The sequence below is a fragment of the Molothrus aeneus genome, chromosome 6 (assembly GCF_037042795.1).
Source record: "Molothrus aeneus isolate 106 chromosome 6, BPBGC_Maene_1.0, whole genome shotgun sequence".
In the NCBI taxonomy this organism is placed as follows: domain Eukaryota; kingdom Metazoa; phylum Chordata; class Aves; order Passeriformes; family Icteridae; genus Molothrus; species Molothrus aeneus.
In genome coordinates this window covers 43,287,987-43,432,165 of record NC_089651.1, presented here as the reverse complement: position 1 = coordinate 43,432,165, position 144,179 = coordinate 43,287,987, and positions in this window count along the sequence as shown.

Below are 144,179 nucleotides of genomic sequence, written 5' to 3'. Positions count from 1 at the left end.
TCTTTATAAAATTGTATTCTATTTCACTGATTCTGTAGCTATCTTTCTGTTCCCTACTTTTAGAGACATCCATTATTTTATTTACTGCTTGGGTAAGAGGAAAGCTGAATCAATCAGTCGAACAAGTAATGTAACTGTTGATTAAATCTGGTTCTCAGTGTACATTTCAGCCATTTTTTATAGAAAGAAAGAAAGAAAGAAAGAAAGAAAGAAAGAAAGAAAGAAAGAAAGAAAGAAAGAAAGAAAGAAAGAAAGAAAGAAAGAAAGAAAGAAAGAAAGAAAGAAAGAAAGAAAGAAAGAAAGAAAGAAAGAAAGAAAGAAAGAAAGAAAGAAAGAAAGAAAGAAAGGTAGTTTATATAACAGCTTTAGAGCCAAAAGCATCTGATCATTTTACAAGCTGGAGAAAACATGACTCAAACCAGTTACAAAATGCAAAAATAATCTGTCTAGCCCTCCCAAGGGAACTGCAACTAAGATTACCCTATACATGGTTACAATATATACAATGATTTTCTTAATGTCTAAAGGCAATTTCATCTCTTGTATTTATCAGGAAATAAAAATAGCTGTATTAGACACAACACTAGTATCTATTGGTCTGCTGTGAGTACAGCAAAAATAGGATCATCCTGACCAAAGCTTGACTCTTGAGTGATGAATTCTGAATTGGTTGAGATACATCCAAGACACAATGTAAGGTTTTATAGCAGTCCATCAAGTCAAGGCTCACTCCCCAAATTGAGGAAAAAACTTTTTAGATGAGTAGATTAAAAAATGTTAGTGAATTACTAAGAACAGCAGTACTTACTTATGATTGTTTTGAGTCATGTTTTCTGCAGCTTGTATAGTGACCAGATGCTTTTTGGTTTTAAAGTTGTTCCATAAAGTTTAACTACTTCTTTCTTTCTTTCTTTTTCTTTCTTTCTTTCTTTCTTTCTTTCTTTCTTTCTTTCTTTCTTTCTTTCTTTCTTTCTTTCTTTCTTTCTTTCTTTCTTTCTTTCTTTCTTTCTTTCTTTCTTTCTTTCTTTCTTTCTTTCTTTCTTTCTTTCTTTCTTTCTTTCTTTCTTTCTTTCTTTCTTTCTTTCTTTCTTCCTTCCTTCCTTCCTTCCTTCCTTCCTTCCTTCCTTCCTTCCTTCCTTCCTTCCTTCCTTCCTTCCTTCCTTCCTTCCTTCCTTCCTTCCTTCCTTCCTTCCTTCCTTCCTTCCTTCCTTCCTTCCTTCCTTCCTTCCTTCCTTCCTTCCTTCCTTCCTTCCTTCCTTCCTTCCTTTCTTTCTTCCTTTCTTTCTTTCTTTCTTTCTTTCTTTCTTTCTTTCTTTCTTTCTTTCTTTCTTTCTTTCTTTCTTTCTTTCTTTCTTTCTTTCTTTCTTTCTTTCTTTCTTTCTTTCTTTCTTTCTTTCTTTCTTTCTTTCTTTCTTTCTTTCTTTCTTTCTTTCTTTCTTTCTTTCTTTCTTTCTTTCTTTCTTTCTTTCTTTCTTTCTTTCTTTCTTTCTTTCTTTCTTTCTTTCTTTCTTTCTTTCTTTCTTTCTTTCTTTCTTTCTTTCTTTCTTTCTTTCTTTCTTTCTTTCTTTCTTTCTTTCTTTCTTTCTTTCTTTCTTTCTTTCTTCCTTTCTTCCTTCCTTCCTTCCTTCCTTCCTTCCTTCCTTCCTTCCTTCCTTCCTTCCTTCCTTCCTTCCTTCCTTCCTTCCTTTCTTTCTTTCTTTCTTTCTTTCTTTCTTTCTTTCTTTCTTTCTTTCTTTCTTTCTTTCTTTCTTTCTTTCTTTCTTTCTTTCTTTCTTTCTTTCTTTCTTTCTTTCTTTCTTTCCATGCATTGAGATATACATCAGTCCATCAGCATAAATGCAGATCAAAGCCCAGGGGTTTTTTCTCTCTAATGTTTGTTCCTCTCTCTTCTTTGTAATGCGTGCAGGAGATTTTCAAAGCACTGGGAAAGGGACAAGGAAGAGTCTGAAAGCATTGTAGTAAGAAACTGTGAAGGGATGAACACAAATCCTTCTGAATTTCATTTTCCCAAATTTCACTCTTCATATAACAACTTGTTCTTTGCAGCAACTAACACTTTAAAACCATGCAGTTGTCAATATTACCTGAGTGAAATGAGCTTATTTCAGCTTAATTATGTTCAAAAAATTACAGCAAGTTTATAGGAAAAAAGCATAAAATTACATTAGTCTCAAACTGCTTGAATTTTGATAACCTACCATTTTTTGCAGCAGATATTATCAATTTTAATTTTGTAATACATTCTTCTATATACAAATGAATAAGATATGAGAATAAAAAGGTAAATTTCATCATTCAAGTATGGCATAATAGAGAAAGATATTATATAGAAAGGTCATTGTTTAATTTTAAAGGCTGTGAATGAAATCTTTTCCAGCACTTTGTTTCATTTAAAAAAATAGTTTCAGAATTACAAGGATTTCATAAGGTCAGCCCTTAATTTATAAAAAGTCTGATGCATTTTCAAAAGTTATATCCCTATATAAAAATAAATAGGGCTATATAGAGATATATAAAGGATAATAATATGGTAATCCTGTTTTTAGACTGTCTTCATATGTTCACTAGTTAACAGAGACTATTTTAAAGTATTTTTTAAGGTTTTTAAGTACAAAAATGATAGGGGTAGACTGACATTTTTAGTGACAGAATACTAGCTATATTGCTCTCACAATACATTTTCTGAAACAGACATAATTACAAAACCTGATCTAGACACAGATATAAAAAACCCTGCCAAGTACCAAGCATGTTCAGACTAGGCATGAAATTCTGATTAATTAGGAATATACATGTAAGAGTTTTGTGAACATGTTAAATATTATGTAGTGAAATAGAATAAAAGTGATAATAAGAGCCTTTTTAAACATTTTTCTGCAACTCATTATGAATGTCTATTTGAAATTAATAGAATGTTACATAACAGAAGACGCATTACAGGCTGGGAATAGTGATTTTCCTTATTGATTCCTCAGGTAAAACATGGGGTTTTAATTCCTTTTGAAAAAGTTGTTCACTACACAAAAAGCAGTAGGGGAATTGGAGCACTTTGTGCTAATGATACAGAGTTTACTCTTAGATTTCAATTGTGCTACCTTTTTGGGGACACTTGGCTTTTTTGTGCTGAACTTCCAAGAAAAAATGCTCTGATTTCAGCTGCATATTACAAGTGCTTCCAAAATAGTAGCAGTAGTAATGGTTGCATTATCTGCAGTAGCAGCATTATTATCAGTGCTGATCTAGTATTGGAGAACAGGACATTAAACAAGGCTACTCAAAGCCATAGTAGGCAATTCATTTAATAAACAACATCAAGCAAAGCAAGGTCTGTGATTCTAGACATTAAGTTGATGAATTTATCCTATCTAGTATGTAAAATTATAAATATTTAAAATAAGTGTGAGACAGTCAACCTTATATTTTCCCTATGTAAAGACAAGCCATATGCTTTGAATCAAAAGTTACTTAGGCTTTAGGGATTAAAAAAAAAAAAATTAAAAACTTAAAAAAACTGCAGCAAATCTTAGAGAACCTCTCAAATCCTCACACTTTTTTTTTCTGAAATGGCAGTTTTCATCTATAAACAACAGGAACTGTCCTGGAAATGCAACAGTTCTCATGAAACCTTCAGTGAGTGTAAGAAGGAGAGCAGTATTAAACAGATTTAATTGAGAAAAATCAGTGACCTTTTCAACAATGCTATATCTCAACTCAGAAAGGTTTGGTGGATGGAAATTTTCTCCAAATAAATCTCTAGTTTTAGTTGTTTCAAAAAACTGCTTGAGATATTTTAACAATAAAAATATTTCAATGAATTATGAAACTACTTCTGATTTTAAACCAGACAGCCTTACTTGAGTGGAGGTTTTTATGCTAAAATTAAAGGATCTGTCTTCAAAACCTGTGCAGAATTGATTCTGTGCTTTTCACCAGTATAATTCTATCTAATGCTAAAAAGATCATATGAATACTTCGATTTTGGGGAAAAAGCTATTCTCAGAGACCAATTCCAGCAAAATATTAAATCACCTATTCTTGCCTGCAAATTCACCTAAGTGGGAGCTCCATGGCTTCAGACCAGTAATCAGTTCCCCTTTACATCATATTGTCATATGGCTTGATGAGTCATGGCATCTCAGGTAAATCTCTCTTGCATCATGCAGCAGCACGTGGCCATTACTTGTGCAGTCATATACCTGCCTTGGAAACTTTTCCAGTATGCTCCTAACATTTAAGAGATAACTATACTGCAAAACTCCCCCTGGCAACAGGACAGACTTTGAAATTTAAAAACATGGCTTTATTCTTTCTCATTTCAGGTGCAGTCTGGATATTCAGATTTTTCTTCTCAGTCTGCTTTTTCCATACACTACCTCCCTGAACTTGACCTGCACCACCCATTCCAAACTTGAACACTAAAAATGACATTTCTTCAGTGTACTTCTGTATTATCCTGCTATACCATTCCAATATTACAGTCTGTGCAAGTCAGTGATTAATGGAGAAAGAAAGGAATTTGCAAGTTCATCCTTTGTGGTTAGATTTGCAGCAGTGAAAGTCCAGTGTATCTGGCCTCTGTCACCTAATGTGTTAAAAAGTCATCAAATGTGTCTTATTTGGAAACACTCCTTTGTTAACAAGCATTGAGATCTGTGCGTAGAACTGTACATTAGGCATTTTTAGGGTCTTTAATGCCACTGATAGCTCTGGTGGCTGCTGACCTCTGCCTATATCCTCTTTCCACCTTCTGTCCAGTAGTATTACATCTTAGAATGGGCTGGAAACCCATTATCTGGGCTTTCTGGACCATGGCAATTTGACTAAGTAAGAGGAAGTTCAGTTATTAATACCAATAAAAACATGCTTCCCTACCAAAGATGTAGTAATATCATGACCATATCAATGGTGGGGAATCATATATGTAATAATATATTATATATGTAATAATATATATTTAAACCTCAGGATTCAGAAAGATGTCCTTAGCAGTCAAATTTTTGGAAACCTGTCTTTTTCTTTGCCGCAGATCAGGGAAATGATAGGTGTCAGTTCAACAACTGAATTAGTCACACAACAATGAACTACAAGAAAAGGAAGTTTTGTAAAAAAAAGGCTTTAAATGAAACATAGTTTTAACGGAATAAATTAATGGCTGCTAAAGCCAGACATAAGTGGGTGTGAAGGTAAAATATAAGGCAGGTGAGGGAGAGGGACCAAAATGAAGAGCAGAAAAAAATTCTTTGTGAAATAAACAAACACCTTCACATGGTCAAATGCACTGTCAGAAGTTTTTGTTTTTCTTGCTCCACTGCACTGATGTATTTTGACAGGATATTTTGTTCTGTCTCCAGGGTTTTTAGGGAAAAGGAGCTCATGGGCTATTACTGTTCCAGTGAAGAGTTTTGACTGAAATGTTTTGGCTCATTTCCTTGAGCTATGCATTAGCCAGATGGTTTGATGCATGTACCATGCCACCCTGTTTGATCCTGCTGTTGGACTTTAGCTCCTGTTCCACTGTCAAAGGGAAGGATTGTTATGAATGTTCTCATTAATATTCACACTGAAGAGTGATCTGACTGCCACTTCACTCGTACTGCAGGTTAAGTGAGGGTGCCCTGTCAAAACAGAAAAAAATCTTTACCTCTACTGATGCAAACCAGTCTGAGAGAGGGTTTTGAGCAGAAAATTAGATTGTAGTATTAAGGGCTTTCCTCTTCTTTGACAGAGATTTAATATGTCAAAATCTCTTCTTCATTACAAAATAAGAAAACAGTATCTAACTCTTTCAGAGGGGAGAAAATATATTCTACAAGGTTTTGTGATAAAATGCTTGCATAAAAATTAATAGAATTGTGAATTTGCTAACAATATGACTAAATTTGATGCAGTACTTAAAATCCCTGCTCATGGACAGGACCTATTGTGTGGGGTATGTATACATGTATACATCACATAAACAAGAAATTCCTTATGGATGGGTATCCAAAGAAGAGCTAAAAGGTGCAAAGGAGACTGGAGCTCTCTGTCATCCATCCAGTTCTAGCAGTGGGTAACACCCCAGAGAGCTGAGGGCAAACACATCCTGTGATAGAGCAGACATTTTCCCCTAAGGCTGCTTTCCAAAGGTGCTGGGCAAGTTGAGGGACAAAATCTTCTGGGTGCTCTCAACTTGAAAGAACATCACGTAGAGAGGTATCAACATTTTGAGAATATGGCTTTAAACACAGTGGGAAGCCTAGTCCTTAGGCAAGGAACTTGGGTATCTGCTGCATTTCTTAAGAGCTGATTCCTGCTATCCAGAGATTAAAAATGTCAACCTACACTGACTCAAAATTGATCATACATTAATTTTTATTTTTGGATGGCCAAAACTATGTCCTGTTCTCAAAATTACTTTCCAGGACAACCTTTTTCTTCTTTAAAACACATTGAGGAATACTGTTACTGGTCATAGTGAAGTATTTTAGTGGTGTAAGAAGATGCTGAAGAAGATGATTGCCTCTGTCAGACCACATAATGAAGCATTTAAGATTTCCTCCACCATTTGCTGAATTCTTGTGATACTGAATTCCAGAGGCTAACCATAAACCAAGGAAAGGAAGGGATGTGATGGGAGTTCTAACTCAAAGAAAAGTTTCTACCATGACTGAAAAGGAAAAGTTTTATGATTTGGATAAAATATCTGCAACTTAAATAGAATTCATTTGACTTCTGTGCAGGAATGATCTTGGATTTTGCCTATTAATCTTGGAAGAAGAACTATTCTCTCTGACTGTGTGAGACAGGACGCCAAATTCTTACTCATAGCATAGTCTGCAAGTTCAGATAAATTAACCTTTAATAAATTCAGGTAAATTAACCTTTTGTTTTTTCTCATGTAGTTGTGTGCTATATATCCACAGTGCATTAGCTCTTGTTTACTCTAGACAGTTACAACAATGGAAGAGGTCCCTGAACCTCCTACATGCCAAAATATACAGAAAAAACAGTCTCAGTTTGAGCAATTATCAGCATATTTTCTACCAAGATCAACAAAAATCTGTCTGGTAGAATATATATTACCTGATTATACAGTAGTTGCTACATCATAACTAGCTTTTGTTAGAAATAACAGCTTGCATAAGAATCTGGTAAAATACCAGAAAGGTAATGCCTTGAAAAGGATTTTGCTCTGGACAAGAACTTAAGCATACAAGTGTAAATACCAGGAAGATGCCTAAACCAAAAAATCATAGTAGAATAGAATAGAATAGAATAGAATAGAATAGAATAGAATTATAGAATTATTTGGGTTGGAAGGGCCCTTAAAGATCATTTTGTTCAAAATCCCCTACCATGGGGAAGGAGACCTTTCACTAGACATGGTTGCTCAGAGCTCTGTGAAGCCAGGCCTTTAAACACCTCAAAGGATAGGGCATCCACAACTTCTCTGGACAATCTGTTCCAGTGTCTCACCACCCTCACAGAAAAAAAAATTCTTTCAAATACCTAGTCTGAACCTCTTCTCTTTTAGTTTGAATTCGTTCTCCCTGTTCTGTCACTACAGCTCCTTGTAAAAAGTCTCTATCATTAGGCTCCCTTCAAGTACTGGAAGGCTGTAATTAGGATACTCTAAATTATCTCTTTTCCAGGCTGACCAAATCTAACTCTTTCAGTCTTTCCTGGAGAGCTGCTCCAGCCCTCTGATCATCTTGAAGGTCCTTCTCTGGACTCACTATAACAGGTCCATGACATCCTTGCTGTGCTGGGAGCCCCAGCGCTGGATGCAGCACACCATGCAGGATCTCACCAGAGGGGAGAGTGGGGCAGAATCCCCTCCCTGCTCCTTCTGCCCACACTGCTTTGGATGCAGCCCAGGACATGTTTGTCTTTCTGGGCTGTGAGTGCCCATAACTGGGTCATGCCCAGCCGCTCATCCACCAGCATCCCCAAGTACTTCTCAGCAGGGCTGCTCTGATCTGTTAATTCCCAGCCTGTGATGCTGATGCTGGGGGTTGCCCTGACCCAGGGGCAGCACCTTGCACTGGTCTTGTTAAATTTCATGATGTTCTTGTGGACCTTCTCGAGCTTGTTCAGGCCCTCCTGTCCTTCAGAGTGTGCCAATCGCATCACTAATCTTGGTGTCATCTGCAATCTGCTAAGGTTGTTCTTGATCCCTTCTTCTTCATTAATATAAAGATATTAAATAACACTCACTCTAACATGGACCCCTAAGAGCAGCACTTGTCAGTGATGTCCATCGAGACACTTAGCTGTTGACCACAGCCCAACCAATTTATGCATCTTACAGTCAACTCATCAAATCCACCCCTTTCCAATTTAGAGAAAAGGATTTTCTGGGGCACCATGTCCAAAGCTTTACAGAAGTCCTGATAAATGACAACTGTAGCCCTTCCCTTGTCCCCTGATGCAGTCACTCCATCAGAGAAGGCCACTGGGTTGGTCAGACAGGACTTGCCCTTGGTGAAGCTGTACTGGCTGTCCCAGATCACCTCCCTGTTTTCCATGTGCCTTAGTGTAGCTTCTAGGAGGATTTGTTCCATGATCTTCCAAAGCACAGAAGTGATGTTGACAGGTCAGTGGTTCCCAGGGTCTTCCTTTCTACCCTTTCTAAAGATGGGTACAGCGTTTGTCTTTTTTCAGTCACCTGGGATTTCACCTGACTGCCATGATTTTTAAAATATTGTGGAGAGTGGCTTGGCAACTACATCAGCCAATTCCTTCAGAACTCTGGAATGCATCTTGATGGATCCCATGGAGTTCGGTACATAATATACCTTCAAAAGCTCAGCTCAGTTGCACTTTGACAGATTAAATGACTGCTACTGATAGACCAAGAAATTTTTTGTAAGTGGTCTGCCCTGTCTCTCTGGTGGTAATATCAGTGGCTTCTCAGGGCTGGCAGAAAAAGATAAGAACCAACTCCTCAGTGACTGTCATTTACAGGGAGTCATAGAACTGCAAGGCCACCTCCATTGCCCTAAATTAATAAACTGAATTGTCAGATACACACATGAGGCTGACACACATTTATCCTTCTGCCCTATTTATCTCTGGCCAGGATAGACTGAAAGCTGAAGACAGCACATTGTTCACACCAATTTAGCAGATTGAGTGCTGGTCAACTCCTTATTCCATTCTGTCTGGAACAGTTTGGTGCTGATATCCTGTTTAAACCCCTTTAGTAGTCACAAAGTAAACATTTCACTGAGTCTCCCTCCTAACAATAATCCTTCATTCTTTAGGGATTTTTATTTCTCTCCCTAGCCTACCTCCCACAAAACTGTGGTCAGAGCAGACTCTATACAGGAGTTCCTGTGTGAAAAATTTAGGAATAAGAAGACTGCAGTTGAGTGAAATGTCTTCTCAAATGGAAGAGCATAGGACCTGAAGATTTTTTCTGTTTTCTGAGGCCTTTAATTCAGAAAGATGTTTGTTTATCAATTTTTCTGAGTATGTTATAAAACCCCTGATTTAGTGTTGAATGATTGGGAACCTTAAAGTTTAAATGGGACTTTGAGCCTTATATACTTAGGATCTTGCCCGTTCTGAGGATCTAATTTCACTGAGTAATAGAAGTGTTTGTAAAATAAGTTTTTCTAGCAATAGAGTATATAGAATGTTAAAGATCAGAGGTGGCCTGTCCAATCCTGGATTTTGAGAGTCTTAATTTTCTTCTGTCTCTAATGTGAAAAAAATACAATATGCAATGATATCCAGAATTAAAGTTAAAATATTACCTGGTTTTTTTTGGTAATGAGAGTGCTGATCATTTTGGATTGTGATTAGAGGAAAACAGTAGTCAGAAGGTTTTTCCTGGGGGGAATGTTATAGATCAGAACATGTTACAGAGATTCATCTTTGTTCATACAGCTTATGGAAGTAAGCTTTGCTTCAAAAGGCCTTGCTTCAAGCCTTAGATATTTTGGGATATGTCTAGAGTTTGAGTCAGCCAGACTGTGTCAGACACAGGTTAGTAAAAACACAATATATTGTTCTCAAAATGTTTTTCTTGACATTAAACCAAAATTTTGACATAGTTCCTACCCATTGCTCTTTGATGATTATCTCTTCAAAATTATGTTAAGTGACAGTGATACATTAGTTATAAAAGGTAAATACAATTTTTAAAGAGTTGGGTTCCCAAAGCAAGATAAGAAGGCAGAAAGAGGCTCTACCTCTACTGACGCACAGCCAGCGCAGAGCCAGGAGCAAAGAGCCTCACTGAACATGCAGGAATGAGGGGTGAGTTCAATGTCAGGGGCTCATTCAGACTTTTTGCTGCTCTGCCAATTCTTCCAGCAAGTGCCCAATTAGCAGTGACAGCGGTGATGGTGTTTATGAGAAACAAGCCTGAGACTGTCATTTCTTTAAATTTGAAACTGCAGAGAAGTCACAGGGTGGTAAAGCTTTTAAGTTCTTATTGACATGCACCAGAAACTGACCTCAAACTTGTGACTTAGAGGTGAAAGTCTTTATTTGCTAAGTCAGTTTGTCTCTCACAGAGTGAATTTGTAAAGCAAATTCCCATTCCATTCCATTCCAGCTTACTTTATTTCTCTTGAGATGAAGGAAGTTCTCCCCTGCACAGCAGCTAGAACAGGACCCTCCTATCCCCTCCTCTCACAAAGGAAAATTGGGCTGTGAAACCACAGAGGCCTACATGAACAAATTCATCAGTGCATCCAACACTGAAAAGTAAACAGTGGGAGGAATGCAACAACACTGGAAATTGTAAATTCATTAGTAAAAGGCACAGTAGATTGTCACAGGAGGTATTGCCTAGAGGCGCTAGTGAATGTGGTGTCTCAGTAACTACATTTAAACGCTTGAAAAAGAGATATGAAAGAGAGAGGAGGAAAAGAAAGAATATGTATTAAATACTTTGGAAAGGCTGAAATAAACACAAAAAATTAGAAATTACTGAAAGGTTCCCCTAAGAGACAGTCAGTTAATTTGTTGGCTTGGCTTCTCTTGTCTGCGCACACTGATGGGCATTTAGAAAATAACAGTGCGCATTAATTTTAAGCATATGGGCTAAACTGCAACCATAGTTCTTGGTTGTCAAACTTCTTACAGTGCTCCTGAGACCATTTCTACTCTGAATACCACTGCCTTAGAATTTTAAAAAATAATCTGATTCCTATGTAGAGTCTGAATGTGTGGACGTTTTTGTTTTACTTTGATTTGAGAGTTCAGGGATTGACTGCCTATTGGACAGCTCGTTGCTTTGAACATCTGGCCAAATTATTGCTATTTGCATCTCCTTTTTCTGTTCTCTTTTCTATTGTTTCTGCTATTATCCATTGTAATAGAATGAATCCGGGATTAAACTATTTTTGATCTGACCTGGTAAAGCCCTTTTTCTCTCAGGCCATGTAGAGAGCCAGTCCCTTTTTTTTTTTTATTAAAGGAATATAGGACTCTCATCTGACATTATGGATGCTTCACAATCTTTTTCCACAGGTAAAAAAGACAAAGTAGATTGCAAAATGTCAGGGAATAGGACTTGCATGGTGTGCCTGAATTGTGGGCCCAAGGTTATTCTTTGTTCTTGTTCTCTCTTCCTAGCTTAGCTGTATGGCAGACAGCTACTTAGGCACCTACAGAGTTATTCCTTTCCAGCTCCTGATCTCTTGATAATAAAGGGCATGTTGAGAGGTGATTTGAGTGAGCTGCTGCCAGCCAAGGCTGGCATAATGGTGTCTTTCCAAGATAACATGAATCAGAGCAACTCACAAAAGTTATCTGACATATTCTGGGACTAAGGTAGCCTTAGAGATTAGGTCATCACAAAGTGATTATAAAAGCATTTCTGACAGCTCTCTCACTGTTCAAAATTCTGAGTTGAATTTAGGAAAGCTTAGCAAAGCTAGACACTTGAATCTTGCTTTTGGAGACTCATGAAACTTTTAATTAAGCACCAATAATATCACCAGTCCCTATCTTTCTTTTTTTTTTTCTTTTTATTAATATGGAAAGGCTGGAAAAGAAAGGATAATAGAGGCAAGATAGGTGCTTCATGTTTGTACGCCTCACCCATCTGCACCTGGGCAGTTGTAGCTCCTCTCTTTGAGGCAGTGATTCCCACAATATATTTGCTCTGTTGTTTTATTGAGCTCAGTTTGAAAGGCCTAGCTGTTTTTATCTCCTTTCAGAGACTCAGTCTCACACCCTCTTTGTTCCCAATCCAAAATAAAATATTTCCTAATATTCTTCTTCAGTTACTTTCTTCCACTAATTCACCTTGCTATATTTGCAAATACTAGAAAAAATTCCCTGTCTTATGTACAAACACCTTCAAGACTATTATAAAATTTCAAGATATTTTCTTTAGTGTGTCTTTATATTCACAATTAAAAATGTGTTCTCCACAAAGAAAAATTTTGTGTCTTTATACTTTACCACACTGTGGGAAATGATTACTGGGATGTTAATTTTTGTTGTCATAACACTTTGAAATTTAATAATTATATTCAAAACAAAATTCTTCTTCCAATTTCTAAGTACATATGTATCTTCAGTTACATTCATCTAATTAATTATGAATGTTTGAGCAATCCCATGCTTTCATTAGCTAAAAGCCCATTTTAAATCATTAAACGTAATTGAAAAGCAAAAAGAGAAACCCACTACAGTTGTGTGTATTTGTCCTAATTATAGTGATCTCACAAACTTAAAGCCCTGCTTTGATTATTTGGTTTTAACATTTTCTTTGTTACTTTAATAGTCTTCCAGGGAGGCTACAAAATGATTTCTGCATCCTTGCTGAAAAGAATTATTAAAATTTATTTGATGTAATATTGTTTTCCTTGATACTCAGTCATGAGAGAAACTGTGCTGGGGTTTGGATTTTGGTTTGCATTCAGAGAAGCTGGAAAGAAAATGTGATTGAGCTTTCTGCTTATGTTCAAGATGGGCAACAAGTGAACAACACAGTGCAGAGTGCAGAAAAGAATGCAGGAGACCTTCAAAAGACAAAATAGTCTGTAATGGAGGCATCCTTTACATATTTCCTATGATTAGCAGCTGTTTAGTCTTGTATTCATTAGAGATGGTAGATCCTGCAATAAAATGCCTACACCAGCATGAAAATATCCAAAGTAATGCAATGCAGGCGTCTGAAATAAGTTAAACATGAGCCAATAAGTGGCCATTTCTTTTCCCTGCAAATGGAATCTAAGATGACTTACTTGGGGGTTTATACTGCAAATTAAATGAAATTAGATGATATCAACTCTGCTCCCAACAGCCTGAAGTTTGGACACTGGTGTTAAACTGGATGGTTAATTAATTTGTAAAGTAACATCCAACATATTTTCTTTTCTTGAAAGCCAGACAACATTTACTGTATGTATTACGTATGTCCCAGTAGAAAACTGGCATGCCATCGCTTTAGGAGAAGTGCCAGGGCACTGTTTTCTGCAATCTGAAAATAATGTGCTGAGTTCCTGACAGACAGAATTTTCTTGCTTGCTTGGGGTTTTTTTTCTGTGTTTTGTTTGGTTTTTGGTTTATGTGAAGCATAATTTCACTTGTTCAGATCTCTGTTCTTAAGAGCTGGCTGCATAACGAAAGCAGCCATAAATTTCAGTAGGGGATTACACAAAATGGCCAGTGACTCATTCAGTGAGAGGCTTTGCATATCCTGCCCATGGTTTGTGTTCTCACTAGCTGCCAGGCTGCCCATGTGGAACCTCATAGGCAGGCTGGTTAGAGACATTGAACCTGCTCACACCAAGCCAACTACCACTGAACTAATATCTTACTTAACTATCATCAGTCCCATGGGTCACTGAAGTCTTCAAAAGAGGTCTCTGGGTGTAGCCAGAGCTGTGCTTGCAGCTTCCCCTGCTAAATGGAAGCTGTACTTAGACTTACAGGCAGCTTTAGAGCACCTCCTGGTGCTATTTCATATGGGATGAGAAACAGTAGATTTTCCTCTTCTGAGGTTCAATCTCCCTTCAATCTTTTTAAACCACAAAGTAACCAATCTGGTAATTTACCGTCTATGTTCTTACACTTCACTGCACCTCTTAGTCTCAATTCCTCAAGTTCAGAAAAGCTCATTATAGTTCACTGTTGAATCACTGGACTGCCCTTCAAAGAGACTTCATTACTGAGGGAGAAAGAGAAGAGGAATGCCCACATAGCAAGCTTCACATTCTTGGAATGAAAGTTGTAGGCATCCTTCAAACTTTTACAGAAAATTCAATAATTATGTGCAAACTACAAGCCTTGGACTGGTGTTTCTAAATCTTAGATTAGTACTGAAAGTACCCTACAATGTTATTATATGGGCAAGGGAGAGGTGCTGGAGGTTCATGTTCCTCCTTAAAACTGCTCTGGAGAACAAGAAAAGTTTCAGACTTCTCCTTGAATGGAAGGACAGAGAAGACAGCAATTCCAAAAAAAAAAAAAAAAAAAGAAAAGTAGTTGAAGGCAATAGTATGACTAATTGGAACTGAACATCTGTAAAGGGGGAGATCAGTGTGGGCAAGAGAAATATGGGGACATACAGCTTTGGAGTCATGAAAGAGTCAAACAAGCAAAAGAGAAAAAGCACGAAGATAACCAATGTCTTAAAAGCTCATTCAGAGAAACTCCCCAGTATTCCAGGATGCTCTCCTTGCCCCCCAAGAACAACACTTGATGATCATTTCCTCTCTGAGAGCTGCAGCCAGCCTCAGGTCCCAGCTCCTGAGGGCTTCTACTGTTCCAGAAAAAGAGAAAAACAAACAAAAGCCACAGAGCTATTTGGCTCTTGCATGACTCTCATCAGCAATGAAAAGTGTCATAAGCACTTTTTTGAGTGTAGAAAAAAACCAAGCCACCAACAATGCACATCTTGTATCTGAGTAGATCTGTTGGGAGATACTAAATTAAATATATTTTTGTTTATGGAGAAAAGTGGCAGTAATTGGACTTCATGCTCTTTTTAAACTTTTATTAACTTATGTTTTAGATTTGTTGTATTTTTTAAAAAATAAGATTGTGAAAGTAAACCTCCAGCTAGAACCTCAAACTTTATTTCTTTAAATCTCTTGTGCTGTCCAACATTCCCTACCAAAAGCACTCTTGAAATTTGTGGCAAAATCTTCTAACCTTAGTCATTTCTTCTCAGTGAAACTCAGGTCACCACTTTCAGCAGGGATTTAGCTGAACCTTGCAACAGGCCACAGTTGTCACTGGGAAAACCTTACCATCTAGGACACAGTAAATAGCTGTGCTGCATCATGAATACCACAGGAACCGGACTCAGGGAGCCATAAAACCAAACACACACAGAGGAGACCTGTTATTCACTTATTTTGAAGGACAACCTTATCAAAAATATATTTAGCCCACTATATGTGCCCCACTCTATGAAATACACAAAAATGTATCTGGTAAGCTCTCCCTCCCTCCACCTTTACTCTCTCCTCTCTTATTTTTTCAGTGGACATTTGGAAAGTTGGGACAAATGGAAAGTGCTCCCTGCTTATACAAGTGCTATGACAGCAGCGACTGTAGACAAATACAAGTCATAACTTACCTCATTTCATTGCCTCTCAATGTCCAGAATGAAAAGCAACCATTTTCTCTTCATTCTTCATGACAATAGGGCAGCAATAGAGGAGGCTCATCTCCCCCTGTTCAGTGCTTTTCTTCTCTGCATCACTGCTAGGCCCTGCACATGCTGGCTCTTTGCTATAATTGAAGATGGTGTTACATCTTGCCTAATCCTTGTGATTTCCCAGATGGCTCAGAAAAGTAAATTTTGGAAATTATATCAAGACAGTAAAAATTCTTTGTCTTCTGTAACTAGTCTGTTCAAGATACTGTTTGATGTACAAACCCAACCCTTTTTCTGTATTTCACCATGCCTCAGAATTTCTGATTCCTTAATATAATTGAGGTTTTCAAAGGGCATATGCAGATCATAAGAATTTTAGGGGAACTCTTCTAGGGGAAAACCCTTATTCTAGGAAGAACCTCAGCCACCTCTGGCTTTAGAGATAATTTATAGCTGTCCAAATGATCAATTTATGCAAATGCTGTAAATGGCCATTTGAATATAAAATGTGTCCTCTTTGAAGGGGCCAAAACCTTTCCAGTTACTCTATCTCATCTCAAAGAAAAATGTTTCAACGATTAGTGGTATGGCATTTACTGCCTGATAGACTGTTGCAGCTGAAATAATTTTTTAAAATTTTATAAAACTAAACCAATAGTATGATTCCATTAACTAAATGGACTCAAAAAATGGTTACCATTAGTCATTATTACTGTCCTGAAAGAGAAGAAGACTAATTATGAATGGATTTGTTTGTGTCTTTGTTTACAAACTTCTGCCTCTAAAAGAATGATTGTGAACTCAAAGTAGGTCTTCCTGAAAGGCAGCACTTGTAAGAAAAAAAACAGCCCAGAATTCCAACTAACGACAAATTGTTCCTCAGAATTAAAAATAAAGTTAATAGGCTCATAGTGATTTGTCTTGGATTATTGATTAATATTACATTTGGTTTTGCTTCCCTTGGTGAAATCAATGCCATTCCTCAAGGCAGACAGCTTACGCCTTGTCACTTCAGTGTAATGCAATCAGCGATTAGGCTCTGCATGCGCCGCCTGACGTGGATTTATGGATGGCTCAGTCAGTGCCCGCTGTCCCAGGCTCAGTCCTCGAGAAGGCAGTGACCTGGAGGGGGGCTGTGGCCCAACAAATGAGGTAGAATTGGAATAGTTAGAATTGGGAATAGTACCTTCTGGCAAGGTACCGCTGAGCGTGGGAATTCTTATTAACGTGATGGACTTTAAAAAAAAAAAAAAGAAACAAAGCACTCCTGTTACTTTCTAACCTGCAGCCTATTCTGAGGCCTATGAACATGCAGCAGTAGCACTGATTTTGCTTTCCTGCATCTGAGCCACAAAACCTCTCAGCTATTTTGAGATGGGTGTTTAAGATTGTGTTACTTTTTACTGCAATAGAGAGAGTGTCTCTTTTGCCAGAGTCATCAGTGAGAAAACAGGATGAGAAATGGAAAACATTATGAAAGCCATGGAGGCAGCTGTGTGAAGTGTAGGGTGCAGCCGCCAGGAGTGGCTCCAGCTGCCACTGCATTGAGAGAACAGGAAATAATCCAAGTGGATACAAAAAAGGGGATATAGTTCTGGGAGAGGCATGAATTTCAGTGAGAGATTTCCAAGCTAAAGAGTGAAAATCATGAGACCAGTTAAAATTTTCTCAAAGTTAGGGATATTCTAATGAAAGAGTATAATTAATTATTGCATCATTGGTGACTGAGTGATTTAGTAAACTATTTTTACATGTATCATGCACCATTGTGCAAGGTCCTGCAAAGGCATGTGAAGATGGTAAAAAAGGTAGACTGCATACTGCATAGGATGTAGCTGACCAAAACTGAGGGCTTTCTAAATCTAGATTTAAATCTTAACTATCTGAAAATCTTATTATTCTCTACTATTCCTTAATATTATGCCCCATTATTATTCATTATTGTTATTGTTTTTGTTGATGTTCTTATTTAATTTCTATTATTATTGTTCTTCTTTTTGTTGTTATTTTATCCTAGAATTATTTTTAGAAATAGACTCAAAAAACCACACTATTCAGATTCCATGGCTTTTCCCACTTCATTTTGTATATGCTTCATCACACAGAAGTTGGGGAAATATTTAAAAGCATCAAATGTTACCCACCATGGCTGAATATGTCCTTAGTAGTTTGTCCCACAGATTTAGGGTGAAGTCAGCTGCAATCACTACTCAGAAAAAAAAATCATAGATTTCATTCTGAAGTAACTAAGTATTTGCCTTCCCCTTTCTTTTCTACCTATCTCTTTACTGCTTTCACTAAGGCAGAAATTGGTGATCACAAATATATCATGGATCACTGACGCCTCAGAGTGTAGATAAAAGCATGTGCATATTAGTAATATTTTGAGTACTTTTAACCTATAACCCAATCATGCTTTTAGCTTTTTAACTTTCTTCTGCTTGTACTCTTACATGCCAAGCACACTCTAGCTTCTGCCAGATTCCCTCTTTCTGCAAGAAATATATTTCTAAGCTGTTTGCCTTTAGTGGCAGCTGGTTTCTGGGCACAGGTCTAGATCTATTGCAAGCTACAGATAACTGAACATTTTGATTTACTTGGCTCCTTGTTGCTGTAGAGTCCCATGTTCCTTCAATACTCCAAAAGGGAATAACTAGCTCAGGAGGATGAGAGTAAAGGTGAAAAACAAACGTTCAAAAATTTACCTGTGGATATCATTTTCAGTAATGAAAATTCAATTACATTATTCAGCATTGTTACATTCATAAAGTCACACTTACACTAATGTTTCCAAGATCAGAATTTGATTTTAAAGTGTATCCATTTCCTATACATATTTATTTTATAAATGAGTTTGTGCAGGGGACTTTCACAGGCAGCAAAATAGCTGAAATAAAAGAAGGAGGAAAATACAGAGTTTCACAGAGAACTGCTTACAGGTGAGCAATCTGGACTATGTGAACACTTGGACTAAAGCTTCAGCCATCCCTTCAGGGAAGTTAGAGGGCTTTCCACACTACACAAAGGTACACACAGCTTGCCACTGATCATGGTGCCAAACCTTCCCCTGAGGTAACTTGTGCAGTTCCAGGGGATTTACTCTAATGGCAAATGGTGCCCTAGCACAAAGAAAGCTGCTTACAGAGACAAGCAGCAAAGCAGAGTCAGAAAGTAACATAAGCCTTCAGATAGTAAACTATCAAGTGGCACTTAGTAGGTTCATTTTTCATGGAGACATTTTGCCTGTTGCAAAATGGCATTTCTCCTCCTTCCACACTGCCCCAGTGTGACTCAGCAGCCCTGAGTACACCCACACAGGCAGTGATGCCAGGAGTACCTCAGGTTCAGAGTGAGCCTGAGCCAGTTCCTACTTTGGACTTTGTCAGCTGGGTTCCCACTGCAGGTGTGAGCATGCAGCAAGGAGACCTGGACTACACACAACGCTGAACTGAGAGCACCACTGTCACACCTTCACACTGTTTGTCCTCCTTCAGCACCCTGAGAGCACCTGCTGCTCAGAGCCACAACGATTTCAGTTCCTCAGACTCAGGAGCTCCATCAATGCCTGACCCAGCTCATCCTGTGCGAACAAGTCCTAGGAGTCAACTCTCAACTTACTCGATTTTTTTGACCAGGGTACTTGACAGTAAGAATAATTGCCTGGCTTCCCAGGTGGGGTGAGGGTTTTTAATAGGCATTTTCAAAGCTTTTGTGGTGACAGGAACTATTCCAATTTCATGTCATTTTATAGTGACATGAAAACATCTTGAGGATATTTTTGAAACTCTGATTCTTGGAATGAAAGGATGTATTATTGTAAAGCAGTACCAGTAAGCAAGCAGTGGAAAGAGAAGGTTCTGATGAATTACAAAAAATAGTTATAGCATTGTTGCAAATGAGTTTATCTGCTTGTCATATAAGTTCAGCTGATTTTCAAGATTCATTCAGCTCCATCTTTGAGATATGGGGTGCATTTATTGATTTCTATTTTTAATTATATTGAATTTGATACTGCAACAGCCATTATTTCTTAACATCTCAGCAGGACATGCTGATGCCCACAGTACTGTTGTAGTAGATCAAACATTGAACAGGAAATTAGTTGTGCTGCTTATTTAGCTGTGCAAGAGTCTGGGAAGGGGGAGACACAGTTAGAGCATTCTGAAATTGATAAGAATGATCTCCTCCCAGTATGATACACATTGACCAAGACTTAAACTAGACATCATGCTCTGCTACTTTGCTTTCCCCACAAAGACATAACTAAAAAGAGCTAAAGCCACCTCAACAAAGATACTTTGTTGGTTCAACTCTTTTGCCAGTTGTCTAAATTAAAATAAAAGGTGAACAAGGAGGGAAATGGTTGCTGGTATAATTTTGCATTATTTTCCTTTGCTTTCCTATGAAGAGGCTGGGGTCACTGTGAACCCAGGATATTCATTATATTTTTTCCCTTGGGTAGTTCTGAAAAGGGCACTGAATGTCAGTAATCATCCTCTTTATGTCTTAGTGGCAAGTTTATGATTGAAGGATTACCTTGCTAATACTTGTTTAAATGAGGCTTTGGCAATGTTAGTGGTATTTAAAAGAGCTCTGGCATTTGAAACAGTCGACAACAAAAGATTTTGCTGATAAACAGAACCAGGTTCATGTTAGTCTGGCTCTGAGACTGAGGGCTTTAACATCAGCTCTGTTCTGACACTTAGCATTTTTAATTCATAGCAAAAATGGTTGGTATCAAATGCCAAAAAGAACATCACAGAAGCTGAAAATGATGGGGAAAATAAAAAATATTGTCAAAAGAAAAACCATATAAAAATAGCTGATATGTAGTATCTGAAATTATTTATTATTATTTTATATCAAAGATTAATTTGAACTTTTTGCTATAGGAATTCCTTTAAACTCTCAGGGAGGTAAACAGAATCTAAACAGTACAGTATCTGGTTATTTTCATTTACATTTTTTGCAGTTCTTCCAGGTGTGTCAAACATTTAGTTCAATTAATAAGTCACAGGCAGGATAATATAACTCATGCCTCCTTGCACTGGAAAGGTCTTGCTAACTCGTTGGATTCCCTTAAATTAGCAGATTGTTTTGCCTGCTTGCAGAAAGGAAGCAAAAATGGATTTCTTAAGGGATTTTAAATCATGTCCTTCCAGACTAGGAAAATTTAGTCCATTATTTGTGAAGTCCTTTTCAGACTCTCAACTGAAATGCTGTATTTAAAAGATGGACAAAATTCCCTGACGTTTTGCAGTGAGGATGTGGATGATTTACAGACAACATGACTTCTTTGGAAAGGCAATTTTTGAAATAAACTGGCAAATCAAGCCTTTCACCTTTCTTGCCTACTGTTTTTCTTACTTCTTTTCCCATCATAGCTAAAAATCCCACTTATGCCTTCACTTCTTGAATTTTCTCTTTCTTAGTTTTTATTAGATGTTTTATTTAATAAATCAAAGGTAGTAACTGCAAAAATCTGCATTTCTTTCCATCACTACCAAAACAATCTGGGATAAAATTTTATCAGGTCAGAAACCTGAAAGAGTCTCCACTCTGATTCCTGCACTCCACTCCACAATTCTTGAGTTCTCAGCAGTCCACCAGCAATCCAATGTGTATATGACACCTTGAAGAGAACAAAAGTCAGGACCAGAGACAGATATGTTGCTAGTCATAAGCATTGGGGGAGTTCTGTTTTGGTTTTTTGTTGGTTTGTTGGTTGGTTGGTTGGTTTAGTTTTGGGGGTTTTTTAGCATTAGCAAGGACAGGCCAAATTTCTATTTTGGTAATTTTTGGCCTCTCCCATGGAAATTGAGGGAATGGTGGTGTTCCTGTTGCATCTCAGGATGATGTGTAGTCCAAAAAACCAGTCAGATCTGGAATCCAAAATTCATTGACTACAGCACAAAAGAAGCATAATCAAATTTTGTATAAACAAAGGAGGTCCAATACTTGATAATTTCTCATTTGACTTTATCATCAAAATTGCTTTTCTATTCTGGGTGGAAATCCTGTAAAAACAGTGACCAGAACTGAGAAAATGTCTACATGACCAAATATCATCACAATACAGATAAGAGGTTTTAGATTTCAAAATCTTGCTGGATACTTGAGGTTTCTGGAAGGAAGAGGTTACAAAGGAGTCATTCAGCATTTTCTATTGGATGGTCAATTAGTTTCCATTTGACAGACTTGACAGTAGCTCCTGAAAAAAGTGCAAACTTGGCAGTTCAATAGGCAAAGTATCTATTTTTAATAGTTTTTGGTTTGCAAGCAGAATGTTACTCAAATACTGTTTTGGCCAAAATCTTGCACATCAGTAACTGTTTTTAGAATTATTTTATATCTTAAAGGAGATTTAATATGGTCAAAGGTTTAATTTTTCTCATTTCACAAGGCGGGTGGGGGGTGGGGGAGGGAAAACACTGACCAAGTGTTTTTCTTTACTACAACTTTTGAATGAAAAGAAAGGTTTTCAAAAATAACACTTATCAGCTTGAGGTCCGTACACCCCATTGAGGTATTCAACATGTACTGGCAAGGTACATGCACCTAAATTTTGTTTCAAGCTATGGAGTACACTTCTGCTTTAAGAAATCACCCCATGACTGTTTCCACATTTAGAAGGGTTTCAAAGGTAAGTGGAATTAATTGCTTCTGGAGATATCTATCTCTTTTCACTAACTATGGAGGAAATCTAGATGGCTTAGAACTAATCTGATGCATCTGATGCTTTAAAGATTGTGTCTATGGTGGTATTAGTCATCACAGCCCCACACCTTCAGGTTAAGAGAGAGATGAGAGGAGTTGCCTGTGGCTATGAAGAGCACCTACAAACAGAGACAAGAGCTGAATTCAGAACACCACACTATGCAAAGAGTCACCATCCTTTAATGTGCATACAGACCTGTTTTGCTTCCCAAATTAGAGGTTAAATGTGTAGTTAGAAACGCAGAGGTATCAAGAAAGTTGTCTCTCACTATTTCATTTACTTCACTACAGAAAGGTAACATTCTACAAAACACGTTTTTCCTTGTTTTGTTTTATTTTTCTGACAGCAATACTGTCTCTATTTTTTCCATTTATTTTGTGGACTCAAGTGAAATCATATCCCTCTTGTCTTTTGTTTCTGATTAAACTTACTTAAGCTTAATACTTACTATTTCAGATAGTAAGCAGCAAACACTACTTGCTTTTCCAAATTAAAAAGTAGGAGCAAAATGTCAATACTACAAATGACACATAATTATTTCACTGTAGACTCCTGAGGATGAGGAAATTATGGGGTAAGGAAGCAAGAATGAAATAATTATATCTTTTAAAATATTTTATGAACAAAAGCCTTTTCTTATCCAGATTTCTCTACTGAGTTTAAATGCTTCACTAGAAATTAACAATGAAATTAACTGCAGAATTCTGATTTTTTTTTTTTTAATAATCAAGCGAGAATATCAAGCTGGGATATTTTCTTAGATTAGATCTTACACTTGTACAATTTATGCATATGAGCAGGTTTCCCAGCTGGGAACTGTTTTAAAATCTATATTTCTGATAGTGGCATTATCTCCTAATGCAACATTAAGAGAAGGTAGCTAAACTAAGCAAAATGCAGAATACAGGCAGTAGCCCTAAAAAGGCAAATTACAGATACTTGAATTTATAAATGACTGAAGCTACCAGTCCTTGCTGAGTGACTCCTTACTGGATCAGGCTAAGAGAGTTAAGATAGCAAAGTTCAAAAGCTGCTAATTCATGAAATGGCAAAGGTGAATATTGTTTAAATATAATGTATATTTTACCTGATCTTACATTCTCCACAAGTTGGAGACAAGACACTAATTGAGATAGATCTTCAGGCTGACTCATAACAAGAATATGCTTCAGCTGCCTATTTCCTTATGACTTAATCCTAATGCTGTTTAAGTTAAAGTGAAGATAATGGTGATATTATATAGCTCAAGGATGAAGCTTTGTAAGAGCAAAGTTGACAAAGCTTTTTTGTTAAAAAGTAGCCACATCTTTCATTTTTCTCTGAAAGTTCCAAGTATGAGTTATATAATTTAATTAAGCTACACTTCCAGTATCTACAGTATATAAGTTACTTTCAACACTTGAAAAAAAGAAATACAGGCCACAGTACAGCAGTCCAGAATAAGTAAAGAATGTGTAGGAGTGTTTAGTTCTATCCTATCTTCTTGGTGACAAATGACATATGGAGAAGTTAACTACTATTCTCACTATCTCTCAGTTTCTCTTATATAGAAAAAGTTAGCATCAGGAGGTCATGATGAAAATGTAAAAAATCAACACATTTTTACAGCTCAAAAATATTTTTGTCAATCTGGAGAGGAGACAGAATCTAAAACTACTGGGAAAAAATCTGTTACTGTGGCTTCACAGGTAATAAACTAGCATATCTTGCTCAAAAATTAGTTACTGTGCTCATGGCAAACTCTGGGGCCCTGTACTTACTTAAAAAAACCCTCTTCCTTTTAATTAAAAATCCTAAAGTTAAATGGCATTCTTGAACTTCTGCCAGCTCACAAAATTCTTTCTGCAAGGGGAACACTGGAATAGAGATTTTTTTTATTTTCATATGGACTTTCAGGACCCTCAATATAGAAATCACTAAGAGAAATTAAAATATTGAAAAAATCCTACCAACCTATGAATTTTATGTTTCTTCCTCATTAACAATTATTTAGCAATAAGAAGGAAAACTTGTAAATCTTTTCTCCTGAATTAAATATCCATGTTTATTTTTTTCTGTTAATCCCCACATTCCTTGGCCATCTAAAAAATATTCTCCAAATAAAAGATCAGTTAATTGAGCAAAATCAGTGGGATATATTTTATTTTCCAAATAAATTATTAAGACAGCCAATTAAACAGTTTTTGTTATCTTACAGATCAATAACTAAACCATAACAGTATTGTTATAGATAAGGCATCTATAAACATATTATCAGTTCCCCAGTCTTGGTCTATCTTTCCTGCTGAATTGGAAATTGCCTGAAAACAATGATGATGTTTTCGGTGATTTAAACTTTCCATCATTTGCTGCCATGCCTGGATTTAGATGCATCTCTTCCAGGAAAAATGCAAACATGCAGAAGAAAGTGGAAATGAAAGTAAAGCAGACAAAAAAAAAATAAAATCAATGTTTCTAAGCATTAAATGGCATCAAATTTATCTTGTTCTCAAACAAAAGAAAAATTGATAAAACAAACAAACATACCAAAAACCCCTAAAAAACACAAAATTATCTTAGTGAGAGTAAGATGGAGGCCAGTGTTCTCCTGAACTGAAATACCCAGATCAGCCTAGGCAGCACATGTGCTTCTGAAGAGCACTTCTCAGAGAGCTTTGTGGGTCTCTGAACAGGCTGGAAATATTAAAAATGAAGTGGCCCTCAAGTCCTGCTTCTTCTCCTTTTAATTTAAAACCCCTAAGTGGCATTTGCACAACACACATGGTCCCTACAGTTGAATGAGCTCTTCAGCTAAATCAACAGCACAAACCAGCAAATAAAAGAGTTGTGGGTGAGTCTGATCTTGATTAACTTCTGCTTAGGCCAGTATCCCCAGCTGGCTATGGCAGAATTAAATTTAATCTCTACAGGTTTTTAATCACAATATTTATATTTGTGCTCAAATATTGACCACCTTGAAGGCCTTACATTTTTTTATCTCACCTCTTCAGCAACCTACCCACATCCTCACTTTCTCCTCTCCTGAAATAGCCATTAGGAACTTCGTTATAAATCTGAAGAAGCATGATGCATAAAAAATTTACCTAAAGAAGACATTTTAAAAGCTTTTACTTCAAAAAAAAAGTAACAAAAATTCCCTCATATAGAAGGACTTTTTTAGAAATTACAAATTTTCCATTTACAAATAATTAATTTGAACATCTTAGTCACCTAAAATATTTTCCTTTTGCTTTAGTCTTTGCTACTTGTTTAGAGTCTAATTGTGTTTCCCCATTATTTTCTTTCTTGTTGTACCTCTTTGAGTCAACGTCATTTTAGTGGTGTTAAGAATGCTAAGGTAAATGAGAGCAGGAACCAGTTATTACTTCTGGGATAGATCATTATAGACTCACTGCACTCTTCAGCAAGGGTGTGTAATTTCTGTACCATTTCACCTTTCAGGCCGGGTGTTTAAAATAACATTTTAATTACAAATCCACAAGACAAACAGGGAAGAAGAGTTTGGGTAAAGGCCAGAATTTTTTTTTCATCTCCATGGAAAATATGAATGTTTAGTGCTTGTGCAGAGCTTTCCTAATTCCTTTTAAGCTATTCAAACCATGACTTTTTCTGTTCCTCAGCCAAGCAAAGGTAAAAGAACACAGGTGATCAGGTAGAGGTGTAAGTCCTAACCTGTTTACCTCTCTTGCCCTAGACCTCACCCCATTCAATTTGTGTCTGGGAAGACAAGGGTGTCCATAACCCAGTGTAGCAAAAAAAATATATATTCATACATTTTTACATCAGTGGGAGTAATTTAACCTATTTAACATCTGCTCTGCTCCACTGTTTTCACCTGTGTTTTTCCTGAGATGTGGGAAATGCAGGTGTCTAGCATTACTTTCTTAATTTCAATATTGCTGTCCTAAAAACAGGGCAACCACCTAATTCACACAGGCTTGTAGAATACAGGAAGCAGCTTGTCAAGTGCAATTTCCTCAGAGAAATTCCTGTTGGACTCAAGTGCCACCCACTGTCTTCTTTCTGAACTGGATTTTGCTTTTTCTCTGTCAGTATCAACTCAAAATAATTCATTTGAACTATGCAATTACATGAGCTAAGGGATGGAAAGCCATCCTTGAAAGTCATTCTTCATAGCTCCTCACTATCCCATCTGAGAAAATGCCATCACAGTCTTTTTGCACAAGTGCAGTCTTTCAAGGCAATCAGGAGAGAAGGAAAGAAAAAGTGGAACAGTTTGAAGTGTCATCTACACACACATAAAAGGCAAGGTAATGAAGTATATGTGAACTTTCCTCAGAAGATCCTACTAACTAATTCATCTTTCTTGAAGTATTTCATGCACCTTATGGTTTTGTTTATTGCAGCATATTACAAACATCTCCCCAGGAACCCTCTGGTTCTCTTCCTGGAAGCCGGGATTGGCACCTAATGAAGTTTCAAAGTGCCTCAGAAGTATGAGATGTAAGCACTAAGAAAGACCTTTGGGACCAAATCACGTACAGGCGAATTAAAGTTGCATTACCCATGCCCTGAGGAGCTGAGATAGACTTGTAAACCAGGCTTAGTGTTGTCAGCCTCAAGATGAGATTGGGTACAAGTGCTGTCACTTCTTCCCTGGGCCTGTTTTACAAACCAGTTCCTATTTCCTGACAAAGAAAAGGCAGTGTTTAGTCCTTCATGTGTTCATCTGAGTACAAAGCTACCCATAAAAAAAAATAAATCTGCAGAATATCAATGAAAATCTAACATAAACTCTACTCCCCTTCCCTCCTGCAAAACTTGCACTCCCCTTCTCTTCTGTGTTGCTCATTTTAAAACAGAAATAGATTATTTGAGCCAGATTCATGTTCTTTGTGATAAACGGTTGAGGTCAAGCTGATCGTCATCAAGCTGGAGGATGAGCACAACCCACTGGGGTTGTTTTTGGTATGAAAGCAGAAAGCCCCTCACTGCCTGATGCAATTACCTGGTTAGATTTGCTTTGTTTTCTGATGCTGTCCTACCAAAAAGAAATATCTTTGGAAAAGACTGCATACACATCTTCTCTGGCTACTGGCAGTATAAGATGAACAGGACTCGATCTCAATCTGGCATCAGGCTCTGTCTTCCTCACATGCACCATGTTATCATGATGGCCCTCCTCACTGGGGGCAAATATTAACTCAGCTCACCTCAGCCAGCACAGTGTGCATGCACAGGAGCTTCAGAGAGCATCAGGCAGGGTATTCTTACAACACACCTTTTGTCTTAGGCACAAAACACACATTCTTAAACTACATGTGAGTTCAGCATCTGGAATTGGTGGATGCTGACTGCTCCTTTGAGGAAAGTGTTTTGCTCTGTCAGGGGGTACATCACATATTTATTACATTGGTCAAGAAAGTGCAAGTTGAGCAGTGGTAAGTGGGTGCAATTGAGCCTAAGTGAGTGTGAAGGAGTCTAAAGCTGGCTCTTTTTACTTGGCAGAGGTGCAGGTTAATATAGAAGACTTCTTTAATTTACACCTTCACACTTCTTCACATCCTCCTGTGTGTTGCAAAAGAGTAATTTCTGCAACTCTTTTAACTCACACCCTGCCTGTGATTGTGTAATTCACAGTCCTTTAGGCACCACATCTGGGTCCTGCAGGCTGCAGTCTCAAGTCAGAGCAAGGCCAGACAGCTGTTCCCAACTCACCCATAACAGCTCCTGCTCAATGAGCTCCATCTGCACATTAAGAGGAGATTATTAAGGACACAAGGCATAATATTTGCATTTTTTTTGTTAAACATTTCTTGCAAACCGCAGTGCTGGTAGTTGACTTGAAGCACAAGCTTATAAACTAAAGTTAGAAAAGCAGCCCCCCATGACTCTGCCACAGATATGTAAAGGCAAGTGTTAAGATACTGGTGAAATCATGACAATTTCCTCTGATGTCTGGTGAAAGTCCAAGTTAACAAATTTCCTCCTCCACATCCCTGTTGCTATTTTTAATTCTTTTTACACTAGCTGAAGCAAACTCCCACCCCAACAACCACAGACTAGTTTGTTTGATTTATCATACATTCATAACATGAATGGCTACTGATTAATAAAAAACTTTGTGTAAGAAAGTTTCTGGCACTGTTGATAGAGCCTGTCAGACCTTAGGTTCAGTGATGAGAGGTTCTTTAGGGTGGTTCTTTTTCTTTTCACTTTTGAGGTTTGGTTTTCTGGGTACATATTCCCACAAGGTGGGAAAGATGGCAGGCACAGAAAACCTCTGTTTCACTTCACTAGGTACTTTGCCATTGTACCAAGTGTCATTCTAAGGTTACAGGGCATTAGAAGCATTTTGGATCACATAAGTTACAGAGACAGCACTATTGAGGTATTAAACTGGAAATATCCTAAGGACAATTATTTAATTTTGAGGTTTTTCTTGATACTAAATAAGCATAATTACAGTTCCCACTGTAATTCACTTTTCCTGGGATAATGAGACTTTGAACTTACATTACCATTCATACCAGAATCTCAAGGTCCTTGATAAATGCAAAATGAACTCTCCTAAAGCATCTTTTTGATATGGTTCAGCTCTATTCTTCTTTGTAAACAAATTGAAGCACCAGATGCCTACAGAGTTTGCCCAGTCATACATTGAGTAATTCCCGGATATCAGAATAAGAGCCAGAGATCCATTTTGCTAGTGTCCTTCCAAAATGTAATTATTATATTTTTTTTTTTAGTCCTAAAAAGCTGCAAAAAAGGAAAATGTATATAGCATAATCAAAATCTGAATTATATACATATATTATTATCTATATAATAATATAGATATTTTAGAAAATTCAGTAATAAAGGGCTGATGATGACTAGTATACTTTTCTCCTTGCTCTGCTGTTTTCTCCATTTGTAGTTCTTCTGTAATTCTGACAGCAAGTACTTTAGAAAATGATCACTCTAAATACAATGTACAAAATTCATTCGGTGTGCCTTTCTCTGTCCATCAAATCTGTGCTTTCTGATTCACTTTCTGACTAACTGCAGTTTTACTCTACTATCACTCAACTGAAATCAATTTTGTCTGTCTAGCATTTTACTGTTTCCAGTGAAAAGCTGCAGTTCCTTGCCCAAAATAGAGTCTGAGGAGAGATGGTCTGTATGTGTGCCCTTGTGTGTGTGCAGGAAAAGAGGAGAAAGAGAACAGAAAGGTCCTTGTATCAGATTCAAGAATGTTCATAAAATTGTTAACATGGAAGCATTTGTAGATGAATTCAGGTTTTTGAGGTGCTGACTTCAAATTCAGATCAGGTTAAGGCCAAAACTGGCTTGATAGACTCCTTGAAAAGGTGATTTTTGCATTACACAAGCACAGAATCCAGGATTCCTGATAATTCATAGCAGGCAACCTCTGTCTTCAGGAGCCTGACCCCATGAGTAGGACACAGGAAAAAAAACACAGGGAACCTCCAATGAAGTTTATACCCTTATGGTTATGACAAATAGTTGAAGAAGAATTCATGTAGAAAATGAAACAGCATCCCACAGGGAAGACTGTGAACTGCAATTGGAAGAAATTCTGTTTTCTTTAAAGTTTACCCAGGACGTGTTTCAAAACATAAATCACCTGAAATCTAGTCTGCTGATCTGCGTCCAGGACTCTCCTAGATCTTTGTTCAGCTACTTCTCCTACTGTATTCCTAGGAACTCCATGGTCACCTTCAAATAAGAGCACACTCTATGTTCTAGCTGAGTCCAGAATGATATAAATTCATCAGGTAAGAAACTACTTAATCCTGCTCTCTTCATCTTCCCCAGGTACTCCTTTGAGAGGTCAGGAGCCACAGAATTCCAACCTCTGCTCTTGCCAAAGCTGAAGGAATAACCTTCAGCTTTGAACTGCAGTCCTGCTGTTCCACAATATACAAGTTAAAGGAGGATGAATAGCTGCTGGAAAGGCCTTTCCTCACTGTTCATTTCACTGCTGAGTCTCAGTGCTCCTCTAAAACTAAAGGTGTTGGCCTGGTCATTTGCTGTGGCATTGGAACAGCAGGATCCAAACTCATCTCAGCCCAGACATAAAATCTGAACTTTTCTGCATTAACAGAATTTGCCTGTGACCACATTTCATGTCCCCACAGAACAAAAATCTGAAATCAGATAGCTTTGAACATTGTTTTCTGGTTCCCTCCAAGGTTGTCCTAGTAGGAATGTGCTCAATGACACATTCCTGATTAAAGTCTGCAAAGTGAGGAAGGAGAGGTCCAAGGAATCTCCTGTGGGACTGAGTTTATATATTTTCAGATGTATGGAGCTTTGGTGAACAGAATCTGCCCTCTTTCTTGCAGAAAATTAATTTTATTTGTTGAAATAGATTTGAAGACAGATTTGTAATGGATCATTCCAGATATGGATAAAACTGGAAACTGATTCTCCTTTATACTGCTTGATTTTTCTCTAACTTTAAAAAATAAAATAATCTACAACGGTGGGAATTAGCCAGAAACATCCACAAAAAAAATCTCCCTAACTCAGCTTCACCAAAATTTAATCCTATGCACTTTTTAGCCTGGAATTAAAGTTCATGCTTGTAATACACATTTTTAGTAAGACTGGAAAGAGAGCTGCTTGATCCTATGCACTGGTACTTTTCCATGCTAACATCAGAAGGAAATAAGTTTTGCAAAAAATAGGAAGCAAAAAATATCCCTAAGAGAGTCTTGAAATGTTCCTCTAGATACATGTATATGCAGATGTTACAAGTATGCAAATGTACAAGCATGTTTTCCATCACAGATGTGAGGTTCTGAGAATAAACTGTAATGTGAAGCATTGCTCTATTGAGAGCTAGTGCCCTTAGTGCTGAAAGCACAAAATAAAGAGGCTTTTGCGTAAGTGGAAAAAAATCAGATCATATATTATCATCCAAAATATTTCAAAATTGAATATAATGCTGGCACAGCAGAGTATTAAGGAAATGTGAAAAGCCTTGTAAATATTTTCACAGATTAGCATCATGATGATTGTAAAAGTGAAACACAACTTGGGTTGCAGTGAGGTAAGTTATACCAGCTGTCATAGAAAGCATAAAAAAATGAACTGCTGGATATTGGTGGAAAGGTTATGAGGCTTTTGATTCAGGACTAATTCTTGCATGATTTTTTGTTAATCCACCATTTCACATTAGAGGAACATGACAAATTTATCTGTTTCATGTTATCTAATATGCTACAGATCAAACCACACTAAATGCAGCTGAAAATCATTAAACACAGAATGAAAATGGTGGTGATAGTGACAAGAATTTCAACGGCTTTGTTTCTAAGTAGACATTAAAATTTTAATCAAATATTTAGCATTTTTAGTCAACTCAATAATATTCATAATGATTATTTGTCATCATTCTCTTTTCCATTTTAACCATACAACCAAAGAACAGATATATCACATAATCTACTACTTAAGGAGAACAGTGACTAATTAAAATGAATCATTCAAAAGCAAAGCATATTGTAACATTTTTAAGGTTCTTATAAACACTGCCAAATTAAAGACAAGCAGAAAACCCACAGACAGCAACCATTGTAATGACATCTTCAGTCATGTTTTTCAGTACTAAACAGCTATTCAGATTTTGAGGGTATTTATGAAAGTCTGTAAACTTTGAGAAATAAGTGAGCAATCTCAACTGCTCCAACAGCACTTAATGTAGTGGATCCAGGAAGGATTCCCTGTATTGTGAAAGCCGGAAGAGCATTTTCTTTAAGATTTCCTGTAAACAGCTCTTTGAACAATCAAAATGTGGTAATATTGCAATAATGCTGTGAAGGCATGAGTTAGGGAAGAATTCTGAAGAGGGGTAAGGTGATGAAGGCATCCAAGTGAATGGCTGGCTTATTTTCTTTTGAAACGGACCCTTGTGTTGCTAATCAGCTTTATAGGTGTTTTCTTAAAGATAATCTCAGAAAGGTGCCTCTTAATATTTCCAATCTAAACATAGAAAACTAACAGCATATCATGAATCAAAGCTATAAATTGCACAGAACAAGAAATATTTTTTACAAATTGACTCTGTTTACCAGCCTCAGATTTGTGCATGTACACTCCAGTTTCTAAATATTTCTGCATATTCTGTGGGCTCATTATTCATAAGCAGTAGGAATTTGCTGCCTAAGTACATCAGTGTTAACTATGAAGTTATTAATCACACAGTTCAGCGTCAAGCATTCCAAGACTAACAGCAAAGCAGGAGCAGAAGAGCAATTTCTTTTATGAAATAGTAAGAAGGTAAGAAGGCACTTCACAATGATGGATGTCTAAGGACTAACTCTATATTCTGCACTTTGGCCAGGTCAAGTAAAAAGAAACGGAGTGAGAAGTAATCCCAATACCAGAAGAAAAAATGTTTAATACACACTATTCTCAATCTTGCCGATACAACCTTACCTTCCTGAAATACTAGGTAGCTTTAAAGTTTCTCCACCCTATTAAATTAACTATACAAGTTTATAAGAAATTAAATGTTATTTGTAGTACAAAGTGCTGCTTGCAAGCTAGAAAGAATTATTTGTGCCTATTGGCACAACTGTGATAGCTATTTCCAGTATAAGCTTGCCTCTTTCCTTTATCCTCCCCATAATTAATACAGGAGTTGATTGCATCTGGTTTGCAATTCACAGGAGGAAGAGTAATAGCAAAGTAGTGTCCTTCACTATTATCCAGCATAGCAGCACCTCATTCAAAAATGCCAATGGTATGCTCATCTGCATGGCACAAATCTTCTGCCAGTGTTTAGATAACCAGCTGGTGTTTCTAAACTGGAGTCTTTATGATGTGATTTCTAGATTACAGAAATGCATCCATAGGGGCTGCCAATACAAACAGTTAACAGTTTGTCCCTGTGTTGTGGTTTCCTTTTGGATATAACTCCATCACATGTCTCCCATAGCACCTAAAAAGAAGGCAACAATGTGATTCACTAAGAGTGTATCCTTCCTCACTTAATCTGGCAAAGACATCAGGGCTTCTGAGGTGATGACCACAGGATGTGCCTCTATAGCAGAAAGAAAAAAAGGTTTCTCTGTTCTTGATATCATGTAAAACAAAAACTGCAATTTTGAGGAATTGTGCAGGATGATTTTATGTCAGCTGGACACTCAGTAAAAGGGAAAAATAATAAAAATAATATGAGGTGTGAAGACTTGGGTTAAGAGACTTGACTAAAAGATACAGGAAATATGTGGCACAGGCAAAAAACAATATATAGTTTAACAGCAGCTTTCCAGTGCAGAAACTATGGAAGTCAAGTATTGCAGCTTGCAATCCCCTCCCCCCATTTCTGTGTGATTTTTATAACTTTGCATCTTTTTCTATATTTTATTTTTAGCCTGCCTCCATCCACTTTGGAATGCTAAGAAAAATAAGATCTGAAGTCAGTTAGTGTAGGTGTTTGATAGTTTAGGAATAGCCTACAAGGTTTTCCATTACATTTCAGTGAAGAAAAACAAGGTCATATCCAGAAAATATGAAGAGATGAACATCACCAGGACCAAGGAGGAAGAAATTGTTGATTCTGTACTTGATTCTCATCAGCTGCTGTGAAATGAGCACCTAAAGCCTTGACAAAGAAGGCACAGAAGTAAATCTTGGTATTGTGGTAAAGCAGAAATCTTCTTTTTAAGTTCTATGGTTGCCTAGCAGTGAGGTCAGGAAAAATGTAAGACTGAAAAAATTGAAAAATCCCTTTCTAAAGTCAGCAAATACTGCTCTGCTTTGTGGCTGCAGCTTTAGGTGAAAGACTACATTAGGTTTGGATTACAATACAGAAGGAAAAGAACAGGTCTTATCTCCAAAGCAGATGGCACCTAGAGAAAATTCAGTAAAGATTTCATATGTTCCTAAGGAAAGGACTTAAATTCTCTATATAAATGTTGGTTTTAAATGGGTATAAAAACAGTAATAAGGTCATTACCATGAACTGTGGAAATCAGCTTATTATGTGTTCCCTTTCTTGTTTGTTTGGTATTTTCTGCATTGTGGTTGGTTGGTTGGGTGGGTTTTCCTTGATTTTGGTTTTGGTCTTTTGCATTTCTCTTGCCTTTCAGAATTATTTGTTTCCTTGCAATATTAGTAGTTCTGAAATTAGTGCTTCCACACTAGTGGCTCATACACAGATTTTGAAAAACAATTTCAGCTGAAGTTTACACTTCTCTATAAATTTCATTTACAATAAAAATTTCAATTAAAATAGATTAGTGCAACTAGCATGTAAAAAAAACCCTTCTGTTCAACAAATGTAGAACTGAGGCAGGAGAGTTGTTTCTATATCGTGCCAGTAACATATTATTTGTGTCTCTGAAAACAAAGCTTGTCTTATTGTAGATTGAGGCAGCAAGTATAAAATAGCAGGCTGGTTTTATCATCGTTTAACACCATAATGTTATTTCTCAATAGGTCTAAATTCTGCCTCCACCTCAGCCCCAGGGCTGATAACTGTGGGCTGCATTTCCTTCTCTGAACTCAAAAAACCACCCTACTTTCTGTGCTTACTGATCATAAATTTCATTTTTTTTCAGGATGCTAATGTGAGAGCAGATTAGTCACCTACCAGATCGAAAGTGCTGGTGCTCAGATCCTTCCTCAGTTAGTTCAGCTAGAGCCTCCATACTCAGTCGTCCAGCACGAATAATATGTGAAAATGCATAAAAAGGCAGAAACCAGTCATTGCTTATAGCTGGCCTTCAGGACATATCCAGCACCAGATAACACACCATATTTAGTGTACACTCAGCTGTACATATAAAGAAATGGGATCTAGATCTTCTGAAAAATAATAGTCATGGGCTAAGAGGAAGTGAGGATTGGGCCAAGTTCTGATGAGATTAATCATTCCTTATTCAGTCCATATGCTATGGCTCCTTTTCCACTGAAATCAAAGAAGGTTTTCCTGTGAAGGCATTAAGTGAGTAAGACCTGGAGCATTCAGCTACAAGGTTCCTTGTCTACCACCTCATCACCTCTTCTTACTATCTGTCTACTTCAGGATCACTGAACTGACAGAAGAGGTCAAATGGCTCACCTAGCCAGCCTAGGAAAGTTATCCTTGCAGCAATGGTGTTTCTGTCCCCTTTTCAGGCTGAAAAGGCTTTGAACACCAAGTTGTTGCAGAAAGGAGGCTGTTTTCCTGATAAACATGAGACGTCTTAGGAAAAGGGTAAGCAACAAACCCAGAACACCCTGGGATGCTCTCAGTTGTTAAAACCACTTGAGAGAAGTGAGGGTAGCACTGCTGAAAGGACTGGCCTCAAGTTCTTTCATTTTCAGATGGGCAGGCAGTCATCTGTTCCTGAGGGAATGAATGTGAGCCAAGTTAGGACTTTGCCATAGCAGAAGCAAGGAAATAAGAGATATGGATAGGAAGGCAACATAAACAGAATAGAAAATGAGAGAGGGCTTCAGAGACTCCATGGGTGACTAGGGGAGGTTTAGAGTCTCCCAGCATTTGTTTTACTGTCACATTTGAAGGATTTTTAAGTATCAATGGATTTCAGAGGTGGCTCAGCCAGCCAATTAAATTTATGATTCATTGCCATAGAGCCATAGAGCTTATCATCATGAGTCTGTAGTATCATTTAGTGAATGCCTCCAAACTAAGAGGATACACTGATTAGCCATAATTAGCACTGCACCATAAATTCATGTAGGGCTTTAAAAACATTAAGAAACAGTATGTCTCCTCCCCAGAGAGCAACAGCTTATAACTAAGCCATTTTCTCAGACACACCACAAGCATGCCTAATTTAGCTATTAACCAACAAGGACATGATAATTATTTTTCACTAACAGTGACCCATGTCCTTGTGAAAAAATGCAGTTTTGAGGACAGAACATAAGGAAGATGCCAGCTTGGAAGCTGTAGGTTGCATTGCAGTTGCTAAAGGGACAGCATGCTTCAGGGTCACCTATAGAGGAAACTCTTACCTGTACTAGGTTATTTGCCATGCAACATCCCAATGACTGGCTTCAAAGACAGAAAATGTTGGCAAACACTATATTTGAGGTTCACATCGTAAGAAAAATAGTTAATTGTGGTATGTTACAGGTAATCAAAGAAAGCAATAATATTTGGTCTTTTATCAGCTCCTTGCTCTTACTAATATTTTTTTCTCACTCTAAACTACCATACTACAGTTGTACTAATTTAAGATGATGATTTTCCTCTCTCTTGAATTTTCCAGTCCCATATGACTTCCTGGTGAAGCCGCTCTTTTCCCAACCAATTTTCTTACAACAGCTGATCCCACCACTCATTAATTTACAGACTGTTTGGCTGAAATTCAGTTTTACCTCAAGTTTTACCTTACCTGTTCAAGGCAAGTAAGTAAAAAAATAGTTTCCACAGAAAATATATCCTTGTATAAGTTCAGACCTGCAGAATTCCAAGAGGAAAGCTGTGAAGAACTGAGTATAGGAGACATTCTTCACTTGTAAAGATGTTTCTGTCACCCTCATTCCCTTCTTTTCTTCAAAGGTTATTTTCTTTCAGCACAGCAAGTAGGCTCTAGCAGTTTAGAGTGCAAAGTTCAGGACCAGTTCCATTATTAGGTACATTGAGCCTCCTGGGTCCCTGAGGTAGTTTGGTGGAAGCAAGCTACACAGCTACCCACAGCTTATTTGCTCTCTTCCTGCTTCTCTTCAAAATAGTGTTCAAAAGGAGACCTCACACATAGCTACTACCATGACTTAAGAGCTGAAGAAGAGGTGCCTTTTGTCTGCAACAAAGGACAAGCATTCAACACCAGAAAGCTTGTGCAAGCTGGAATTTGGCTGGAACAAATTGCATTTCTGTCAACATAACTAGAGGCTCAGCAGTTTTCTGATTATTAATGTGCCTCAGAAATCTGCTGGGGCTGATTACACACAACCAATGAAACACCAATGGCCTCCTCAGCTTTCAGTTTCTTGGGAGACTAGACAAGCTTTAACTCTGGAGCCATCCAGCCTTCAGCATTTAGTGCAAGCAAAACAAATGTAGTGTGCATGCAACCATAACCACATGGCAAGATTATGCCTCTGCAAATTATCCCATCAGATACTCACATATCACCAGCCCTCACGTTTGCTGAAGGCAGAAAATCTACATTTTGCAAGCATTTGTTGAATGCTGAGATTACTCGAGTGTGAGAATTTTTCCTGCCAGGAGTTTTTCATTAAATCATGTTGACAATTTTTTTTATTATTTCTTGATGAAAGAAAAAAGAAGCTTTCTTGCCTCTCCAGCTGGTTATGGGTGCCTCATGCTTCTTCCTTCAGAGCTCAAAAGTCCAGGCTCTAGGCCTTCCTTCTCTAAGCACAGAAAAAAACCCAGAGCAGATTCTAGAGGCCTCTCAGAGTTTTCTCTTTGCTAATTTATTCTAACTTTATTTGACTACAGCGTTCCATTGGTAGGAGGTCAGCCCATAGCATTCCCTTACTCCAGTTTTAGAGCTTGCTTAATCCCACAGATTTTGTGCACTACAGAGACAAGTGATTTCTGAACATTCATTTTATTTAGCTTCATAATACTGAATCCTCAGGCGTATTTAGCCCTTTGAGGTAAAAAGATTTTTCTGTGTGAAGACCATATGTTTTCTCTAAACCAGAAGGGTGTTTAGCAGAGTGGTCAGTAGTCTCAGACATCTCTACTGTATTATCTGCTAACCTGGGGAACAACAGCAGTCTGCTTATATGTCTGCCCACAATGGGCAAAGCAATAGAGCAGTCAGCACAAAATGTCACCAAATTCTCAGGCATGTTCACATCCAAATTCTCAGGCATGTCTGCAATTCAGAAATAAATGCCTCTGATCTAATATTGAGAGCCAGTGGGAAATCCTATCTCCCAGGATAGAGCAAGGACAGGAAATATAAAGTACCAGTATAGGAGTGGATGGAGAGGACTCAGAGGGGCTGGCAAATGCCCCATCATGGGTAAATGAACAGCTAAGATTGATATCCCACCTGATTTTGTTTTCTTGATTTTCAATGATCACAAAGCAGAGAGCAAATTAATAAAAAATCAGTACCATATGTAAAATGGCCCACCAACAAGCAAAAAGGAGCTGCATTATTCAGCCACCTAATTTCCAAGGCATACACTGTGATCAGGCAAACCAAACAATGTTTCAGCAGCAATGGACTGAAAATGTACTGTGCAAAAGAGGCAACCCTTACATACTAATCCAAAGGAGATCAGCCTTCAGTTATGACAGATTTAAGAATTGTGCAGCACAACTCAGCAGTCTTCAGTGTCATCTGTAGAGGCCAGGAGTTATCATAAAAACTAATCAGTTGTTTGGATGTTTTTAATGAATTTGTTTAACACTGTCATTTGTCTTCTATACATGTAGAAGGTTTAGGGAAAATCCAAGCTAATTTTTTACCATGAAAATTTCAGGTTAATTTTCTCAGTGGGCTTGTCATCTCAAATGACCAACCCTAGAGGAAGACATGTATTTGTCAAGCTGAATTATTTTACTAGTATAAAAACATAAAAAATAAGAAATAAAATACACAAAGAATCTCAAAAAGGATTGTACATATTTTTATTTTTTTCCAAAGAACTTTTCCATTTTGAAAGAAGATTGGAAAGAAAAATGTGTGCTTCTCAGATAAAGTTAAGCTTTTGGAAATCCTATGTCCCAAGAGGTTGTGTTTTTTAGGGCTGCACTTTGAATTGAAAGGAAATAATATTGAAAGAAAAAATATCCTCTAAGTAGCTTTTGTTAGAAGTCAAATGCAAGCTATTTTTAAGCTCAGAACTATGGAAAACTTCATTGATTGAACTGGTTACCTATTCAGATGGTTTGTTATTTTTATTAGACCAAGTCTTTGACTGTTATAAATTAATGTAGTTCTTGTTCTGATGGAACTAGATGAACAATGACCACTGGAAGTATTCACTGGACCAAAGTGTAAAGATGAGGAATCTCATGGCAATTAATCTTACCCACGAGACTGTTGCTTGAGTAAAACCAAGGAAAGAGGCAAACATTTTTCACAGCAGCCTTTCTATTTCTCCTATCTTTCTAATTAATTGGGGAGCAATTAAAAACTAAATTAGATCATCAATCAAATGAGGCTGTACTAAATACTGTCCCTCCTGCCATGTACTAGCAAAATTTAGGTTGTTTGCAAGCCTGTGTCTTTAGTCATGCAATACAAATTAAGGATTGTGAGGAATACATTTTTCCATATAATTTCCTGACTATAATGTAATTCTGGGGGAAGAAAAAAAGAGAAAAATTAAAATCCTTCACAAAATAAGGTGTTTTAAAATTTTTACTTCAAAATTCAAGTGCTTCTGAGTTCTATAACCACACTGGGGTTCCATGGGCTCAGTGTTAGCACTGAAGTCCTTATCCACAGATTTCAGTGCAGTTCAAGGGGCTCTTTGCAGGAACTGAATCACTTTCACACCACTATGGGGTTGGAGAGGAAAGGCTGGCTCCAAAGCCTTTCCTCTCCTTCATGCCACAGCCTTCTTGCCATATCAGAGAAAACAGTCTGATTACAGTAGATAAAAGATAAATCATTGAAACTAACACACTGAAACCAACAGTTATGCCTGGCCAACTCTTTCAGCCTTGTGGTTTGCAAAATAATAGAAGCTTTTTTTTTTTTTTTTACATGCAACATATGACATGTAAAGTAGGTCTTATGAAATTGTAAACTGACTCTATATCCCAAAAAATTGTCTGGGTAAGAGGTGATTTAACTTGCAACTTACTTTCCCAAAATATCAGTTCAATTTTCTTTCTCTTTTTGATAATTTTTTATTCCCCTTTTTCTTCTTTGCCTCAGCTTTAGTCTGAAAATTTACCTCTAACAGATTTTTTTTTTTTTAATGAATAAATGAAAGGTCATCTCTTCCTTTTCACCAAGGCTTCCTTCTCACATTTTAACTAGCATGAATGTGCATTGCTTTTGAGGAGAGAGAAACATGAAATAGAAGAAAGCAAAAAACCTTCAGTGATGACACATGGAAATATATTTTATTCAAAAGCCTGCTCTTCCATATATGTTTTCCATTCTGTATTTAGATTGGGCATAAACCGTTCAGAATTTCTACCAGATTAAAAAAGAAGTATGATTTATGTGCATGTGAAGGGTGAAGTAGTGGTGTACAAATCAATTTGGAATAATTTAGGCAGTGTCATTGTCACTGTCCTGAGATAGGTCAAGGCAGAAAAGATCAGTGTGTCTTATCAGAAGAAGGAAACACTGGGGTGAGTTCATTGTGAATCAGGAAGGGCATCCAGTAATTGGGAACTAAGTCAAAATAGCTGAGATTCCCTTGGAATCATGGATAAAGGCTCCACTAATCTTATCCCTACAAGGGACTATGTCATAATAATTCTTCTAGAAGGAAAAAAAAACCCCACTTTTATTGTAAAAAACAGTTACTAAACTATAGGGATTTCCTGTGGAAAGACCAAAGTTAGGGTTCTAGGAGAAAATAAAGGCATTGTTGTATATATAAACCTTGTTGTGAGAAATTAGTTTAATAGGTACCCATGTTTCATGGAGACAGAGGCAATTGGCAAACCATCAAATTGAAAACTGCTTTGAATGGCGAGGTAGAAATGCCCAGAGTGGCTATTTATAAATCACTCTCTGAGACAGAGAAATTCTGAGGAGTGATTGTAAAAATATAGGTTGCTTATTCCTCTGCAAGAGCATGTTTTTCTTAGAAAGAAGAATCAGTGCATAACAATGGAAGAAATTGATGTTTTTTTATTATAACAGGTCTGACCTTACTCTGTTACTTACACTAAATCTGCACTGCACTGATGGCACCTGCTGCCTTGTATAAACACACTGCTGTACTTTGTTTACTTGGATGAAATTAGGAACCCATTAAAGCTTAGGCTCCTATGAGGGTTTATGTCTCTTTTCTTCATTTTTGTCTTTTTAATTACACATACAATGAACAAATTAGAATATCAAAGCTGTAAGTTAAATTCAGACACATACATGTGAAGCAAGCAGTTGCAAACCTCTTAAAATCTTGGTACCAATCCCTCAGTTTTTTATATTCACACCATCTCTATTCTATGATTTCGAGTAAAGATTTTATCCTTGAATATCAAACTATTTGGAGCATGAGTTTTTATAAGGAAGTGTCTTTATAAAGTACTTTGCACATTTACAGCATGTTGTGAATGCTCCTGCTATTGACAAAATGCAGTCTGTGAAATGCGTGTGAAGTAATTGATAAGGCTGATTTTACCACTTTTCGTTTCTTTAGCTCACTTATTTCGGGCATCTTATATCTCACTTTTACTTCTGTGTTAGGGCTGGTACTGCTGACTCAGTACCTGACAACTTGTTTCAATTTTGCTTGCTGCTGGCTTAGCAAACCAAATTCAGTAACAAATGTGAAATCAATTGCAGTTAAGGACACTTTTGCAAAGATGAACGAACAGAGCAGGAGTTCAGCAGCATCAAGATGTGTGCAAAGATAAGTATAAGCAGGAAGCATCAGCTGGGATTTTCTTACTCCAATATAAAACAAAAGTGTCTGGATGACTGGATATTTTAAAAAAGCAAAATCTGAATCAGCCCCTTGATCTCAGGGAGGCAGGCATTTAAGATGCTGGTGACGGATGGAATAGTTACCAAGCTTTCAGTTATGATAAAGGTGAGTAATGATTTTTATGTCATTCTTCACAGTCTATGTCCATATTGTTCTCCATCCTGCCAAAACAAGTGACCTGCTTTTCCACATAGCACCCAAATGCCTCAGTGCTTGAACAATAAAGTAATATAAACTGGTGCCACTCTCCTGTCAGCCCGTGAAGAGCTGCCTCTGGAGAATGGTGGGTTTATATGGCAGAGCTTTAGGATGTTGGTAATAACAGCAGCAGGGAGCCATGAATGGCATGTTCTGTCAACAGCAGAGCCCTTTGGACCACCAAGGAGTTCTACCCTCTCCTTCCTACCTGTATTTGATGTGGACTGACAGGTCTTTCTAGCACCCTTTCACCTTCTCTCACAGCCTAAATAGAAATGAATTATTCATGAAAAGGGGATAAAAGGACAGAGAAAATAATACCACGTTATAATATCTTAATAAAAAACCCAAAAGAAAACAACTTAGGCGAGGCAGATATAATGGCATCTCTGACAACTTATTTCAGATTCCTCTTGGTCTGGCTTTTCACATGAATGTACAGAGTGACGGACACTGAAGGAACACTGCTGAGTGCAGTCGAGCTCTGTGTCATAGGGTATTAAACAGGACCAAAACACTTGGTCAGTGACAGTGTCTCTGAAGCTGTTTTCAGCCCACACCTGCACCTCACGCAGAGGAAATACCTTTTGTCAATTCACTAGACAACAAAATATAGCAGTTACATGTTTGAAAATGTTCCAGTTGTTAAAGCTTGTCTGTGGGAAATGGTGTGCAGAAATTTGTAGCACAGTGATAATGTGATGCAATCCAGTCTATAGAAGGATCCTGAATGAAAAATTATTTTAAAATCAGTTGGAAGGTATATATGTGATATATGTAGTAATGTAAATCTCTCTCACTCAGTAAATTGGTGTTATCATCAATGCTGTATTGAAATTAACAAGTGCACTGAAAGATTAGGTGCACTGCATATGTTATGTGAGTTGACTTAAATATATTCATTCACAGAAAATGTACAGATTAATACATTAGATTTTCATAAATCCACTGCATAACACTTTAGGTCTTAGGTTTACGTATTACCTATAAATAATGGCTTCTTAGGGTCTGACAAAAAATTACAAAAGGAATTCTGCCTTTTTGAAAGGGCTTGAAACTTGACATTGAGATGAGGGCAGAGTTGCTGACATTATTGCAGTAGAGATTTTGTCAGGAGACCTACTATAAAGGTACAACAGAGACGTTCCTAGTTCAATAAGCACTTGTTAAGAATTTGGTTGCAGAATCTCTCTAGTTTTCATGAGCTGTAAGCATGTTCAGTCAGCTCACAAATGCCTTGTATCAGTGCAGACAGCAGGGAGAACTGCCCACGATCAGAGAGAAAATGAGCCTTTTTTCAGGGGTGAACAGCAATTCCCCTGGAATTACACTTCCCTGTTGTTAGATCCTACGACAATGTAAGATGCTGGATTTGAAAGTGAAAACACTTTTTCTCCTTATTATTTGTTTCTACCCCTGAATTCCATGAAGAGGGAAAGAAAAAAGCAGTAATGCATTTAGATTATGAGAGACATGATACTTTGCATGGACTGGAAGGTGAAGAAAAAATTAAGAGAGGGAGGATGCTGGAGGAATTGGGGATTGAAGAGCTCAGGCTTAGAAAGGGAAAAGCAGAGCCTTTGTGACTGTTCAGCCCTTCAGCAGTGCTGGGCTCTCAGCATCAGCTTTGAAGTCCACACATGGACTTCAATGGGTCTCCCCCCCAAATGAGTCTTGGAGATGAGAAAAACAGAAAGCAGATAATAGGGCATAGCTGCAGATACAGAAGAGTATTCCATGTCATGAATGTGAAGGACCTATTTGGACATTACTGTTTTGTTTTCTTGACAAAGGAAAATTTGTGGGGTTGAGTATCTTTCAGGGCAACAGAACTTGCTTTCAGAGGGTTCCCACAAAGCAACAAGTTTGCTGAAAAAAGCTTCAAAATGGTAGATGCCGTCAGTGACCTTTTCAAAAATAAAAATCTTGGGTTTATTGTATGTAATGAGCTTTCATTTGAAAATCCAAGTTACTGTGATTGAGAGACTAAAATTATCTGAAAAAAAAGAAACACTTCAAAATTATATAGAAGCCTGTTTCAATTGAATAGGAATCGTGCACTTAACTTCAGTCTATGAAAAATGTGACATTTCATCTTCTAAGCCCTATTTGTGGTGAATACTTTCAATTGGGACAATTTTCCTAAGTGGGAAAAAACCATCTGTTTCCCTCTCCTTCCAGCTGTGGCTTTGCTCTTTCACATTTCTCTGCTTCAGATCTATAGGCACAGGGTAGCATTTCAATGGGAAATAGGGGAGGACGGAATAGAAGGCCTTCATTTGCTTTTTTTATGAGAAAAATCCCTCTATTAAATGTTATGGTCATAAAATCAGGGGTCTGTAATACATGAAATGGCAGAATTTGAATGTCTTTCAGCCTTAGCTCAGCCATCTTTGGCTTATACCCTACAATGCATTTCTTCTTTTTATGATCACCTGCTTCTTTCCCCAGAGCCTCATACCACATAAATAGGTAATTTTTGAGTGAATAGTTTTTTCTTACTGTGTGTTATCACCATAATTTAAAATTTGCTTTGACACTTTGAACTGATGCCCTAAGATCCCATTTCAGTTTTCTGTCCTTCAAAAGATGGCTATTTGCTATTTGTTGTTTGTATTATTTTTAATACTCTAAAAACAAAGGTATTCTGAAAGAATAATATTTTCTTATATGCTTGTGATCAACGGTCATCACATTTACTTTTGAGCTCTGATATTTGAATTGCAGACACTTATTCAGCTGCTTGAGTTGATCTTGTTCAATTAAAGGTAGAGGCCAATAAATTAGGTAACTGTAATAGAAGAGGCTGGATTTTGTCTGCAAAAGAGGTGGCCACAAAGTTTTGTTGTTATTGTTCTGCAAACCTTTGGGGCAATCATCTAAGTTAAGCCTTAGCTTTGGCAGTTGCTGTCAGCATTACAATAGTTTTGCTTTGAATTTTTTGCTTTGCTTGGCCACTAATGTCAGGAAACTTCACCTTCCTTTTATACTCCAAAAGCATGAAATATCCAATAAGAAATCCATAAAATGCATATCCAAGAGAAGCAAACAGACTTTTCAAATAACAATAAACCAGAGTATTTCAAACAAAAGAATCAAAATACATGGAAATATGTGACCTGATGGTGGGAAAGATTTTACACAACATTCTCACAACATATATATATACCCACCTCCTCCTTTGCCAGTTCCCTTCTCCAAAAAAAACCTGTATTTCATTTAGGTTGTTGTGGAGGCTTCCAGATAATGTAACCCACACATCCATCTGCATTTGGAATGCAGTGGTTCGTGAATGACCTTTTCATTACATTTACTAAGCAGGATCTTGATCCAAGTATATTCTTTGGCTTGGGCTCATTCTACTCTCCCTTGTGCTTTGAACAAACCACTTCCCCAGGCTCAGAAGGCCATAACTTTCGTTGTTTGAAAAACTCATTTAACACAATTTATTGTAGCATTCCCTTTTCCCCTGTCATAACTTCCTGATTGCTGTTCATCTGTACCAGATGTGCTCTTTACATTTCCAAATTATATAAACTTATTACCCAAAACGGTTCTCCCTCTTTTCCCATCTGCTGTATGTTTATATTTACAGTAGCATGCTAACTTGTATACTATATCACACATTTAACTATTAGGTCTGGAAAAGCACAGGGAATTCCTCTCTTGGAGGTGCAGTTCTTGCCATCTGTAGCTATATCTATCCCATCTTCAGAAACATCTGATTATGTAAGACACACAAGGCAGTCTTAGCTAGAGCAGCCTCCAAGGAAAACTGGAGGTACTGCACAGAGTTATGGTCCTGAAGAAGCAGATGGGACCCTTTGAATCAGCCCTAAAGCCAGGTGCATGGGTGACATCCTTCTAATGAAAAAAACCAGCAGTGACAGTTGAAACCTATCATTTAAATCTGCTGCTCAGTATGAAACTGGGAGTTTAATGGACTTGTGTGCATGCATGTCTACTTCCTATTATATCTCTCTTGACAAATATTAACTGGGAGCCAAAAATACTCAGTGATTTAACAAAAATAAACACAAATTCTTCAGAATCAATCTTCTTCAACTCTTCCAATGTAGTAAAAAGGGAATGGTGACTACTTTGCTCATCAAAAGTAAGATTTTTATGGATTTTCAGAAAAGTGATGTGCCTGTCAATCAAGACACTGCCTGTGCATGCACAATACCTCACCAACAGTAAATATTTTTTTTTTCCTTTAGATAGGCTTAGAACTTATCCTTAAATTCATTCCAGCATTTTTTTTTACCATTGTAAGGGAAAATTCCAGTTTGGTATTTATGGGATCATGATAAATGCTAAACCAAAGCATAGCAACATACCTCATACTGAATTTTCCCTCTTTTGCACAATTCTGAGACCCAGTGTATATCACCTTAAATCAACACAATAACATGTGATAATTCACCCGCTTCAGCTACTGCTGTGAAAGAGCAGTGGCATAGCAGGGTCCTGACTTGGCCAGCCACGATATTTTCAGTCTGGAGGAAAGACCAGAATAGCAGATGCTGAAGCATATATTTTTGACAGATAATTTTGTCCTGAAAACACCTACTCTGAACTGAAATTCTCCCAAAATTTCCATCTCTTTTTCTATTTTAGTGCCTTTTAATTTTTTTCAAAAGTAGGAAAAATTGTCACATTCCCAGTGCAGAATAGAAAATAAGAATGACTTTTTACTGCTTAGAATTGCTTAACGAAATAAGAGACTTTAACAGTTATCTTTCTCCAATGAGATCTCCAAGAGTATTGAATATATTTGTTTTGAAAAAAACCCAAATTCTTCATTTAAATTGCTAGTTAAATTATGTACTTATTTCAGTTCTTCTTCTCTCCTGCAATTTAATACATTTTCACTCTTGTCACAAGTGCTGTTTCTGTTATAGGATTAAGCACATGGAGGTATCATCTCAAAACCCAAGGCTAAAACAGTACAATAACAGGGCTATGAAAATGCTTTTCACTTTCTAGCTCCATTTGTTCCACCAAAATTCACACAGCATTGTGTGAGCCTGCATATGCATCTGTATTTCTGTGCCTTCATTGCTTGAATCCGTAAGTGGTTCTTATCTGGAAGCAGAACAAAGCAGGTGCAGGATAAAGTTTATTCCAGGCAGTCTGGGGGTTCTGACTGACAGTGATGGGGGTCATGGGTGTGGAAGATGACTTAGCTTTATTTTCCTTGCCCCTTTATCCAAATTTGTGCCCCTCTGAGAGTCAGAAAACATATCCAAGGCATAGTGGGATTTTCTCAACTTCTCAAGGAAAGTCTAGAATTATTTTTAACTAATAGCAGTTTTTATTTTAACTATGAGTGTTAAGTATTTCTCATAGCTTGAGATTCTGCAGTGCTGATGAAAGACAGAAGTTAAATCCCATCCTCTGCCCTCCTTTTTATACAATCACTCTTCAGCAGTGTGAAACATCTGTATACTTTATATGCGGAGCTCAGCAATAATTTATTCAAAGTACTTCACCTCCTATTTCTAAAACAACTGTGAGCAACTTAGCATTCAAGTGTCTTTGGAAAATAAATTTGGCAATCTTTTCATGGAGGAACTGGTGCTAGTGTAGAATCTTTGAAAATGGAAAGTATTTATTCTGTGCCAGTGACACTGAAGGGATGCATGATCTAGATCTCTTAATTTTAGCTAAAAATTAGACAGATCCTAATCTTTGAAGAATTAAAGAATGGTAGAAATGTTTAATCTTTATCAAAATGTTTCATTGAAAAGTGGTGAAAAAGAAGGATTTGCGTAATAAATGTGGACCCCTCTACAACTAATAAATGTAAATATAGAGAAGATGTGTGTTATATAATTCTGCAAGGAGGTTGACTTAGTACAGCATGAAGTTCTGACTTAAAACCTCATGATGTCAAATAGCAGAGCACACAGTCAGCTTAACACACAGTCAGATTAACAATTATCTTAGTGACATATCCAAACATGACTGGTTCTCAGTGAGTTCTAATCAAACACAGTGCCATTATCCACAGGGGACTTCTGCAGACGTTATTACCAAGACAGATGTTATGCAACTCTTTCTTGATTATTTAGAAGAAACATGAAGCTCTCAATGACTAAATTTTCAGATGACACAATAACAGGCAAAGCAAGAAATAATGAGAAGCTATTTGTATCACACAGTAAGCTGGACACTGATAGAATGGATTGTAGAAAATACAGTCTTTATAGAAAGAATGAAAAGCCTCAAAAGTGTTAGGAAACCAGCTGTAGTGTTAACTCTTTAAATATTCAGTTTTAAAAGAGACATCTGACTTAGTTATTTCTTCCCCTACTCAGGGAAGAATGATTTCACATAATCTTTCTACTTTTGTAGATGATGCCTTAAACTTTGAGAACCATAAAATTACTTAAAACAATCCATTTCATTTCTGTTTACACTATACCCATGGTTTCATCAATCCCTCAATTGCTCTTTCTACCTGGCCTTGTCACTGCAGGTGAATGATTGTGGCTCCTAAAATTAAATTTGCAATACAAATACTTGACACTTCAAATTTAGTTTGCTTCTTGGAATAAAATAGTTTGAGAAGAGGGCATTTTGTGTAACTGAACTATTGCTAAAGGCTAAACAGCTATATAAACACTTAAATAATCTGTCCACATCTCCTATGGTCCATTAAAACTATTTAATTCTACATCTTTCTTCTACAAAAAGTAATTTCATAAAAAATTTGGGGTTTTTTACCTTTTCTTAATTTTATTTTAATTCATGGGATGATTGTGACTTAAAAAGATGAAAATTAGGAGGCTTTAGATAAAAACTCAAAGGAAATGTTGATCCTTCATTTTAATAAATAAATAAATTGATATCATATCTCTGTGTACTATTATTTAAAGCACATCAGTAAAAAACTGTATTAAGTTTCTATTAATGGGAAATCAAATACTTCTGTGTAATTTCATATCCTTCTCTCAAGCAGTCCTTTAATATTTATTCCAGTTTACTGATGCATCAAGAATTGTAATGGAATTTAAAGCCTGTTCTCATGGGTCAAATATGCAGTTTGCTCTTCACCCATAACCTGGAGACTTTCTGCTGCTGGATCTATATTGCAGAAATAAATGGCAGTTTCACTTCACTGTTATTCATCAGTTCATAACACTCAAGGTTAATGTGCTATGGTGGCTTATTCATGAAAAATGTTTGCAAATCTTGAATGTTTCATACATTTTAACACATATAATTTGTCCAAAAGTTCCTACCAGAAAGCATGGTTGTTCTTTATTCATTCTTCATCATTCAATTCTCTTTCAAAACCTTCTATTCTGCCAATGCATACACAACACACACATATAAAATACAGTGTCTGCCAAAATGACTGGCCACATGTTTATGACTAGACAAGAAGTTAAATTTTTCTATAACCCCATCAACCAAGATTTTCCATACCCTAAAAAAAGCAAGAAAAAGTGAGTACTAAGCATATCATACTGTTCATTCCAAGCAAATATTTCAGTTAATAATAAAAATAGTTAATATATCTCAAGAAGTAGATTCTGGATAGATGAAAATATGCATTATATTTCATGACTACAGTCATGGGGGCTGTAACTCCTACAAAGCACAGCTACCTAGCTTCTGCAACATGAATGAACTAACAGACCTTCTAGTCATAACAATTTGCTATGTACATCTATGTACCCCAAATGTGTTTTTCCCTCTTAATCAACAATTCAGTGGTGACTTTGTCTTATTAGTGGTGAATTTTTTTCTCAATTCTGTTCACCATTCCTGAAAATATGCTTTCTAAGTTTTTTGTTCCTGTTTTCTGGAAAAAAATGTTAATAGACAGGTTTTGAAGGTTTTCTCTTGCCTGAAGGTTTTGACTAGGATCTTTAAGAGAAAGCTAAGGATTCCTAGAGCATTATTCAAAGTAAGATAATTTCACATTCTTATCTAAGTCCTTTTATATCTCTCCTCTTTTTCCTTATATACCTACTGTCATTTGAAAACTGCTAAAAGGCAAAGAATTAATCTTCATTTCTCTATGCAAAATCTATGCCACTAGACTCTGACTCTTTTATTAGTAGTATCAGTAACAATGATTTCAGCATGACTAAATGCTGCAGATATTTGCACAAAACTAGAACAATCAGTTACTGACCAAATTTTATCATTCACCAACAATTATCTGCTCCCCACCACTCTTTACTACCTTTCAACCCTCAATATCTGTTTCTCTGCAATTCCATGATTATGTACAAAGTTTTGTTTAGTCTGAACACGGCAGGGAAAATATTATTTTCCTGTGGGAAGTCTTTGAGTTACTTGGGTTGCTTAGCCTGCAGAAAAAAAGGATCAGGGGGACCTTATCTGCCTGTGAAAGGAGGTTTTAGCAAGGTGGAAGTCAGATTCATCTCCACAGTAACAAGTGACAGGATGAGAGGAAATGGCCTCAGCAATGCCAGAGAAGGTTGAGATTGGATATTACAAAAAAAATTTTCACTGAAATGATGGTCAGGCACTGATTGAATCTGGCATCCCAGAGAAGTGGCAGCAACACTATCCCTGGAAGTTTTAAAAAAAATTTGTGGATGTGGCATTTGGGGTCATGGTTTAGTTGTGAACACAGTAGTACCAAGTTAACAGCTGGACTCAATGATCTTAGAGGCCTTTTCAAACCTAAACAAACCTCCTACATGGTGCCTGAAATTTTGAATTCTACCTCTGCTACTACTGACAGGGTACTTTACAGTATTAGAATTCTTTATTCAGGAGAGAATTGTCAAAGCTGTAGTAGTAGCAAATGTAGTAAGAACTATATCATTTAAAACACCCCAGGGTACTGGTCCAGATGGTTAAAATTATTATAGAAACAAAGTCATCAACACCTTGTTTCCTACATAACTATAGAAAATCCTTCTCTATCAATTTTTATATTAAAGAATGCTTATTTCTATTGATAACATCTCCCAATAACCAATCACTGAGTAATAGTGCTTAACTCAGAGACCAACATTAGAAATATTAAGTAAGGAAATTTTTCTCTATTGCATCAATTTATATACCTATATTTGCTACATATAGTCTTTTTACTAAGTAGCTAAGATACCTCTGCCTTTCTTTACAGTTTTTCTGCACATATCTTTCTTTCCCTGAATATTAATTCTTGAATAATTTATCTTATTAGTGCATATTTTCACATCAGTAACTTTAAACTTAGTATCATTTATGTGTATGTTAAAAACTTCTGCAGAGAGATTTCTCTTGGATTCCAGTACTCAGTTCTCACCAATATGAAAGATAATCATCTATGCCTCATCTTTGGTGAGATACAAGCAAAAATAAAAGTGGTAAAATAAAGTCCTTCATCATTAATTTTTATCAAATGTAAATTAACAAAAAAGTGTAATTATCAATAGTATGCATATACATATTTAGTAACACTGGGATGGCCATATCAGACCAATGTACAAGTATTTTAGTAGGTATATAAACAATGTGATCCCCAGATACAGATATGAATACATATATTTATGCATTTTCACTGAGATCCAGCTACTCCAATCACATTAAGAAAAGAACCTTGCATCTGTTAAAGTTCATTATATTCGAACATGTTTCAATGTTGTTTTCTCTCCTTTTATATCTGTGGCAGTTCTGCAAACACCTCACCGCTGTCTGCCGTTTTCCCACAGTGTAGAACAAAGGATTGTGCCACTTTGCATAAACACATGAAAGCATCAAAATTGCTTCCATCTCCAGACAAGCTATCAGTTCCAGTCCATGCTCATCATTACCACTAGAAGTTGTGACTGGCAGGCTGGGCTTATGTTTGGCAGAGAGGTTATACTAAAAGCAGGCAGCTTGATATACAGGATGGAAATTCTCTTTGTGGCAGTTTCTCAGATGGTCAGATCTGCACGTTGTCCTGGAAGATAGCTTCAACTAAAAGCAAAAGCAAAGCAAAGAGTCACAAAGAAATCCCCAAGAATCCACTTCACGTGCTTCTGCAGTCCCACAAAAGAGCAATACCTCCTGTCAGACGATCACATCCTCACTCATTAGCTTGCCACTGACAGAGAGTTCAGCAGCCACAGATAATCTGTACCTGCTGCACATTTATTTTTCTTTTTTTTGAACAATGAGAGGATATACATTACATCAAGTCTGAGTTTATAGTGCTGATAAATCACACTTAAGGGAACAGTGAAAACATCACCTATTTAATAAATATATGTTCATATCTCATATCTAATTGCTTCCAACGGGATACTAAATGCATCCCATAGAGAGAAGGGAGTACATAAGTCACAAAAAGTAAAAAAAAAAATCTCAGTGATGCATATATTTCTCATGAGTCATAGATAGAGCTCAAGAGCAACAGTTCTTTTTGTCACTTTGCTACCTACTGCTGCTGTCAAGTGAATGAGGGAATGAGAGGAATGAGGGACAAGCCCAGGGAGCAAACAGAGAGGAAAAAGCACCACTAGGAGTTAATATAATATAAATTAAAGCATAAAAGAGATTTACATTTCCCAAACCACTAGATAAATAACTCTTGAATTGACTTACTTGAACAGAAAGGGTAATAAATCCCACTGTTCTTACAGAAACACATTTTACTCATGCTAGTTTCACCTACAATTAGTTTGTTTACTTATTTACATACCTACTTTTAAGCTCTCAGGTTCTACATCTTCATACTATCAACAATGCTATGCCACAGGCTTCTGGGAATGCACTCAGTCCCAGAAGTTTGGTCTTATTTCAAGGCTAGTGCATTCAGGCTTTTGACTTTAATGACATTTGTGTTTCTCTTTAGCACAATTTGTTAAAATTCTGCTAGCTTCACCATTTCTAAAATAACTGATCTGAACTGGATCTTACACAGTTCCTCACAAAAGTGGTGCATATGAGTCACTCACCACCCTCTAGTTCCAGCAGCTGTACAAGCAAGGCTTGTATCAGAAACTGAACATGAGTGAAAAGGACCTGGACCTTTAGGTGAAGCTAAATATTTCTGGAGAACTTAAGTATCTACAAGTTCTCAGGTTCAGCAAAAAGACCCTGATAGACAGAAGAATTAAATAAGTAATATTTGTCTTATTCTATAGCTCTCAAACACAAGACATCACACAAACCTGTCTCATTCACTTGTAAAATGATCACTGAGAGAAGAACACTGCTTTTTTTAACTTCTGATTACAGAGATAGGTTTAGTACTTTAAAGAGAAAGCAATTTGTGTCCATTTTGAATTCTTTAAGGAAAGGTCTACTTTTGCCATATAAAGATAAGGCAGGCTTTAGTCTCCCATCTGTAGCAGAAGGATCCTTTTCTCCTAGGGAGATCAGCTGGTTGCAGATAATGAGGCTGACTGTGAGACAGCTTGGCATACATAGAGCTGAGATATTTACCATTTTGAGGTTCAAACATGAACTAAGGCCAGAAACAAAGGAAATGTACTCCTGTATAAGCCATACTTATAAATTACTTCCTGAGAAGTCATTTAAAAGTTGGCTGTCATATTTTTAGGGATAGATTCTTGCTGCTCAGGTAACATGAGTGCAAGACTTATTCTAATTCTGAGATCCTCCATGAACAATCCAGATGCAAGCAATATGAAACTTCATCATACAAATTCGATGCCTCTCTGAGGCAGAGGGAAGGTTAGAAAAGTCCTAAAATACACAGAAAAAAATTTAATACCATTTTTCTGGGGCTTAGAATCCCTTTAGCCTTATCTTCTACAAAGGTCTTGGGAGTGTCTTAGAACTATATAAGTCAGTCCTAATTTATTACTTCTTTCTGTTATTGTTTTCATTCCCTTCCTCACTTAACATGGCCCATTTGCCAGGCTGAATTAATGAGCATAGAGCCAGCAAGTAAACTTCTTCACCAGGAGGTTTTGTTCGTAAGACCTCTCAAACCAAGCAACACAGACTTGCTTTTGTTGAATAAATATGTAGGCTGATACCCCATTTATCTTCATTTGCTAGCATTTAAATTCTAGCAAAGAAATACAGCACTACACTAATCAGTAAGAATGATGCTATCATTATGTTGTTCCAGTGGCTACAAGATAATTAATGTTTAGTGATAGACACATTCAAAATAACATTAATTATGTTATTAATGATTTTAATTTACTTCAAATGCTTCTGTGTTTTCCAATAAGTTCCTATATCTAGGAATAAAGCTACCCACAATTTGTAACTCTTAGTCTCTTCCTGATTTTTTTTCCAACAAAGGTTTACACTGAGCTTGGAAAAGGCACCTCTGGAAGTTAACTTGATATTAATTCTAATAACTGTTTTATTCTATTTTGTGTTTGGTTTTTCTTTCTCGTGTTTTTTTGTTTGGTTGGGTTTTGTTTTTTTTATTTTGGGGAGGGTTTTTGTTTTTGTTTTTGTTTTTACTTTGTTACAGTAAAATTTGAATAACAAAGAAATTAGGTGCATTTATGTCAGTGTGTTTCACCATAACTCTGGTCTGTGGCATGAAGTCAGCTCTGAACAGAATTTTTTCACCATGAGCAGAAAATGAAATTAAATGCCTCTCTTATAATTTTAAAAGGTCATTTAAAGATCTTGGGAAGAATTTTTTTCTATTGTTGCAAGAATCAGGCTGAAACTCCTATAGGCTTACTGGTTTATTTGTCTTCTGGGAATGAAACAGATCCAAATTTTCTCCTTATCTTCCTATCAAGTCTCATTTAAAAGTACTTTTCTTTCAAAGTAGACGTTTTTGTTGTTTAAAACAGCTCTTCTGACAGTACCATGGAGGTTATTAACTGATACACAAAAGAAAGCAAAGTTCCTAGGTAGTCCAAGCTCCAATGTAATATATGCCTCAAACATGAGAGCCTGAAAGACAGAGAAAAAAAAACCCTATTGTTGTATCTTCTGATTATAGCTTCTCTTGTAAAAACTATTTCAAACTGTAGATTATTTGGAAGCAATTAAAAACAGTTTAAAGTCACTGGGGCTGGTGATGGAGGAGCTTTTTAAGCAGCATTATATTCAGACTTGTCAAAATATACAAATAGCTGAATGTTTAAGACCAGCTCTAATACATTAACCTGAATTATAAAATCTACCTTTTGTGCTACTATTCATCATATCATTTTTAGATAATAAGCCAATATATAAAAATTAAATTATTGTATATTAATGTATAACCTATCCCACAAAAGATAGAACTGCACTGTCATGCACCTGAAATATTTCTTCTCTTTCTTCAAGATGTGGTACAAAGGCAGAGAGTACAGAGGAAAGATCAGCACTCAGTGTGCCACACAATCCAAGTGAGGGTTCCTTCTTCAGCACTCTTGTTCCAACTACAAAGCCAGGCTTTACTCAGTTTCAGGGTCTTCTTCCTCTTTTGGAAAATGGAAGCTCTTGATATAAGGAGCTGCTTCATTGTGTGGGTAAGTGATCAGAGAATGTGGCAGGAAGAACAGAGCTGAAAATTGTTGACACCCGAAAGCAGTTCAATGATCAGAAGTGCAGAGGCACTACAAATACCACTACTTGCTGTTTATCCCAAAGCTCAAGTAGCACACCACTCTTCCCCTGTGTCTAACTAAAAACCTTGTGAAAACCTTGTAAGTACACCTGCCTCACATCACCTTGATCATTTTGCGTGCAAGATACCCATAAGTGCTCTTTCACACCTAGTCCAGGGTCACATCAGTGCTTTGGAGGTGCCTTAGTTTTCCTGGCAGAACAATTCAATAAACCTTAGAAAGAAGTTCTTGGCATAGTCATCCTACATATGTAGGAGAGAGCTGTAGGAGAAGTTCTGAGAGGAAAATATACAACATGAATTATATAATCTTTGAGAATTTTGTGTTCATAATCTTTTGTGCTTCAGCAGAACTTAAATTTTTCCACTGTGCACAGCTAACACAGCTATCATAGGAAAGATTAAAACTATATTACTTTCATTAGTGGCTCTTTTACCTCTCATTGGTTTTCCTATCCATGTTTTGTCTTAATCAGATAATGATTCCTTATCTCGTCCCCTGCAAACAGAGCTCTGCAAAGAATTTCTGAAATTGATGATTCCACTTATATAAAATGAAGAGATGAGGTCTGATATTTTTAACTGCTTGGAAATAAAGTCATATAAATGCAGGGAATGGAGGGCATGCATTTTGCAGTAATGTAAATAATGAGTAATAATAAGAAAAGGAACATACATTAAAATCCTCCTTTAATTATGTTAGCTAGGAATTCATATTTGCATCTTAGCCATGACAACTGATGAAATCAGTGTTTGCTTTTCTCTCTGATAAATTCATTCTTAGATATTTATAAGTTTAGCATTACATTTTAACACAGAGAACAAAAATAAAAGACTTCATATATCCATCCTGACATGTTTTCAATATTATTTCAATGTGTGCATTTTCATTTTATCAACCTCATCATGTTGGGTTTTAGAAACTGCAGTTTACTTCCAAGAAAGCAACACTATGTTGTTTCTGTCTGTAAGACTTTCTCTACTGTTCCAACTGAACAGTGTATGCTAAAGAAAGACTGAAATCAGTGAGCATCAGTCAGTTCTTGGTTTCCACGAACCTGGATTTTACTCTCCTGTAAGCAAACACTGTTCATTTGCCAGAGACTTGACAATGCACTTCAATGTCCTACAGATGTGCGATCTACACATCTCCCAGGACTCCTCGTGGTTCAAACACTCCTACCTGCAGCCACAAATGCTGGGTTAGTGACTCAACTACTTCTGTTTCCTCATAAACCAGATTCCTCAGATAAGTCCATAACGCTTTACTTTGATGGCAGAATCCATTACTGATCTAATACTGGAGATCTGTAAAAGGTTATTTCCTGAATATGGCAAATAAAAATTTTACCTACCTTTCATTAGTCGAAGCAAAATCTAAACATAGATCCTTATCAAGTTACTTGTAACTATAAGTAACTAGTAACTATAAGTTACTAGATCAATTCCTTTGCCTCTGCCTCTGTTTCCTGCAAAATTTTAATCTCCCGATCCCAGGGTCCTTCTTAACCTGTCCCTGATTAAGGTCCACATTATTCTTCTTTGGCATACTTAGTGCAGGATTTCAGCTGGCCCAGCTCATTACACTGGTCACTGTTGAAATAAAGATAGCCATATCACAAAGGGACCAATTTTCATTGCATCATTCAAATCATTGATGTCTCCACTGCCTATCCATCACTAGAAAATTCATCACTCCCAATTAGAAGCCCTGCTGTTTCTACATCACCGTGCATGTTTGAAAATGACATTATTCATAACATGTTCCCCCACGACTTCTGGTTAACAAACAGGATCTCAGGGGAAACCAAATTGACGGGGTTGGAACCTAGATAATAAAAGCTTAATTATTATAAGCAATGATGGTATTTAATAATTGTGATCTCACTGGGAACAATTTCGAAGAAGAATCACTTTTGCTTCATTACAATGTGTGAGTGATGATACTAATAAAGGCCCACACGAGGAACTCCCAGCCTGCTTCCCACAACAAACATTAATTACTGTTCCACTAAATGCCAAAACTGGGAAGTCAGTGAGCAAGGATTTTGGCTGGATTAACCACTCACTGTAATATAAGAGATAATAAAGAAAATCAGGGGCTACTACCTACAGGATGAGGGAGACTCATGGATGGTCTATTTGAAAACAAAACCAACCTAAATAAACCTATTGTCTGGAAGTGATGAAAGTAGCAAGCCTAGCAAATTAATTGCCTTTACAATTAATAATTTTAATTAATAGTTATTAATTTACTTCACACTTCTTTCTTCCCTTTTTCCCTAGCTCAGCAGACATGTGACTAATGATATTTTCTCTCCCATCAAACTGGAGAATAAACACAAGTCCGTTCAGTGTGAGATGCAGGCTGGAAATTAAACCCTGCAACAGTGAGTCCTGAAGGCAGGGAAAGAAGTCAAACAGGAACAGACAGGACTTACTTCGCAGACTGATTCAAATGTCCTGTTAAGTGGAAGCTATCAGTAAATTGGAAGCTATCAGTTTCTTTCCTTGATTCTAAGTAAATTTGGCTTCCTGGGTAGGGAGTGGCACAGGGCTACCTAAAAAAATTTAGTTACGTTGCCAAAAAAAAAAATCAGGCAGATTTCTAAATGCAGTACTGGTTATGTTAATTTTGAAATATTTGTTTTCTTATTTTCTTTTATTTTAATCTTCTGTGGAAAAGCACTTATGTGAAATCCTCTGCCAAATATATTTAAAATGAGAACAAAATATGTAAAAGAATTTTTAGACTACAGTATTGCATGTCAAAAAGAAAAAATTGAAAAACTTTTGTTTACCTCTCTGGGTAAAGCTGTTCTGTGGCATTTACTGAGTCAAGATGGTCTAGGTGGTCTAAGTTTCTACAGGTAGAAAAAGATTAATAACATTTAAAAGGCACCAAAGAAATAGAAAATAATGTGCTGCAAGATTGGTGCCAAATTTATGTTCTCAATCAAACTTTGTTGATAATTATATCTGGTTCTTTTATTCAGTCTAGAGTAAAAATACATTACAATAATTTGTTGATCTAAAGAAAGTCTGCTCTGGACATTAAATGAGTGAGATCAACACAGGACAGGACACCTTTTCTCACAGGGCACAGGTTAGGGAAACTGAACAATGGGAAATTTGCTCTTAATGGAGACGGACATGCTACAACCCACAAGTCAAATGATTCAAATTCTGTGAGACTCAGTACCAAAAATAAAGCACAATTTTTTTTAACTGGTGCATGAGCCAGGCTGTAAAATGGGAAATAGCATTTGTACATAGAAGAGCTTTTAAAGAACAGATGTTCTTTATGGAGACAAGATATTTTGAGCATTTTGAATATATACAGAGCATTGGACAGCCATCGTATCATAAGCTGTGGGGAGATGTATCTAGGAACTGGCCAAGCACACACAGAGCCAGAAACCTGCAAAGAGAACTATCTGGAGACTATGTTTATGCCCATACCCTGCTTCCTAAAAAGTGCAAAAATAAAGAAAATCACACCAATAAATTCTTGTGAAGGTGCTTATGGATTTTGCTGAGAAATGTTTGAGAAAGGGAAATAGTAAATAAAAGTGGACCCACCACCTCACAAGGATTCTCAAAAAGAGCTTTGTTTTTTTCAAAAGAATAAAAGTGCAAGAGGATTTTCTGCATTGGTAAAAGTACATTACAGTCAGTACTACAGCTCATTCTTTAAAAGAAAATAAACCCTAAAAACACCTTTTATACCATAGACGGTTTCTCTTTTGCATTGGAGAATAACTGAAAAAAAAATATTATAATTATTCTTAAGCAAAATTCTTTTAATGTGTTATGGCCCTGTCAAGATGTAATGGGTCCAACCTAACAAAAAATACTCTGTGTAGACCTCCATATTTTTCAAATCACTATGCAAGAAACAGACAATTATCAAAACTAGCTGAAATTGATAAATGAGGGGAATGCAATAGATGTATTGCTATATAATCCAAGATCATAAGAGACCAGCATTGCTGGGGCTCATGAAATCACAGAGGAAAGATTGATTTCAACTGCATTGAATTTGAAGCACTTCCATAAAAATTGGAAACTGATGGAATGGCCATAAACAAAAGTCAGTGAAAATGCAGATAAACACAGTTCATCACAATGAGCTGGATGGGTCCAGCAATTACCATATCGATCACTACTATTCTCATTTAGCAACTTCATCAGCACAGGGAAAAGAAAGCCAGGAATTTGCTGCATTTATTTTCTTTTTAAGTTAACTTATTTAGACTCTTTTCATGACCCTGTTGCATTTGCCTCCTGCAAATATTCTAGATTAGTTTACTGGAAGAAGTTTTCTTCATTCAAATAAAGAATTTTAAATGAAGATAAATACTTATGGAATACAAATCAATAAAAAAACCTGGGTAATTGCAACAAGAAAGAGGTTCTAGAATCATTGCTAATCCAGTCGAAAATAAAAATAGCCTGACCTCCAAAAGGAGCTTTTTATATACTTTAGCAAATAGCTTAAATGGAAGGAATTAAATATTTGAGCAGTTTAGTTTTCCTCAACCAACCTAAAACAATAATTACTGGAAAATTATGTCTGAGAAAATATTGTCCTGTTTCTTCCAAACAATGTGCTTTGGAGTTCTGATAGGTCTTTCCTGTTCGCATGAAAAAAAAAAAGCAAAAGACCAAGAAGATATTGTTTACTCTAGACCTGTTTCATTAGTGTACTCCTATGCTTCAAAACTTAAAGAGAAAGACCACGCAGTTTAGTTTCTCACAACTCCTAAGACTGCTCTTTAACAGGTTTTGGCAGAAATTACTTCTATTCCTTCACAGGGACACATTTTTCTTTCTCTTTAATTTCTGGTACATTAATAACCTACTGGCATTCCTCTTTGCCATAGTACTTGCCAAACCTTTCTTAACACCAGAGCCTGGATTTGCTTGTTACTGTAGTGGTACTTTAAAGAGCCTTCCCCTATTTTATTACTTAAATAGCCTAATTTCCTCCAAAGATCCTTAAAGAAAACTGCATAGCACATTCTTCAGCTCTAACCAGATCTGTAGCTGTGAATAAATCAAAGGCTCACCCTATGATAGTCATTAATAATATCCACAATACTTACTTCCATGGATAAGTCAGAAGAGAAGAAAAAAGACAAAAATCCTCCTGTAAATTATTCACTTCAAATTATTCTCCCACATCTCATTTCCATCAGTAACTAAATAATCCATCTGCATAAGGTTTTTTTCTCCTAAACCCACCACTATAGTATTTAAGAGCTGCAACAAACAATGATCATTGGAAAAATAATTTAAGAACAAATTATGCCACATTGAACCGTTCCTGGCTAAAATATACACTGGAGAGCCCAGGTGGGGATGGAATAGCAGTCCCAGACTATTTGGCCTTCCATCTGAGTTTCCAAAAAATGCTCCATAAAGCTTCCTTATCAGCCTAAACTCACAACAATATCTTGCATTATGAGAGCTCATCTTGTCTCTATAACATGTTCAACTCATCTTATTGTTAGATTTGTGAAAGAAAATGTTAAATCAACAGTTTTCAGCATCTGCTCAGGGAGGATGGATCCTATACGCCACGATACTATTTCCTAAGCAAGAATAAATTGAAATATATTAGATTTTCTGTCTGATACACAGACTTCCATTGACTGGATCCTGTGCACTGACTGCAGTTAATGTTGATTTTTCATTGCAGGCTTTAGCTGCAGAATACTCTGGTAAAATAAACATGGACTCAGGCATCACACAGTACCATCTCTTTCTCTGAACATCACAGCTTGGCAGTGTAAGCAGTAATCCTTGTAGGCCCCAGTTCTTGTGTTCTTTACTAAGAACAGGAGTTTAGCTTCAGCCATATTTTGGAAACAGCGTGTTACATGTGATAACACAAAGTAAGGAACAATATGGTTTTGGCCTATACAGCAGAAATTCTGAATGAACATTCAACAGGAAGGATTGGAAATGTGATATTCACTTACTGTGGTAAAACAAAAGCATCTGACTTTTGGTTTGCCATTCATAGTTTAATATGTGAGAATTCAGATATAGCCAAGCCAGATACTTCCTTCTGGTAATTCAATATCAACTTCCATTTGTAATCAAATGCATTTGCCAAAACAATTTTATTTTAAAATTTGTCTGATAATAAGATTGTTCTCAAGGCAAACTCTACATTGAAATCTTTTGCAGCTGTATTGTTCCTCATTTCTTTCCAATGATTGTATATCTCTGTTTTTAAATAAAGTATGTTTTTTCCTGTAGTTAAGGTAAAGTCTGCTGGAAGATTTTATTCTCAACCCTTTATCTACCATGTAAAGAAAGTTTTTGTAGATTATTTGCAAAATTGTCCATGAACAGAAGAATGGTTTTAAGTAATTCTTAATAAAAAACTGTGCAACAAATAATTTCTATCTTCACTGCTAAGATAAAATATAACCCCTACCAATTCTTCAATGAGCTGCTTAAAAATGGAATTAGTTTTATCCTCCCTGTGGTATAGGAGCCATGTTTCTTTTCAGCTGTGCCCTGAACTGGGAATAACATAATCTTCCCTTAGGCCAACTCTTACTACAGCCTCTCTACATAACATAGGCAGTACAAAAGCAATCTTCAACGTTAGGCACTTGTTGTTTTAACCACGAGTCAGGTAAAAAACAATATCTTTGATTCCAGTGTGGGTACAGACTGTAATCATGCAAACATAGCTAATTCATCATAGCCTTTCCCCATAATAAGTAGGATATATTAGAGCAGCATAAGAAACTCCAGGTTACTTAGTCTGGAGAAGTGAAGGCTCCAGGAAGACCTTACTGCAGCCTTTCAATACTTAATAGTGGCTTATAAGGAAGATGAGAACAGATTTTCTGTTTCAGATTGCCTGCAGCAAGAAAACAAGGGGCAATGGTTTTAAACTGAAAGATGATAGATTTAGACCAGAAATAAATATGAAAACTTTTTTTAATGAGAATGCTGAAACACTGGAAAAAGTTGCCCAGAGAGGTGGTGGATGCCCCATCACTGGCAATGTTCAAGGTCAGTTTGGACAGTGCTCTGAGCAACATGGTCTAGTGGAAGATGTCCCTGCTCATTGCAGAGGCTTTGGACTAGTTGACCTTTACAAGTTCCATCCAAAGCAAATTATTCTATGATTCCATGATTCTACTGTGGTACATTCACAGCAGGATTTGTAGTGATCTAATTATTATAATATAAAGCAAGCAAACACTAAATATCTCGCTAATTGCCTAGCATCATCAGAATTCTACAAATTCAATGACACTTTAAAGTATTATTCATTTTTTTCTGTTTTTTTACTATTGGCAGGTAGACATATCTCATTACCTAAATGATTGTTTCTAACTCTTGGGAATGTGAGTAATCAACACTATTAATAAAAACTAAGGGATGTAAAACCTAGTGTCAGCTGACACTTTTGTTAAAGGGGGGCAGCGTTGCTGTTTAGTCTAACAACTGTGTTTGACTTTAAATAGCAGTTCCCTTGCCAGAAAAAGGCTTCCCAACACATTATCCTCACACAAAGTTATCTAATAGCTTGATGATTAAGACTTTCAGGTCTAAAACCTGATAGCTGTCTTTTGGGATCCAGATTGCTGGGCACTTGACAAAGGTCTGGAGCTATCGTTTTGTTGAAGGCTAGCTGCAGAAGCTGCCAAGAAAGTGAATCAAATACTGAGCTGTCATCATGCCTGAGCAAGATTGATAGTATCATCAATAAATCCATAAGGTAAAAGCAGAAATATGCCAATCAGTGGTTCTTGTGACAAAAAGGCAAGAGTGAGAACTGCAGGCAAGAGCCACTAAGGAAACTTATTATGAATTAAATTGCTGATAAATTTTATCTCTGGCACTAAAAAAGAAAATAAGCTATGCACAAAGCAATGACTCCATAAGAAAAGTGGGTATCAGTGACAGCTCTTCTTAAGACTAAAAGGCTGTGCTGAGGCATGTGACTTCACAAATAATGGCAACTGTTAAAACAGGAGCAAGAGAGTGCGGTACAAATACAATTAAGCAATGCAAGTCAGATATTTTATCCTGTTCTTTTTCTTGCTTTCATACAAAACAACAAAATTCTTAGCAACTGAATGAGAACACTGCATGTTTAAAAATGCCTGCATGTTTAAAAATGCCTGCATGTTTAAAGGTTTTCATTGCACCAGAAAGCAATATTGAGTAACATCAACACAAGTTATGGACCTGAAAACAAATACATTAATGTGAAACTGTCCCTGAGTTAACTAAATTTGCTGCCAGCCCAGTCTTGCTAGTGCAGACATAAGGAGGCTCCACTAACATGGCTGCATTTTATAATCAGAAATATTTTTTGATGTAAAGGATGTGGACATTACACCTATTTAAAATGGATGACTGCACTAAGTTTCACGTACAGCATGTAGATATGCCCACAAATTACAGCATTTTTAGTCCCATCCAGGGAGAGGAGACCATAATTTTTGGTAAAAATTCTTTTTGTAATCACAGTGGCAAACATTCCACCTGAATTTGATAAATATTTCAACTTCATAAATAAATTCAATTTTCACTAATCAACATCTTCAGGGCACTTTTTCAGTGGTAACAGAGAAAAATAAATAACAGTAGCATCATATTTGCTTTATACATAAATGCACACACACATATACATCATATCATTCCAGGCAAATTATGTACTGTACATCTTCCCTTCCTTTCTATTCCATCTCTCTGATTCACTCATGATGTTCTCCTCATATTTTGTAAACCCTGCAGTTAAAAAGAATAGTCATGATTATTACTGAAACAATCACAAAACATACAAGAAACACAGAGACAATTCTTCATTGCTGTCCTTTTCTTACCAGTGTAGGAGATGTTCCAGTTATCCAGACTGCAACCCATGGCAGGAGTTTGTACTGTATGAAAGTGAGATTCACAAGCTGAGAGCAAAATGAATCTGTTTATTGCAGAGTTAAGACAGTACTTATATACTTAGTGTGAGAATCTTTGCTCAGTCCTTCACACACAACCTGGTTGCAGGCCTGTAATAAATCCATTGGCCTGACAGTTTGTTAGTTTCCTCAAGGTTTGCAGGCTTTCAAAGAAACAAGATGCCTTTCCTGCTCTCAGATAGTGTGTAATCTATTTTCTCTTGTGCTTCCCAGGCATTTGCTACAGTGCCAGGCTTTGCTGTTTCCTTACAGGAATTATCTCTCTATCTGTGACTATAAAACTCAAGAACAATAAGACCTACGACAGTATAAAACTTCAAAGGCTGGATAAGGTGGAGAGGGAAGTTATATAGAAAAAGACATACTAAGTGGTAAGCCTATCATTTAGAGAGCGAGTGCCGTATATTGCACGAGCTTTCCATGAAGGCTTGCTATTAGAAAGAGTCCAAGCTTCATAAAATGCAGATATTGTAAGATTAGGAAAATCTCACAAAATATGATTTTTAGATTATTGAATATTTCATAGAAATACTGTAACCAGCAGACCAGTTACTTTGAATGAATGGAATTAAGGAATACATTGGGAATGTCAGCTCTGGAAAATACCAAAGAAGAGAGAAATCTTTCCTCTCATATGTCAGATGCAAATCACAGAGAATTGAACAGGAATGCTGAACAATCACATCTCTTATTATTTGACAAACTTTAGATAAAATCTCTTGTACCTGAACACTACCAATATACTTTCAGCATCTGAAAGGAAAGCCTTTGGTGACTAGGTCATATCAAGAAGTCTACTCATAAACAGGAGGTGAGAGGACAATCACTCTTGTGGACTACATAACACAACAAAATATTCAAATTTAGTTGAAACTTTCTCTCTGTTATCCTGCTGAGGAATTCCCTGAGGGAAAGACTAGGGGATAAAAAGATATAGGGGAAAATACAGTTGCTAGTCCCTGGATGGAACATGGTCAGAACATCCAGCTTCCCACTCAGGGGAGATACAAGAGAGGGTGGAGCAGAGACAACATAGCCAGCTCTGTTGAAGCCCTTGCAAAGGAGGGAACTCAACTGTACATTTTTTTAGCTGATAAATCACACAGCAGCTGAAAATCAAGGCAGATAAAGAACAGTGTTCTGCTGTTGAATCAGTGACATTGCTCTCCTTGGAGCAAGGCATGCTCCCAGGCCAAGATCTTTTCAGATGCTGTATTGAGATACCCACCCCCAAGGTATGACCACTCCTCACTGAGTAAGATGTATGACCAAAGTCACTCAAGCTCCACTGAAACATAAAGAAATAGTATAAAACTGAGTTAAGAATGGGGAGAAATTAAGGAAGACCCCATTATAACTTCTGGTATCAGTTGATGGGCTGAATGTGTCTCCTACCCTATGGAGACACCTATTGGGTAAGAACCCTACTCTCTTGCACACTGAATGATTATTTTGAGCTAGCTTCTACTGGTGATTTGAACTAGTTTGTATATTGCTTTGAATCAGTATATTGCTATGAATATGTTTTGGACTCAGTGTCATAGGCTATGGAAATACTTATCCTGATTCTGTGAAAGCCAGAGGACACCACATGGTTTTGTCTGTGTTTATAAGCAACAGCAAAGAAACTGCTTTGCTGTTCATTGCAGATGTTTTCTGTCTCTCTGCTGCCATGTAGGGATGGCCCAGAGTCCTGCTCTAAGATTTTCAATTACACTTGGATAACCCAGACATTAAAAAAATCAGCAAACTGTAGAGAGAAACCACTGGTTGCCCCTACATTGGCCAGAGTCTCCGGTAATTATTGATTTATGGAAGAGACCCACAAATTCAGAGTTCATCAAACTAATTTCATTGCAGTCATCAGGTCCTTATGACTGGGAAAGCAGCCACCCTCTGAGGGTGCAGCTAATGCAGCAGCCCAAAACATGCTGCATATTAATGCACTGCCTGCAATTCTGTGCCTTCACTTTTCCAGCAGAGAGCAGTGTGACCACCAAAGTCTTGGCCCTGCTTTCCAACAAGCTCCATAATCTTGGCATAAATGTAAGTACCAGCATTGCCAGGGATTCTTACACAATCTACATTTCCTCAGAACAGTGATACAACCATCAAATCTATTTTTGTTATTTTATGATTTAAATAAAAAACATAAAAGGAGTAGGAGGCAATTAAGGAGGCAATTATTAAGAACATTTCATTTAACCACTTAACAGCACACTTTGCAAATATTGGGATCTGAAAGGGCAATAAATTGAGAACAGGGCAGCTGGCAGGATGAAAACTCTCAATCTAGCTTTGCTGATGAACCAAGAACAAGAAAACATAATACAAGGTCAATCACAACTGATCAGTTTAGTAGTGGTCTTACATCACTGCTAGCACTTTCTCCTCTGTATTTTCAGTGACCACTAGTTCAGAAGTTAGCTAGCAGAGGTTATGTCTACAATAACCCCCTCTTATAACAGGATTTTTACCCAGGCTGGTGTTATATACCACATATCTTTTTTTTTTTCTTTTTTCCTAATACAACAATCATTTTAAAACTGATGCGAATTCCAAACAAACAAATTTGATATTCCTGGCTTTGCTGTCCTAAGCAACTGCAAACAATAAATCTGTTCTCAGGGACTCAGTTTTTTTTTTTGTGAGGGAAGTGAAACCTGCTTCCACAGCTGCAGACCTAGGAGACTTTTTGCAATGCAGAAAAGCATATGAAGCTGCCTCATGGACGCTAGGACGAACACCACTTATAGCTAAGGCTCCCTTCACCAGTACACATGTGCCTGCATGTAGTCAGTGTTATTGATTCTCTGAGTTGTCCACATATATTTATTGATAAAGACACCTGTTTCTGAGGAATGTTTGATAAAATAATAAAATTTAATAATTAATTACTAGTCTTTGCAGAATAGGACTGGAGGTTCTGGCTGACACTGAGTTGTAGCTGAGCCAGTAGCATATCTTTTCCACCATCAAGGATAATAGTATCCTGGGCTGTAGTAGGAAGAATGTTTCCTGCAGGTCAGGGGGGAGCTGATTCTTCTTCAGCTGTGCTTAGGACAGATGAGATCACACCTGGAGTATTCTGTCCAGTTCTGCGATCCCCAGTACAAGAGAAACAAGGACATACATAGAATCATAGAATCATGAAATCATAGGATCGTTTGGTTTGGAAAATATGTTTTAGGACATTGAGTCCAATCATTACCCTAGCACTCCCATGCTCACGATTAAACTTTGTCCTCAAGCACCACAACCACACATTCTCCAGAGATAGTGACTCCACCATTTCCCTGGGAAGCTTGTTTCAGTGTTTGAATAGCCTTTCCCTGAAGATATTTTTCCTAATATCTAATCTAAACCTCCCCTGGCGCAACTTGAGGGCAAGTCACGTCATCCTCTTGCTTCCTACCTGGGAGAAGAGGTCAAGTCCCACCTCACTACAACCTCCTTTGAGGTAGTTGTCAAGAGTGGTAAGGTTTCGCTTGGTTGATTTCTCTCCAGGCTGAACAACCCCAGTTCCCTCAGCTTCTCATGCCAGAGTTCAGCAAAAGGGTCTGGAAGGAAGATGATAAAAAAGCTGGAGCATCTCTCCTGTGAGGAAAGGCTGAGATGGTTGTAACTGTTCAGATGGGAGAAAAAAAGGCTCAGAGCAGGAGTCTGACTTGCTCACTGCCATTCAGTCAGTCAAGTAAAGCCTGGTGTGACTAAGAGCATTTTACAGCTCAAATGAAGCTGATGCCTTACCAAGGCAGACAGTAATTCCTAGAGAATACAGAGAATTTCTAAGAGCTGCTCATTTGATTTATGGACGCATTAAAATTATTTCAAAGTGTTTCTCCATTGTATCCAAGAGTTTTTATTTTGGTCAAAAAGTTAGGTTTGTATTTGTAGAACTGCTCAGTGCTGTGTTTTTAATCTACTTCTAATACATTTTGGAAAGGTGTAAGAAGAACTCTGCTAGCTTTGGCAAGGGTCATCTGGAAGGAGAATACACTGTAGGAGTCATATGTGGGCTAATCCACAGGAGGCTGCATCCTCTGCCCTTTGGTACCTGAAGAAAAAGATAGAGCTGTGAGATACCTTAGAGGCATTCTGTGAACTGGTGTGTGAGAACCTGCATGACAGTAGGGGAAGGTGGGGATTGTATGACCCAGCCATGAAAAAAATCAGAGTATGAAAAAATCACAGCAGGGCTATTTTAGGTTGGGTTTTTTTTGGTAGTACTACTGTGTTCTAAGTGACATAAAAGGTTTCAAGATTACTTTTTTAAAATACGGACCCCTAATCACATGTTCTATGGAGATATATTTTTAAAAATTCAAATTTTAATAGCTATATGAGGGTTCCATTAATTCATATGAAACAAATGAATCAAAAGAGAGAACTGTGGGTAAGTGATGGATCAGTTTATGTTGATTGCTTTTGCCAAGTTTGGAATCTAGCCAGTTAGACACATATACACAGCAGCTCTGTCAGCTCCCTGGAGCACAACTTAAAAATGCAAAGAAAAAAAGAAAAAGAAAGCCATACCTCTCACCAGATGCACAGGGAATCTGAAAGACAGGCTTTTGGCAAGCCTAGCAAGAATTTAGCCTGGCACATGAGGTCAAATGATCTTGGAAAATCAAACCAAAATTACACATCTAAAAGATAACGATCTAAATTCATCCATTCCTGGAGACAAGCATGGCATTATGGCTGAGGAATGACTGTTGTAATCTTTCTGGATGGTTAAGACAGTCTCTAGGTCCTCTTACAGCTGCCTGATTACATTTTTTATCTAATGGATACAGTACTGTACATACTGAAGTAACTGAGCAGCAGTCTGAGGGGTAGAGAGACATTGTCTGGCCCATTGTATTTCCTGGAATAATTTCTGTCTCACAGACAGGTGATTGCATTATACAAAAGATTTTGTGATCACATTACAATTTTGTGATCAATTCTGGTGACTAACTGGCTGCACTGCACTTTGAATTCTTCTGAATATCCCCACAAATAAGTGGTATGTGCAGACTTGAGCCTTGCCATTCCTCTGTTTTCCTATGGCTGTCAATTATCCTTGTATTTGAATAATGCAAAATATTATCTCTGTTCTGTGTCCCCATGTTTTTGCAACATCATAAAATATATAAACTGTCTTTCTTTAACCAAGTGTTTTTGTCATAGGATCTTGGTGCTGACTATTATTCTGGATTACCATAAATCAGATGGCCCCATTATAGCAATGCACTGAGACTGGATATTGCAAAAGGTATAAGAGTAATGATTTATACTGAGACTAGAATTCAGCAAAAAAAATTTTTAAAAAGGGAAATGAAACTGTCATGAAGAATGCAAGTGTTCAGTGAAAAATGAAATGATAACATTATATTCTTGTGACCTGCCTTTTGTGGGGGGAGAAGGAATCGCTGTTGACATCAGCATGTCTTAGATGATGTCCTGAGTCAAATGAAAAATTCATTTGAAACTACAATAGAAATAAAGACTAATACACTCTTGGCCATGTGGAACATGAACATTTCAGTTTGCAACCTATGTTGGGTTTTTCTTTTTTAGGAAATAAGCTTTTATACCAAGGATTCTGTTCTTCCCACCCATATGTTTTCCCTATTATATCAGATCTTAAAAACCAAAATTTTCTTAGATTTAATTTTGTCAGAAAGCTCCTCATGAACAAAGACATATGTGAAAACCTACACAGTGATTAAGAGATGGAGGTGACTGAATTTGTTTTATTAGTCTAGAATGTCAATGAAAAATCAATGGAGCATCAGGAGAGAGGGGCTGGTACGATCTTTTAATTATCAGAAGTTTACAGCACCTTCTTTTTTTCTTTAAAGATCTGAAAAGCAAAATAGTAAGATCATTCACTGCAGCAAAACCAAGACCACAGTTTTTTCAGCAAATACCATCACTGAGTTTAAACCATGATTAAATGTCAAACTGCTCCTATCTTTGGCAGTCTGACCTAACTGCTCCTCATCAGACCCTGAAAGTCTACAGCCACAGTATGAATCACAGTAGGTCACAGTTCTCAGTGGATTTTGGCATCCATGTCAGTCACTGAAATTGAAAGTATGACCACTCTGTTTCCTGTTCCTAATAACAGAATTCACCAGGAAAAAAAGTCTGAACCCTTTAAAGCTGACAGAGCAGAGCGTGGAAAGAGAGATCCTTGGACAGAACTCAAAGTGTGCAGTGGTGCTCTGAGCCCCCAGGAGCCTGCAGTTTGGCTGAGGTGGTCTTTGCTGGACTCCTGAGAGAAAACTTTGCACCCACATGAATAAGGACTGTGCACTTGCTGATCTCTTTTACTGTGCCTTCTCTTGGGAAGGGTCCTTTGTGAGATCAGTGCTGAAATGAGAAGAACTGGAAGCTCTGTGACTTCCAGTCAGGGGAAATTGTAACAGACAATTACCCTTCGTCCCTCTCACACAAGGCAGATGAAGCAGACACAGATATATTCAGTGAACAAAGCCATCTCATTTGTTGTTCTCTTGTTCCTGCTTTTTTTTTTTCCCCAGAGCTGAGATTTTCAGTTCTAGCTGCATGCAAATTGTGTGAGTTTTGACATGGATTATTGGAAGTTACCATGTTGTCCTGTTCACACAAGTTTAGGATAGCTTACGTGCCATGTAAATTTGCAACTTAAAGAGAGAAAATATGGGTAATGAAGCAAAGGTGCTCAGTCAGGGATTGATAAAATGCATCTTTTCTGCTTTTCAAATTTTATTCATTTAGATAAATATAAGGTACCAGATGAAGGAAGACAAAACAAAGAACAACCTTTCATTTTCTCATTTTCTAATCAAACAATTTCTCTCTCATTTGAAAACACCTGAAAACATCTATACCTGAGGCTGCTGAGATTTTGGGTCTTGAAACTAGAGTGGAGAATTAATTGCAAAGACATATGGAAGGTTACTATCTTCTTGAAGAGATCTGCCTACAGTACTGCTTGCTGTGCAGTAGGATAAGGATCCAGAGAGCTACATCACTCAGGAGCACTAGTATGAAAATGGCTGAATGCATCTCAGCACAGTCACACAAGGCCAAGTGACATGTGGCTAAATGCCACTTCAAAACTTTGGAAGACTCCAAATCACTTGTGGTAGCTGATATTGTTGTCTACTGGGACTCTACAGCTACACATTTAACCTATGAGAATATTTAACCAGTTAAGGAAAAGGATGCTTGGAAAACACAAAATTGCCTACATTGAAAAAGAATTCAAAATAAAATATGGTAAACTCAACTGGTCAGAAGAAGGTTTATTTCAGCATTTAAAATATATTTGGGATAGACAAACAAGCTTAAGCATGTCAATAAATAACATAAACAAAATCCATAGGAAAAACAGAATTAGAGTCACCAAAATTATAAGGATACCAGGACCTAAAGTGCTCCTTTCATGGCTTCAAATCCAAGCAACTCCAGAACCCCAAGACAGTACACTAAAAACCAAGATTTACAGGCAGCAAGATATTGGGCAAATCTCTTATATTTAGTGACCTGGGTTTCTACAGAGTTAGACATACTGGCTACATGGAAAGCATCTGGGAGCATTCCCAGGCACTGGAACTCAACCATCCATAGTAGAAAACTATTAAAACAGTGCCTGTTATAATTTTGGCAGGTCATAACTAACTTCCTCCCAAGGACAGCTCATTCCAGAGACATTTCCCAAAAGGCAGTTCACATGCAGGAGCGTGTTTTGGAGTTTATGAGAATTTGTTAGCACGGTCAATGGGCCATTGTGTGCCAGTTGGCCTAATTGTCTGGGAATGTTTCTGGGAATGTTTAATATAACAGTTTATTTGTGCCCAGTATTTTTGAACCAATGTAGCAGCTCACCACTATCAAAAGGGGAGGATTTGTTCCTTCTCTTGACTACTTCTTATATTCTCCATCATACCAGTTCTGGTGCTTGTCAGGCATTTTTCTGGGACACTTCAACTCTGTAACCTGGAGAAATCCATTTGTTTCCTCTTGCTGGAGCTGGTTTAGAAATTGGAATCGTGTCATTGCTCAGTCTGGCAAGCACCAACCCCAGCTCAAGGAATGCATGGCTGTTTCTGGAAAGGGGAGAAGAGTGAAATACCAGGGTGAAGTAGAATCTCTGCCCAAAAGTGCCAATAATGCATTAGGCTGTGCCTTGTGTGAATTATTGAGATGAATTCAGACTGTTATTTCAAGAGTAGCCTGAGCTGATGTAAGCCCTCACTGCTGCTGCAAGCAGAGGGTCTTTTCAGCTGCTTTTTTCCAAAAGCTCATTTCCAATATCTCCTCCCTCCCTTTAGCCAGCACAGCAATATATAGACAGTCATTAGGGAGCTGAACTGAGGAAACGATCCTGGGCAGAAAAGTTAATCCTAACTTGCTGTAGTTCCTTGCATGGCAACAAGTGCTACTGCCAAAACAAGGATCTCGAGTAGGGGCAACACTGTGAAGTAAAGCTATCAGACTTAAGTTAAGGTTGGGGCAGCAATATCAGGATTTATCAGCTTAACCTGCTTATGGAACTGCAGTATTGTGTATTTCAAGAATCATCTAAAAACCTTGAGATGGTATTCAGATTAAACTATAGCAGAAAATCACTGAGAGGAGGAAAGGGCTTGTAGGCATCCTAAATATAGATAAGGGTTCAAATACCATTGTAAAATGAAGGACAGTTTGTAGAGATTTTCTTTATGGTTCTTTTTACTTCTGTTATAAAATTTGTGTTTTCCTAACAGCATTAGCTGTCAGCTCCTATAAAAAAAAAAAAAAGAAAACAAAAATAACCCAAAGACATCTATATCTAACAGGATATGAGGCTCAAAAAAAATCTTGAAAGTTGTTTTGCTCTTTATGACAATCTGGAAACAGTTACTACAAACAGCTTTGAGGTGCAACAACCAAATTCATGCTAGTGTGACATTTTTATTACATGCAATTGCATTTTGCAACAGACAGGAGCCGTATTAGATTCTTGGAATTTGGATCCAACTCCAGAACATCTCATGGAGTACTTTTCATTACACATTTGTGTAGGCTTTTTAGTGGTTTGAAACTGTTAATTATTTTCTTCCAACAGACATAGCATCATCCACAGAAAAAGCTTTCTAATGTTTTTTTCTTTTTTTGGCCTTAAGCCTCCCATATATCTTTTCCACTGGGAATTTTAAGACTCGATGCTCCTATTGATAACTTAACTTTTTAACTTTTTTTTCCCAACCCCTTTCCTGTCAAAGAACTTCCCAGGCTATTTAAAATAGTATCCAGTGAAAATCAATGCAGTTCTCTTGTTTTAACTTTGCCCTGTACTGATTTAGACCACTCAGGAAACTACCAAGGACAATCTTCCAGTGCTTGCCACTCAGAAGTGTTCTGCCAGTTGTGTCAATCACTGCAACTGGAACTGTGATGCAACTGTTGGAAAACAGAGCAGAGCTCAGGACTTCACAGCACCCACCAACATGCAGATTAATTACCTTGTATGTTTATGAGTGAATTGAAGAAGGCAAAATCTGTAGGCAGAGGCAATAGTTCCTGTTAATCCACCCCATAAAACTCGGGGGAAAGTGGAAAAAGGGAGGCATAAAAGCTTTCAGGAGCAAAAGTTTTCTTCAAGCCTTCTTCAGAATAACCACTTATGTAGTTTATGCACGTGATTATATTTGAATGAGATTCTTCCACACAAAATATTTTGTATTGGGATATCAATCTTGAGATATATTTCCCATGGCACATCTAATAATATTTTTGGTTTTAAAACTTCATTCCTACATGGATATTAATCCTACAGTCAATAACATGAGTAAAGGTAACAGAACCAGTGCTTGCATTTATATTTTTGAGATCAGAAACAAAATTATTCCTTTCTCAATTTTATTCTTCTCTTTTCTGTCTTCTCCTTTTCTTGTCCTGAATTTCCCTGCTTCTATCTTTCCCTCAATTTCTTAGATGATCAATATCCATCTTCCTCTTTGGGCAATTCCATTTACTAGTCCAGCAGAACATGCACCCAGAATAGGAAGTAATTCCATTTTCAGGATATATCATGAAAAGGAGAGAGTTCTCCTAGAAGGAATCTCAAGATGGGGCTCAACATTCATGGCCATTGTATTTGCCTTCATGAAATCATTGCCTTCCTGCTAAGATAATTTCTCTTCATCATTTATGCATATAGAAAAAAATTCTAACAGTAACTTAAACAGAGCAAGTATCTCCAACAGTTCCATCAGAAAGCACCACTCGGAAGCTGGTCTCAACACAGCTCACCAGATGTTCTGTACCAGCACCTGCTGTGCCCTTCAATTGCTGCTTGCACTCCTGCTGCCATGTGGGTTCAAACGAGGGTGAAGGATAACAGCACCTCATATCCATTTACTCGCAAGATAACAGCAATCAAATTTACAGACTTTAGCTAAGGATTGCTTTATCTTTTGCTGAAATGTAATCATAGCTGTTGCAGGGGTGACTCTTTAACATACAGTGTAGCTATAGATTAAGACAGGAAGATAAATTATATTATGAACATCTTGAATAATGACAATTTCATTAGGCTAAGATCAGCTATCCAAGCTGAAACAGATCCAGGGCATTAGATCTAACATTTCTGTTTTAGGAAGAAATCAACAGCTCTTCTCTTGCAATAACTATCCAGCATATCATCTGATGTCATAGCATATGAAGATATGCCAGGCATACATAATTAGAAAGCATATATAATTCAAATGCAATGATAATCATACAATTTCCAGAAAATAACAATAAAAATGCTGAAGTATTCTGCATTTCTCATTATTAAGAATGTTGCCATAAAGATGAACCTAATTGGAGTATCTAATTAAACAAGCACAGAACAATTCCAGGTTGATTCAGCTGATCCCAAGGTTGGGCATTCTTTCATCTATGCCTGGGGTTCAGAGCTCTAGAAAGGGACAGGCTATGCCTTCTCCCTTCTGTTACTGATACCTGCTGCCTTGTGTGTCTCAGCAGCAAATCAAGATGCACACAAAACACAAGAAAATTATGTCTTCCAGCTTCCGCAGAACCCCAATTAAACTCCATTCAGCAGCTGAGAGCAGCAGAGAAAGCAAAACTTGCATCAGTTACTGTTGCTGCAGTTGGAGGTGTGAGCTACGCAGGAGATTTGCCAGACTCCTCACCCTCTGAGCAAACCAGAAGGGAGAAAGATGAACTTATGCCAAGGCAAGAGCTGTTTCCAAATGCAGCAACCTGTGCAGAACCAGAAGGTCACAGTCTGCAGCTGGCCCAGCTACAAGTGAGACAGAGGGAACGGTCTTAACAAGCATCAAATTGCCAGACAGGAAAAAGAGGCTTGGGTGCTAATCTGTTCAGAATGAGGAGCTGGTCTGGTATAAGCTGACAGAGAGGGTGAGAAACATGTGGGAACTGTTTGTTCCTTTGTCTGATAGACACCCTGCTTCAGCATTCTGGTAGACTACTTAGTCTGCTCTATACATCTGGGATAGATTCACCTTACACCTCCTTTGAAGAAGGGCAGGGTGTGAGATGATAGGGACTTCCACTGCTTTGTTTCCCAGACCCCTCTGTTCTGGTTTTCCAGAATGGCCCCATCTGCTCCTCGTCTGAGCTTTTGGCCCCAGTTTGGCTGTAGCATTGCTTTGACTGTCACTGACATCACTGGATCACAAACTGTAGTCTCCATGTATTTCCCAAGGCACTGCTTCTATTTGACTCTGTTTCTTGTGAAAAGCTTTGCAATGAAATTAAAACTTAGGAAACTAAAAGGTATCCTCCAGTTTCAGAGGTCACAATAGGAGTCTCTCAAGTAAATAGAAGCTATTACTCCTAGCCAGTTGGGTGTTTTACAAATTCCCTTCTATTCATTCACCTTTAGAATTAAACTGTGATTGTATTTCAAAGATATATGAACTTCAAGAAGAGATATTTTATTCTCTCAAAGCCCATGCTGAAGCTTCAATAAAGAATAATTTAACTCAGAGGAAAAAGGATTTAAAAAGAAAGAGAGAAAATAATCTCTTAAACAAAACTGCTTTCATTTCTCTTTAGGGAAGTTCTATACAGAATCCCAGGCTGCCTTTCCAGAAGACTAGTACTTATGTTCAGTTTTAAAAAATCCATGTAATAGATTTGGAGAAGCCTTGGTCCTGAAGCACAGTTATTTAATTTTCTCCTCTTTCCAAAGTAGTTCTTTGCCACATTTTGAGACTGATAAGATCTAGACTGTTTGGGTTGATGACCGTTCTCTGTTGGTCTGAAAATTTTAGCTATGACTTTGGCATACCATGCTCCATCACTAAACATAATGAAAACTTGGTTGATGTCTTCAGTAGAACATGACCATATGCTAAAGGAGCACCATGGATTCTTCCCTCTAAATCTGGATATATAAATGCCATATGATCCCTGTGGTCATGACAACACCAGGAATGAGGTCATGTGGTCAACTCTTTTAAGGAACAAACAGCCTGGTTTGATAACACTGAAATGCAGCAACAAGTAAGGATTAAAGAAGTAAAGGCAGAGACAGCAGGATTTATGACTGCAGACATATTGACTAAATGAGCCATAAAATAATGACTCAATATTCCTCCAAGTAATAATTAGACATTGCACTTTAATAGGAAAAGGCAATCAAAATTCACAGACACAGACAGTCTAGGAGAGGCAAACCTGGACTCTATCCAAAGCCTCTGTGAATGGAGTGCACAGAGCTTCATGGAAGATCTCCTTTGGGACCTTCACTGCAAGAGAAACCTCTCATTAAGCAGGCCCTTGTTTTTACATCTTATTAGGGAAGTTAGAAGTCTCACATTCAACTCTTTCTGACTCTTAGTCTCCTGAACAGTGTGATTTCTTGGCTGTAGCAATGGAAACTATGGAATTGATGAAAACTATAGGATTAAAGGACTAGATTTCACCAGTGGAGCCTGGGTATCCAATTTTTCCCTCTAAGTCTATCTGCTACAAACAATCCCTTGGCTGAAGAAACAGTTTTTTCTCTGCACTTCAGGCTTTTCAAAAAGGCTGATAGACAGATGGCAGACAGCAATATCATTGTGAACCTGCAGTGAGAGGAAGCTCTTTTGTCTGCTGTGAAAAGTTGGTGAGTGCCAATGGCCACCTTTTCACTGAGAAATATACTGATGTTCAGTGAAATTATCCAGGGCATTATATTGATATGCAGTGATGTTACTTGGTTTCCCTGGATCAGCCAGGCTTTTGGCTATCTCCTCATTTCCTCTTTTAAGCCAGCCCCAATTCCACCCAGTGATTAGTGCAAGGCTTCTCTAAATCATAGGCTTACTGCCTTGCTGCTGCTGCATGCACGTCACTGCTCTTCCCTACAAGTGTGGTGAGGCTGCCCACAGATCCAGAATGGGTAATTAAGGGTTTGTGGGAATTGCTCTGTTTTCAAATAAGTATTGTTTTACAGAAAAGAAAACATATCTACATGCTGAGAATAGAAACCTCTTCACCAGTGCTGTACAAACACCCCATATAAAAAGCCAGAGTGCATACAAGCTTCATATCTGAATCCTGTCAAGTTCTGTACTCGTTTTTTACACCAGGTATGTGTCAGTGCACCTCTGTTATTGTAGGAGAGTCATTTTCGCAATTAAGTGGAAAGCTGAAGCCAAACAACAACTAAAATCCCTCAAGAATATTTTAAATTACTAGGATGTAACCATGTCCCTCTCTCCAAACTTTGCTAAAAGTTTAGGAACCATTTTAAAGTGTCTGAGCAGAATCAGAAGACAACTGCAGATGTCTGTTCTAAAGCCTACACCCTTCCATATCAGTCCCAGCAGCAATATGTTTCATCACAATTCTTTACAAACACCTATATGTGGTGGTTTTACTTAAAAAATTAAGCAATGTATGGCTTCTCATTTTTAACTGAGATCCACACTCTGTATTTTGATATGTAAGACACGTTCCAAGTAATGCCCTTCACTACCTTGCTGCAGCTCGTTATGAATATGAAACATCTTATGAGGTTTGTTGAGCTATCAAGCTGGAGCTTTGCTGTCCTAATAAATTATGTTTCTTTTTCCTCCCAATCCTCTTTTTTAGCCATTGGCCCATTTGATACCTATGACATTCTGCCTCATAGCCAGTTTTCTGGAATAGAGAATTTGTTGAACAATGCCTGCAAAATTCCTGATGGAAGAGGGTGCCAGTCTTGACTGATTTCTGAAGTACTGCCATGTTAATAATGCAGTTATTATTCAGTTACAAATGAATGGCATAATCTGAAATATAAATAATAACCAGGTACAATTTTGCTAATGTAATCCACTACTTTAAAAAACACAACATGAAAACATTCTAAATGGAGTCTGGTATTTTGTTTCCTTTCTGATAAAAAAGAGGTCAGATTGCTCAGTGCTCTTTCTGTTGCAGGCTGATTTGCAAGCATCACCACCTTCCCAAACACTCACAGATTCTGAGGGTGATGGACCTCGTCAGGAAAGTGCAATGTGATATTGAGCTGCATAAATTGCTTTTTGCATCCCTTTCCCTGAATGTGTACAATTTACAGAAGGAAAAAAAATTGAAGAGAAAATGCTGAAAAATGTTGCTTTTCCTGCTCACATTCCTTAGCACATTTCCGCTGTACGCACTTCTTTCACTCAAACAAACTCTTTTCATTTTGCCTGTTTCCTTGGTTTATTATTATTTTTCTCCCTACCCATTTTAATTTCTTTTCTTCCTAAAGAGCTGTTTTTAACAGCTGCATCTCCAGCTGTCAAGGGAATAATTCAGGGGAAATTTCTCACCATTTCAAGGATTGTTCCACAAAATACTTTCAACAGTCAAGTTTGTCAGAAAGAGCTTCACATGACAGCTGCATGCACAGAGTGCTTTATTAGTGGACAATACAGCTCTTTGCAATGTGTGCTTAACCTTTTTTCTCTTTGAGCAAGCAATTTATTGCATATATACTTACCACTGCTGACAAAGATACTGCCCTCAAGGACTTAGGTTTTAAAAGCCCTTCCAAAGAATCTTTGACACTTTTTTGACTCTCAATGAGATTTTCAAAACATACCATCCAGCACAACATACCATGAAGCAATGTAAATTAATGTAATTAAAGAGAGTTCTCTAGATAGGTATTACAGCTGACCGTGGCTGTCTAATCACAGGGAATCAGCTGTCAGTGTTCAGCAGCTAAAAGGTTTCCAGTACCCTTTGAACTTTTTTAGAGCTTAGAGCATGGTTTTACAGCAGTACTGTGTGCAGTAGACCTCCATGATATATCTCCCATACACATGACATCATTTAGAAAAGAACTTTTAACAACTGAAGTATCTCAGAGTTATTCAAACCCAAGGCTCCCAAGTTCTCCTGATATAGCAGAGAAGCACGGTGTTTTCTGTATAAATGGGGATAGGTAACAGATACCATGTAGCATGCATGGTTTTTGAATGCTTGGAATTTGGTTTGAGAGACAAATGTGACACGTTTTCCCTTTCTTTTTGCTAACTGACCCAAATACAATCCTTAGATCTTTGCACTCACCAGATAGCAGATGTTTGTATTTTATTTAAGTGTTATCTCTTAAAACTTAGGGGCCTCCTTTCTAACAGAAAAATCTTGTCTTCTATCTAGCCTTGTCAGATACCACTTCTGTACCAAATAGGCCAACATTCAGGATGTGTTATTACTGCTGCTATTTCCCTCAAGTGAAATAGGATATTTTTAAAATAAAAACTTAGTAAAAACAAATAAAATTCCACTCAGGTCAGCTCTATCAAGAATTAAACATGATTCTAATCTTCATTTCTTGAGACAGTCATGTTTCAGGCATGGCTTGAACTTGACATACCTTATGATTTTTTTACTACATCCAGTGCTTAGCACGATAATTCTGGTCTTTGTGTTTGACTCTGACTTCCTTCAGAGGGAAGCTTCTGAGCAGCTTCTACCTGCTCAGAAGCTCAGGGCAGATATTCCAGGAGCACTGTGCTGTCATGGACACTGTAGATTCCTATTTCAAAGGTTATTTTACATGGACAGTGTAGACTTCTATTTCAATAATTATTTTAAAACTATACAGCTATTCTGCAAAGACTCCTGAAGAAACAGAGCCACAAAGTCTTTGTTTGTGCTTGAATATCTACTGTACATATCACGAAAGTGACCCTGAAGGCTGATAGTGATACATCATCTTACTGCAGGTGATAAAGTTTGCCTTGGAAGATGGACTTTCAGCTACTTTTCAAAAATCAATGAGTCATAGGTACTGTGAGCAAGACACTCCACAGCATCTAAAGCCAGTATTAACAATTCTCAGCTATCACATGGATGGTGACCAAAAGGAAAAGCTATAAATTTCTTCTCTGCCCCTCTTCTCCAGCCCCACGCTGAGGCAAAAGCTGATCATTATCCTATTGATTCTGGCCAGCGATGGTGTAGAGTAAATCACAAAATCAGATAACCTTGTTTTCCAGCCTTTGTAAACTAATTATGTCTATTAATCACAGAGACCTCAGAACCTGTCCCTCACACTGAAAGAATTTCTGCAGCAGAAACATCTTCCATTTTCTTTCCAATTTGTATTGCCTTGCTAAAGCAAAATACACTTCATTATTTTTTCTCAGGAGGTTAATGAGATGAGTGAATCTATTGCTAAGATTGATTAAGAAACTTATGAAAAAGTTTCAAAAGAATCAAAAATCAAAAGCCACACTTTTTTAGCAACAACTCACTAGAATCCACTGGAAAACATAATATACAGAAAGAACAAATATTAGTCTCAGCTCTGTTGACTCACAGTAAACGAAGGACCATTATGGGCACGCTTCATATTTTTCTTAACTGTTATATAAGTCAATAAGCCGATTCCCTGCATGAAATATTCCATTACAGAAAATATTTTGTTTCAAAGCAAGTTCAAGCACCTTTTTTTGTGTACAGAATTTGCACAGAATGCTAAGCTGAGAGATCAGAAGCTTTGTAAAACACACTCTTACAAGTTCACTGCATTGCCTCAAGCAGATTCAATATCAATCAGACAGATGGTAAAGGTGCAGTCTTTGCCTGATTAAGGTTGACATACATGGACCAAATCTTGAAATGGAGAGCACAGGAATCTCTTAATGGGTCTCAAGCAATGTTCAGTGGTTTCAGACAGCCAGCTGTGAAAGCACTTGGTTGTGACATGGGACCAACCATGGAAGAGGAGTTTATGAGGCCACAGAAGAGTAAAGGATACAGAACAGAGAGTAGAACAACAGAAATGTAAAGTCATTTTAAAAGAGTGTGCAGTGTAATTAGTTGGGGACTTTCTAGTCATTCAAGTTGGGTTTTTTCCCCCAGTTAAAATGTTCTCTTTTGCTAAATTTCAGTTGGATAACTTTTGGCAAAAATGAACAGGAGGAAGACAAAGAAAGAGGAGAGGAGAGGAGAGGAGAGGAGAGGAGAGGAGAGGAGAGGAGAGGAGAGGAGAGGAGAGGAGAGGAGAGGAGAGGAGAGGAGAGGAGAGGAGAGGAGAGGAGAGGAGAGGAGAGGAGAGGAGAGGAGAGGAGAGGAGAGGAGAGGAGAGGAGAGGAGAGGAGAGGAGAGGAGAGGAGAGGAGAGGAGAGGAGAGAGGAGATAATCAACAGGGCAAGGAAGGCATGGAAAGGGAAATATGTTTAGAGAAGGATTTCCCTGTACATATGTCCCAAAGTTCATCTGAAATGTGGGGATCTGTACTTAAGCATTCTTAGGCAAGCTTCTTTGTTTCTCCTTTAGGCAAGTCTGCCCAAAAGGTACAATCCAGCCTGATGATCTGTTTCAATTAGGCTGCCAATGTACAATTTGACTTTCACAGGTATGCAGGTATAAAACAGGTGACTCCTTAGAAAATTTTCCAGCATTCCTTTCTATGTATTTTAGATTTCAGGATTCTTACTTTAATTTTTAAAGTCCCTTTACATAGCTGAAATGTCAGTCTCCTATTAATATAGCACAAACACTTCTGTCTTTTTCAATTTCACACTAAAAATAGTGAAGATTATAGAACACTATCAGAACTATCAGAGATTTCTTGTGTTTATCTCATTCTTGTAGTTTTTATGTGTTTCATTCAGTCTGTGAATGTGTGTGCCTAAGGAGAACAAAGAAGCCTTACTACTTGGCTTCCTTACACTAAAAGTCCTTTTTCCCCTTTTAAGTATAAGTGAAGAGTATCTTAGTTTTTGTGTTCTGCAGCCAGAAATATTTCAATTCAAGTGAAACACAATAATATTTTTCCAGAACTCATTGAAGCTATTACCAAAATATAATAGGGCATCATGTAATATAAATATACTTATTTTACAACTATGAAGCCAGTAAATGTTATTGTGGTTTTCTAATATACTGAGAAGAATAATTCAAAAAACCTAAGCCACGGCTTTTAAAACAGCAATGGAAGTTTTTTTGCCTAACAGTATCATTTGCAGGAATATATATAAACTTGGAAATAAGTTAGTGCACCATATGTTGATGAAGGCTTACAATTAAAATTTCGGCTATGCATTTCAAATACATTCTTATTTTAACAGAAATTTCAGTAGACTGATAAAAGAAACAAGTCATAGTATTCCAGTGATTTATTGCAAATTCAAATAAACAAGAAAATTTGATAACATTTAGAATTTGTTACTCTATCTATGATCTCATATATTGAAGATTTTCATTAGCTATGGGCCTTATATTAAACTATTATTAAACTATTTATTTAAATAGACCATATAATATATTTGTGCAAAATCAATATCAATGAACTCTGTAGCTGACACGTGGACTGTGCTTAGTATGCTGAGGAGTTGATCCACAATGTTCTCAGGCCTCACACAATCATAAAGAATTAATAGTTTATATCACATCCTATACTCAACACCACTGAAAAATAATCACTCTTAGGTCATCTAGAGTCTCCTGTAGCCTTATGTAAATACAAACTTTTATCTAACAAATAATATAAAATGCAGTGAAATTCAATAAAATAAAGGAGCGACTATATTTATTTCTCTCCTGTTTTAGAGCAAGACTGGGACCCTTAAAAAATTTTCACAGAAAGGAAAAAGAACCAGGTCAGAAAAGGTAGCCATGTAAAATGTTGGATCTATCCTGGTGGCAAATCTAAGGGGTGAGTCACCAAAAGATGTATCTATATTAAAAAGAACTGGTTGTCAGAGGAGGAATGAGAAGCTGTCTGTGGCAGCTTGCAGAGTGTGGGATCAACAGGTTGTAATTAATTCCCAAAAGAATGGAAATAACTTGGAGAAATCACATCAAACTAGAGCCTTGGGCCGAACACAGGTGCACCTGTAGGTCTCTTTAGCATTTCACTGCAGGGCAGTAGCACATGAATAATCATTCTGCCTTTAAAGTAGCTTTAAAATGTGTTTTTTTCAAAGGAGAGGAGCTCTTCGGGAGAAATTATTTTTGAAATCATATGCTCAACAAAGCTTCTCTCAAGGCCACTGAAGGAAAAATGTGGAAAAGTGCAAAGCTTACTGGGCTTGCCTGTTAGCTTGCTTTAGCAACCAATAACATATGGTACATTAATGGTACATTAATGTCTTTACCTGAATTACTTGAATGACTGGACTGAAAAATATCTGTCTCCACTCTGATGTAAACATAAACTTGTGTTCTTAAGGGAGCTTATTATAATCAAATAATCCATTGGGTTGGACCTTCCTTGTGGTCAGATATCTTGTACTGTGAAACTTATTCTGTTTCTCCATAAAGCAAAAGGTTCAGTAAACTTACTGCAGATGGGAGAGAAAAATCTATAGGAAAATACATTGCTTCTTATTGAAACAAAAGCTGTTTTTTAAAGTCTGGAACCCTGAAATTAACCAATGTCTGTGTTTGATGTTATTGAACAGTTGGCCTATAGGATTTGGGTTTGTTATATGGGGGGGGGGGGGGTTGTTATTTTACCACAGAGCAGCAGGAATCACAACCCTCAATATTTCTTTTCCCCTAGATACAAGAAAAGATCAGATCTACAAGATTCTGCATCAGGAATCATATGGTTAGCCTTTAAAAACCCTTTATTTCACAGCTCCGTTAATACAGTGTCTGGACCATAGTCTCACATACATGTCTGAAGTCCTTGTTGGTTGCTAAAGTATTTCCAGTATGCTGAGGAAAGCCACTGAGGGACAGGTGGGCAGAGCAGAGGCATGTGTGCAAAGAACAATTTATACATTATCTCTTCTGCAAATAGACAGTTCTCCATCATTACACTGAAAATGTATACCCTGGGAGAAGTTGACTGCACTTGGAGCTACTGTGAACAGAACAGGCATCAAGTTATTTCCCCTCCTGCATCCTGCACCTACATGTAATGTGCAAGAAACCTGTCATTCCCAGTGCACAGCATGATAAAAGGAAGGGTAATGTGAAGGACAAAGGGACCAAGATCAGGGGAATGAAACTCCAAGCCAAATCAAAACAAAGCAAACAAACAAAACAAACAAACAAATAAAAAACCATCATGAAAACTTGGGGCTTGGCAGTAATGAGAAAGGCAAGGCAGTGAACAGTCACGAGATATGGGATACAAAATAAGGAACCAGGTAGAGCAGGACACTCTGGTCAGAAGGCAAGAGATGGTATCTGGAATTTACTCAACCTGCACTGGAAAATTTTCTTTCTGAATATTAAACACCTAGTTCCAGTGTGACACACACCTGGCAATTAATTGATCCACAGAAGTCTATAAAGTGTTGGTAGCACAGTAACTGTCAGCTGTCCCACTACAAAGCCTGTGAGACTTGCATTTGCCCAGCTTCCTGAATCTGAAATCTCATAAACTCACAGATTTAATATAATGATGTAGTGATGCTGATTATTTAAAAAGAGTATTATTCCCTCCAGTATGCTAGCATCTCCATATACTGTGGTCCTGGAAATTACTATTCAGATAGGTTTCAGAGGCCTAAATAACTTTTGCTCACCTAAATAGTCAGTAGTACTTTTGAGAAGAGCAAGCATATTCATTCAGCTCCTCAGTTAATGCCCAGCTAGAGTACTATAATATCTTCTTTTCCCAAATTGCTCATACAGTACAAACTGCTATTTTTCATTCTGTCATAAACTGTTGCACACATTTGTGTTGTTACAAATTGCTGTAGAGGTAACTAAGTTTCAGTAATGCAGAATAAGCACACAAATTTCATAGAGCTATCACCAGAATGCACATATGCTTTCAATAGAGCGGAGATACAGCATTCCATCAAAACCAGCTACAGTGTCCTAGGCACACACCTGGAATAAGCATTACAGACCCCCATCTCAGATCCTAATGAAAGAAAGTTGTATTAATTTCCTTGTGAAACATGCAAAAATACCAATTTGGATCAAGAATCAGGATTACTAAAGGCTAGATTAGAGAGGTTTGAAAGATGGGAATTTTTTCAGCTGATGGTTCGTTCCATGTTACAGAACCACAGCACAAGGTATACAATGAAAACTGCCCTAAATCACCTCACATTTACCATACACAGAAGCTTGGTGTTCCTACTGTTGAAGTGCTATAACACAAGGTGATTTATGTAGTGTTGTCCCTTGGAGAAAGGCTATTCCCCAGCTAATGACAACATACTTCTGCCCCATAGTTATTCTGAGATGATTTCAAGTTTACTTCTGTGTGAGAACTTGAGATTTTGACACTGTTAAGGATTAGGAAGGAAAGGAAAATTGCTGTTTTAGATGATGGAAAATTTGGTGTTGTTCAGCTAACAGTGAACTCTGTCACATAAAAAGTAACAGAACATGGAGATTTGTTCATTTTATAGTGGGCATGGCTTCCTGGAGAAAACACAGAATCATTCAGGGAGAGGGAATCCTAAAGATGAAGATAATAGCTGCTAAATTAATTTAGCCTAGCATTATATCACTTTGTCTACAAGCTTAGACAGATTGGTATGTCAGCAGACAGTGAATCCCAGACAACTTAACCTCAGGGGAAACCTTTGGACTCATACCAGTTGAGTCTCATACTTTCTATGGCAGATCCCAAAAGGGTTTCTAAAAGATCGACAGCACAAGAGAAAAGTGGGGCAATAGAGAACTAGTGATGCAAGAACTTATTAAATAATTCATTTGTTAAATACAGATTATTTTTAATTGTGTAAATTTATTAATTCTTTAGACACCATGGTGAATAATTAACCTAATGAGATACATTTCATGCATGTGAATATCAGCTAAGTTCCATGTTTCCATTTTGCTGTGTTTCAGTAGTCTCTGCCTTTACTCTCTCAAGAAGAGCAACATGCCTGCTTTCCTCTTGTGCCAAAAGATAGGCGGGGGGAAAACTGGTATTAGCATCAGATACACAGTTGACAGTGGCTCACCAGAGGGATAACTCTTCTAATATATTCACGGTTTTTATTATTTTTATTTAATGTATTTTGTTTTCTCTCTCCAGCAGGAGAAATTGTTTATCTGAAACTCCTCAAAACACTTGGGCTTTAATTCCTTCTTGAAAAAAATTACAATATCTTATTAATTAAGGTATAAAGAATCACAGACTATTCTGAGGATGAGACCCAGAAGGATCATCAGTTCTAGTTCTTAAGTGAATAGCCCATGCATGGATCAAGCTCACAAGCTTGTTATTAGCACCATTCTGTCATCAGCTGAGCTAATCTCAGGTTGTGCTCATTATATCAAAATAGTTTATTTGGCTCCCTCTCCAAGCCCATCCACGGCTAGAATTTTAGGATGTCCCAACATGTTCCCAGACAGATATGTATGTGGAGGCCAGGTGGGCTGACAGGCAAACCAGGAGGGAAGGTCCATTTGAGACTGACCATCAGCTGCAGCGGTACCACGGTCCTCAGTGTCCAGATCAACTTGGCTCCAGGGCACATCAGGGAAACTGTCTCAGCCTACATATGAATAATGCTGCTTCCACACCCTTCAGGTGGTAGCTCAAGGAGCTACAGTGTATTTCACACCGGAATACATCTTTTTATGTTCTCACTTGTCAGGTTTCAGATGGCATTTCTGACAATGTGGTGCCAGCAGTTTGACTACTGAACACATGCTGAATTCTGCACACTACGTCTCCAGCTGGAATCAAGGGTCGTTGGCAGGTGACACCACAGATGAAATCTGGTTCTCTACACCTAGTCTTGCAACTGATGAGAGGTTTCATGTCAACACTAATCTCACTTCACTAAATGTGTTTATTTTGTAATGACAGCTTTTTTTTACAAATTTCTTTAACTAGTTATTATGCGCCCTCTATGGCTGTGATGCACACTGTGATGAAGGATGAAATATTGTTGCTGCATGGAAAAGGGGCCATTACTGTTTTAATCTAACATGAGTAGTCCAGGGTCATTTGGATATTACAGATGTAGAGATTAAAACAGTCTCATGTGCTGAAATATAATATAAAAATAACTATCACTGTCTTCTGGAGCCAAATTCCAGAGGATCTTGTGATATCAGCAAGGGCCATCTTTGTAATCATAGTGAGAAGATATTAATTCATGTTGTTTGCACACTGTCAGTTACTGAAAAATTAGTATATGCCTGTCAAATATGTCACCAAACACGTTAATAAATGCAGATGTATCTAATATATAATTGATGTGTACAAGTTTCTGTGAAAAGCAGAAAGTGAGAGTCTTTCTTCAGTTTATAATAGATGGCTGCTAAAGAGGTAAGGAAAAAAGATGGAGAAATCAGGGTTAAAGAAAGAGAAGGTAATATGACCAGTAGGAGACTCTTTATATATTACAGAACTCTGAGATCATTAGAATAACTGCGAAGCAGAAGCATCTCAAATAATTTCTGTGCCACCAAAAGATAGATAAATGCAGTCTGATCTTGATATCACTTGATTCATTTAAATGGACTTTTGATTTCTAAATTTCTAGCCTTTGTATAGAACAAATAGCTAGTGGCTGGTTCTAGTTGCAGTTCAAAAGGAGAATGCATTAAGCAGAATTTTCCTTCAGTTCTTCTCACCACTGTGTGTGAAGGACAGCTACAGTACCAGCCTTTAAACACTCTGGGGTCTGGGAAGATTTTCAGCTGAAGTAACTTGGTATTGTGCCAATGACTGTAATGAAGCTATTCTGATATCTACCAGATGACAATTTGGCTCTGAAAAATCGAAGTCGGTGAAAGGAGCTGAGAAAACCATGACTGGCAGGTTCAAGCTGGCATAGTGAGGGCTTCAGGCTGTACAGCTTTGATGGATGACTTGGTTTCACTCTAAGTGACACATATCCAAATTATTTGGTGGGCAAAGGCAGTTTTGCCTAAATACTCAAATGATCACTCTGACTTACATCCAATTGCTTGCAGGGGTGTCTGCCTAAATACCACTCAAACTTATTTTCTTTGTATCCCCATGCTCTTGAAAGCCATCATTGAGCCCCAAAGGGAAGTATTCTTAGCAGATACTTAAAGATGCTCTTTGTAAGTACAAATTTCTCATACTGTTATTTAGTGTGGAGAAGAAAGGCCATTTCCTCTGTTCTTTGCAGTGAATTAGCTGTAGGGAGGCAGTCAAGAAAGCCAATTGCAAAAGACCCCTTTGCTTTTCTCCATGCTTGAAGGACTTGGCTTTGCTTTTTTTAAGTGAGGAAGGCATTTCTACCCATGGTGAATATAGTAGGAACTCTACAGCTTCCAAGTGCATAATGCTAAAGAACATAATCTTCTTATGCACATTAGCTTTTAGTGTCTTGACTCTGTTCCATTAAATGCAAGTGCTGTTACAAGGACAATCCTTGTATCAATTGGTTACATAATTCAGTGATCAGACCAATCTGAGGCACAAAGACTTTATTAATGGATAACCAAAATCATCAAATGAGGGAGTTTTTTTAATTTACAAACTCTTTTAAGAATAGCTAATAAAGCTTTAATAAATAGCTAATAAATGAGAACAAAAATTATGTCGGAAAAGGAGTTTGAGGGGTGGAAAAAATTGTTTGTTTCACTTAAAAAGTTTCCTGAGAAATTCACTGCTCACTGAAAAATCTAAGCATGTACATGGTACAGGCTGGGTCCTGCATGGTCAGCAGCCTGGGTCCAGAACTCAGTTACTCAGGAGAGCACAGAGGTAGTGGTGTCAGTTAGCTCTGGCACGTAAAGCAACACTTCTGTTGACAGGGCTCAGTCTCTCCCTGCAAACATGCACGTGTGCCAGCTCACTCAGACCTGGCTTGGGTACTGCAAACAGGGGAAAATGTTGGTCCCTACGGATTTACTAAGAGATTCACATCTGTATTTATTTAAGGTCAGAATATTATTTTTTGTGCCCTGAAGTGTGCAATTCCAACTGGAATGAAAGTTAGGTTTTAAATATTTTTAAATATCTATGATTTTTCTGCTTTTGAAAAATTCTATTTCAATGAATAATATTTTAAATATTGTGATAGGGCAATCTAAGAGAGTCTTCTAAATAAGAAACAGACTAAGAAAAGGACAGAGAATTACATTTATCAAGTTTTTAGGAAATTGCTTACAAGTCCTAGAGTTTAAAATGGGGAAATTGAGTATTTCTGTTATATGAACAAATCCTATATCATTTGCTGTGGAAGTCACCCACATATCAGATATGTCTGGCCACAGTGGCCAACTGAAGTTCAGAAACCCTTTGAAATTAAACCCTCACAAAGTTTGCTGGCTGCCAGAGAGTTCTTCATTTACAGAAGAAATACAAATTATGAATCACTAGAAAGTATGGTGAACAAAAAGCATGTAAGTGCGCCAGGTAGGATGAAACTACTGAAGCAAGCTCCACATAAAAGGACAGCAGTATTGAAGGGTTCACAAATATCTGCTGTCCATAATCCCAGAACACAGTTCTTCCTGCAACAAAATATAAGACTATAGCAAAAGTTCAAAGCTACAACCATGCCATGAGGAGAAAATACAAATATTGCCTGTATGAAAACAGTCCCCACTGGTATGTTAACCCTGCACACACAAATAAAACTTATCAGCCAGTCAGCAGATAATTATGTTGAAGAGATTATTAGGGTCTTTCATTTTAGGTTATTGATAATTATGTCCAGTGTCTAGTGCCTTAAAACAAATCTAGAGTTTAGTGGAATATCCTCAGAAGCAAAGGAGTTCCTTCCTTGCCTCTTGCAGGCAAGAAAAGCCCACAATACCATTTCAGTCTTTTCGCATTCCTTATTTATCCACACCAAAGCCATCACCAGCTGTGCTTCATTTTCCCACTGCAAAGTGGACTTGAGCTGAAATAACTTCAACTGGAGACTGCAGAAAAAGTAATTGAAGACTGCACTTTATGTTCTTTCCTTCAATAGTTTTAACTATGGTGATTTGTCCCAATTTAATTTGTGTTTACTGCAAATTGGACTCCACTCAGGTTAATTTTTGTTCACTGTGGTTTTCTTTGGTCTAGACACAATATGAGTCTTTGACAAGAAACCTTCTAAGCTCTACTTCTTTATGTGGCTGGGAAGTTTATGCCATTAACAAAGGCTTAATAAAGACATCCATCATAATAAAGTCAAAGAAAATGTACAATCTTTATGCCATTCAAGCATCAACATTATGAAAAGGTTAATATTAAATATCATAAAAAGAAAATAATTTTTCCTGACCAAAAAATTATTATTTACCGGACCTGTTTGTTTGCCAAAAAGAGGGATTTTTGGAACTCTGCCTGAGAAGAAATTACCAGAAATTGAAGGATATTTTGTGTCTTGCTCTTTTGTTCCCAGCTTACTGTGGGTTTGCAACCAGGGTTTTTTTGTAAAGTTACAGGCAAGAGTTTCTCTTGTCTTGGAGTACTGTACATTGCATAAGATGTCCCCTGGGGCCAAGTGACCAAGTGAGGGTGACAGATGGAGTGCAAAGAGGAGGCCCAGTAGGACTAGTAGCCTCCTAAGGAGGCAGGTAAAGCAGGAGTAGCAGCTACCAGGAGGCAGTTAAAGCAACTGGGAAAAGAGAACTCTCTCGCAACTCAGGATTTATCCTGATTGGAAGCTACTCAAAATAAGTGAAGAACATCAAGACCAAAAATGAGAGGGTCCAAATGGCAATGACACAGACAGGGGGGAAAAGACTGATCCTCAGATCCTTAGTTTAAATCTGTCCCAGTTCCTGAGATTTTTTTCTGATCTTTACAAGAATCACTGTGTTCTAGTCCATTGCTTTTGGTTCTATCAAAATGTAGGTTTAGAGACTAAAACTCTGATTTTTTTCTGCTGTTCTGATCTTAAGGAAAACATTCACTTCAGAGCTCTTACTGACTGGAGGTCCTGTCACACAACTCAAAATTTATTTTAACAAAGAGGCTGGACAAAGTGAAGTAAAATTTTCAAACAGGTGACCTCATTAAAGCAGTGATCAGTGTGCAGACACCAAAAATAAACTGGTTTACATGTCTAAGGTGTTCTTCCTCTAAAAGGACCTCAAAGGACTTTCAGATTTTATCTGTGATAGTCACTTCACCCACTAAATTAAAATGCCAGGTGCATGATGCTTAGAGAATGAACACAGAGCTGAATAGCATTGAATACAGATACAGACAGCTGAGCTTAGGTAATACTTATCTCCATCAGTCCTGAAAGCAACAGCTGGAAATAAATGGAACATCTTTGCTGCTTTCCTGTTCCCATTACAGTTTCTCAATGTAACTTTGGCCTATATTAACAACAGTTTCCTAGAGATTCCAAAGTTGTGAATTGCATTTTTCTTTCAAGCCTCACATTTCTTTTACACAGAAGACTCTATTATTTTAAATATCAATATTTGCATTTTTAAAGGCTTGTTTATTTGCCTGACTGAAAAAATGGATAAAAAGAAGACATGGAGAAATGGAATGTGTACATGGGGACTAGAGTGCTCTGGGAAAACTCATGTAATAATATATTTTCACAAGTATCTTGGTAAAAGACCTGGAAGGATGACATAAGGGAGATATTGTTTGCAGTAACAATATCCATTTACAAAAAAATTGAAGCATACAATATACAAATATGCTTCTGGTAAATAATCTTTAAACTATTTTCCTCTGTTAAACTTTACAAATATCACACTGCTATCATGACCATTCTAGGTTTTGCAGGTTTTGCTACTACTTTTAGAAAGAATTGGTTGTGAAAATTGAAGGTAAAAGAAGCAGGCAAAACTTACCACATTTATGCAAAAACAACAAAAAAGATTAAGTGCCACAGAAGAGATATGGTAACAGCAGGATATTTCTATGAGCAGAAAAGTCAAAATAATAAGCAATTTTGAATGTCAAAATAAATGTCTATGTATATTCAATTAATTGTCTTTCAAAGATCATCTATCCAACAAATCATAAAATGTCTCAAACTCAAAAACCAAAAGTATCATAATTCTAATAAATATTGTAAACCAAAACTGGAACATAAGCTATACATAGATTGAAACTCAACTAAATAATGACCAATGAAGCAGGAGACATTGGTGTTATATTCAAAAGTGTGAATACAAAACTTACAAAAACAGTACAATTTTACCTTGCTTTTCAGAGCATTATTTAGATAGTTAGGTCATACAAAGGACAGATGACATATTATTACTGATATTACATTCAGACTCTTTGCTATTAATTAGTTCTGCAGAAATGAAAATAAAAATTGTTTTATTTTCATCATCATTATTCCTCAGTCAGTCACAAAGTTGCTTTAATAAGAAAGGAAGCAATCATTTTTGTTTTTAGAAGGGATAACTGAACATTTTGAATAGCACCGATTCATAAATTCTTAAGGCGTCCTTCTTCCTATATTTTTGTATGGCTAATTCAATTCTATAGCTACTAAAACTAGATAAATTCTACAGCTACAGAAAAAAACCTAGCTTTCTGAAACATCCAGAATAGAGATCAAAAATTAATTTAAATTAATCAAAAAATATATGGAGGTCATGAAAAAGAAATCAAGTATTATTTTTAGATGGAAAAATATTTTAGTGGCTCATACAGACGCAGTACTGCCAATATTTCTAGAGTCTACTTCCAACCTTTTTGAAGATTAAAATGTAACCCAGGTCACCTCATTGTCCCTATCCAAAAGCACACAGGTCCTCTGAGCTATCTGCCAAACCTCCCAGTACTCAAAACAAAGAAGGTACTTGTAGCAGCTGATTCATCCCTTCCTAAAATAGAATGAGCTGCCCTCTGAAGATAACTATTAACTATAGAGGACATTCAGGTGATTACTGTTGGGAGCTGTGAAATCCATAGTCATGGCATAAGTTATTCAGCTCCTCTGTGCCTTTATTTTCTGTCACTGGAAGGGATTAATAGCATTCCTTGCTTTTCAATAATCTCTTGTCCAGGCAGAAAAACAAATGAACAAGAACAAACAAACAAGCAAAAAGAATTGAAAACTGCAGGGAGATTAGAGTTGTTTGTGTTATCATTTTGACATTGAACATGGCTACAACTTAATTTACAAGTGAATCCTTGTATATAAAATGCTATACATGTAATAAAATACATTTTTTCAGAACTTGTAATACCCACTTAGATGTTGGGAGGAAAAAGAGTGTTCTTGCTTCCCTTCTTGGCTCTCCAAAGAGCTACTGTCACTTCCTTTGCCTGTAACAGAATTGCAGGTAGTCAGTTATGGGCCACCTGTCAGGCATTCATTTGTAGTTTTGGCACTTAAATCAAACACATCTAAAGTGCTAAAACAGACAGGAAGCTAAAAATGGTGCAAAAGTCAAATCAGACTCAGAGAAAAATATGTGTATATTTCTAGAGTAGACATACACACACATTAGGAGCTATTACTACAGAGCTTTCTAAAAAAAGTGGGAAAATTTTATTTATTCTCTACACAGAAATATTTTCCCTAGGGATCAGATCAGTAAGAGGATTCTAACTTCTCTCTCAATTCTGAAGTCAAAAGAGACTTTGACAAGATGATATTCAGATCCGTAGCCTTAAGTTCAAAACAAAAAAAAACCTTCTCCTGATTTATCTATTGTAAAAGAATCCTATCCAAACTCTATTTTGGATAAGACTGATTTGATACTTTGCTTGGAAAGAAGGGAATTCAGAAGAGGACATTTTAATGCTGGTCTATGTCTTCAAAGGTAAATAAGATAAGTATTCTGTCCTCATAAGTATTGTCCAGTTTACCCCTCGCCTGTAGTCCATCTGTGCCCGTATTCCATCTGCTTTGGGTGATGCCTGGTATGATATTGAGTTCTCAGTTACTTCAGCAGTACAGCAAGACTGCACAATCAAAACAAAACAGAAATATTCAGAGATTTACTGGTGTGATGGCCACAAGTGATCTGATTCTCCACTCTTTGAGGCACCAAATGTATTTCTCATAAATACATTCCCATCATCTCTTATTGCTGAGGTCTAAGGATTCCCATTGTCACCAGTTAACATTACACAACTTTTCCCTGGTATGTACTAAACACTGGTGTTGTTCTGACTAAGTGCTAATCTAATATTCTGTTAGGTGTATAATTTGAAGAAAAAATAAAAGGAAAAGAAATTAACTCAGATAAATTATATATCTATATTGTACCAAAAAAAAAAAATCATCTAATCTGCAGCAGGTAGTTTTGTCTCATCTTTGGATCACCTTAGCCACAAATGAATGCACTTCTTGCTCTTGACAGTCCTGCAAATGGGGCTTAGGGCTGCAGGTTGGAACCCAGAATTAAGCTGATTAATCTACAATTCAAGCCTGAAATCTGAAAATTCATCTCACCTGCACAGGCTTTGGTTTGAATATAGTATGACCTCATTTTAGTATGGAAGAACCATCAGATTTTTAAGAATCATATCACTTTTGAAGAGGTAGAGATCACCAGATTGACATCATGTTCTTCTTTCCCAAAGAAATGTATGATGGCTTCTTACAACACAAAGGGTCAGCCTGACAATGGAAAAGAAAAACTTGTATAATTCTGTATGACAAATAATTACATTTCAGCAAAGTTTTTTATCTAAAGTGTATGGGCCTAAAAGCTCAGCCAGGTTTATGGGTAAACACATATCCTTCATGCTCAGATACCTTTTTAAAACACATGCAATACCAGAGATGTCAAGCTCATAAACTGAAATGATTTGACAAAAACAGAAAGGGAGAAAGGGGAAAATGTGAGGCACCTGGGTGAAATAAGGGAAGTCTGGGCTTAGAGCACCGAATTGCAAGGCTTTTGTGTGCTATTCAACATTTTCCTGTGCTAAAAGGCCACCCTAGATTTATAGCATATGAGGGTGTTTATAGTATAGACTATAAACTGCTCTCTGAAATATTTGGCACAAATGTATTTCCAAAGATGAAAAATGGCTTACAACCAAAAAGAAATTTAGGCATTTGAGGTCATTTCTTTTACATACTTCAGAAAACCCTTGGCTTTAACTAAGTATGGGCTTGTGAATAACATCTGAGAGAAAGCATATCAGATTTTAACTATAAAAATTTATTTCTACTAGTTTATTCTGTTTTCTTTATTTCCATTTTTATTTTCTAAAAATAAAAAGAGAAGCTATGTAATAGTCTACCTTTTGGTTTTAGTTCCTGTAGATCAAAGTCTATAGAGGCCTAAAAATTAACAGAGGGATTTCTCATGCTTGTCCTGGGAACAATTAAGAATTAAGTATTGAAATAAGACTGTCTAATTTAAGCAAAGTTCAACTGAAGAGATTTTCAAAGACGGTTAAATGACAGTTCTGTTAGGTCCACCACTTAGCAAATATATCACTTAGATGTATTCTGGGTGGGATGGAGCTATGCAGCTTGAAATGAAAAAGATGGTGATATTTGTGGCAATGTTACATTACTAAAGAACTGTACTTTAAGAATCAACTCATTTTCATTTCAGGTTATGTATTTGGGAGGATTGTTTTAATTATATAAATGCAGATAATATGTACCAAAAAACAGAACAGCAACGAAAAACTTCTTAGAACTTTTCATCACATATTTCCTGGAAATACTCAGTGAGTTTGAAGTCTGATCTAGATCTTCAGGTTGCTCCCTGCAAGCAGCAGTTTCAAGGATAAAATGCAGCAACTACTTAAAAGGCCCAGGAGAGTGCTGGAGTCTAGAACAGAAGATAAAAAACACACAAGCCAGAGGGCCAGGCTAGGTAGCTGCTGCCCTGGGAATTTATTCATAGCACAGGATTTAACATCTGGCTGCTGCAGAGATCCCATGGGCTGCCATCATGGGTCCTCAGTGTCTTTCTTGCAGCTTTTAAAAACAGTCCAGGTTAACCCACTAAAAAGAGCAGATTCTCTCCTGTCTATGCATCAGCCATGTGGTTTTTATTTCATTTTGCAGTACTGAGGCTAGGCTGGTTTTCCTATTAATATATTCATTAAGAAAAAAAAATATAGATAAAATAAGAGGGCAAAGGGAATTCTTTGTAAGAATTTTGAACAACCACACCACTTTATCAGATTCTAACAGATGTCAGATTATCCCCCAGTAGCAATCTGGTGACTATGCTCACCATTGAAGCACACCAAAAAAACACCCTTGTTAATCAGACTAACCAAATTAATTCAGCTCTGTTATGACTTGCTGTGGCTGGATTTTTTTCAAAATACACTATGTATATTCATTAAATATGAAGAAAGAGCCCACATGAATATTAAAGTGATGTCATTAAGAAGGAGAGAAGAATTAACACAGCAAAATCACTGTAGTAAAATTTTTTTAGAGACCATTTTAAAATTACATGTTCTTTCATATTTAGAGCTGTCCAGAAGGTACATGAAATACCAGACTCATAGATATTAATATTGTTTATAACACTTCTTAAGTAGATTATAATTTCTCATGGCTTCTGTGCTAGTGTAAAGTACTTTGACATATTTTTTAGGTAAAACTATATCTAAAGATTTTAAAACATCAGAAGGCTGATCTTGGGACAGACAAATATTGATCCTGAAAGAAGCTTAGGATGTTTCTATTCCCTTATATATGATTATCAAAATAATTTTCTCTACAAATTTATCCTCTCAACATATGTATTGATCTTGGGGATTGTCGGCCTGAGAGAGGGTCAGATTTGATAACCACTACACCAGAACTAATCCAATTAATGCTGCCCCTAATGGTGTCTGTTGGCCACTATTTACAGAATGTTATGGCTATGAATGCACCATAGCTAGCCCTAAATTAGAAGCCAGTATTAGCTGGTGCAGGTCAAAGCTCACTCCATATTATGTAAAAAGGTTACATTTCTTAAAGAAATGGCCAGTTGAGAATGATCAGCTAATGCATTTCTGCATTTTCACTGATTCCTCAAAAGTTTTATCTTTCTTCTTTATTGGCATGATGTCCTTCAGATTCAGGATCAGAAGCAGTTTGGAGGAGCTAAATTTTCCTTGGTAAAGATATCTTGCTGTCATTGAGTTCTGAAGTCAGAAGATAATAGGTGAATATTCTATCAAGGCATTTAAAGTCCCAAGCATAAGCACAAAGACATATAAAACTCACTCATATGAATGTCAGATGAATCAGGACATTTTCCAGTGCACTTTTCCAACCTGCATTCACCCTTTCTAGGCTTTCTCCTGAGCAGTGTTTGCCCAAGCTACACATGGTGATGTTTAACCAGCAGCCCTGCTTTATCCTGTCTCCTGCCTACAGGCACACAAAACTCTTCAGAGCACTAACTGTCTGTCCATATCAGATGTTACATTTTATTGTCAGCACAGAGTATTTTAGCTGAGAAAAGAGATTATGTGTTTCTTATGAAGCCACTAAGAGAAGTAGGGTTGCACTACCAAGTTTATTGACCACTCAGCTTGATTTAGTGCAATCCATGCCAACAATAAAAAAATCATTTTTCCAAATACTGATGTGATATCTCTTTAGCTGCCTGTCAGCATAAGAATGCCAAAGCAGTAGGACCTTTCACCCTAAGAAACCTTATAGAAGAGGTATAAACCTCCTGGAGATGTACACCTGAATTGTAGAATACATTATGGAATAGTGTGGGGCAAAGCATAGTGTCTAGTCCCTGGTAAAATGAAAATGCCATCTACAGGTATGTCACGATCCGTCCTAGTGAACGGATAACCTGGTGGTTTGTAGGAGTGATCTCAGAGTGCAAAGAACCAACAAAGGCACAGGGGATTTGCAGTAACAATCAACAAATGCAATTTTATTGAAATAACCACAGGAAAAATGCGATAGAGAGATTAAGGGAGAGAAAAATATGGAGAAAGAGAGAAAAGAGAGAGAGAAAGAGGGGGATATAGCTACCAAATGTAGAGACAAAGTCCTTTGGTCCAGTCCAGTCAAGGATCTGCCTGTTACGTTGGGGAGATCTCCAAACCTCTAGCTAACACAGAGGTTTTTATTATGATAATTCTATTGAAAATTGTGAGGGAGGGGGGAAACAGATACAATAAGGAATACATGAAACAGGTAGCCCATGTTCTCAACAGGAAATAAGAGCCATTGTTTTCTTGGTCCAGTGGTCACACCTGCAGGCAAACATCTCGCTTTGGTCAGCTTGCCTCCCCCACACACCTCCCCTGGCTTGGGGTTTTCAGTCCCAGTCCTTGGAAGGAGGAGAGGGGCCTTTTCACATAGGAGTTTCATGTCTCAGTCCTTGATGGAGAGGCTTCTTACATCTCAGTCTGTCTGTCACAGCGGTTGTAAAACAGGTGAGGGTCTTCTGTGGGAGACCACCTGAAGCTCAGGAGAAGTCCAGCCAGGCCAAGAGGTGGGACAGCTTCCAAGGCTATTGTTGCAAAAAAGGCACAGTGCCCCCTTCTTAGCATACAGCAAACAACACCTGTGAAAACAATAATGTAGCAATGCTCTCAGATCTCAGGGCCTTTGGCATGTGACTTTCTCCTTCAGAGCCAGAGATTCTAGACAGGGCAGGTCTTCTCTTCAGTGGTCCCCCAATGACAATCATGAGGCAGATGAGGGAAAATTTGGACAGACTCTCTATCACAAGGTAAAATGATTTTGTTTTCTTAATGTAATATGAAATTCTCAATTCATTAATATTCGACTAGACTTTTGAAATTTTGTCTCAATTTCTATTGACTACAGTCCCTATGATTCCACAATAACTCCATCACAATTTCTCTAATATGTATCAATATTTTATTCAATTTGTTAAGTACAGTATTTATTTCTGCTCATGTGGAATCTTATGTGTAGTCTCTGCTTTTGTCTGTCTGCTAGCACAGGAATATTGGTGGAAATCAATGGTGTAATCAATCTGCTGTTTTTCCTTATGTCTGTAAAAGTTGAGACTTTAGCTTAAACCAAAATGTTAGATGACTGAATCCGAGGAAAGGAGGAGAAGGAAGGAATTCACAATCTGAAATAAGATCTTGATAAAATACAAAAATGTCATTTTCATTTCTCAATTATTTCAAATTAAAAGTCTTGGTAGCCAGAGCAGATTTTAATTGGCACTAGTAAAGCAGTTAGAAGCAATTGCACAATCAGTGTCCTGTAACAGACCATTTTGATACTATTAGTTAAAGATGGATTCCCATCTGAGATTTTGATGTATTTATTCTTACTACTGAAAATCACTGCTGCATTTAAAATACTCCAGGTATAGTGATTAATGTAGTATTTTTGCCTAATTGTATAACCCAGAAATATCCTGTCCATTTTCACTGAAATGTGTAATTCCATACAAAGTTTTATTCTGACATAATTAGTCAAAATGCATTTCAGTTTGCAGAAACAATCTGCCAGTGCCTAATTGTGGAGGTATATTGCTCAAGTTATGGAAACCAGGAGAGGCCCATATATGGCATAATCCATTCAGACAGGACACATTAGAGACTTGGTGTTTGGATGATTAGCAGAGCAGATGTTAAATGAATATTTTTAAATTATGTTTCCTAATTTGTAAATATAATTTCCCCCCTGGTCTTCAATATAATAAACAAAACATTCATGAAGTTGGAATCAGAAAATTCTCTTTCCTGCATAATTTCTGCTTCACCATTTTCAATTACCTGGCCCCATCAGGCTTAAAATTGCATGGCTAGTGAATTTAACCAAGATTATATATATATATATATATATAATATATATAATATATGTTATTATATATATAGTATATATATATATTATATATAATATAGATTATATTTTTATATATAAGATTATATATATAATATATATATAATTTATATCTTTATATAAATATAAAGATTTCAGGTAACTATATTTTAAGCTTTCAGATGACTAAGAAACATACTAAAACACATGGCTTAAAATAGTATCTTCCAAAAGTCCTAATTTCTTATGGCAATTGCCATCGGAAAATAAGAAACATGTACCTGATCTTTATCTATCTTCTATCCCTGCCTTACCAAGAGAGACATCTTCAGTCTCAGGGATGCCAGGACATACCCCTGCATTTTTCAGAATGAAAAATTTATTTTATAATTAGGCAACAAGTATTTTCAGACAAGAGGATAGATGGAGTAGCACAAGCCTGTCAATGGAGTTATAATTTCAGTCAGTTGCTGAAAAACATTTTTTCAGACAAAAGGCCTCATCATATAACACATCTCCTTTTTGTGCAGTCCTTTTTTTAAATCCCTTCCTGGGATGAGCAAAGGCAGACACTGGGTACAAGCCCTCCCAACAGAATCTTCCTGTGTAACTCTGTCAGTTATGGACTAAAATGGAAAAAGGAAAGGTGCATGGAATGTTATGACAGCCACAGAGACTTCTCAGGTCACTTGCTGTTCCTGAGTAACAGCAACAGTTTTTGTTTCCAATGGGACTTGTTATAGTCAAATGTGGAAACACACTTTCAGAAACAATTTTTTTTTTTTTAATAATTGAACATACAAAAGCAAAACATAGGAAGTTTATATTTATTGTCTTCCAATTTGTTCTCCTGGTGAATTTATAACCCAGATAATAAAATATACTGACCGTGCAGTTAAGCAAGAACTTTGAGTAAGTCAAAAATTACCCATGCATAAGAAAGAGAAACAGTTAAGGAGCATTCAGAAATGCACAGTAGGCTGCTGGTTTGTGTTTTTCATGGATACTCTGTTTTGTTCCTAATGTTTGATGGATACCAAAAAGAAATGGGAGCGATGGTCCAGAATAGGTAAGAAAAAACCTTAAACCTCAAGCTCTGCTTGAGTTTTTTAAGGTTTTAATAATATTGGCATAGAACTGCAAAATTGGGGATTAAAAGTCTGTTCTAAATGGGCTCCATTTTGGAGAGAGAATGCAATGGTGTGTTCTTATTACTACAGTACATCCTCTTATTTTATCTGGATATGAAAACTTCAAAAAAAGTGATATGAGCCCAGCAATATTTTTAAACAAACCAAATATGACTTTTAAAGACTGGAGTGGAAGAACTACAAATAAAAGGAATAAAATTCGATAGAGTAGAAATTAGCCAAAATGGGAACTGATAGGATGAGAAAGGATGGACCATGCCATGTTTTTTGTTGTTGTTTCTTTTTTTGTTTGTTTGTTTGTTTTTTGTGCTTTGGGGTTTAGTTTTTTTGTTTTGTTTTGGGTTTTTTATTTTGGTAGTTTGGTTTGGTTCGGTTTGGTTTTTTGGCTGGTTTTCTTTGGTTTTTTGGGGTTTTTTGGGGTTTTTTGGGGGGATCTTTTGGTTTTGGTTGGTTGGTGGGTTTTTTTGGGTTGTTTTTTTTGGTTTGGGGTTTTTGATTTTTTTTTTTTAATTAGAAGATAGAAATTTTGGAAACTCATATAGATTCCTGAAGGATCTTATGGCAAAGAAACAGATGCTTTCTTCTTTCTCTTCATAGTCATTGGACTCAGAAGCCTTAAGGAACTCAGTATGTAACTGAAGACCCCTAAGAGCCTTCAATAGATTATAACACTGAAATACATCCTGAGTTGTCTTCCTTTTTCTGTTTTTTTAACACAATCTTGATAACAGCATGGAATAAGACAAACCCACAAAAAATTTGAAAGCCAACTTCAACTTAAAAAAGGTCACTGAAAGACACACACCCAAACAAAGTGGGGCATCCCATACTGGGGAAAGTTTGGACCTACTGTGCTTAGACTACTTTGATAATCTCTTCTTATCCAATAAATTCAAATTTTGGGACATACAAAAGTTGTTTCCAACTGTAAGCTTGCCTTATACCAGTAATTTGATAGATGTATGATCTATGCAGACATCTGAGATCTTCGGGTGCGACATCAGGGCCAGAACTACTGTGTGGTACGGACACATCTAGAAATCCTAGACTAATGTAAAAAAAAATCCCCAAATTCTTTTAGACTGCATTTCATGGCAGGGAAAGTGAATATGCTCAGAGCTATTGTGTTTTTTTTCTCTCCCTGCTTTGTCAGAAGCTGTAAAGCATTCTTATATTCAGATGTCTGAAAAAGAAATAAACTTCTGGTTTCTACAGAGAAAGATTCCAAGTCAAAAAAGGACTTTTATTTGAAAATCTCTGTTTAGAAAAGCTCTCTAAGATGTTTTGATCAATTTCTTTTTATAGAAAGGTTATATATTTGTGTTAGATCCTTAAGACAGGGAATTGAACTGCATTGCAGTGGTTCAAGGGATAATTGCTGGTTTTTTGTGATACGGGTGCACCAATTATTATATAAAAACTCAAATTTGCTCTAGCACTTTTCCAATTAATTTTTCTTTTTCTAAGATGTGGAATCACAGAAAATAAGCCCCAACAAAATTTCTGACAGCTCAACAGAACTTTTCCGTTATCCTCCCTATCTTTTCTGAATTTATGGTTTTTAAAATTAAAAGGCATATCAGCCAGTGTTTTAAAAACAATATGATTTCTCCTGCTCTTTATTTAATTTTTACTGTGCTCAGAATAGCATGAGATATTACTTAACACAGTTTTCAAACACACTTATGAGCTTTAAGTGACTGTAAATTTTGCTCTGTATTTACAAAATTCTCTGCACAATGCACACAAGTCTGTACCATGATGTGATTTTACACTCACTGGCTCCACAGACTGAAGAAAGCAAAGGCTGGAGCTCTGGTTTGGATCCTTCTCCAGTGAGAAAAACTACTCTACTGAGAATCAAAAGGACAGTGCCAGTTTCCTTCTTGACTTGAATGAGTTCAGCTCCTTCTTACAAACTTTTGCTTCCTATAAAGGGATTTTATTAATGGTCTCACTTACTAAAACCTGACCAGTTTTGGGGGTTTTCAGTGTACTGTATCATTAAGAAACTGTAAAAACAAACAAACTGACAGAAACATGAGAAACAGCACTTTAAAAGAACAGATTCATAATATTTGAGGTTTGGAGCATTGGTCTGTTCTCCTTCCAATACTTTAAATGACATTTTCAAGCCAGAAGGGTTATTAACAACTTTGTTTTAAAGCTCTTAAAAATCCAAACACTGACTGGATTGACTAAAAGGGTGCAGAGGACACGATTCTGTTTCTGACTTTATTCACTCCCATGTCTGTCAGCATGTCTGAATTAGAGCTGAATCTGATTACTGTATTAAAATGTAGAGAAACAGTAGAAGCAAATAAAATGCTGGCTCCAGGGAGTCTCCTGGGTTACATCTAAGTCTGCAGTCCTGTCTTTGCTTCTCTGTTGTTACAAACATTCAACAGTGTGAAAGAATCAGGAGTCTTTCAGCTACAGCAATAATGGTATCAATAAGTTGTTTGCGCCGATCCTCTACAATATGTAATAGCTGGGAAAATCATATGTATTACCAGCACTACCACTAGTCCAGTGATGAGATCAGATAGAGAAAAAGGCCTTTTCTACCATCTGCTTCTGGTACACCATGAGCAACATGCCAGAGTTATTGAACTATTAGTTAATATTATGAGCAGGGTTTATTTTCTAGGGATTTTTTATTTTGTAAACTAGTCTTTCTAATTAGATCACAGGAGGTGTTTGCTGATTTGGTTTTTTTTTGAGAGGGGGATTATTCTTTCTCTTTTTGATTGTTCGTTTGTTTTGTTTGTTTCTACAGAATCCCACTGGATAGAAAAAGTTCACAGGATTCTGATGTTTTCCTGTATGTTTGAATCAGCACAGACTGGAACATGATAGTAACCCTGTATTTAACTCCTGCAGTGGAGAAACATAGTGAGATAAGAAATTAACAAGTCAGGACAGGTGAGGAAAACCCCCAAAGCTTTTTGACAAATGTGATAGCATATCCTAGACAGGATTCTCTTTTAAGTGTTGGACTATACCTACACACATGCACACAAGATGAGAATTTTTTAAGGAGATCTGATATTAGATAGTCACAATGAAGAAAAGACAGACATTTTCTGGGACACAAAGCCACTTTTCAGTTCTAAAACAATGAAGAGTTGAGAAAAGTAGTGAAGACAAGCACAGTTGGGAGCAGCTTCCTACCTGGTTACATTATTTAAAGAGAGGGGCTGACACAAAAATGGTCTGGTTCCTAGTGATAAAAGGACAATGTTGCTTAGGGAAGAGAAGATAGGGAAGGAAGCTACTCTTTGCTAGAATTAGGAAATATGCACTTGCTAAAAACAAAGCCCTGGATATGAAAATCTTCACACCTAAGTGGTTAAAAATTCAAAATTTGATTCAGCAACTTGCCCGGACTATAATCTATAATCTAGAATGGGCTATAATCCAAATCTCCTTTTGGATTGCTCAGGATCCTGTTCATACATTCATTTTTTGTGACTTCTTATGTCTGTACTGAAAATGAAAGAAGAAAGCTAAGTATCTAAATGAATTTTAAAAATTTTCTTGGTGTCTAGATGTCAAGAAAGAGACCAAGTAGAATAATTGTAAATTCGATTTATTTAGAAAATATTAAACCTCTGGATTTGAAACATTAGTAAGGTCTCCTATTGCCAGATATTTTTTGATCTAAGAGAGAGGAAAAAATCTGCATAGGAGACTTTTCAGGGATAAACCCAACCTGAACTAGACCTTGAAATACATGCTTGTTTCCCCCTTCACTGACAACCTGTGACAAGATTCTGTAAAGCAGCATTTACAATCAATTTGTAAGAGATTATGCAGTTGTCAAAAGAGATGTCAATATAGGTTTAGCAATTGCTTCCTGAAAGATTTTGGAGGGACCCACTAATCTGCAGCTGGGTTTTGATAGCTCTTAACAGCTGTGCACATCTGGGCAGATGCTGTGTTTACCTGTATCTTCAGTTCTGGCTTGGTATGGAATGGCTGCAAGGACAGCGAGGTATAGCAACCAATTTCTTTATATTATGATTTCAGTGCCATCCATTATGAACCACACAATCTCTCTCTCTCTCTCTCTCTCTCTCATTTTTCTTCATAACCACTTGTCTGGATTCCCATAAATAAAACCATAACTACTGATGTTTTGTTTAACATGATTTAAAATTACAGTAATGATTATGTCTTCCTTGGTGACTCCAAGTGCTTATTGCTGAGTTGCAGTTCTTCTGCAGCAAGCTTTCTCTGCCTGAGACATACTGTCTCTAAAATAAACATTTTTCTGCTCTATAACAACATCAAGTAGAGAACCAATGCAGTATAATTTTTCCAGATTATGTCTATAGTCTTGTAAACACTTTGCTTTAAGCAGTTAGCCAAAACTTGGGGTCATTTATATGAGGGAAAATGAATGATACAAAATAGTCTTTAAGAGAAGGACATTTATTTATAAAGGAAGAACACAAGCATTTATTTTCCCAAACACAGCTTAAAAAATATAAAAACGCCACTTGGGGTTTTATTCTCTGACTTTCTGTGTCTTGGTCATGATTTTCAGCTCTGCCTGTCCTATCATATCTGTGGCTAAACATACTTGAGCCCCCTCTAGGATTAAATGTTCTCTGCTGCCCCTCTTTTCAGTTTCCTACTTCAGATCATGAACCGCTTGCCAAGCAGCCCATTACTTGTGGTATTCTAAGTCTTAGGAAAAAAAAAATTATAAAGGTAGGCCCAAGACAAAATCATCATATTTTCAGGAAAAAAAGGATATTTTATGATTCAAGCATGGATTCAAAGCCAAAATTTTGTCCCTGATTTTATTACATGCCCAGCCAATATTCTTTAATATCATATTCTGCATGCAGCATAGATGAAATAAAAAGCCAGAAACTGTGCTCCAAGTCTTCTTCTAAGGCCTATATTCACTAACTCTGTAGTTAGAGCATTAGTTGAGTTGTCCTGTAATACAATATAGCAGAAGGGCCCGCCTTCCATCAGCTTATTGTAAATTCAAATAAGCCAACCTTAGATAAGAAGTTTAATGTAATTCATTACATTTATGTTATTATGAACATTGTCCCAATTTAAGGAAAAACATTTGCTCCTGTATGAGATATTTTTTATTTAGAAGCATTAGCAAAAATTAACCAATTTGTGAGAATTTTTTTTTTAAAATGTAGAAATGGGTTGACTCCAGAACCAAATATGGTATCCTCAGAGAGAACTCTGAAAAGGACACAGGGCAACTTCCCAATTTCTATTTCGCTCTATTTTTCTTTCCCTTCTCTTTTCTTTTTCCTATTCCTTATCTTGTAATTGAGAAACAAAACATCAATTTCTATAAGTTTTCCTGGTTAGCCTGTCCTGCAACTGAACATCTCTTGAGGGGGAAGAGACACACCTCCCTCCCTCTGCAGACACAGACCATGAAGTGACTTCACTAAACCATTCCACTTTGATCCATGATCAGAGAAGTTTTTAAAAGGCAGAGTGGTTGTGTGCATGGAAACAGCAGGGAGGGAGCAACTCCGTATAACCCTTTGTAATGCAAGCCAGCACCTGAACTTCTTGCACAAGGAACAAAACTCACCCCAGAAGAAGAATAATTTGGGAGTTCAAAATTACACTGAAAGGAAATATGACAGATTTTTAAAAAAATATAAAAAAATAAAATGATGGGGAGATGTTATGGATTTTTTGTCACAGCATCATCATACAATACAATTTCATACATTTCTCTAGCAGTATGGCTATGGATAAGCTAAGAAAAATGAGATATGGTGAGGCTTTTTCATTGCTGTGTGCCTTGGAAATTTATTTTCAATATCAGTTGATTTGGTCAAGATTTCAAAGAATGAATTTGATCCCAGCTTTACAAAGGATGCACAGACACTGTTAAATTGTTGTTCATTAATACTTTGTACTACACAGTTCAAGCTTTATTTCTTAACAATTTCTGTTTTGCCTCATAGCAGTGGTATTTTGCCACCCTTCTTGGAGGAGGCAGCAATGAAATTAATCCAGTTATTCAATTACCACTTTCTGAAAATATCATTTCTCATATGGGGAGGAGTGGGAACAAATCAATCTCCTCACTGATTAATTAAAGGTGGGTTTTCAATGCAGCACTTTTAGAAGGCAGAGAAGATCAGAAGTACCTTAGGGAAGTCAGCATCTTCATCATTTCAAAGCACCTGCTCTCATACCCTGACAAAACTGAATTGTTAAGGAGTGAGATCCTGTTGATTTATACACTTTTGAAAAAAAAAAGTGTCAGTGCATCCTATCCTTTTATAAAAAGTGCTGGTTAGTACATTTAGATGAAATGTATATGGTTTTCTTTTTTTTTTTTTGAAAAGACAAATACTTGACTGAAAAGACTTACAAACAGTTGTTTGCAATTTTATCTGAAATTTATCATTTAAAGAGAAAGCTGAATTTAGGCACTTGTGCTTTGTCTATAGTCATAAAGTCAGATGAGCAATTCAGAAGTGAAGTGAGAACTTCAATGGGATTTATTAATCTTTCAAAGAGCAATATGAATTTCTCCTGTCATTTTGTGAAAGAAAGCCAATATGGATTATCCTGACTCTCATAAATGCTTCAGCAATTTTGCTCTTTTTCTGATGAACAGGCACTTTGTTATTTGGGCTTACACCTTCCCTTCTGTTTCATGTGTAAATTCTTATCTATTTCTAAAAAATGTCTAGATGTCTGCGAATATATTTCAAAGGACTCTATAACAGTCCTTTTGATGTAATACTATGTTAGTGAACAAAATGGTCTGTGTAGTTTTAATTAACTTCTTGTGAAACTGATCTAAATTTTTATTCATAAATAACCACATTTCCAAAAGATAGAAAACAAAATTCTATACATTTAACAGATAAGAAACCTTTTTTTTTGTACTGTTCTCTAATTATCCTTGAATGATACCATGTTGATTGCATTTTTGTTAGCCTTTTACAAATTGTTAATGTGTCTTGAAAACAAGATGAAGAGCTGTAGGCAAAGCAATTCATTGAGAAGGATTGACTGGTATTGTGAAACCAAGATTCATTTCAAGAAAATTAATTTCAACATGGTAAGACCATGCTACACATAATCAATGCTCCCAGAAAAAATGAGGGATAAAAACTCTGCTGTGGTCATTGTGAGATTTGCTAAGCAATTCAAAGATGAGAAAAATTCTACTAGCAATCTTTACTCTCTGTTTTCTTTTTTCAGGAATTGGATTTTGTCACCCTGACCTAAAATCAAAATATTCATTGCTGCTTTGTCTTCAGAAGCATATTGAGCTTGCCTGTCTGACTGTCAGAAGAGTTAGTCTGAATTATGGCAATGGAATTGAGGTGAAGAGAATTGAAATCTAAAACTGTTCAGTTCTGGTACAAAAAGGGCATTATATATGAAATTAATCTAATCATGACTGGATGGCTACATTTTGTGTACCAAATCTGACAAGTAACCAAACCAATTAGAAAGGTAAGAGAGTTCTCTTGTTCATATGTTACAAAAGGATAGTTGTTGATGGTAATTTTTTTCCTGTTTTCTTGCTAACATAAACTGGATTTCTGTCCATTAATGAAAATAATATTCTTAATATATTGGATGGTAGTTCATTTTTAAAAGCAAGACCTTTCTACTTATTTTATGTGAAACTGAGAAATTAACACTAAAAAAATTAAATTCAGATATTTGGGTACCCATAAATACATTTAATATAAAATTATTGTTGCTAAGCCTTTTAGGTAATACATTATCCTAGTGTTTTGGGTTGTTATATTTTGCCTGCAAGACTTTTTAATAATTTAAAATATATTCAACAACTTCTAGAAAAAGTATGTGAAAATAGAAAAGTATGAAAATAGAAAAGTATGTGAAATAGAAAAGTATGTGAAAATAGAGTCACCAGCCAGCACTCACGAAGCCTTTAAATAAATATTCATAATTTCCCAAAGAAGTGGCTTTCAATAACATTTCACAGATAATTGACAAGCATTTACCCATCTAAGACCAAACTTCTGATGAGGAAATTGTCTTAAGTAGATGGCCTCCTCAGGTTCTCAGCATGTACTTTAAATTTAATCATAGTTGCAAGTGCTGTCCTAAGGGTGAATGTTTTCCTTAACTGTCAGCTGTGGGAAGAGAAGAACTTGTGGGTTTTTCTTATCTACTTTGTAGATCGTCTAGCAAAAGACAACTGATAGTTAATTCAGACTTTGGATACTAATGCAATGTAGTTAAGATACAAGGGATACCACTGCTTGGGACAAGCAAAATTCAAAAACAAAAAAGTCCATGTAGTTAATAGCATAGCCTAAGTATCGTAAGTCTCACAGCTATATCTTTCCTCCTATCTGATAGCTAAAACATAAAAAAAAAATAACCTCTCTAAAGAAAAAATGGTACTGAAGACATGAATGGAATCTACAGAGTAAGAACTGACAAATACTGGTCAAAGCTAAAAGATTTTCCTGGAAACTTGGAAATCAGAATGTCAAAAGATCTTTCGCAGTAACCTCCTCCAATCCTTATTTCCCTCAGGAAAGGTCTTGTTCCAGAGGATGTCAACACATTTGGGTTTAGGGTTTTTTTGATCTAAGATAAAAATTTTATATTAATATCTTTGATTGATAATGGCAGTGGCACAAGGCCAGTTACTCAATATATGAAGTTTCTGGGTGGAAATTTTATCTGAGAATATGTCACTTTTCCTCATTTATAAAAAAATCAGCACAATTGTTTGTTTCAAAGAGAATAAAGCAGAGGAAAGCAGAGCTTTTATCAGTGTTTAAACATTTCCAGAATAATTCTGGTGAGATAAGGGGATGCATTGTTGATTTTACTTTGAAGAAAATTTAATCAGAATTTGGACCATCTACTCAACAAGTCTGGAATCCTGCTTCCACAAACTAAGCCTCTGAAAGTGAATATATTTATTTTTTTATGTGTATATATATATGTATGTATGTATGTATGAAAGAGTCTATTTTGCAGAATAAAGGACAAATTTCTGAATTAATTCTTCTGTGTAGCTTGAGGTCAAAAATTCCTTCATAATTTCAATAAATGATCAGTTGGCTACATGGACTTTCTCTCCTTTTATCTTTCACAGCTTCCCCACAAACAGCTCTGAACGTGCCAGATCTTGAAAGCAGGCTGAAATCTGGCTGGTGACAGTAAATTTAGATTACTCCTGACAGAAATATTCTGCTTGGGAACAGAATTGAATTACGAATTTTGATTGTGATCCAGATTTGCCAGTGGAAGGAAATAATTTTTATATAAAGACAGAAATTTTGACACACTGTTTTCACACACCTTTATTTAAAAATAAAACAAAACTACATTTAGTCTTAAGACATTACTTTGAAGTGAATGCCCAAAAGTTTTCACTTTGAAAATACAAATACATTATCCAACCTTTTCTGCAGCCAAGTTTTAGTAAGTCATTCAACAATTTCCCCAAGTCTATAAGTTCCACACATCGACTAAAATCACTAAAAAATCAAATGATATTTCAAACCTGAACTTCAAAAATGCTTATGGCATTTAAATAATAAAATTTTCAGAAAACACTAAGAAAGGGAAAAGAAGTGGAAGAAAGACTGATAAACATTTTCTTATCTTCTTATGTTTCTCTTTTTTTAGTTATTTACAATACATTACTTTTTTCCCATTAAAAACAAGTTAAAGTAGAATTCACCATGTAAGAAAAGTGAGCTGACAAATTTTAATTTTTTTTGAAACATTGAAAAGTTTGATAAAATAAAAAAGTATATGAAAGAGCTTTAGTATTTCATTTTAGTCCTGTTAGCTAGTAGAGCTAACAAGTAATATTAGCAAAGATAACATTGGCAAAAAACTATGTATGTGCTTGAACATTTTAATAAATATATATTACATAGTAAAATTACTATAAATGTCTAGTTCATTATCAAGCATTATATAAATGTTAATTATTATGTCTGCTTTAGTTATGTAGTCTCTTCTAAATCTCACTCTTTCAAATATTTTATACTTTAAATAGAAAAATCATGCCAGAAAATATATTAATATGCCTTATACATATAATAATAATGTATTTATTATATTAATATTAAGAAATGGGAAATAATCTCCCCTTACTGGCTATTATGTGTAATTAGCTTCAGAGATTATTCTGTTTAAATAGTTTTGTCCTAAGATTTTATGGGTTTTTTGCCCTACTAAACCTAGATCATACACTGAATGTAATTAAAATATAATGTACTTCAAACTGAGACCTAACAACAGGAATTTAGTCCCTGACAATGCAGGATGGTGCTATCCTAACTGATGAGGCATTTTGTTTTAATTTTAAGCGATGAGTACACAGGTGAAGCATGCTTTATGGGCAGTCCTGCAGAGGGAAAGCGTCTCTCTTTTCCCAGAACACACATAAAAGACATAAAGTGCCATATAAACATTTTCCACATCATCATGTTTCCCAGTAGGACCACTTCTGACTGAGAAGTTTTGTCTTCTAGTCTTGTTTAATCTTCATGGTAAATTTTCCTGCAATAAAGGGTTGCCTGCTGTAAGCTGTGTACAGGTGGGGTCTCCTCTTTCTGGTTCATATCAAGTTCACTCCTTACTAGGTCTTTATACATTATTGTGCCTCAGGCTCCCTCTTCTTCCAAATCCTTCTCAAACAAAAGACTTTAAAACAAAACAAACCTCACTTTCCAGGTTATCTAGCCTGTTTAGATCCTGCTTAATTTTAAAATGTTAATTTAAGCAAATGCTTTGATAGGAGTATCTTGTCTAAGAGTATGTGCCATGCTTATTATTTAGCTAAAAAATGGGGTATTTGCCTCATAGTAATTACCTACCAGGTGAGCATGAATGTGAAAGATTGAACTCGAGTACCTGTCCAGTAGACAAGACACAAATCTTTAATAACTCTGTGAGGACTCTACTGCTTTCCTCTTCTGAAGGCCACTGAGGCATGTTCTGACATGTATGAGTAGAATTTAGTAGCTCTCAAATCTTCCTGCTCAAATCATGAACAGCACCAGCTGCATATGGCAAAAATATAATTTACAGCATAAGGCACCATTGGTGAGAAACCAATCTGAATTTTCTTCTGGCAGAGATTGATGAGCAAAGAGCCACACAAACCCTGTTAGCCCAGCATCTAAATGAAGATGTTCCTCCACAATGATACAAGAACTACCTTGAATTGGAAAATAACTTGAAAGAAAAATTCATCTTTCTTGATTAGAATACCCAGGCAGACACCTAGGGATGGATCTCTGGATGACTGAAATTATCTATGCAGTAGTTGTCTAGGGAGAAGTGCTGCTTAGAAGAAATGCTTCAAGTACGTTCTCAGGGACAAATCCTCATCTGCTGATCTTGATTGCTGCAAATCTTTTTGGCCTCATTTTCTGTTGTTTGTTTTGTTGGGGTTTTTTTCTTCAATTGCTCTAAACAGGTTTATTGAAGAATTACCAATTTATACTCATGTCAGATTGTATCTGAGTTTTGTCCCACAGTTTTCTAGAACCAACATATAAAAGTATTTATACCTGCCAAAGCAGATATTTTTATGTGCCCAGGTAAAAGCTGAGGTTAGAAATGAAACTTGAATGGAGAACAAGACTGAAGCACTCACCCTACACAACAGGAAATAAACTGGCTCATGCATGAGACTTACATTCCACAGTCAGTAGTGATAGGGGTATTTGCAAGTCTCTTTAAATGACATGTCATGGTTTGACACTGGCACAATGCCAGTGCCCCCATGAAGATACCTTCTCCCTGGTTTCTGCTGTGAGATGTGACCAGGAATAAGCAAAGCAGGCTCCTACTTAGGGAAAAAAAGAACCAGAACTTTATTAACTACTCTACAACTACAAATAAAAAGGAACACATACATACAGGGAAAATGAAAACCTCACAAATGCATTTCCTCCTCCCCCCACCAAACTTCCAACACAATACATTTGTTCCTCAAATCACCAACTCTCGGTCCAGCACCACCTTTTAGACAATCAATCCTCAGTTCATCAAGAGGAGAGGAGTCCTTCTTGTACCATGGGCTTCCCCTGGAAACACAGTCGAAGCCTCGTGTGTTTCTGTGTCACTCGTGGCACCGCCCGGAGTACATCTGCCGTCGTGACTTCTTCCTTTTCATGTCCAGTGCTCTCACCACTGAACACGGACCAGAGCTGCTTCTAGCGTTGTCTTAAGGATGCTCTGTCCCGATCCAAAAAAGGCACAGTCTCTCCTTTGGGACACCTGTCCCCCCCATATTTTTTCACCCCCTGGGGCCGAGGGGCATCAACACTGAGCAGTCTCTGTATCACAATCTCTCCTTTGGGACACCTGTCCCCCCCATATTTTCACCCCCTGGGGCCGAGGGGCATCAACACTGAACCCTCTTGGTTCTGAGGCCATTGCCTCCCCCTAGAATGCAGTCTCTGTATCACAAGGAACATGGTTCTGTCCATGGCTATACAAAAAGAGTCCAGCAAAAGCCACTCCATCATCTCTTCCCACTAGGATTCTTCTCTATTCTTCTACTATCTCTCACTCGCCCAGACCTCTCTCACACTGGCCCATTTCCTTCCTCATCTTCCACTCTATCTTCTAGGAAAGGTCAATGATCTGTAAAGTTCTCATTCTCCAAAAAGGGGTTAAAAGCTCCTACAAGCGGCCGGCTGCACTCCCCCCCCTTCTCCGTCTCAGCTGCCGGCGCAGGCCCATGTTTATCAAGCTTCAAGGTTACAGTCCCAGGCAGCGGCTCTCTCTCTCTCTCTCTCTGTCTCTCAGGGGGGGCTGCCCGATGGCTCCCGGTGTCTCTCTCTCTCTCTCTCCCTTCCACCCTTCCACCCCCGGGCTCAGGCCTACCTCTCCCGGCCACATGGCTTTTCTCCTCCCCCTGCCCAGCCAGCAGCTGGGCCGGGGGAGAGACCCGAACTCTTTCCCACCGGAAACCCAAGAGAGCCCTCCCAGGGGAGAGCTCTGCTTTTAACCCCGTGTTCTCAGAGGCGTGTCCATGTCCCAATGGCCAGGTTAAATGCCAATATTAAAGTCTGAATATCCATTGGCCAAAAACACAGCATCCCAAAAAACACATTTCCTGTCAAACCACCACATGACGATATAAAGATTTCCTCAGGTGTGTACTGGAGACAGAATACTTCACACAAATATGGATGTTCCATTCATATACTTGTCACCTAAAAATGTCAAAATGGCTTTAAAGATTCTTACCACAATGATTATTTCATCATCTTCTTACCTTTCATGTATGAAGTAGTTATATATTCTTTCATGGCAATCATTGGCAATCATTGAACTTTTAATAACAGTGACTATTCATTTTTTGTATCACCCTTTCTACTTTTTATTTTCCTGGGATGGTATATTGCTACATCATCCAAATTAACAGGAAAATATATTAAATAAATCTGTAAGATAATAAATAATGATATTTTTGTAAAATTAAGCCATATTCTGGAAGAATTCAATTTGAAAAATACAAATACTACTGAAGAGTCTGAATGACAAGGAATACTAACAATTTTAGCTATTCTTTAGTATGTTCAGTGAATGTTTTACAGTAGTCTCACAGGATCTAAATTAAGCCAGAATAAAAAAAATTTATTAATTTTATTCTATCACTCAGGATGGCTAGTCATATTTCTGGGCCTTTCCTACAGCACAAAAATAAAGGAAAGAGCACTATTAGGGACATAGAGAATGTATTCTATATTTTATTGTCAGGGCAAAGGATGGAGTACCATTTTTTACCTTTCTCCACAGAATTGGACTTCCTTTTTTCCCTGTAGGTGAAATACAATATCCACTGCAAAAAAAATCCAAGACTAATCTGATTTGGTAGTCCATCCACATGAACAGTGAACCAGTCTTGACCTTCAAAAGCTCCAGAGTGCCAAGAGAGTAGAAGATTAATGAACCACTGATAACCCATGGACACCTCAGTTTCTCAATAATCCAGCTTTCTCTCCAATCCCAGCAGCTGCCTGCTCAGTGCAGGAGCTGATGGCCATGGTTCACAGGACACCTAGAACAGGGTGTCCTGGAGGATGGACTCCTGCCAGAACATAGTCTGGGATTTTAGGCACTACCATGGAGATGGAAGTTTAATGTGGATGGGAGCCCTTTAAGAGAAACTGAGCTTGGATCTCTGACATCCTTGGAAAAAAAAAAAAAAAAAAAAAATCCTGACCACAAGTCCTGAAGTCCTGCATTGCAGACTGAAAAGGACTAGGTTTGAAAACTCAAAGCATGTCACTTCATATCTGTGGAACAGGAACAATCTGTTGATATAATCAAGGACTTAACCTTTTTCCTTCTTTGTGTCACTATAATCAATCTCAAAAGAATTCTCTGTGAAACCTTCCTGTGAACACAAGCCTGTTCCAAGCTACATTTCTCTGGACAGAGAATAGAGAGGCACCCCACTGACCCTCTGTTCCCTGGGCCTCAGAACACCCAGACTTCAGTGGAAAAGGAAGCAACCTCCCTCAGGAAACCTCATCTGTGTTTTCAAGGCTAACAGGAGCTGCACTACATTTTGTCTAAAGCATGTACTAAGAATGCCTTTCAGAGCAAATCCAACTGGCTAGAGAGCTGAGAGACAGAGTCCAGAGGCAACTCTGGGTTTAGAGAGAAGCCAGACCTTCAGAGTAACCAACAGTGCAGCACCTCATCAAGCACCTAGGCAAACACTGCTTAAAAACTAAGGCACTCTTGGAATCTTAGCATCGCTAAAGTTAGATAGAGTTGATCAGATTTAAAACTTCCTGGCCTAAATCTGATATAAATTTCTTGAGATTCCTCCTATAAACCTGCATCCAAGTCCACAAAGTTATCCAGGAATTCTGTTGCAAAGCCAGAAACTAAATCCCAAGCTCTGAAAAAAACCAAGTAATGTAAACACTAGATGTTTTAGTTGGAAAACTGAGCACATTCTTCAGTCTATTCTGATAGCAAAAATCATTGTTAGAGGCTTTCAGGGATGCAGATGGCTGTGCACTATGTGTGTTGAGAGAGAGAACATCTTTTGCTCACCCAAACATTTCTTTCAACTGAAAATCTTTCTTTTAAGCCAAATTAAATGCTATTTACCATGTCTTATGATTTCAGCTAATTTTAAAACTCAAAAATATAATTTCAAAATGCCAAAAGGTTTTGCTTGAAGCTATACCCACAAACACTCTTATTTTCTGAAAAGTGCTTCTCATTACTTGGTGTTCCCCAAAGGAACTTCACTGTTCTGTGAGTCCAAAGATAGCTTCTTACCCACTGAACTATTCTTTGCTGATAAGTTTCTGATAATAGCATTATTCTCCCCCAAAAAAGTTCAGCTGTGCTCCCATTGCAACTACTGCCCTCAAAGGCCTTTTAACTTTTAAATTAGAAGCTTTTTCAAATGAAAAGAAAATCACTCTTTTGTGCATTTGAAATTTTCTCAAGGAAGCTTTATATTAATTAAGAAGAAAAAGTTCTTTTCTTTTTTTCAATCAAACCTAATTATAGTGTCTCAAAGTATAGTTTCTTTGAACTCTTGTTTCAAGCAGAAGGGAGGAGAAAATCCTCAGTACTTTCTTCATGTGGAAGCAAGTTTTGATCTAATCACATATGGTTAACCAATTTTAGTGGATTTTGTGCTTTTTACATGTTCCTAAGAGGTATAGAATAAAAATATTTGAGTAGCAGGGGAATTATAGTAGTATTTATGAATCTTAAAAAAACATAAAATACTGCATTCAAATGAGGGCTCTGAAGTTCCTGTTTTTCTAGGAAATCTCCTTGATCTGGTTATCAAGGGGATAATCTCAAAGGAAAAGTGTTTAGTCATATCTGAAACTTCTGGACCTAGTCAGAATTCAAGGGTGATTAGAGGCTTCTTCTGCTGATTCTTTGCTGTATGGATAATTGGCACTATGTTATCATGGCTCACAGCTCTGCACAGAAAATGAAAAAGTAAAAAAGAGAATTCAAAGTGCAACATCTATCATGCTGGTTGTGCTTTGGCAGAATCTATTGCTCATCTCTGGAGAACAAGCGCCAGACTCAGAGCATTTCTGCAGCACCAGGTGATACTTGAGGATAAGGTGTTTTATGATCATTCAACCAACTGGTTTCCTTATTTCCTCATCTCTGTCCCTGCTAAATATCTCACCAAACATCTTCCAAGACCCTGTGGAGTGATGCCCTGTCTTTAGCCCCATCAGGAATATTCTCAAGCAATGCCACTAGGTCAGAGAGCAGCATATGGCTCTCCAAGGGAGGCACCATGGGACTATAACAATGCCTGCACTTCATATCTGTCAATGTCATGAATGAGGGCTGTTACTGAGACCCCTGTCCCCACCAAAGTCCTCCAAATGAGGGAGCTCTCTGTTAAAATCTGAGAGGAGTCAAACAAAATAAGCTGCCAAGTCTGAAACATGCTGGTGGAGGTGGTCTGGGGCAGACAGACGCTAGAGCTGGTGTAAACTGGTGGGATCTTTTAGCTCCTATATTCAACCTTGAGAATCTGACCTCAGCCCAGGGCAGCAGTCTGTGGCCCCAGAGTGACAACACTCACAGTCCAGACAAGAAGGAAAAGAGGTGTGCAGAGGCCTTGAGAAGGGCTGCACCTGCCAGCTGCAAGGCTTCTCCTGAGCTGCAGGTATGAGTTCAGTGGGAGCCAGAGAGACACATCCAGTCATGTCAGACAGACAACTGAACAGCCTCCAAACTGCAGACTCGAGTTAATAATGAACTTGTAAGTTAATGAACTTATTCCAAGTTTAGAAGAAAGTGTTACATTTTGAGTTGTAAATGCCCCAGATTAATTCCCTCAGTGACTCTTCCTGCTGAAAGGGAGCAGTTACCTCACCTTTGCCTGAGTTTCCTCATTTGTGTAGCAAGGTTGATGATTCGCAGAAGTGTATCCCACAGCAACCCGGCAATGCTCTTTCCAAATAGTAGAATGCTGAAAAATGCTAATTATAATAATTCTCATGACTATGCCCACCCCAACTGATTATCACACTGCAGTAAAAAAAGTGCTTGTATTAGAATAATAGCACAATTTATTTATGAAGGGATTGTTTTCTGTATATGTCTCAGTGTTCTCCAAATATAAAAATTCAGTGAGCTGAAGTTATTTCATATTTATCCAGTTTTGAATTTTAATGAGCAAGAATGCCATACATCCATGAAATTTTTAAAACCAAAAGATGAATCAGATTAATCCACTTCACAGCCCTTCATGTTCTGGAAAGACGTATTGTGCAGACCTTTAGGTAAATAATGTTTAATGTAACTTAATTATTTAGCTATATAGTGCATTCATTTCAGCTCAAGAGAGCTGATTAAAATGCAGAGGCTGGGAATCCTGATATCACTATGCAAATTTTCAACATATTCTCAAGCAATCATGTTAAAAATCATATAAGCTACCATAATTTTCCTGAAAAGTCTGAATTTATTCTAATTTATAGGTGCCAAAGATGATGTTCCAACATATAAGTCACTCCTTCTTCTTCAGTGCTGTCGTACTCCTGTTCTACAGAGGCATGACACTAAGCTAATACAACAGCTTTTGTGACTTCAGAGGGATTGCCAGCCAATTCAGTTGCCAATAGAAAGAATAAAATTCTGGGTGGGGGGAGGATTGCTCTGGCTGGGCTGTGGGCAGACTTTATGGCTGGAAGTACAGAGAACACAGAAAGTGAGGGGGGTTCTACTCCATTAAACACCTCAGGAGCATGAAGGTTAAAATACTTTGATGTGCCCTAAGCTAGCAGCAAAAGTGGGCTTACAAATGAGCAAACAAGGGGAGTGTGCAGGCACTGCAAGGCCACCTGCAGCACAGGTGCTGAGGGGCCAATACAGTGCTGGCCAGCCCTCTGCCCAGTGTCCTCATGTCCCACTGCCCCGTGTCCCACTGCCTGGTGTCCTACTGCCCAATGTCCCTCTGCCCATTGTGCATCTGCCCCGTGTCCCACTGCCTGTTGTCCCACTTCCCCGTGTCCCACTGCCCTGTGTCCCACTGCCTGGTGTCCCTCTGCCCAGTGTCCCTCTGCCCAGTGTCCCACTGCTCTGTGCCTTCTGTCTTCTGCCTCAGTCCAGCCCTTTGCTTTCATAAGCAAAATATCCACCCATTAAATCCTAATTAAAATTAAACTCTTTAACTCCATCTTCACTATCCTGACTCCCCATCTACCCAGGTTCTCACCTTGCTTTCAGTTCTTATGGATTCTTCTCTCATCTCCTTTTTCTTCCCAGAAAGGTGAGAGACCCCAAAGGTTTTGTTGCCTCTCTTAGAGCGACCCTTTTCTCTCAGAATACTTCTAACCATTTTCTTGCATTCTCATAGTTTTAGATGGCAAGCCAGAAGTTTCACTGCACAAGCAAAGAAAGCAATTTACAGCTTCATGTAGAAATATAACTGCTTCTACTTCATTTGTTTTTCATCTTGATTATCAACACGTTTGTCATCTCTCTGTAATTTATTCATTATCTTTAGACGAGGGATGTGAAAGGGAGGGGTGGGAGTGAAGAAGGATAAGTATACTTGTCAAAATGGGAAACAGATGTTCTAACAATGACTGGAGACAATGAATGTTCTCAGTAGGTATCAACAGGCAAGGTCCATGGATTGCTTCAAATTTTTGCAGCAAACAGTCTTCTGGAAAATGCAAATACAGAGGTTTTATTTTCCAGGCACGTGAGAGCATGTCTTGTTTGTAATGAGCTGTCTTAAGGAACTTCACATCGCTTCTTGAAAGTGTGGCTGTTCTGATCATTGCTGGCCTAAATAATAACACAGCAATGAAGGGGAAGCTGGGCACCTGCTAGAGAGCTAATGAACCTGTCACTGCTCCCTCCCTCTGCTTCAGACACAGCATGCAAAGCGAAGCATTTAGCACATGTTTAACCTTGAATTGCTCAAAGTCAACAGCACATAAGTATGAACCTAAAGCAAGTTGCATACTTTGTGATTGCCGGGGTTGGCATGCAAAGGTCTCTGCTGCACTGGGCTCTTTCATTTCTCACTGAGGAATGACCTCCCCTGCTACAGTCCTTAAAGGACAGCCCCTCATCTAGTCTCCCATCCAGATAGCACAGCCAGCCAAGGCCTTATGATCAGGCTTTAATCTGTATAACTCTGGGAAACACTGCTGCAAAATCAATCATAATAAATAAATATTATAAGACAGAAAAAAAATATCTATAATGAATGCATGTGATCTGATTAGTAGCATTTTTAATAATAGTTTATTGTTCCATGCCACATGTAGATTTCATCTTCTCTCTCTGCACTCTGTCAGTCTAATTTTCCCTTCTGCTGTTCTGTTATCTGAAATGATCAAACACTTACCATGCCCTGGAAAGTACACCAATTAAGAGCTACATTTAAATCTGCATGAATGGGCCTGTCACAAAGTTAATTGGAATAAACACATATGTGACATGATATTGTTTGAATTCTGCTTCAAGCCTGACTATTGTCCATTACAAGCTTCCTTTTTAATAATTTTAGTTCTTATTTTTCTCTCTTTTCCTGCATCTGTTTCATTACTGATTGAGCAATGATAGCAAACAGCAACCCTAGAAGCTCTTCCTCTTCTTCCACACCTTTCTTCCCAGCAGCCTCTCCCCCCAGCTGGGCAGAAAGGGCAAGGCTGCACAAAGGGCAGCTGCTGATTCAGGTGTCCTCCTGAGCACCCTCTCAGCTGTGGAAAAAGATTCCTTCACCACAGACCACACTGGGCTTTCAGGTTTAAAAAACACCAATGAGCCTATCCAAAGGCCTGTTATAATAATACATGGCAATGAGTTATATATTAGAAATAAAATAGTACATTTTACATGCTATGAAAAATAGAACACTTTTTTCTGTTTGCCTCATTTCTTCTGTTGTGGCTATTATAAAAAAGACTAGTATTTACTTAGTGACAGTCAGCAAATGCTCTAATTTTCTTTCCAGTGTGATGACTTCAGCCAGGCATCAGCACTACAAAAAATAAAGACAGTGAGTATGGTAGTCTGAGGTCACTATTTCATAAAGTCTGGATAGATTTACAGCCAATTGATAAGATAAATTGATATCTGTAGCAACAGAAGCACTAACGTTTGATCAGCATATAAATCAAACACTGTTTGAGAAAAACATGGCAAAACAGAAATCCTTGTCATTCTACTGTCACTGGGATCAGGGTCTTGGGGTCTTCTAAGGTGACAAGATTTAACTAGTCTAAAAGGAGCTAGAATGCTAATTTCCCTCTGTAGCTTCTTATCTTCTGGAGTGAATCAGCTATCCAAATGCATGGCTGATTAAACTGTGCTGCTATCACTAGACCTATATCAGGAGCAAATTTTATTCAAGGGATGTATTATTCATTTAAATGCTGGGGTATGACATTTTTAAACATGCAAATGTGACTGAATAATTTTTAGAGGGAAGACATCTGGGAAAGGAAAGAGTTTCATTTTTGCTAGTCATCATGATTTTGTGGCATCCATGCATGGTACACAATATGAAATCAGTGAGAAAAAAATCCAGCTTGCAGTTCATAAAGGACGTGGCAGCTCCTCTTCATGCATGCAATGTGTATTTCTTCTCTAACAGTAGTTCAAGTATCGAGGTAATCTATTTTTCATTTCCAGCACAGACACATTTATTAGCAGAGTTAATAAGACAGTTTTTCTCAGAACATATTGTCTGTTGTCAAGATCTAAGGATTAACATTGTATTGCATGTCTGAATAGAATTACTTTTCCGTAAGACTTGCTATACCAAGTTAGTTACATGGTCCAGTGAGTCTGGTGCCCTGCCAGATGGCAATAAATAAATGACAAATAAATAAAATTTCAAAGAAAAGTTTAATTCTCATACACCAACTCACTCCAACATACATTATGTACCTTGACAATTATTGCAGTACAGCACGTGGGAGGAAACATTTTCTTCCAACCTCTGCGGACAATTAATTAATGCCCTAAAACCTGGCATTTGATTAGGGTTATCTGCCAGGCATAGCCACAAACACCATTACCAGAGATTCTTTCAGGATTATAACAGCCTTATCACATCTCTGATTATGATAAGGAACCCTAAAGCATTCACAAACCTCTGTGGTAATCCAGATGAGTTAGATTTCAGTCAGAGCTTGAAAAAGGAATATGATCTAGCCCAAATCACTCATAAATATGTAGACTCTAATAACTAATTATCTTAGATTTTCAGGAGATTATTTTTCTGGGAATCTGACAACAGCAATTTTATTTTAGATGTGGTCCTAACTTCTAAGACACAGTTAGTTCATAGTTTCCAGACATTTAATAAATGCCTTAAGGAAGGTCTTTTTTACATGATGTGTCTCCTTCACTCTGAACTAATTGTTCAAAACTAATTGTTAGGAACATGGAAAATATCTATTTTGCTATGGTGTTGAACTTTTCGGACCTTTTCATTTGAGAGATCAGAAACAATCCAAATAAACTTCTTACCACCTGGCTCCTCCACATCACTTTTTGCAGTGGTATAATATAAAATTATAATTTCCATTTTGAAAATAAAAGTGGAAAATAATTATTTAACAGTGACCTGAATGGACCCTTAATTAGTGATCTGTGCTTGACTAAAACATAGCTGATTTGATTTTTGCTGAGTTTTTGCTCCTAAAATTGGTAGGTGCTGTGGGCTCTCCTGGAAAGGCCATAGGAGAGGGGGAAGCAAGGAGGATTTGGTTTTTAACCCAGCAGCAACCCCTACTGTTGCTTTCAAAAACTGAAATAATTCACTTCCAAGGCGTCTCCGGGCGGTGCCCAGACGGGAGGGCAGAGCAGCTCCCGGGGCTCGACAGATGACCTGGAGGGCAGCAGTGAGGAAATAGACCTGGAGGCCCCATGGGACTCACAGGTCTCTTTAAGGGAAATCTATTGCCCAAATAATTCAAAATAGTGCACATTTCAGTACCATAAAAATATCGACGACTGGAGTAGCACTTTTCTAAGAAGCCTTGACCACAAGAGACACTTGCTAATTTAAAACAGACTATCTTGAGCTGTTGTGGTTTCTTCCAGTGAGCCCTATTCCCTCACAGAACATATGCCCATGTTTCTCTTAGTTATGTGACAGCTGTCAACCCCAAATTGGCTTCCAGGTGTTCATAGAAAAAATGAGTCTTTGAGCGTACTTGGGATTGTTTTGTTTTGTTTTATCTTGCAAATACCTGTATGCCTAGTCATAAATTTGGAACATTTCTGGATGCCATAATACTGAAGCGTTCACTCACTAAATCCTTTTCTCCCAAATGGAACATGTATGCACTCTTTTCAATTTGCATTTCTAGGCGTATTGAATTTTTTCTTTATGTATGAACAAAAGTTTGCAAAATATATACGAAGGTAGATGCAGGACTCTGAATATATGTCTGTTGATTTCTCTGCATCTTGCTTTCTTTATCTATTACATTGGGTTAACAGTACTTCTGCACATCCCAGGAGTGTTGTGAAAGCTTACTCATTAAAGTTTGTATAGTATTTTGAGTTCCTTGATGGCAGATGCTACACAAGTGCAGAAACATATCACTTGAAAGATACAAACGGCAATTTACTCACAGCCTCAACAATGTTCAGTAGGGGAGTAACTGAAGGATATCAAATGCTGCAGGCTCAAATGAAAACAAGCTCATCAAAATAAATGATTTACCAGAGGCTTCCAAGCACCCTGCTTCCTACAGATGAGATGAAGAGTTCATCCCCTTCTCTGCTTGACAACAGAGAATAAACCATAGCACTGCACATCACTTACAGTGATAGTAGCATTATTCTCTGTTGGAGAATTTCACTTTATTGTAAAGCCCCATTAACTGATGAATTGAGGTCAGAATGGTTCATGTTATCACTGTGAGTACAGAAAAAACTTGGCCCAAACATGGAAACCCAACTGACTTTCATAATGAAACAAGGCTCAGGGACAGAGGGATAGTGATACCTGTGAGTATTGCCTTATAAGAGTGTCTTTTTCTTAACCTTTTACTTAGTCTAATCAAAGAAAAAGCTTGTGGAGGAAAGAAGAAATAAAACAACCCCCACCCAGTTTTTGAATATGGGGAAAGAATCCACTTATATTTCTGCATGATCTACAAAAGGAAAAATTTCTGCATCTTCAGTACTATGAAGAGCAACCAATCTGAACTCTTCTTTAATTTTGAGGGTTTATACTGACAGTTATGTGAGCCCCTTTTGCATACAACCTAAGTCCTTAGGGCATCAAAGTCTCTAGCAGATTCATGAGTCCTCAGTTCTTCTCAAATTCTGGAATTAAAAACTTTTTATGAGATAAGACTTTCTGATTCCATCAAATCTCTTCAGAATTGCTGTGCTTGACACCTATTCTGCACAAATTGACCCAATTTGCCTTTTCAACAAAAGTCTGATAATGAAATTTCTAACACTCCGTACAGCTAGACTAGAACTAATTCAATCACATCTGATCTTGTGACAGATCAGGTATCTTACATCTCAACCCAAGTAGTAGTTTTATCTATGTAACTAGAAATGAAGAGGGGAAAGAATTTTAAAGCAGAACAGAACATAGAAATTTTGGAGTCAGTTTTTCTTTTCCTCGGAACAAACAAGTCCAACTCCAGTACAGCTCTGTAGCCCCAGACATGTTCTACAGTTTGAATCACTCTTAATCCTGAGCACCACTGTAGTTACCCTAGAGGGAAATACCACTGTACAGCTTAAATAAGGGTCCTGGCCTCAAACCCCAGTCTGAAGTCCTTTTGAATCTGGGGCAACTTTTTAAATAGCTTTGAATCAGAACTTTGGCTTTTAACCAATTTGCTACACTGATGGAGTTTTAGATGCCTAACTGACAGATAAGAGGTGCAGCTTATTTCCTAAGCACCTTCTGCTCCTATTGATTTCTTAGATCAGGCTGAATGAATGCTTTCAGAATGTTTCTTACCCAAAATTCAAATTCAAGCTTTCTCAATGATGTTATTCCCGCAAAGTTGCCATAAATGACTTGTGGACAAAAGAAATCTTGAAGACTGAGAAGGAAGATAGCTTTCACTTCAGAGTCTTTTTTTAAACTTTTCACACTTCATGATCAAGCAACTTACTCCTTTCTAGTCCTTTCTTCAAAGGAGATTAATTATTTTCATTATTAACCAAAAGGTTTTCTTCTAATTAAAAGAAATTATAGGGCATTCACCAGTAGCATTATTCTAGTCAATAAACTAATTATGGTTGTGACAAATGAAGGAAAAGCCATTCAACTGATCTAAATACCATGATTTAAAAAACATTAAGTGTGGGATTGTCACATTCCTTGAAAAAACAAAGTGGATCTTGCATGCACTTTTAGTGACCGTTTAGACTGTACAGAAAAAAAATCAAAACAAGCATATTGCCTCTGGAAATTTTTAGCTGCACTGCCTACATTCACTTGGTGTATCCTTGTGATGTAATTTCGGTTGGAGCAGCAGAAGAAGAGCATTGAACATCCCTTTCTTATTTTTCCACTGAAATTTCATGCCGGGTGAAATGAAGTCATTGCAAATAATGAAAGTGGCATCCTTTTGCCTACAAAATAACATTAAAAAAAATCAAATGTTAATAAGACTTCATTGATTTCTCCCTTAAAAACACTGCTACCACCAACATCATCATCATTACAGCAATGAAAAATATTTTTCACAACTTGGAAATGGCTAAGAATGTTACATTAACTGTACATTGCAAATAAAAATTTGAGAACTAGAGTAGTGTGGTGTTTTTCTGAAAACTAGATATAAAGTCACTAGTCAATCAGACTTCAGTTCAAAGGCAGGTACTTTACCTGCAACTTATTAGTTCTCTCATTTTTTATGCACTTTCAAGACACCTTTTTGACACAACTTGAATATAAGAGCACAGCTCCACATTACATAAAAACTTGTGATTTTTCTCAGCAGAATGCAGCTGTTGTCTAGGCATAGACTTGCAGTCTACTGCAACATAGAGCAGAACTGGCTAATTGTTGGGTTCATCAAATCATAGATCAAAGAATGGCTTGGGTTAAAAAGAACTTTCAAAGGTCATCTAGTTCCAATTCCTCTGCCAAGGGGAGGGACACCTTTCACTAGACCACATTGCTCAGAGTTCCATTCATTGTGGTGAGGGGGAGGATGTTTTTGTTTGATTGATTTAGGCTTAAGTATTGGAGTATAAATGTTGGCATAGTCCATAATTCCTGGCGGTTCCTCTTGTTTTGAAGTCATCGTGATAGGGTTGCAAGTGTTAACATGATCACATCCTCAAACGTGGGGACATAAAAATATTTTAAAAAGGGATGTGATGAAACAAGAGAAGGAAAAATATTTCGTCTGGATTTTGAAGACCAATAACAAAATACTTTATCATCATAATCTGAAATATTACAGCCATGCCACTAATACATCTGCATTCCTTTTTGATAGCTTGCCTTCCTCATGCCCGCATCAAATCTTCCAAAATCTAACTGCATTGGAAGGTATTTTGAGGTCATTTATACAATCAGACTGTGTCAGATAACAGTAATAATACTTTAACCATTGTTAGTCATCAACATCTATTTGATAGTTTCTGCATCAAAACATAAATTCTGTATTTACTGTTGGGGATTTCTGATAAAGATTTAGCATTCCATTTTGAATCAACCATGCAGCAAAGTGGACCAGGCACTAAAGCTGCTAAAATTTCAGGAAATTTGCGGAGTAACAAGCATTTCTGAAAATCTTTTGGAGTTGGTAGGACACTCTTTGACCTACTTATAGACTCTTCGCAGCTACACAAAGTTTTAGATTGGAGAGGAAACAAGAACAATTGTTAGCTGAAGAAGAAGACACTGCCATTATCTATTAAAAAATGCAAAACAAAAGCCAAGTTTTTACTGCACCAGGAATCAATTCCATTTTCTGGAGTATATACAGGACCAGTTTGGATGACAAGCTGGAGAAAAATAGATTGAGATCTAATTTACTTTCACCATTATGAGTAAAATTGCAATGAGGATCAGACTCCATTATTTTCACACAAGAAAAGAATTAGGGGAATTAGGGAAAAAATTAAAATTTTGGGCATGACTGAGACTTCTTCACAATCACTGGGCCTTCTTCACAACGACAGAGGCATGCCATCAGCAGCTGCTATACAGCTGGCCCTCAGCTCTGAGGGAAGACATAAACAGCAGCAGTCATATTTACCTTGATGCTCCAGAAAACAGGGAGAAAAATACTTGTTTCTTTTCAGTCCACTTTCCTACATCCTTTTCACTTTCCCATTGGATTTGTCTTTCTTGCTCTATGGATTAATCCTGTCAAACATTTCTCCAATGCCCATTGAACTTTTAGCAGTCACCACAGTGACTTTTCTGAAGCTGTTCATTGTTGCTTGCTATTTTCCCTTACATGGACCACTGTCTGCAATCTCAGGCTGCATTACTGGCCTTATTTACAAGGTAATGGTATACAACAGGGCCTTTGATACTAAGCAGTTCCCTTGGAATGCCATCAGTGAATTTCTTTCTCCATATTTATTGAGTTTCTACTTTTCCTGCTTCCTTCAAGTCTCAGCTCAATTCTGACCCTTTCTGTACCTCATCTATCATCTGACTGTTTTTCTGTTCCTTACCACTGTTTGCTCCCCCTGTTAATCCTTAGTCTCTTCTTACTCACAATCTTTCCTATCTCACTTTTTATACAGCCTCACAGACATTTGACAAAAACCTCTCCTCTCTGTCCTCAGTTGTTACAACTTTAAATCCTGTCTAATCTAGTTCCCACTGATCCCATAGCAGATCTCATCTTTGTCCTCACACAGTTGCCAGTCCTTTCCCTGTTGTGTCTCAATTTTCTCTCTCTTGACTTCAGGGGAGAAGTGCAGGGACCTCACATGCAGAGAAAGATTAACTGGGATTTACATGTCTAAATTCAGACATGCTTGTCAAAATACCCAGCCAGCTGAGACTTAACTTTGGAAGAAAACAAATTCCTTGAGTGCCTCTAAATTAAACTGCGGGGCTTTCCAAGAGTTACAAGCTTTACGCCACTCAGATGAGTGGGTTTGACACTAACTATGGGAAGATTCACATGCAGGATATTTCTCTTGCCTTTCCTGCTCAACCAGCTTTGATCTAGTTGACTTCCTGAGAAGCAGCTGACCACATCATAAATTCCAGTAGTAAGGATTCATTTTAAATAAAGAAATACTGGTTTCTCATTTTTATGTTTCTTTTGGGGAGGGTCAATTGTTTGTTTTTAATAATACCAGCAGGCAGAATAAATAGATTAAATTTTGTCTACTATCTCAAAGAATACAAAGCTACATCTCCCAGCCCTCAGAGGCTGCTTTAACAGAATTTGTCTGTTGTGAACACATGAATGTTTGCTGTCAGCAGTCAATCTGCTGTATAATTTAGGAAGGATGAAAACCTTGTCTGAAAAAAGACTAAGAAAGCAAATATAGAGGTTGTTTTGAATAATGGTCCTTTTTGCACTGCAGCCCCACACACGTTTAGAACATCCAGCTGAACAAGGCAGCCCCTACTGTTACAGAGATAAAACGAATGTGTTGGAGGAAAAGTGAGAAATACACTATAGCTATGGCTTTACTTGTACAATGCCAGTCTATTGTTAAGCTATTTTATGTATGTATTGTCCAGTTCCCCGACTGTCTTTGCAAATGGGAATTCCTGTAGGCATCAGAGTGAACATGGAACAGAGGAGGTTGTAATGACAAAGTCTCTGCTGATGGTTTGAACTACTCTGTGAAAGTGTAGATGAGCAAATGAATGCACAGAGAGTATTTGTGAAAAAAAAAAAAACCAGATAATTAAGCCAGCTTTGTGGAGCATGAAAACTAGTAAGAGCAAGGACTGGGGTGAAATGGCAAAAGGAAACTAGGGTGCAAAGGTTAAGAAAAGAAGCTTAAGCTCACACTTGAGTATGGCCAGATGTGAAGAAATGACACAGTCTGAAAGACAGCACAGTGAGAATGTCCTGGCTGCTCAGGAGCATCATTATTTGAATCACACTCCCACCCAGAGGCTTCACATTAATATCAGGGTCCCATTGTGCTACATATTGCACAAAAACAGCAAAGGTCCAAAGTCATAATCATAGGACTACGCAGAGAAAAAGCATCAACACAGCAGCATGTAGGAGGCAGAGCTTGGATGCTCACGGAGCAAAGTGAAAAGGTTTCATGCCAGAATGACTCTGGGTTTGCTACAAAGGATCATGAACCTCTCAACGAACTTGCAGCCCAGTGAGTTCCATGTACTTCCAGGTGCCGTAATGAATGTTTCACAGAGAGATAATTAACCCTCCTCACCTGAAAGCTCTGCAGTGCTAATGCTTTTCAGCACAATCTGTCCATGACACCATGGTAGAGTGCAGAGCCAGCTTTATTATTTCAGTTTGTTCTGCTCCTTTTTACTGCTACTGCTCTCTAAGGTTAATTGTACTCCCTGTGCTGATGCACAGTAACATCTATACATAGACCTCACTGTATGGATTCTTTCTTTTCTTTTTTCTTTTTTTCCCCCCTTTATAATCAATAAGAAGTTAAAATGCCACACAGCTTTTTCAATAAAATGCCAGGAGTCATACAATGAAGTGGGAAAGGGCAAGAGTAAAGGAGCAAACCCTTGACCCCTTCTGACTCAACCCACTCTGCTCTTGGGCTAGAATAGGACTCAAAGTAGATGAAAGAAAAGAGACAGGATCATCCAAATTCAAGCCTTTTCCTTGTGAAAAGTGCATAGCAAATGACTGCAAATACCATGGCTCAGGTTTCTATATCTCAGTCTGCTTCCAGACCAAAATCCAAGATCCAGCTAAATACCTAGGCTGTTCTTTCTTCAGACTACTGAGCTCATGTTCACTTCACAGCTATCTGGGAGATCAGATCAGTGGGAGTCTCATCAGGGGTTTGGAGATATATCTGATATATATCTCCACATATCTGATCTTTCTCTGTCCCAGCTCATCTTGTAAACAGAGGTATATAGAGAAGCAGAAAGAACAAGACAAGTCCCTTGTAAATGCCTTCCTATTTCAGTAGCTAAGTGAAACTCCAGTTTTGGGTTTAAAGTAGAGGCTCAGGTTCATCACATGCTAATGTAAATATTCTGCTGGTTCAGCTATCTTTTCACATTGGACTCATGGATGGACTCATAATCACAATATGAGATAAAGAGAACCAGTGGTGCTTCTCAAGATTCAGGGCCATCAGAGAGACTCAATCCTGAAGTCATCATGTCCACAGCATCCCACAACCAATTGAGGGGAAGACAAATGTATGTCTTATATTGTCTTGTTAAATGAGAGAAGCTTTGTCTTAAACAGCAGCCTGTCCACATGGCTGCTCACAGCACTTGTTCTGCTTGGGGTCACCTTGCCTCAGATATGATATCCTACAAAAGTGCAGCTCCAGCAGGTGTTTTGCAGTCAGTCTCTGATTTTCTGTAGATCAGTTTCTCAGGAGTCCACAAGCCAGCACAAAGTTCATATGCCAGAGAACAAGTTCAAAAACATAAAGATTATGACAGATGCACTTCAGCACTGAGACCACTTAGCCAATTAGGTCAGGAAAAAATATCTTTCTCTTATTAGGTGTACTGCAAGCCAAGTGTACAAGTGTCTGTCAGATCATTCCAAGCTGATGTCTATTACAGTATGTTTCCAAGATAACCATTTAACACTGCTCAGTCTTAGCAAGTATCTTTGAGTTATATTTTAATGTCATTTTGTGAGTAAAAAGATTGCATTTTAACAGGGATCTGTAACATATTCATGGCAGTAAGCAGTGAAGAGTTAAATCAGATTACTAGTTTCATGCTGAAATCAACCTATGCTGAAAGTAACCAACCACCTTTGCTCCCTTTTGGATGATCTTGCTTCTTCCCTTGCTTTGGAACAGTTAATACTTAACTTGAACAAATCTCTGCTTGTTTGGACATTTAGATTTGAGGAACAGACCAAGACAGATGGTTTCTTTTTCTGTAAGGTATTGATTAATGGATTGTACTAAATGGTGTGACATGCCCTTTAAATGGAATTTACAAGTAATATATTGTATGGCAACTGCATTATTAATGATTTTGATACCTGGTATTTGTGTCTTCCTACTCTGAATTCTTATTTATTCTGGTGAAGGTAGAGGGAAAAAGCTGGTTTCCTCCTGCTTGCTGGCTTTTGTTCTCACAGTCATATATATATTCCTAGGTTTATTCCCCTTATTCACATTACATCTAGCCTGACAATTTTCCTAACTGTATGCAAGCCCAAAAAGGAAAAAAAAATCTTCCCTTGCAGGAAAATTGCCAAAGCATCTAGATAAATATATCTATGTAAGAATTCAAAATTACTGGAGAGTTCACTCATCATTATTAAAAGATGTTCACAGTCCTACATAAAAAACAAACAGAGAGAATCAATCTTGATTTTCGCTTGGGGATTTTTATTAGTTAAAACTTCCTCTGCTTATTTTTTCTGCCTTTGAGAGGCAGCCTGCAGTGCAGATATGCTGTTTTGTTACCAAGAAGTAGACTTAGGTATGGAAGACTGAAATAAAAGGCAAAGTGAAATTAAAAAGCAATTAAACAAGTAAAACTTAAACAACAGCATTGTTCAGTTCTTATTATTCAGTCTTTTTAGGATAGAATTTTGAATTCAGGGAAACAGAGGGATAATTCACAGAAAATGAAGACATTGCAGAAAAAATTTTAGTCAGTCTTCACAGGCAAAGGCATCAGGGAGATGTTTACTTCAGACCCTTTCCTGAGTTGTTGGAAGAGAAAATATGGTATCAACCTGATGAATCAAACAACAATGAATCATAAGAATCTGGTTGACATGCTGAGGAAACTTCTTAGTAAAGCAACTTGCAAGAGTAGAAGTGGCACAACCTACTCATTAAGGTATTTAGCTGCTATCATTAAAACCAAGGACCTGGCTCACCACAGGTGATCATACCAAGCAGCTTTACAGAATACTGAATATCAGATACTGAAATCAGTCTTTGCTTAAACAGGTTGGAATGATCCAAGGAATGACAGATTAGAGCTGTCACCTGGCATGTGTATCTAAATAAACATGATATGACAAGGACTGTAGGTAATTGAAAGTCAGAAGTGACAGTTGGGAAAATTTTAATTTGTAAAAATAATTTACCCATTTTGGAATAAACATTCTAGCTTCAAAAATGAGAGAATGGGAAATAAAATCCATAAGCAATTGCCTGAAAAAACCAAAACATTCAGTGTTGCAATTTTCCAGGAAGTCTCAGAGTCTCACGGGGCATAGTTTAAGTTCACCTCCATCTCCAGTGCTGCTGGACATAGGGAACAGACTGGGAATGACGTGGACACGAACTCTAGGAGGAGCATCCAGGGATAGACACCAAGCTCAGAAGTCAGGGATCTTTCATGTTCATTTCTGCAGCAGAAATCTGGCAAGCCTGATCCCTTGAGCCAGTCTGAAGTGGTAAATTTGTCTCAGAATGGAAGATACTTGAAGCTTAGGCTCTGGATGAAAAATCCAGACAAGTTAAACCTTTTTTTTGAAAGTAAAATTCCCCCCCTACCATGCAAAAAAAAAATAAAATTAGCTTTTTTTTCAGATTAAAATAGTCAGTGTTATGGAACAGATTGGTCCAACAGAGAAAGGAAGAGAAGTATTAGCATTGGTGACAGGCAGGTGTAAAAGTGTGGGTGTGCTCTCTGCTGAGCATGTCAGTATACAAACTTAAACCCTATATAATAATTGTACTGTTCTACCCTGTGCCATGGTGTGACATACAAAATCTCAGTATTTCAAAAGACCACTATAAGAAGAACAAATATTGAACAGGGCTGTAAAAGCTTTGAACGATGATGTAAAAATAGATACAATTCAATATTCATCAAAGTAATTTCAGGGACAATTGCTGCGTTCCAAGAACAAATATTACTTACAAGCATTTAATTCATCTAGGGAGAATTTTTCAAACCATTACTGTCTCAGAAAAACTCACCTGAACTACATCTTTTAAAAATTAAACCAGAGAAGGGAGCTTTTTCTCCACCAGTTCCTCAGTCTCCAAGCAGATTTTGAACAGTCCACTGAAGACACTGGAAACATTTTTGTGAACTCTGCAACTCTTCACATCTTGTGAAGCACTTTAAGCAAACAGGGACAGAGAAGAAGATGAGTTTTTAAGCCTAATCATCTTCTCGGGTGTTTTCATGCAGAAGTTGAATTTTCTTGAATCCATTTATTGAGTGAAATGTATTGAATTTCCTTAAACTAGAGATTATTTTGGCCTTTGTTTTTGCATCATTAAGCAAGTTTGTTTTCCTGTTTAACATCAGGGTTTACACCATTTTCAATAGCATGGTACATGTCTTCCATGTTCCAGTTCAATGTCAAACTTCCTAGGATGCCAGCTGTACTTAGGTGCACAAAACTTCATCTCTCACACATGTACATAGCTTCACAGTAAAATGAAGCGTTACTCACAAAGCAACAATGTACATTGGAGAAAAGATTCCCATTATGAAAAAAGTTGCTGGTTTTGTAGGCTCCATAAGAAGAACTGGATAAAATAAGTCATCTGATATGTAAGGTCAGTCTATGTAGAAACTTACCCAAACTACTTCAAGTTTTAAAAATTGGTTATAATCTGTTTTCCAAGTTAAATTAATTGATTGCTTTTTACAATCTGTTTATTTAGACCCAAATTTAAAAAAAAGTGTCTTATATAAAGACAGTAAGTATAAATTTTTCTAAGAAAATAAACGGTATTATGGAATTTTCACATCATTAATGAAAATACAACACAAATCACAGTTTCTAATCTAACAATGAAAAGAAATTGAAAAAAAAAGCCTTGAAAAATTATCTAGATATCTGGATAAATTGCTAAGCAGGGATTCTGTAACATTTTATCCACTTATCTGCAGGGTTTTTTACAGTAAGCCATTATTTCAAATGGATTTCATTGATTTTTAAGTTAAAGATAAGTGGTAAAGTTGAAAACCCTTTATTCCTTTTTCAAGTGAAGTAATGATACCAATTGAGGAACATGATAATTTTTTTCCAGAAGTATGCTATTTCCTTATAACTCCCAAGATTTTTATAACAGAAATTTAACTGACAAAGAAAAACATGTCAAAGAAATAAAGTGATGGAATCACTTTCAGAAAATGTGTAAACAATCAGGTGTATTTAATTACTTTTTCAAAGATAACAGAGCAAAGAAATGTATTTCTATCATTTACCTACCCAGTCCTATGTTCCAGGTTACTGCTTAGGAGATGATAATACGTTTGTTTGTGGAGTCTAGAGATAGCAAATGTCCATGAAGAAAAAAAGAAACAGTCCCCTCTACCAAAAGTTTTCTCATTTGCTTCTTAAAACAAAGCGAAGAGTCAAATTACTGTCTTGAAGAAGCTAACAAATAATTTTTAATTCTCCTGATTTACCACCATTGCAAGTTGAACTTACATGCAAACAAAACAAAATTAACTAATATAGGTTTTCCTATAATAACTTGTTTCTATTCACCTGTAATTTACCTCTTTAACCCAAATTATTTCTTTCTGAACTGATTTTTTACCCACTCTCTAAAGATTTCTTTTTCAAGGGACAATACTTATAAAGGAGTACAGATTTTCTGAAGCTCACCTTACACAAAGACAAAAATATAAATTCTACAAAAATATATACATAAACTCACTTACATACAGTGAAAATACAAAAATCAGAAGTTTATGGATAGTTCACTGAAGAAATAATGGTATCTAAAATTCAAAATCTTATCTTTGGACCTTCTGTGGGCAAATTTAATGTCCACAAAGCAGAAACCCCACCATCACCACATCAGAAATGAATGTGGCACATGGTAACCATAGTTCTCATTGCCACAATCATTTGGAGGTGAAACACTTGTAGCAAGTCACATATTTCCAGCACTATTCCCACTAAACAGGTGGTGTTGTTATGTCATAGTGAGCCATGGCCACAATCAGCATCCTGGTGACAAGATCTCCTAGTCTGTGAAGTGCCATGGCAACTGAACTACCTTTCCTATTCTTCATCCTACCCTGCCAAAAAGCATTAGCAGAAAAAGATTTGCTGTTTTACTTTTTCCTTGCTAACAATGTTGATTTTAAAAGGATTGAAGTTTGAAGAGAAAGAAGTCAGCACCTTATATTATGAGAATGCCCCATTTCTTTCAGTATCTCTAGAAAGAACTACCTCTTTGTATTAATAAATTTTTGTGTACTTTTGGAAAAAAATCAAACAAAACACACCAATCAAAATAAGACAGAGACAGTAATCTTCTTCTTCATGGGACATGTTAAACAATGCATATAAACATATATATGTCAAGATAATAAAATAATAAATATTTCATCCCCTTTGTGAATGGGAGAAAACTATGAGCAAGGATAATGGACGAATGAGACAACATACAAAAAGATTAAAATTTTAAAAAAAATGCAAACCTGGTAATTCAAAATACACTGTGATTGAATTGTACCAAGTTCTATATTTAAGAAATGCCTGATTGCATTTAAAACTCAAGCTGAATCCTATCTGCTTCGAGACCTGAGACCAAAGATGTTTGGCCTTTCCTCCACTCCATCACAATGAACCCATGCTGACTGCCCAGGCTCTGGCTTGTATTGACAGACAGGCAGCAGGTTCCTGCAGCATCATCACTGCACACCCTACCAGCACTGATGTGTCTGCAATGCCAAATTACTGTGGGAATCGTGCTCTGACCAACCAGTCCAGAGCATTGTCCAGCCTTGGGAAAACACCTGCTATTCCCAGGGGTGCCTGAGACCTTTTGGTGGGGTGAAAATGGCCCCAAAGTGCTTACAAAGACAGGCTGCCTCCCTCCTTTGACTTTGAAAAGAAGGAGCGCTCTCCCTTTCCTCAGGAAGCAGAAGGTCGGGAAATATCTACATTTAAATGGAAATAGTGCTAATACCAGGAGCAGCTCATAATTAGGGATTATTATCCAGCAATATGGAATGATTGATACAGAGTTGAAGCTAATGACTTTAGAGATGATTAGGTCATTTTGTCACCAGAAGTTTACTCTGTCTATAGACACAAAAATCTGTTTTCCTTAACCACTGCAATGTTCTGCATGATGCCTGATGGGTAGGAAAGAGAGTATAAACTGTGACTCTGTAATGCACTGTGATATAAGATGAGCACATGGGAGATAAATGTTGAAACCAAAGAGAAAACTTGGCATTTGTTTAGGTAAGCAAGCTGCAGCACAACTGAGGATGGGTTTGACTGTGTTTCAGGAATTTCCGCATCAGACTTGAGTGCCACATCTGAAACCTGTGAGGTTTTAATTGAATTTACTGTTTTCAATAGTTACAAAAACTGTTTTTTCCATTCCAGTTTTTTCATTTGAAGCAAAGTTCAGAAAATGTTTGGAGACAAAAATGTGCAAGCAAAAAAACAAAAAACATTTCTAGGTGAAAATCTCAGAATATACCTAAATGAGTTGATAAAGATGAACACACCTGTAAGAAATACAGTTTTTTGACCTGATTCAATACAGAACAGGAGAATCTAATTGAACTTTTAAAGGCAACAAGCCTTAATCACCAACCTAATCTAATTATGTTCTCGCATGCTTCCCTCAATGCAGGGGAAAAAAAAATCCTACCTCTCTAAGTGCATTGCTGAACCAAATATTCAATAATGACCTTTGAGTCGCTGCAAATGAGTCCTGAGTGAATGTTGAGTCAGCAGAGCTGCTAGGACTCCTGGGCCTTCTTCTTCATAATCAAGGCAAAAACAAGCAAAAATGAGCTCTTCTCCCTTTGCCCTCAGAGGTGGGAGGTGTCTCACCAGTCTCACCTATGAACTCTTCATTGCTGTGCAATGTGCAACACACCCCCAGTTGCTTTATACCCTGAGCTCAGGAAAGTACATGAGCTGGACACCATCACTCCAGGAATAGGGAAATAATCAGAGGAGATGATGCACTGGAGGGCAGCCCTGTGAGGGAGAAAGGAAGAAGCAGGGAGGTATCAGGAGGCCATGCCTGATGCCATCTGTCATTACTGCAGCTGCCTCATGGAAGACAGTGTAATAGAACTCTACTAATTTCTTTGTAAAGTATCTCATTAGTCCCTCCCTTCCTGAGCTGCCTCTCTATTAAAATGTGATAAATTAATTCTGCCATTCCCAGTTCCAGCCTGTCCCCTTACTGAAATGAAGATGAGTCATGCTGGCCAGGACTCAAGATGGAGATAATTATACAGGGACCAGGGTAAGTATTTCATTTGCTGACTGCTGAGCTGCCCTATCAGTAGTGGAGTTGGGATCTCCCATCTCTCCCTTTGCTCTAGGAAACTCCAGACAGAGAATAAGAGGGTATGGAAAATGAATGTTCCCTTGTGAAAATATTCTACACCCAGGCTCTGCACAGCATGCTATTGTAACACACATCTGACTGGCCAGGAGCAGTGAACATGAGGGGTTTGATACTGGGACCAGATTTCAGTGCTGTGCAGGTCTTACCTATTCAGTTCCCCGCTGTGGTCACACAGTAACCCCTGGGTGCAGGACAGTGTCTGTGCTGTGCTATCCACACATGTACACACTGGTAGGAGTGCTCTCTTTGCCTCTCATGGGGGTGCCTGCCTGTGCCAGCTGTGCAGAGAGGACATGCTGCAGGGCTGCAGCCAAGGCTCTGACCGTCCCCTCTGCAGTTACTGACTGCTTCTGAGAGGAAAACCTTCCCCCTCTGTGTGGGTATTTCTGACTTCCATCACACACACTCACGCACAAGCACACTCTGCTGACTTCCCCATGGCATTTAATTTCTGCCAGGCAGTTTATGGGTCATAGTGAATCTGAGGATTTGACTGATTTTTCTTTTAGCACATTGCTCTCTTAAACACAGACAGGATCTCAGAGCCCCTGCTACTTTTCACAGCCAGCTAAGTGATGCACTGATGTCTCGCCAGCTACATTTGAATTCAGTTTTGTGCAAGACAGAAGCATCTCTTAGATGTGCTGGATTTAAGTTGCATAAGGAAAGAAAAGCAAAAAGTTATGAGTAATCTGAGAAAAAAAAAAGCACCTTATTTTATCCACGCTAACCTTCATTAGCAAAAATAAAACAACTTTCTTCACTACCATAATCACTGTTCTCCCTTCTTTTTTTTTTTTTTCAGAACAAGGAATAACTGACATTAGAGCTAAAAGAGAAATTATTTTATTTTTATTGTTTAAATTTATATATTATGTTTCATTTACATCAGAACAACAGCCGCCCTAAGGAAAGGCCTCACATTTCCCACTGTTCTACTGTGTAATAGTTGAGAGAAAATTAAATTGACAACAAATGTTGTATATGCTTGAATAATGTCCATTCCCCATATCTCCCACACTTTAAATGTTGCCCTTAAACAGAAGCAGTCATTCCAGACATGTATGATGCCTGAAGCAGGCAGGGCCCCTAGCAAGTGTTTTACAGGATACTCAGACAGACTCCCCCAGAGTGGAGGCTGCCCAGGAAACCTGGGCTTGTAGAAACTCGCTGGTAGAAATAACAGTCAAATGTATAACGAAATAATTGAAAAAAATTTATAAGAGATTAAAAAAAACAAGTCGACAACAGAACAGATGTTCCCCTCTTTTCTGATGTGTCCTAAAATGTCTTTTTTTTTCTTTTTATTTCCTTTTTTCTTTTTCAATATATTCTTTCATATACAAAGTGTTTTCACTCTAACAGTGCATCAAACAAGAAGATCAGCATGGATCAGCACACAGCAGAGGTGATGTCTCTGTGAGAGAGCATGGTTCAGGTGGATGATTCACCATGTAACAGAAAGAAACAGGAAGAAATTGTGAAGGCAAATGTCTCTGACCCTCTCAAAGATGTCTCTCCACCTCTCTGTCCATCTTAATCCCTGCATTTACCATCCAGGCAACTGCTTTGGTGAGCAAAAAGTAATTCTGCAGCCTGCAGAGAATAACTGTACAGCTTGTCCAGGAACCTGTAGGGGTCAAGCTCTTCCAAATATCCAAGGGAGCATTCCCACATCACACCCAAACTGGCTGTTTGCTGGGTGGCTGAGCCAGGGCCACAGCACAGGGACCTCATTGTTGCCATCTGTAGAAGCAAAGACATGGCTAGTGAATCCTAGGGAATGCAAGACACTGAATCAATGTCTTCATGTCTGAGCCAATATAAAATACACAGTTGTGTAAATTATATGCAAAACTGAGAACAGAAAGGACATCATCCATTCAGGGAAAGAAGGGAAAAGAGATACCAAATGGGAGGAGACTGCAACCACTAAGACAATTCAGCTGATTGAGAGCCCTGAAGTTTGCCCTTAAAATGAGCACAATAGAGAGAAACCGCTGCATGGTTTACAAATTATTAACCTCTGGTATTCAGATTCAAAGTAGAAGCCATAGGTGGCAGTGGTCTGGTTTCAAGTAAATATTTTAACATGGTCAGATCTTTTTTCTACACTCTTCCAAGATAATATCCTAATCACTGGCTTCATCTCCAAATCTGTTCTAGTTGGTGTGAAATAGCCACTGGAGTATAGAAAGGAAATCTCATTGTTTCTCTTTGCTTATTTCCCAGCTGCTGAGCTATCCATACTTTTTTTCTGAGTTTTCTTCCATACTGACTTCACAGAATATTAGACAATAAGCTTGTCCATGAATACCTGTAGTATTCATTCATCTTTTTGTGTATTTGCATGTTCTACACTGGGTGTCATGTGCTCACACTTACCAGTAGAGAGTAGGAAAGTGGGAGGTGATTTATTATTGCAAGGTATTCTCTAATTTTCACATAAGTTGAATTTTGAAAGTTGCTGTGGATAGAGGTGTTAAAAGGGTGCTGGCTTCTAAGTGCATGTGGGAAGTTTGCAATAAAGACTTGCTTTTTGATCTCTTCCTGAAATCTCTGCTCCTTTAAAAAAAAAAGCAGAACCATGCTATGAATACAGGCAGGTGCTTTGTGAATTTTCAGTTCACTGCTGCCTCAGTAAAACCTCTACAGATTAAACTCCCAGACCTGTAATTTTAGTTTCTCTCCATATATTAACATTCCTAGATATATGGCATGGCCCACTACTCATGTGTTCATTTAACAGTTTCACTCTATATCTTTATTAAAATGTTTTCCCTAAATAACATGTATACAGCAAACTGCAAACTACAGACAATTTCATTTGTCTGTCTCAGGAGGGTAAAGAGCCAAGAAAATTATGACAGAATATAACTCAGTACATCCAGAGAGGCTGAATATTTTGAATCAGATTGCTGAGACATAGGTGCCAATCCCTTTATTCAGAAGAGAACCTCTGCATTACATTTGGGCTGTACATTTTGCTTTTAGCATCAGCTGCACAGAAAATATAATCGAAGAGATGTGAAACTAAATATTTTTGAATGAAGCTTTTATAAGGAACTAGACCTAAGAATTTGAACATTGTTTTCTCCAGATACCACATGGTCAAGAATGTGCATTCCCTGCATCCTTTCAGCTCTCCCTCCCTTCCTGTGCAAGAGACCTGTGATGCTGAGGTAGCATAAAGGGGCTGTATGAAACATCCATGAGCAGACAATTCTCCAGTTCATAGGAAATGCCCTTTCAATCCCAGCAATCACAAGCTGATTCTTGCCTTGTGCCTCTTCCCTGGTACAAAAAAAGGTGATATCTCAGGGCCAGTGGCTGTGACAGAGAGGAGTTACACTATGAATTTTTGATGGCACAGAAGCTATTAAAGGGTGTCAACCAAGCATTGGAATTAGAGTAGCACAGTTGAGCAACATTTGAATTTGGGCTGGCCCTCCTCATAAAGGAAACATGAATGGATTTATGAAAATTGGACTAAAATTACAGAGGGTGGGTGATGTCAGCATTCCTTGATATTATTTCTCTTTCCATTTTTTGCCCACAACTTGCATCAGTATTTATAAGTAATTCAATTTTTATTCTAAAATATTGTGACCAATATGATTACATCACTTCTGTTCTCCCTCCATCTCTCCCTACAATTTCATGGAGTAAGCTACCCTCAAGTGGGGATGAGAACAGAGAACAGGAAGAGAATAAAAGCACAGTTGTTTAATAAAAAAAAAAAAAAACTGCTATGTTGGATTCTGTAAATGTGCGTATAGTCAAGAATTACTAGAAATGAAGCATAGATCCTCAGAAAAAAAGAAAACCTAGAAAACCTTACATAGGTATATGTTGGTATATTTATATGTGTGTATATACATATATATACACACACACACATATATATATGTGTTTGTGTGTGTGTATGTCCATTTATACTGCAAACAAACAACTATAATTTGCACTAATCACAGACATTTCAGGTAGAGGTCCAACCTGTGGCCAGCCCCACACCAGGACAGGCTTCAGATATTGCCACCTCAAGAAATTACCGCTGCCACAATAGTAACATATTTTTCCAATTAGTTTCAGGGAGGAAATGAGACATTTTTCTTTGTTAATGCCTCTCTCTCTTCCTCTGCTTGCCCATCCATTTTATGCTTCCTGATGGTGCTCAGGAGGCTGTCAGGTTCCCTCCAGCACACTTCCTGCTTCCATCCAGCAGGAATAAACTGTTAGCGCTTTGTTTGAAATGATTCCTGAGAAGTCTGATTCCTCTCACCAAAATGTGAATAATTGTAGCATTTGACTCTTGGCTTCCTCCTCAGGGATCCTTCTCAGTTAAATAGTTATTGAATTTATCCTAACAGAGATTGCCAAAGAAAACTTTATTTGAAGGACAGTGGGGGGAACAAACTGTTTGCTGAACTGAAAAAAGTTTGAAATACTATAAAGGGAGAGAAAAAGTCCCATAATGGAAGGTGGAAATCTAGGACAGACAAATCAGGCCATAAAATGTAAGATCAACACAGCAGTGGGAAGCAGGAAAGCATATCCTGGGCCAAACATACCAATGGAGACTATTACACACACTGACCTCAGATGTCATGTACAACGTGCATCTGCAAACCACCTCATACTCCAAAGTCCCCCATCACACCAAGCTCAGCAAGTCCCTGCTGGAAATGAAGAGGCCTGTGTCAACAACAGTTAAGTGCTCAGCATATGAATCTAAGATACAGACATCTTCAAAGCCATGTACCCAGTCTCTCATTTCTAAACTAAGGCCACTGGTTTTCCTATTTTAAACACCAAGAATGTGGCTTTAAGTAAGGAAAAAGTGATCATCCTTCTCAACACATCTGCTTAGCATTTGCCTTTTAATTGCACAACATCCAGTCCAGTGAAGAGGCAGAAAAGTGTGGCAGAAACAGCACAGCTCTAAGAAAAGGGTCTTAACTCTCTCCATGAAGTCCTAACAAGGCTCCTTGAATAACAGAAACTGTTATTCAAGTGAAATGCTAATGAGCTCCATCCAAGACACGTGGCTTCAAACTTCCCACTTTCAAGTGCAAAGCTCAGATGTGATTTTTCAACCCTTCTGGTTTCCATCTGAAAAAGATGAGCATAAGTACTTGGAAGAAAGTTGCTTTCCAGGTGTTCTAGCAACAGTCATCTGTAAAAGGTGTCAGAGCAAAAAAAGCCTGCTTTCTGTTGTATTTTTAGCTTAGCTGTAAAAGTTGGTAGGTGGTCCCTTACACGGAGGAGTAGCGTCACACTTTGGCTTGCACATAAACTCTGTCACCCACCAATAGTAATGACATGGTAGCAAAAGCCTAATAGAGGATCCTTTACAACTGAAATATCCTGTTCTGATTTGTTCTATTCTATTCTTTTCTATTCTTTTATTTTTCCCCCAAGTGAGCTGGTCAAGCAATGGGAGATAGCATACAGTCCTCTTGCTACAAGGCACTGGGGAGTACAAGACTTTCAGCTTTATCTCAGCAGCCCATCTTTCCAGGTGTTTCCTCACTGCCACAAAATGTGTATATGTGCAACACTGGGCTATAAGATTTGTCTCTGCTTATGCAGGAATACTGTGATTCTGATCATGTTACCATGTTAGCCACAAAAGGCACTGACTAAGCTATTTCAGATTTGTTTCACCACAGAATTTGAACAGCTCACAAACTGATTGAAGTACATATCCTCACATTTTTCTGGTGATGTAAAGAAATGTCACTCTGGAACTTAGCCTAATGAGAGGAAAACAATGTATCATCAGACACAGGCCCTGTCACCTGCCCCATTGTACATACTAGAGCCCATCTGCAAGCCCTCACAAGAACCCTGGCAACAACAGCGATTGTCTCCATTGGCAGATGTTTTTTGTGGTGAGAACCAAGGCTATGTTCTGGTCACCAGGAGAGCATGCTTCTCTCTCATGACTTTTCACAGTTCCAGACTGGGCCCCATAACTTAATAAAAACTCCTCCACACTCACAAGTCATTTTCCTCAGTCACAAGGAACTATTGATGGCACAGCAAAAGTCTCTGCAGACAAAGACTCCCATTTTCCCCTGAATTTTCTGCCCCAGCTGACTCATCTCATGAGA